Source organism: Pezoporus wallicus, unplaced genomic scaffold (genome assembly GCF_028554395.1).
Source record: "Pezoporus wallicus isolate ANWC-B61680 ecotype Strahan unplaced genomic scaffold, APGP_CSIRO_Pwel_v1 contig_13659, whole genome shotgun sequence".
NCBI lineage: Eukaryota > Metazoa > Chordata > Aves > Psittaciformes > Psittacidae > Pezoporus > Pezoporus wallicus.
Genome location: NW_026636258.1, coordinates 746592 through 889846, shown reverse-complemented (window position 1 = coordinate 889846; position 143255 = coordinate 746592). Strand labels below are relative to the sequence as shown.

General features: G+C 41.2%; 2 protein-coding genes across 8 annotated transcripts; one reads left to right on the top strand and one right to left on the bottom strand.

The window, feature by feature from the left end:
• Nucleotides 1-14837: 14837 nt before the first annotated feature.
• TMEM164 (transmembrane protein 164) lies at nt 14838-47840 on the top strand. 3 transcript variants are annotated; one of them, XM_057399460.1, is made up of 7 exons: nt 14838-14853; nt 15433-16018; nt 27346-27395; nt 29060-29126; nt 36898-36976; nt 46347-46447; nt 46820-47840. In XM_057399460.1, exons 2-7 carry the CDS (start codon nt 15650-15652, stop codon nt 47024-47026), a joined length of 873 nt encoding a protein of 290 aa, XP_057255443.1. In that variant the 5' UTR covers nt 14838-14853; nt 15433-15649; the 3' UTR covers nt 47027-47840. The 3 variants fall into 3 exon arrangements, with proteins under 3 accessions (XP_057255443.1, XP_057255442.1, XP_057255446.1); XM_057399459.1 differs by lacking the exon at nt 14838-14853 and adding an exon at nt 14930-15200; XM_057399463.1 differs by lacking the exons at nt 14838-14853; nt 15433-16018 and adding an exon at nt 22466-22564.
• A 12053-nt stretch (nt 47841-59893) lies between these two features.
• AMMECR1 (AMMECR nuclear protein 1) lies at nt 59894-134776 on the bottom strand. Of its 5 annotated transcripts, XR_008970927.1 has the most exons (8): nt 133965-134776; nt 100072-100182; nt 76845-76959; nt 70083-70173; nt 68360-68456; nt 64264-64337; nt 62891-63006; nt 59894-62212 (listed from the first exon to the last, which is right to left on the bottom strand). XR_008970927.1 is itself a non-coding variant. In XM_057399458.1 (7 exons), the coding sequence occupies exons 1-7, from the start codon at nt 134423-134425 to the stop codon at nt 62987-62989; spliced, it is 969 nt and encodes a 322-aa protein (XP_057255441.1). In that variant the 5' UTR covers nt 134426-134776; the 3' UTR covers nt 59894-62986. The 5 variants fall into 5 exon arrangements, 2 of the variants coding, with proteins under 2 accessions (XP_057255441.1, XP_057255440.1); XR_008970926.1 differs by having other exon boundaries at nt 62891-64337; nt 133965-134586; XM_057399458.1 differs by having other exon boundaries at nt 59894-63006.
• Between the last annotated feature and the right edge of the window lie 8479 nt (nt 134777-143255).

Genomic DNA, 143255 nt, shown 5'->3' with positions numbered 1-143255 from the left:
GTTCCACGGTTTAACATTATGCCACGTGAAAATCCCTTCTGAGCCTCCTGTCTGGTAGTTCCATTTGTTGTCCCTTCACTTTTGTGTTAATTAACTGTGAATTACCATTTTCTCCTAGCTGTCTCCACACCACTCCCTGGTTTACAGATTGCTATCACAGATTCCTTGCAGTACTACCTCATTCATCCCTCTTCCAGGCTGACAAGTCTAATGTTTTCCAGGTGCAGTTTCAGAGCACCTCCAACAAATTTAAGTTGGAGCTTCCATCTCTGTACCTCAGACTACACATTCTTGCTCCCACATGGATTTCAAGTGCTCAAGGTTCTGCACTCCTGCCGAGTGCGACTCTTCCCTCACCTCGTCCTTAATGTCCTCCCTACTGTAGACCTCACCAGCCATGGGATGTCCTCATCAGCCTCTTGTGGCCTTGTGGGCCATGGCAAGAGCTCACTGCAGAATCCCGGTGCCTACAGGGTTCATCCGCTCATGTCCCCAACCTGAGCACCACTGAATGACATCCAGGTTCAGAGGCATTGTCAGAAGTACTCCACAAAACGCTTGCTTTGTTTCAGAAGGCTGAACATCTAAGTCAAATTAATGATTTTAGCAAAGTTGGAGACAAATACTGGTTATTTGCAATCTAAGGAAAAACAGAACCTGTTGGGTTATAGTTAGGATAATGGATACTGTAGTGACACTGTAGTGACAGGACAAGGGGTAACGGGTTAAAACTTAAACAGGGGAAGTTTAGATTGGATATAAGGAAGAAATTCATTACTGTGAGGGTGGTGAGGCACTGGAATGGGTTGCCCAGGGAGGTTGTGAATGCTCCATCCCTGGCAGTGTTCAAGACCAGGTTGGACGAAGCCTTGGGTGAGATGGTTTAGTGTGAGGTGTCCCTGCCCATGGCAGGGGGGTTGGAACTGCATGATATTAAGGTCCTTTCCAACCCTAACTATTCTATGATTCTATGGTTCTATGATTCTATGATTCTATGATTCTATGATTCTATGATTCTATACTAAAATTAACCTTATGCCAGACAGGATATCCAAGAGAAGAGTCAAATCTACCTTGTTCTGTGGAGGTTTTAGACCCAGCTCCATGGGAAACCTTTCCTATAGCCACAGGTATGCTAATGCCTGACTGAGTTAAGCAGGACAACTGATGCAGCAGTTTTTACCTGTCATAGTTGCATTTAAACTTGCTCTTTGACTGCTTTCAAACATTCTTTTTTGAAAACAAAGCAGAAACAGATTTACTTGGTCTCTGTAAATGAAGCCGTGGTCAACTAGCAATACCCTGAGGGGAAGTGGAATACTTCAAGGGCTTCAAAACAGGTAGCTAAGAAAAGCACGCCTGCTGTCAGGAAGCTTACATTCACTGCAAGATGTCTGAAACGCCTTTGCAAACATTTTAGGAGTTCACAAACAGAAATTCACACTGCCTTTATATCACAGTGTGTCACACGGGCTTTAAACCCACAGCTGACTAAAAGGATTCGTGTTGCAACTGCTGTGTATCTTTCCAGTAAGAAGAACCCAGCAATAACCTCTTATGGAATGTGACCTGTATAAAGATCTCCCCAGGCAGTGCAACTGTTTAGTGCTGATGCTGATTTCATCCTTATCCCAGAGGTCAAAGAGAAGGAAGAGAAGGGTATGCTGAGGAGAGATTAAAGCCAAGCTGGAAGGTCTCCGATTCTCACCCACGATTCAGGGCAAACTTGGAAATAGTCAACAGCTTCTCACCTCAATCCTGGTATCAGCAAAGGGATTGCATAATCTTAACCCTTCTAATCTAAGTAGTAAATCAATATTTGAAGCCTTGTGGGTTGTTTGTTTATATTAGGAGCAGTGACTGCTGAATTCAGCCATTTCTTTGATGCAATCCTGTTTCTTCAGGAGAGTGGACAGTTAGAATTAAAACAACAGAAAACAAGTTTTGGGCATAAACTTGGCCATTCTGTAGCAAGCACTCTCCAAAACCAGTTTTGCTCAGGCTGGGAAAGTTTTCATGTGTTCCTATTTTGGTTTTTAATCATATTTCTGCTACTTCTCAATTGAACTTAGAGCACATCATAACAAAAAAGCTGACGCATCTTACACCTCCTCATTCCTTAACTCTGCTCATCAGGAGTAATGCACTTTTGTTCACTCTAGATCCTTTTAAACTGACTCTCGTGTTTTAAAAGGAAATGCAATAAACCCAACCTAACAGACATACACATTTGGTGACACAAAGGATTATTGAACTCTCTAAAGAAGTGCATTTCAAGGAGGAATTATAAGTGGGGGGAGGCGGGGGGGTGGGGGAATTGAGGGGAGGGCAGTTGAATAAAGGGCAAGGTTTTAAGGGAAGGGACCTACTTCCAGATATACAAATTTGTAGGTTCTTTGATGTTCAAGCTCTTTCACTTCCTTCTTACTCTTCTACATGAAACCACATTGGAAAATTGTCTGCAAACCTGTTTATAACCTGTATTTTACATACAGGATAAAACAGTCTTTTCTCACATCCAGCATCTACAGCAACGCACTGGGCCTTTGGGGGGAAGATGCAGGGAGAAAGCACAGGCTACTTTTGATAGGCCTTCTGAACAAACACCTTTAATGAAGGTTGTTGCCCTGGTCTACACAAACATGACTTCTCATTCTGAGTTGTCATGTAGAAAAATGCACAGCAGCTTGCGAGCGCTGAACAGAGGCTTGCATCATGTAATTGAATCTTTGTTTTAAGCCGTGTTCCACACATGGAAGAGAAACATGGACCTGCTTGCAGGCATAACACTTGTGTTCTGTAAAAACATCACACTCATCGCCTGCTCAGATCTGTGCAGAGTCCAGAGCTCTGAAACAATTTGGGGAAATCATTAGAGTGAAGACTAAAGTGCAGTGAGGACCTTGACCTCAATGGTCTTTCTATTTACATATGCCATGGCTGAGGTTTGTCCTGACAGAAACAGCAAGGCCAGCTTCCTGGCTGATCATTTTTTCCACAATTAATTCTCTTTTATTTAGAACGCAGATAGCAAAACCTACAATAAATAACTTGTTTGTGTTACCTTTGTTCCAGTTTGTTATCTCAGGTCAATCTTTATGAAGCTATGATTAGAAAAATAACACATGTATGTCTGTGGGCTGGCTGTCACTTGGAGTCCATCCCTGAGGAATGTGGAACAGGCAAGTACATACAACATCCTCTGCTGTGCTCCCGTACACATTGTGCTCCCAGGCAGCAGCTGCATGTGCATGTACTCCTGTCTTTGTAATGTGAGAAGTAATGTTGGTAAGATTAGAATGCCTCAACTTACTGCTTCTCTGTTTGTAGTCATTCCTGTAAGCTTTGGAGGCAGATACGCATCAGGAGATTTGCATGAAGGACAGACACAATGTTGGTCCAAAACATGTTCTGGAGCATGAAGTAATACTTACTCATGTTAGAGTAACTGGCTTCCTATGGAAAAATTTACCTATTGCACAAAGATTAAATGATGTGTTTCCTTGTTTCATTCCTTAGAGCAAAAACCATAAATCAACTATTAGTTCTTAGCACCGACAGACTGTGAGCTCTTTTCTGTACTTATTCGTGTTAAATCACATCTAAGAAATTTCTGATAATTATTTGCTGATAAATTGGCAATCTATTTATGCAAGTCTTAGAAAGTCTTATTATTTTGAACTGCCTCATGGGATTTCTTTAAATGAACTGTAAATGACCCTTAGAACATCTGTTTCTATGATTATAGATCTCTGTGAGAATCGGTACAAACTGATCCTAGTTTTATCAAATACACTCTCTTTTTGTTTCAGAGACCGTTGGGTCCAGAAGGCAAAATTATGGAGCCTCAACACAGAACTCCAGCCCAAGGACAGAAGTATTTTATATGCTTTAACGTGAGCAGGTAGTCTTCCAGTCTTAAAGTATTCCACATTACAGCAAGCTGCCAGTCTGCCCTGACATGCTCCAGCAGCTCTGCTTCAGCTTGCTCCTGAACTTGTAAGGGAGTCCTTACAAGACAGTCTTGCAGCTTCCATCCTTCCTGACATGATTTATGAGATGGAGCACCAATGAGAATCTCATTTACCCAGCTTGTCAGAATGTCAGGGTTTGCTGGAATTCACAGTATGTTACTTTAATTCTGTCTTTGCAGCAGAAGTTTCAGTCGTATCTTGTCTTTTCTAGCACAACCTCTTTCTCCAGAGGCTGACTGATCACTGGATTCTTTCCCATCAGTCTAACAGAATCGCTTCCATAGCACTGTGGCCTATTGAAAAAAGAGCACAAATTCCAGGAGAAGAGCCTTTTAAAATGTTATTTATGGACAGTTTGCAGCGGTGGTATAGACCCCCTCAGCAGTTTCACCTGTTACACAGAACAGTGTAATAAATGTGTGTTTTTTATTCCTTGGTCACCTCTTTCAGACCCTTTAGAAATCACCCACGAAACGTTCCCCATGTACACTTTTATCTTTCCCATCTACATATGTCTATACAGGCTCTTGCTGACATGGACAAAGATGCCAGAGTAAGAATTTCCTACGATCTCAGTAGCATTTTTCAGCTAACACATCAACATTTCCTTTGCATAGTAACTTCATTGTCAACATCTTTGGGTCTAAATTCATCTGTTTCCATTCATAACCATTTGTGGTACAGAAAATGTCTCTCCATGACAAAAAGGGAATTGGAACACAAAGATGAGAAGTGTCTTTCAGAAAGCTGTTTGGATTCTTACCTCAAAAAGTACTTCCCATGAGATCAAGGATTTGACTCAGCACTCAGATGTGTAAGGTGAAAGCACTTTTAGTGAAGAGACCAGGTCAGTTTCAATCTTTACAACTGTGGCAGTTAACAAAACTGTGACAGTTTTAAATGCTCACACGTGTAACATTGACTTCCCTTTCGCTGCTGAAACAGAAGAGAATTCCACTTACACAATCAGTTTGTCCTATCAGTAGCTGCTACCTACTTGTATATGCTGTTCCTTGGGGGTTCTATCAACGTCATGTATGCAAGAACTATTAATAGCACATGCTTCATTTACACAATATTTCTATGACTCTGCTTTCATTTCTGTCGGTAGTTCTGTTATAAGTCGATTCCTGTCGTTGATTCTGTAATTTATTCACATGACACTGGGTATGCAAATTGTTGGCAAAAATAAATGTTACTGTTGTAGTAGTTACAGGAGAAGTAAATGCTTGTGAATGAAACTTAGTTCTGACTATTTGCAGACACTGGTGTTGGGGCGGGCAATGGCTGCACTCTGAGGTGTCCTCTGCTCCTGCTGGTCTAGTCCTCAGGATTCAAACCTGCCCGAAAGCAGACACCACCACATTATCTGTGATGGTACCTGGCTCCAAGGCCAGTTCAGGTATCAGTGTTACACACAGCTGACAAACACCAGTCACAGTTTCCTCTCATTCAGATGAATAGTATCACTTACAGACCTATTTTCTTACTGGACAATGATAGTTAAGAAACATGATACTGGGGAGTTTCAGCTTTAGCCTGTGCTGCCTAGATAATCTAACTTCTTCATTAATATACAATAGAAGCATCTTCAGATAACAGCCTTGTAGCAGCTTGAGAAAATTAGAAGGTAGTGCAAAAATAGGCAGGGTAACAAAAGGTGCATTATATTCACCAGACAAACAGCCTGAGCAATTCCATCTCTTACCAAGCTTTAGAACATTATTTTCATTACTTCCTCCAACTACAGCACCGGGCCTAACAAGAGACATTTCTCTTCACAGACTTTGTCTTGCTTATCTCCTGATTATCAAGGCTACAAACAGCACTGTGGCTTTTTGTCCTTAAGTATTATTGATCAAGCATTTCGGATTGCCAAAATCCACCTACAGTATCTTCTAATATTCTGACCCTACTGGCTTCTCTGGTACTACACGGGGCACAAGCCTGGCCCGCATGCTCCAAAAAGTGTTGGCACAAACATAAGGGAGTTCAGGAGAAATGGTAGAGGATTTGTGATGAACAGGAGACTTAAAGAGTTTTAGACTACGACACAGGGTTTAACTTTGGACTAATTATTTTTCTATGGTGTAACTTGATGGCAATTCCTCTTAATACTGGATTTAAAAGTTTAAAATAAGCAAGCCCTATTCTGGCACCACAGGAGCTCTACAGCAATAATACCAATTAAGCCCAATAATCTCCCCCGTCTGTAGCTCTAAGACATTCCCCTGGGTGTTAGTTGATACTTTAGCCAAATAACGAAATGTGCAATTCAGGCAAATGAACAAATCAATGGTTTCAACAGAGTGAGATTAAAATACCTGCCACTAACTCAAAGTAATCATAAATAAATGCTGTCAAGTTTTCATCTCATGATCAGCATATTCCCAGAAGGATTCCTGCTTTCTTTCCCCATGGGCTAGGTGAGGAAACTGAACGGGGATGTGCAATATGCAATGACAACATCGAGGTTTTTAGGCCTGTCTGGAGGCAGAATGGGTGCGATGCTGCAGCTGGTGAGTTACTTGCTGAGAAATCTCGTTCAAGGTATTTGAAAGCAAAGTACCCCATTTACAAAGAACCTGTGAACCCTCACCCTTCCCCTAACACCCACCCCTTTAAGGATCAGGGAGGAGAGGAAAGAAGCGCCTGGGAATTACGTTTTAGAATCTGATTTAGAATTCAAAAATCCCCTGTTCTAGAGGCATTAGACCACTGCACTCTACTCCTCGTGGTGTAGCCAAAGTAGTTCAGATTGCTCAGGCCATTCAACATCCAAAACCCCATCATGGAAGCCTTTGCTTCCCCTAATAGGCAGGCACAGCTAGGTGTCTGTGTAGCAGAACTCAACAGGATTATCAAGAATGAGATTTACTGTTTACTTTGACATTCTACTGACACTTGTATCTATGCAGCAAGCTCTAGCCCCAGTTAACTGCTAGTGAGCTGTGCTGCTTCCATCCTTTACTGTTTTTTCTCCAAATGATCTTCCCCCAAACCACTCTGTGTTTGTCGTATGGCAGTGACCAATGGCACTGATACTTTCCATTGCGTTGCTAAACACCTCCTGCTTCAGAGGAAGGAAAGGGGATCTGTTTAAAAGCAGGAACCCGGACAGGACCGGATGCCTAGCTTTTCCCTAGAGGTGGAAGCCAGGCTAAGCCCAAGCAGGCCGTGTGCTGCCACCTGCTGAGCCACCTTTCCTCTTCACTGGGGAAAGTTTTCCATTTTATGTTTCCAGAGATGTGGCCTCTCACTTGGGCTGTGCGTCCACCCTACGGTTTCTGCTTACCCCTTCTCTCTGTTTGTAGTAAAGAAGGCTTTAAGTAAATTATTTGGGTACCTCTTTTCAACATAAGTCACAGTTTCTCAATGGAAAAAATCTGTTCCCGAGTCCCACGTGGTCTGCTGGTAAATGACCTGTGCTGAGGCCCACAGCCATGACCCCCTGTCCAGGCAGGAAAAGACTGTGTGAAGGCTGAGACTGTGGAAAAACTCTTCCCAGCAAGCAGCCAGGGGGTAAACAAAAAGCAGCTCCCTCTGAAGCATGATGCGAACCACCAGCCAAGCTGTTAAAATGCTCACATGTACATAAGCCTGGTAAATTTAGAGAGCTCTGTGGTAAATATGTCTAAGACTTATGAAAGAGATTAAAAGTGGCTGAGCTATCTGGAAATCACAGACCTGAAAAAATCCTTTGCCTCCGCTGTTCTGTGACTGAAAGCTCTCAGTCAGCATCCAAATGCTGCAACAGCAATAAAGGAGCTGTCGACTACAGGATTCATCTGAATCCTGAGGTAAGAACATGAGCAGAGATTAAATCTGCATTAGATGCATATTTATTTCCTTCAAACACTGTGCATTACATTGGCTTAAGCAACAAAACCAAACCAAACCAACCCTCATACATCAACTCATTACAAAAAATGCATTTCAGGAAAACTGAAGTTATTTATCACTACAATTCAGTCTGGTGACTGCTGCAGCTCAGAGCTGGTTCCTTCCCACCCCAGCTCATTAGAGGACTGTAAAGCCTATTTCCCTCTTTCAACTCTAACAGGAGAGAACACAATTCCTGCCTTCTTTTGGCACCTTTTCCATACATTCTATGTTCTATTGATGTATGAGGTATTCAACCTAGGTACCTGCCAAACCTTCAGTGAGCAGAAGCCCTGTCATCATACCTCATGCAGACACAGGCATGCAGTCTTGGTCTTTAAAGTAAAACTCCCATATAGAAGAGTCTCATGTATCATGCAGGTGTGTCATATATCATTACAACAGAACTAGACCAATTCTTACTATTTCATTTCCTATGTGTAGAAAAGTAGTGTTAACAACATCCCCAAGAGGTAAAACAGCACAAATTGTGCTGCTACTGGGAAAGAAAGGTATTCGTTAATGGAGCATTAGAGTGAGAATTTGGGAGGTGAACAACCACTAGAGGGCTCGTTATTCCATGCAGTGGCTTTAACAACGCGGTTAACTAAACCTTCCAGTAACAACTTAAACGTGACCTCTGTCTTGCGTGAGGCTCCCACACTTCATGAAATGCACGAACTCGCACAGAAAACATGTGAGTATACCCATTTTTCCTCAGTAACTTCTTAAAATGAACTCCAGAGATATGTCTCTGCATGGGCTGCACGTAATCTCTGCGCCCATACCTGGAGCATCTCCTCCCCTCCTGCAGTTCATGCCTTGTGTGTCTTGGTGTCTGTAGAGTTCTGTAGCGTTGTTCTTACATACTCGCACTCCTCTCTTCTGAATGCTGCTGTTACACAGGCGTTTTTTTCCCCCTTCTCCTAACAACAAGGGTGTAAGAGCTGCCTTTTGGTATTTTACAGCACCTATTTTTATGTATTATATTCAGCAGAATTGTTAAAATGTGTGACTGATACCTATGTAAGCTAATAAATGACAGGAAGGTCTAACAGAACCCATGGATGGCTCAGAAAGCTTTGCTAAATATGTACAGTGCCTAATCAGGCATCCTTGTAAAAGCTGAGGTATTGCATGCCTCCTTCCCTGAGCATCACAAGACATAAAAATACACAGTGACAACACAATATGATGTAATAGACCTGGTCACATACTATTCCATGATAGAATGGAATTGTACAAATTTCATACAACTTATTTAACCAGAGATTACATCATGTTAGAGTTCTCCTTCCTGCCTTTTGTTTTGTTTCTGAGACCAGAATTACATTTGGTTTACATTATGCTAAAAATAGCAATCCCCTGATTTTGAACACCCAGCATCACTGTGGTAGTAATAATAAAGGCAAATTCCACACAGAAGTTTGGGGAAGACACCAGTGTTCAGAACCTCTCAGGCTGAGATTTATAAGTAAAGACCATGTATTATAATCAGAAGTTAGATTTCAGTTTTTAAAACCAAACGGAGTCTTAACAGGGTTTTTGGTAAGTCTTCATGGATGTCAATGTGCCCAATAAACTACAGCAAAATAGAACAAAAACAGGAAGCACAGATTCTTCTCCTTGCATATCTGTGTAGATTTATAGAATCACACACCTCCTACGTATAGCAGTCATAGCTAAAATTGCCTCTAACAAACATGAACCACGCTAACAATTCTTGTAAAACTAATAATGGCAAATTCATCAGTGATTTCATTCATTGACTTCACTGATTTTTCTGAGACATCAGCATGAGAAGTATTTTACAGTCTAGCCATAGGTATTTCAGGGATCACTTCCCACTTGGATGTGGTTCAATGAAAGACTAGCCAAGTGTTGTTAGGAGATTTATTGCATTGTGCATGTAAGCATCTACAAATGTGCATTTTATTAATATAGTATTTTGGCTTGGAAGGCAACAGTGGGAAAAGTGCTGTTCAGGCTGAGCTTCCAAGAAAAAAAGCTCTGGGTGGTTCTTTGTGAAATGCTTTTCATTAGACTTTGCAATATTATGGTCCTAGTGCTGGACATGAAACAAAGCAAATGCCTTGAAAACTGAAAGAGGGCTAAACAATAAAGGATGCAAACACAAAAGGGAATGAACATCACTGAGCACTTCAAACTAACGTTTAGTTACCAATGTATGAAAAGAGCAGTTATCTTTCTGTTAATTCTCAAGATACTTCAAGCTTAAGAGCAACACATAAATAACATCTGGATGGGCACTTTCATTTTCTGAAGAACATATTTTAAGTGTTTTATAGCAGATCCTTTTTTCTTACACTAATCTCAACAAAAATATTTTTCCCCAAGCTCCAAATAACCTCAGAGAATGCCTTTACTCATCTAACATATGAACCTAAAAAGAAACACATCACCATTTCTTAGATGCGTCCTCAACCTGTGTTACAGTTACTGACAGTCCTGCTTGGCCTGTTAACTTCAACATGGGTTGAAGCTAATTAATTGATATGCAGATGAGCTGTTGACAATGATTTCTTTCTCTCAAAGCAAAACTCACACATTCATGATATTTATTTCTCCCTGGTTTTACACCCAACTGTTTTGTGTCTATTAATACTGCAGCTTCTTATGTAAGGGAAAAATAAGTCAAATACTGCAAACATGACAGAAATGTGATTCAACAACAAGCTGGTTCACACAGTTGTCACCTAACAAGTTTCTGTTGGTTCTTTATATAATTATTTTTCAGTCCATCGGATTAAACCCATGAAAGGGTGAGATGCTTTTAAAGCTTCTAGTTTGAATGCTTCACACTGATGTTTACCTTTTTTTCCAGTATTGTCTAGTGTATGTTCTAGCAAAATTATCTGACAAGGAGAGATATGACAAATGCAACAGCTTTTCATCTTGCTCTCAAGAAAATTCCTTGAGAGGAAATCAGCAATTACACTACCACAGGCTTTCTTTAAATTAATAAAAATACACGTGAACATCTGACTAAACAGAAGGGAGTCAGAACAACCGATGGAAGAATCTCTGTGAACACAGATTTGTAGCAAGGAAAAAACAAATAAGCAAATGTAGTTTTCAAAATGTGAACTGGTGGTAATTCAACATGAAAAAGTATAACGGAATCATAGAATCATAGAATAGATAGGGTTGGAAAGGACCTTAAGATCATCTAGTTCCAACCTAATAATAATATAATATCTAATAATAATAATAATAATAATATCTATCTTCTTTTTGGGGGAGAGACACATTTGCTCTAGGGATCAATGACAATATAACCACTAGCTCTTGATTATTTCACTTGCTGATATCAGTAGGCAAGAAGAGAGATACCACCTTGCTGATTTGCTGGGAGGCATCTTCTTGTGCCCTAGGAGGGAGAGCACTGGTATTTCTTCTCATTCCTGCTCCTTTTGAGCATGTTACATTTATCAAAACTACCAGTGAAGGAAATATTGAGGATGTTTTTCCTAACCTAAAGAGTTTTGAAGACTACTTTTAATGTTCTCCTGCACTGTCACTGAAGTACAAGAAGATTGTTTAAAAATGGAACTCAAACCTCATGATTTCCCATGTTCATGCTCAATAAAACAAAACAAGTGATCAGCACTTAACCAAAGCCAGTCATGTTGAGAAGCTGGAATCACATATGTCCATGTGGCTAGTGTTAGACATTCCCTAGGTCAGGGTGTTGACTGTAGGTTAGATTCACCTTAAGGCTGGGCAAGTTTGAGTCATTATGTATTAGCCACAAGGGTGTGCTCACACCTACAGCACGTGTAGTTGCAGCTTTTGTGATAATCTGAATTACTTCACACAGTCTCTGCTAATAATAGCCACCAGTTGGAACCTGGAGTTACCTGTTGCAGTGGAATTCCTCCAGTCATGTTCAAGAGCAGCAAAAGGGCAAAGTTTCATGTTCTCTTTTCAAGTCTTCTTTAGTTATGCTCAATAGCATTTCTTAGCCACCCTGTTGGAAGACTGTTTCCTAAATATATAAAAAGGTGAAATTCAATGTTAACCCATGAAGAAATGGCAGGGCCCTGAGTGCTCCAGTCTGGCTTTATGGCTCCAGTTGTGTCAAGGCTTGGGTGAGAACTGGTCCAGAGCCATGGAGCTCCCAGGCAGATGGGCTGTGAGTAGGAGCCCCACACAAGGCTGCTCGGGTGGTTAAGGCCTACTGGCACACTCAAGGCCCTGGCATTTCGTCACAGATTAACATTAGTTTCACTTTTTATATATATTTTGTATTTCCAGAAGCCACAGACAGAAAAATAAATCTCATGTTAGATACAAGAACAAGCCTGAGGCTTTTGTGCAAGCATTTTAGTTACGGGAATTTATTGCTTTTAGGGAACTATTTCTATTGACATAGGAGATATATTTGTTTACAATGGGTCTTACAGCCTAAATTACTTAGTGAAAGGATAAGAGGAAACAGAAAAGAGCAATGGCTTTGTGTTCAGTCAATAACACTAAATTCTCATTCACAGATTACAGAGTACTTTTCAAAGAAGAGGAAGAAACTGGAACAGAGAAAATGGAGGAACTGTGCCTAAGACACCCAGCAGATGAAGATCAGAGAACCAGATCTCTTGGATTTATAGTGACTCTCAACCTGAATATGAATTAACAACATTGTGCTGTTCCAAAGAAATATCAGTCGCACCAGGATGTCCAGTTTATATCAGCTGTGCTCCTTCATTCTAATGAGTGGAAAATCACAGCAAAACAAGAAATCAGCAGGTCACCTCATCCCTCACCATGACCCAAAACAGGATCGAATTGATCAGCAAACTGCTCCAGGTTGCAGCTACCTCTGGAATTACAACTGTATGTTAATCAGCTTCCTCATACAGTCAAACAGAGAGCCCCAGAAGAGTTTATGCTGGCAGAAGGCAGTGGGAGAGGAAAGGAGTAGCAAGGGGAAGAGGAAAGGCAGTGATGATTTACACCAGGTGGCTTATCACAGTATAATGTGTTCAACTATGTTCCATCTTGCTGAACATATTCTTAAGTTTTTTAAGAGACTATTTTAAAATTTAAATACATCCCACTCAGCTTTGTATCACCTGCAAAATTAATAAGTATGTCCTCTGTTCCATTATTTATATTGTTAGTAACAAAAAGACCCAGACTAAAGACAGGCTGCAGGAACCCAGCAATATATTCTTTCCTTTTGACAGTGAACTACTACTTGCTATGCAGTCAGTTCTGTATAGACCTCACAATGCATTTATCCAGACCATATTTCTAACTTTTAAATGAAAATGTCATGAAAGTGTCAAAACCATATTAAACTGGCAACAGGCTCTGTGTTATCCACAACGCCTGTTCCTTAATGGAGGGGAAAATCAAGTTATCTGGTGTCATTTATTTTTGACAGATCCATGTTGACTGCTGTCATTCCCTGGTTATCATTTGGTTGCTAATAATAGTTTGTGAGATTATTTGTCCCAGGAGCTTTTCAGGGATGCAAGTTAATTACACTGATCAAGCTGTATTTCTTTGGCTCCACCGCTATCAAGCTAACCTTACTGCTATTTCTATTTTACTCATAATTGGGATAAATGAGCCCTTTGAATTATTTTCCTAAAGCACTGTTCCTTTTCTTAACTCCTTTCTTTAGACTTCCTTGCTATGAGATCTTAACAATTAATTGCTAAATCTTTAGCTTTCATGACATCTGTTTTTATTTAGCTGTTCTTTTTCCTTCCTCTTCCATGGACAGCAAGCTGTCATTTTGCAAATGTTCTTTTTTTTTGTGGGCAAAATACTGCCCACTTTCACACTCTCAGCCAGTTATTCTTCACCGGCATCCTCTATTGGAAGTAGCGGAAGAAAAGAACTGCCAAAATATTGGTGTTAGTGCTGAGCTGCTTAGTTTGATTGTTCAGGCTGTGAAGCAGGTTAATGCAGCAAGTCTGTGCTGCAGGCATGTGCAGGACCAGTTAACAGGGGAGGCATTTGCACCTATTCAGGTTGTGCATCCAGCTTCTTCGTATTCCCTTTTTTTTGCAGCAGGTTTGTGCATAATCAAAATGAATGAGAGGTGTTCTAATGAATCAACAATGGCTGAGAAAACAGCGTTTTCTAGAGGAATTCTTATCAATTTTAATTATGGAAAGGAGCCCTTGCAAATCTTGGAAAAGCCTGCTGGGTCCCCTTTCTTTCCCCTAAAAGGAGTCATTTCTTTCACAGCAGGATGGCACACACATAATGCTTCCAGCTTTACAGACCAGGTGTTGCTGCCTCTCTGTCTGTATGGAAATCACCTCCACTCAGCCAGTGGGCGTATCTGCCTGGTCTTTTAAAACTTATGGGGAGACTGAGCTTTTCTTTTCAATTAAACAGGCTCAATGGTTTGGCCAGCAACAATGCTGTCATAGTGCTGCTGGGTGAAGGGCAGCCCCGGCACGGCCAAGGAGGGGGGAGCAAGGAGCAGGTTATATGAAGTAAAATCTGCAGCCAGCTCTCAGGTGTGTCCATTCCTAGCTCTAAGTAACTCAACAACACCCCTTTAACGCACTTTCTGGCTCTTTGCCTTTCAGATGGGAACAGAGTTTTGTGTTTGCACTACAGCTGCTTCACGAAGCCACAAACCGGGAGCCAGGCCTCCACTGCGGAAGGCTCGCAGACCATCACAGAGTACATCACAGAGTACACCACCTCGGCGCAACGGCCGGGGCTGCGCTCCCCTCTCAAGCTTGGCCTTTCATGGCCGCAGTTTCTTGGCCGACTAACCCCCGCTGCAGTGGCACTTGAGGAACTCGTTCAGCGAGTTAACGCCTCTTGCTGGCTCGCGTCTGGCCGGGGAGCAGCGGGAAGCTGTGCCGGGCCCTCGGCTTCCCCTCCGGAGGAGGCACAGAGCGGAGCCGGGCGGGTGGCTGCATGTGAGGAGCGCCAGCGGGTGAAGGCAGAGGTAAGAGGAAAAGGAAGCCGGGGAGCGCGGGAGAGACGAGCACTGCCCGCTGAGGTACAGCCAGCCGCGGAGGGAGGCGGGAGCAGCCGGGGCGGAGCGGGCGGCCGGGCGCAGCCAATTCGGGGGGGGGCTCGTCCATTTTTCGGTGTGAGTCAGGCACGTCGGTGGGGTGATGCTAAGACGTTGGGAAGGGGCCGGGAAAGCCGCGGGAGGCGGCGGGGAGCGACCCGCCCGCCCAGGGCTGTGCTCTCTGCCGTGCCGCCGCTGAGGGGAGCGCTGCTGCTTCCTCCTCCTCCTCCTCTTCCTCCTCCTTCCCTTCCCGCGCCGGGGCCGGCGCCATGGCTGGGGGCGCTGGGCCGCGCCGCGCACCCTAACGGAGCGGTGCCCGCCCCCGCCGCGAGGTACGGGGCCCAGCGCGGCGCGAGCCGCGGCCGTTGGGGCGCGCGGGAGAGCCGTTGGGCGGGCTGAGGGGGGACGGCTCATAGCGGTGTCCGGAGGGAAGGGGAGAGCCGGGAGCGCGAAGGAGGCGGACAGACAGGGCCGGCCAGGCGGGAAGAGGAAGGAGTGCTGAGGCCAGGGGCTTTCGCTGCTGCTCGTAGGCTCCATTCATCTGTGGCTCCTCCCCTCTCGCAGGCTTGAGGGTCGTGTCCTGATACCGAAAGGAAGAGCCAAAAATGAGCCTCGCCCCGAGCTGAGCCGTTTCTCCTGAAGCTGAGGGAGGACGGGGACTACACAGAGGCCGTCCTTGCATTTCACGGTCCATCAGCCCGGCAGCATTTTGGCTTGGATTCCATCTTGCTGCTACCTGTTCCTGGACAGTGTCAGGGAGGAGAAGAGGCACCATCCCACCATGTCTCGTTACAGCCTCCATAATCTCCTGGACTGGATGTATGGGGGTGTGGACCCCAGCTTTGCTGGTAACGGGGGGCCAGAGTGCGCGGCCTTTCTCTCTGGGCAGCAGCGTCTTGTGGAGAGTGTGGTCTTCCTCAGTGTGGGAATCGTGGAGATCCTTCTGTCCCTCTGGAAACTCAGGCAGCTGCACTTGAGGGACCTGGAGGATCATCTGCTGCAGCGGCCCCAGACTAAGCAGGAGAGCTTGGGCAAGAATGTGCTGCTGGTGGTGCTGTGTCTCATCTTTGGGCTGGAGATGGGGTTCAAGTTTGCTACTAGGACTGTCATTTACCTCCTAAATCCTTGTCACGTTGTTACCATGATGCAGGTAAGGCTTGTGTACAGTCACCAGGAAGTTTGCTTTGGTTTTATACTTGGAGTGTTTTCCCCACAGTCTGTTTGTGGGCAAAAAGTGCATAGCAAAAAGTACAAATGCCAGGAACTTATATAAGCGTTTTAAACCGGACTTAGAGTTGAATCAACTGATTTGAAATCTGTCAAAAACCCAAGAAACATGAAGAGGTGAAATTATAGCTATGACTAATGTCCAAATCTCTGGTTGAAAATGGAAAAACTTAAGGCAGCCTCACCACTCTCTTTCACCTGATCCTTGTTTCAGGGGTAGAAAATGCTGTTTCTACTGACAGCAGCGGTGAAATTTGCATCAGGTTTAATGAAACCAAGATTATTGTTAAAGCAGCTATGTGGTTTACATGCAACTTCTTCAGGCGAGTGGCTTTTAGGAGTGTGACTGTATTTTGTGAAGGTGTTGAAGAAAACCCTCTCAATTTTGTGCAGACAGTGTTGGTTTAATGGTAAGGAAGCAAGTGTTACCTGTGTTTTGATACAAGGGGTGGACAAGCTGATCTGGTTTAATATCCATGGCTAAGCTCTGTGCTTTAATGACTTGTGGTTTGGTTGTTGATGCATGGTAATGTGCAATTTGTGTAGCTTCCAAAATAATAGCAACAATTGTAAACATTATTAAAAGCTTACAAGCTGTATTGTAGTCCTGTGCAAGTACTTAACTATCAGTTTCACTGAGCCTGGTAGGGAGTGTGGGAGAGATTAAAAAGTTGTTTGTTTAACTTCGCTAATATTGTGCATTCAACACTGGACAATTTACAAAATTTAAGCTCAAGAATTAGTAGAAGAATGGCAAAAAGGCTTTCATAAAAGCTGCCGTGATAACAACATCTGCAAGATCAGTAACATGAAAATCAGACCATTGCCACTCTTGGAATCCTTTTGCAGCATGCTGAGTGAACTGGGCTGTATCAGATCAAGCCGGTTGATAGCTTCACTCCTTGAGAGCATTTCCTAACAGGAATGGAAACACTGTTTCTGGTTGTACCAGAGGTTTCAGGGAGATGGGTATTATCCCAAGAGGGAGAAAACAAGCTTTTATAGCAGTATTCGAGACCTTTACAGAAATCGGCTTACAGTTCCAGACCTGAATTAGCAGGTTGTATAAACTCCTAAGCAATGATGCAATGTTAGCTCAGGATTTTACACCATTCAACACTTGCTTCCCAGGAAGTGGGAACAATTACTGTGCAACCAGTTAGTACTGCTGATGAAGAGGAAAGTAGAAGGTATGCAAGAGCTGTAGAAATAATTATAATATAGTCACATTCTATTTCCTGGCAATACTTAGTGTTTAGTAGAAAATTTTCCTATTTTCTGTGAAAAAGGTGAGCATATGATACCATTATGATTTGAAAGTTTAGTTGTCTTGATCTGGTATTTTAATATGATGTTATGATAAGTATTCAGCAAAAGCTAATGCCTCGTGTATGTGTGTGGGAGCTGGTATGGCTTACCTCATGCATTAATGCTCTCCTGAGGAAGATGTAACCTCTGTAATTAACATGGGCACTTGATCTCTTTTTGACCTATTGTGAAGCTTTTTTAATAATCACGTGCTAATTACTCATTAGAAATGTGGAATTGAGAAGGTGGATATGTCTGTAAAATGCAGATGTCATGCCTCTTCATCCTCAAAGGGATGTGTTAGAAATAGGCTTGGGCTTAATGTAGAGAAGGAAAATGGCTGCAAACCCAATGGCTTTCGTCAAAGAAAACAAGTTAGATACAAAGACAGTCGATGACCTCCATCAGCAGAAAAGTAATACGTAGTAGCTGGAATCTTACAAGCATTATTTTTCTGGCCTGAATTTCATAAGGGCAACAGGTTGGCAAGATGAAATACATGAAAATATAATTTATCTTTCGCTTCTGTTCTTAAAGTAATTTGTACATAATCCTGCTGTTGGACCTAAGCAGGAGGATGTACAAAGTAGGATGTGAGAGGTGAAACATGCTACAGCAGTCAAGATCACTTCAAAGGGAAGCCAACAGTAGCTGATTTTAAAGGTCTCTTCTTTCACTCAGTTTCTGTTAGCTTCAGCTGAGAGTGTTTCACCTTAGAGCAACAAAGGCTCTGGTCTCTGAGCCAAAAATATTTGGAACTGGAAATTATCCTTCAGACTTTCTCTACAGAAAATCCCTGCTCTTAAAAGGCCTAAGACTGAAATGAAGTCACAAAGTGGGAATTACACCTGTGATGTAGACAAAAACTGCTTAATACAATGGATACAGAGTTCTACAGCTGAGTCTGTTTTGATCAGGCGTTTGATTTCTGCCTATCACACCAACCTGTGTTCAAATCAAATTTTTTCATAAGTGGGAAGAACTAGTTTAGATGTACCATTGCGAGGATGAAGTGTTGATCAAGTGAACATATTTACCTGCCTAAACAGTTGTCATGGTTAATCAGATTCAGAGAATTCGTTGCTGTCTTGCCACCTAAATTATACAATAGTACTACTCATTTCTGGCAACAATCTTGGTTTTGGCTTCTTGCATAGATTTTGAAGGAAGAGTAGCAGTATTTCTTCACCAGTGACGTAGGTGTAGGATCATTGAGAGAGAAATACTTAGATTTTTAAAAGACTTAAAAATTTACTTTAAAACCAAAGGTGAATGGAAACTTCTGCAGTTTCCTGGACAGTTATCTGGTGGGGTATTTTGTGTAGGACATCATGAGTGTGGGGTGCAGTGAGGAGGAAGTCTGTGAATGAATTAGTACTGAGCTCTTTCTTTACATAGACAGTGGTCTCACTGAAAGTTTTTTGAATACCTTTATGAAATAAAGCCCCAACTCACTCTCTTTTTAGGACTGAAGCTATGATTAGGCTGATGATACTGCTGTAAACCTGGTGTGAAAGGGTATCCAACACCACCAGGGTGTTGCAAACGTTTTCTCCTTTGCATAGCAGGAAAGAATTCAGCATATATTAAGCAGCCAAGTGTTATATTTTCAAGACATTAATCCTTTGGAGTGTTATAGAACCATAGTTAGGGTATTGAAATTGAAGATGTTAAGGAAGACTTTTCAAGTTTCTGATTTGACAGTGTAAAAGGGAAGAATCACCCTATACCAAATTACTGCACTTAAGGACTGACATTTGTCTGGAATAAAGAAAATGTTTTTGGAGGAAACACCTGTGTTGCTGGATGAGCAGTGATCCTTTTAGACAAAGATCAGTAAACTAAAGGGGAAGTGATAGGTGGAAAAAAAGGCAAGGGGAAGGAGCATAGGGAAGTCCATTTTCATCCAGTGATCTCAATCTGATGTTTGCATAACTAAAATCAGTGCTAAGTGCATCTGCAGTTCAGTAAATACTAAATCCTGTGTTCATTATTTCCAGTTTTAGCTTCTTTAGAGTTCTAGATCCTTTTGTGTCCTCCGTAGGAAGGCTACTGTGTTTTGGGAAACAATGGGTTGTATGTGGTACTTATGAAGTAAACATAGCTTGCCTGAATTGTGCATCGTTTGGGAGTATGTCCCAAAATATGTATCAAATTAATTATCTCCCTTTCCCCTCCTCCTTTTTGTTTTTTTTTTCCTGTTTTTTAACCTTTGAAAAAAATCTGTTTATTCAAATTTAATTTTTCAAGTGTGAATCTGATTTTAATTTGCATCTATGGCTCCTAAATGCTTTGTAATATTTGGAGGAATCCAGTTAAATTGTGTATGGTTTTCCATATTCTGTCTCTTCAAAACCTTGAACTAAAGGGAACATTTATATCCTGTTATTTGGGAGTGAGTATGAAGAGCCTTTGCTTATAGAAATTCAGTAAATTTTTAAATAAAAGTGAATTGTGTTATTGGGTTACATGAGTAACAGTCAGCAAGTAAAAGTTTCTGTTATTCCATTTTAAAAGGAATAACTCCATTCTGAGTTATTCCGTATTTAAAGGGTAGCAGTATTCTAAATTGAAGGTGATTTTCAGTAGTTTTGTTCACTGCTTAATGTACTAAGATTTTTGGGCAAGATGTAGGGCACTGCAGCAAAATTTCTAATGAACATATATACATTTTCCAAAATGTAAGTCTCTAACTGTAAGCTTCTGAATCTCCCTTTTTGCATGTGTGCGTAATTCCCTTATCTATGTCATTTTTTTTGTGTATACCTCGTATGTTCCAAAACCCGATACTGGTCCTTGCAGAACTTGTAATTTTTAAAGCAGCTCAGAAGACAAGGCTCGGTTTCAAGAGGTATGATAAAACTGAAATTTAGTAGAATTTGGTATGGTAAGGATTGTAAAAAAAATATTTGAGAAAAACAAGGCTATGTATTGGAGTATAGTATGATTTAGCCCCATTTAGGAGATGCGTGAGACTGTTGTAGGAAGGTCAGCAATCCTTTGGGTGCTCTGAAATGCTCTCTGGGAGACAAACTTCAGCACTTTGGTGGAAGATGTGTGTAATGGCATCTCGCAAACCTCTTGCATTATGAAGTTTGCAGTATGGTTTTTACATCTGTGTAATGCACAAGTCTGTCTTTTTACAGCTGTACATTAACTTGTGATACTTCCTCTGAATTCTGATTGCTCAAGAGGAAAATCACCAGAGTATGTGGTGAAAAAGGGTGTATGAAGAATAATTAAAGCACTGGAAGCACCAGTAGTTCTTGGTGTGAAGCCTTATCTCTTAGAAGTGTGCATTTTATTGCTACAAAGATAATAGCAGCTCAGGGGCCATAGATATGACCTGACAGGTCATGAGACAAATTGTCAGTTCCTTTATACTTGGGATGCTCCAGAACTATTAATTTGGCTTTCAGAAAACCCATGGCTTGCTTGTATTGTCCAGTCTGCTTTGATTCCAAGAAGGGTCAATTTTTTCTTGATTGTTATAATTTATTTTTAAGCTGTGATTTTGTTGTGTTTAAAAACAGTCAATTGAAGTGTAGAGACATGAACTGATGCCATAATTAATGTAGTAATTATTTACTGAGCTGAGGAAAAGCTTTTCTTTCTGATAATTTTAATGCAGTAGCTTGCTTCACCATTGTGCTCATCTTTAGTAAATCCCAGCATATAGTAGAGACACTGAGAAATATAAATATGAGGCAAGGGAAGGATTTGTATTCAGAAATAAGTAATTTTAAATTTAGTATGGAAGAATAGAAAAATGTGTCTTAAGGCTGTCAATCACAGTTTGCTTGCTTTGAAGAGTTTGCAGCTCAGCCAATTCAACTTGAACAAGGTTTGGCCAATTCATGCTCTATCTTGAGCTGAAAATGTGCGTGCTTCAGTCAGGGTGATGGGGATTGTGGTAATATGTTGTGCTACTGATTGATGTTCTATTTGAGGAACTTGGAGATTCAAGCTCTAGGTTAAGCCTTTGTTTTAAAGTTGCTAGAATTTGGAAAGGAATATAGAAAGTGGGGAATTGACAAGAATAAATCTTGCTCTCTAAAAAGGATTAGGGATTGCATGATCGTAAATTCTAAGTGAAAAAGCTTAACTTTATTACCCCAACTGTTTACACTGAGAGTTATTATCTAAAGGCTATTAGGTGAATCCTTAGGTAATCAGGTATTGGTTTGTTTTGATGAGATCATCAGAGATTTAAAGCAAATAGCAATCAAAGTGTAATGTTTAGTTTGAGCAACATGTTATGGAGACACAGGCTTTTTTTTTTCCATTTCTTTTTCACTCTTCTGTGTGCGTTTTGTTTGAGAATGGAGCTGTTAAGAATTGTTTCGGTGTTCTCTCCAGTGTTGTATCACTGTTGGCTGTAACATATTTTTAGGATGGATTTTTTAACCTGTTTAGCAGTTTCACACATCATTTACTGTAGGCTGTTCGCTAGCAGTTTAAACTGATGCTTCAGGAATATCTGCCTGAGGCCTCCAGGAGCCTCAGTGTAGCAGTGGACTGAATAAAATAAAATAGCAGCAGTAACAATATTGGACACCTTGTAAGTTCCAAAGATCAGGATGACTTTGATCTAATGATTTACATTCTAAAATCCCCTTTCTTTGTTGTCTCCCTTTCACTGCTGTAAATGTTTGTTGTAAATGATAGTTTGTTGTAAATGATTGTATAAAACCAGCTGCTGAAGCAAAGCTGTCTGATGGAGTTGTTAAACCATTACTTTCTGCTAAATGATAGGGTAATTATTTTAAACTTTAATTTTAGAGTTAATTAACAAAATGTTCTACATCTTTTAAATTATCCAGCTGCTTGAATGGTCCTTACCTTATGTTTTACTGTTGTGGGGGAAAGTGGGTGGTCTTGACACCTACAGTAAAATACACTTCATTTTACTGCTGTATCTTGAGGTACCTCTTAATCCCTTCTCCTCCGAAGGGTACTTTGATACACCTAAGAGAGAGTGGAAATTTTTATTTCAGAAGAAATGAAAATCTAACTTCTTGAAGTTTTCATTTTGGAATAGTGTATTAAACCAATTTATGACCTGCAATGTTTGAAAAGAAAGATACGTTTCCAGTCTGCTGCAACACGATAACTAAATCAAGCAGGCAGCTCAGGGACAGACAAGCTGTTCTTTTGGAAGGTAAATGAAATCTGTGCTGCTGTGTGAGATGCACTGGTTTTACTTGCAGTTTAGCTGTCTTCTGCCAGAAACAAGTGTACTTGTAAGGCATCGGTAAGCATTCCCATTGATATTGTAAGTGGTACTTCGTGTGATGTTAAATATGGAATGGTTAAGAGTTGTGTGACTTGTTCTTTTCTTCCCCTGCTACCCTTTGAATTGTCTCATTTTGTCTCTTTAGTTTGTTTCTGATCAAACAAGATGATCTTTGTGTTATGCTTGTTTCTGTCTCAGCAGGACTAAAACTGGTAGAAGAAAAGCCTTTCATGACAAGTTTTGACTGTGCTCTGCCTCACTGTAAAAATAGCGTCATTAAAATACTTCTGAAGGGAGCTGTTAAGTATATTATTTTGGAGGAATTTGAGAGGTTTTGGAATCAATAGACCCTGGGGATTCAGCCAACTCACAGGACAAAAAATGCCCAAACCAACCTAAAAATGAGTGGTCTCTCCCAGTTCAGAGTGGTCATGGAGTGAGGCAGTAACATTTAATGAATAGAATGGTACCAGGCTTAGATATTTGAAGAGGTATTTTACTTCAGGTCAGAGACACTATTGCTGTCCCAGACATAGAGAGATCATTTGGAGCATTCTCTTTTTGTTAGTGCATGGTTAGAAGAAGAGAACTTGTAAGAGACTGTTGGGCAGCCCAGTCATGGGCGAGTTCAGAGCAACCCTAAATTCAGTCTCTAAGATTTTTGTCTCGGTGAAGGAATGGTTAAGTAGTGCAATCCTGTACATTGCAGTCTTCAAGCTGTAACATCCCTGCTGACCCATCATGTGTTGTGGTGTGACCTTTGTATTTGGGTTTATGCAGGATAGTGCTGACTGTACAGTTCTTTATGCCAGCAGTATTTCCCATGGGAATGGACATTGTTATTTATGGTCTTGTAATTATGAAGTATATTGTCAGAATTTCTGACTTACGTTTTCATCTGGATCCTCAATGTTAAGTGAACTTTAGTTTGCAGGTTGACTAGTGTTAGGAGTTTCTTTCAGATTTGTTGCCTGAGAACAATTGTAAAATCTTCTGGTCCTGTGCTGGTGGAAGAGACTCACACAGCCTGATTCACAGTGTCATCCCTGCCTAGGACTTGGTACTGATACGTTTCCTTGAGGCCATGTGTGAGTTTGTACACTCACTTGCATTAGCCTATAGTCTTTTACAGGCTGAAGAGTCTTAATGTGTTAAATCCATATATGGAAGATGTTCTGTACTTATTGATCATTCTTGTTGACCTCTGTAACCCTTTCCTAAATTGCCCTTTTTTTTTTTTTTTTTTTTTGAGATTGAGAGGTTAAAGTGGGAGGGAATGATCACAACTGGCGGTGTTCAAGGCCAGGCTGGACAGAGCCTTGGGTGTCATGGTTTAGTGTGAGGTGTCCCTGCCCATGGCAGGGGGGTTGGAGCTAGATGATCTTAAGGTCCTTTCCAGCCCTAACTATTCTATGATTCTGTAACTGTGCCCAGAATTCAGCCTGTCAGACAGTGAATATCTTACAGCTTATTTTTCCCTCTGGAAATACTGTCTGTACATTTTGGATTTCTGGTTAATTCTTCTGTCCTTTTCATTTTTAATGTGAAAATGTAACAGGTAACAGATCTGACAGAGTAAGGAGGGACACCAAAATTGTTTCTTAGTGTTTCTTCTAAATTGCAAGTTCCATTACTCTGCCTTGAGCAAGGAGAAGCTACTTAAGTGTGTTTTAAAATACATGTTGTCCTGTTTACACTAGAACTCTGCAACGTGCTGGCGAAGGGGGCTCACGTCTGTGCTAGCCTGAGTGCGTAAAACCTTGAGAGTTCTGGCAGGAAAACAGAGGCTGGGAACTGTTCACAGCCATGCTGCTAATTTAATATGACATTGTTTGGTTTACAAAACATAACTGTTTCCTCCTGCAGGGCAAAGGATTTTATTTCCAGTATGAGTGAAATGTAATAGGATTATGTGACCGTTTGTGTTGGAGCTTGTGAGCTTGTCTGCTGTGAACTAGATATTTTAGGAGTTTTTCATTACTCTGAGCTGAATGATGACCCTTTTTATAATGGTTGAGTCAGTGATACAGTCCTTTGAAAATCAGATACAGGGGTGTCTTGTAAAATAACCCCTTTAAGAGGCTGAGGTTTATTTATCACAGAAAGTATATGCATATTTAGAGAGAAAGTGCTTGATATTAAACTGCTAAAGCTGAAACGTATGAAAATCTCTTCCATTATCCTGGAGTTTTAACATAAACATTCTGGTTACGATTTCTCTGCCGTCATAAGAAGTGGAAGTCAGGCTTATATTCTGAAAGGTCCCTCATAAAAGAGGGACTTAATTGCATAAAACATTAAATATTTGTTTTTCCCTCATCAGTCCTGAAACTGTGTTTCTTGCAGTAGAATTGACATAGAAATACACAGCTGTGAATCTGGTTCTCTTCTTTGCCTGTCTCCATGGTAGTGAAGAATTGGCATGTCAGTTGTTGTAACAATACCATCCTTTTTTAATACTAGCTATTTTTTAACCTTAGTGCTGAGATTCAGACAGTATACAGACTTGTGTTGTAGTTTTTGCTCTACCATGTGGTACTTGAAGCACTTTTCACTGTGTCAGAAAAACCAATAACTGGTGTGATTAAGTCACATTTCTGGTTTGATTATTTTATGCATATAGAGAAAAAGGTTGATCTGCTTTAAGATGTCGGAAATGAAAAAAAATCATACTGGGAGAGCAGAAGGTATGAATTGTGCTTCAGAAGAAACAGGTTTCTGAATTTAAGGAACTCATAAAATAATTTTAATTTAAAGCTCTGCATGAACTAGTGAGACTCTAAATATTGCATCTTCTTTTGCTAACATACAACATGTGTTAAAAAGTTACACTAATGCATATAAGTAGCATGGGAAAAAATAGTTATTGTAAAAGACCTGTAGAAGATATTTATGGTGCCCAAAGAAGGAGAAATATAGTCCACAATTCAAGGAACTTCAGTTAGTAAACAAAGTTTACTGCAGAATATGCAGTGATGGAATAGTGAAGCATAGTGAGTGTTAGACGCTTTTCCTAGAAGCCATACATATATATGTCTTATGTGCAAGGTGACGTGTAGACCACTCGGAAGAATGTTCTGGCATATACTTCTTAGTACAAAAAAGCATCCATTAGTAGCTTGTCATCAGGTGTTTGTTATGCTTTCTTTCTCTTTAACCTGCTCTGATGAGTTAAAATTGCTTGCCTTTTAAATTCCAGACTTATGAGAAACTCTGGATTTTAACAATATTCACTAAGGAAATGTCTTGAGGGGTACATTCAGTCAGTTTTAATTGCTGCCTCTTTCCTGCTGTGCTTTTATTAGAATTCTGTATGACTTAGGAAAAACAATTTGTATGTGTGTGTATTCTAAACTGTTATTGAGGCTGACTTGAATTAAACATACAAGTAAGTGAATCAGAGAAATAAATGGTTGTATATTAACAGCTTGCATTGGAAATAAGACATTTTGAATGTGTGTGTGTGTTCGTATGGTAGAAGCAGCAACCCCTTTTATACACAAGGGCTCAGTGATATGATCCAGACTTCAACATTTCTACTGTTGCTGCAGCAAGTACATGATCTGGGAGTAATTAAATTGAATATACATCAGAAGCCTCTTCCCAGCCTTGCAGCGCTTCAAACAAACATGTTGGGTGAATTGTTTAATCTGGCTTGTCCGTAAAGCAGACATTCTCCAAATGCTCTCACTTGAACTGATTTAAAGATCACTACAAATCTGTTTTGTAGGTTGGCAGTGAAATGTATTGTGAATTTGTTTTAGCAACAGCAGTAAAAAGTGTGATTCATTTATTTCTTATAAAATAAATGCTTATCAGACAGTAGGCCAAAGTCTCTTCTTTGCAGTAGTGGGCAGTATAAAAGGTATGAGTTTTATCACTGAGCACTTAGGTAGTAATCTCTTCATATCTAGAGTAAAGCTTGCTGATAGGAAGTATTTCAAGTTGCTGTGAGAGGTTTTGTACAGCAGTATCAAAAGAGTATGGTTATCTAAATTTAGGTGGGGCATTTTTGCAGATCAACCATACTTTATCACATGAAAATTGAAATCAAGTCCTATTTGTGGTAGTAGTATGGCTTGTAAAATAAACATGCTGATCCAGTTGTACTCTGTTATTTTTGGTCTTGTGAAACAGCTAATAACTGGTGAAAATGTTATGGTACTTTAACATACTGTATTGAGTATGGAAGTGAACATATTTAAAGATGACTGCTAAGCTTATAGAGCAGATAATGAGGTAGCCTTATTTCGGGAAGCATGAAAAGGCTTCTCTACGCAGCCATCTAGCATGAAGTCTTCAAGAGCTGGGTCCTACACTGCTGAGGGGGAAGTACTGTCATTGTAAATGACTGGTCTTCAGCACAGCAGGGGCATTATCATGATACAGGGCTAAGGGAGCTGCTGTAGTAAGATGATTGGTAATACAGTAAAGTGCTTTGTAAGAGACCTTTTGTAATGACAACATCAAACAGGCTAGAATTTCACTTGTTTCTTAGGCACCGACTAGGTGCTACTCATACTGCTTGAATCCTTTTATATGTAGATAATGTGAGACCTTTTGATTTGTTGAAGAATTTTAGTCTCTTCTAGCTCTTCTTTTACATAGTTCTGCTTAGAAATGATTTGTGACCTACAGAACTAGGAAGGAAAGATATAAAAAATTGAGTCTATATCATTAATTTAAATTTGTTTCTACCATTTCAGATTTTTCTTCTTGCCTGTCCCCCATGCCGGGTTGCAATGATTCTCTTCAGGTAATGCCTCTTCCTTACTAAATTTCTATCTACTTATGACTTATGACTTTCTATCTACTTATGACTTAGCTTAAGTCATAAAATATTAAGATATATATCTGTTTGGAAAGGCATATTGGTTGGAATGAAAAATGACACCTTGAAAATCGTCAGGGCTTAAATCATGGGTGTTGAGCCACATACCCTGGGTTCTTTTGTACCGTGGTTTTGGCCTTGCTTAGCCACTTGGATTATCTCAGTGACAGATAAGAATGCAGGAGCCTTCTGCAGATTAACCTATGGGTTTGCGTAATTTATGTCATGGGCCTTGTACCTCTTTATTTTCCTCACTAAAAATTAATAACTGGACAGGGCCATGCATACAGGAAGGATCTAGTTTTAATGCTGTGGATTTAAGTTAAATAGTGGAAGCAGATTCCTGCTGACTTGTCTGTTTCCTAAATCTATGCAATCTTTCCTAAAATATTGCATATTGTTACTAACTTCAGGAAACACAAGAATTCCTAATGTGCAGGAAGCTCTAATGGGCTGCCACAGTAGAGTTCAGTAAGCAGCTGAGAAGTATAACTGGTCATATTGTGGGGAGACACACAGGAATGGCTGTAGTTGCCACCGTGACAGCTCTTTCTTGTGTTAGTCTAGGCAGTGACTGGAAAAATGATGATGGGGTTATGCCTCATGAATTATTTTGGAATTGCTGCTATCTCTCTGCAACTTTGTCCTGCTGTTCCCCATTTGGGCACGGAGTAGGCTGAATCCAGAGATCCTGTGTTAGTGTCTCCATCTTGGAGAGGGTGAAAAGTACATCTGGTATCCAGGGAATCCTGGATTTACTATGTGCATTTGCAAAAGACCAGTTGCAGAGCGAAGGCCTAAATATTTGTTATTTTTCAGAATGAGCTTTTCTGTTTTCTAACACCCTGACAGCATGTAAATTAGATTTGGAAAAACTATTTTGAAATTGTAATACCTTTTCCCCCCCTCAAGTTACTTTTAAATTCCTAAGAGTTTATGACAGGCAGTGGTTGTAAACAGTTTATTCTTTACTTTGTGTCTTATGTAAAGTAGATTGAACTAGAACTGACACTGTTTTTGTGTTCTTGTGATGCAACCATGGTGCCGAAGGAGATGGCTGGAAGCTATACAAAATACAGTATTATAATACTACTTTCCTGCCTTATTCTTTGCTTAGAACTTGCTGTTAAGTTTTGACAAATACAATTCTTCTTTTGTCTAAGGGACTTTTTCCAAATTCCTGAAGAATTCAAGCTTACTTTGAAGCTGAACATTTAAAGAGTTAGACAGGAGTAAAAACCTTTATCAAACATGCTATCTTAAGCTCTGAAAGACAAATGAACAGCAAAATAACTATTTAGCAGCTTCCGTCATGAACAGGATTAACACAAATGAGCAGTCCAGGCTTTCTAGGGATCCAAAGCTCATTACAGAAAGCAGTCCTACTTCAGGAAGTTATTTGTGTATTTGAAGAGAGGTTTTTGTCCTGGTTGTTGTATTTCATAGTGCCTTAATTCAAATTCAAGCAAAAAGGTTTTTTTTTATGAATTTTCTTAAATCTCTTGCTACCTTTTATTAAAGAGACACTACATAAAATATGTGAAGATGTGTTTCTGTCTGTGAGAATAACACTACATCTCTCTTCTAAGGTTGCAGATGCATATGCTGAATGGGGCCCTCTTGGCATTGCTGTTTCCAGTTGTTAATACACGCCTGGTGAGTCTGCTGTACTTCTCCTCCTCCTTATTTATTTATTTATTTATTTAATATTTATTCCTAAAATATTTTCTTTGGACAGTTAGGTCTATGTTTTATTTGCTCTTTTAAAATTCATGTTACCAGGCTGTAGATTCCTACATAGGTCACTACATTGGAGCCAGATACTGATCCAGTATCTTGGATTTGATTCAATATCAAAAGCCAGTATCTTGGACTTTTTCATGTTGATAAATCAATGTGGAAAGGTAACACTGCTGTATTCTAAGGATCAATTCCATCCTAGCCTTTAAATGGAGGGAAAACGTCATGGCTTTGAAAGATGCCTTTATCGGTTAGCATTGTAACCTGTGGTCAAAATTCAGTTTCAGGCTTTTCAGACTATATGTAAATGTAAGATTCCTCAGGCATGGAAAATGTCGAATATTGTTGGTGGCTGTCACCCAGCTCCCCCAAGATTAGGCCCAGCAGGTTTTTTTCCCGTGCAAGCTTTCAAATCTGCTGTAAAACTCCCACCTCTTGGACAAAAACTCAACCTGTTGGTGTCTCTAGAAAGATTCTTACTATACTGAGAGTTAATGTCAGAAAAGTTATCCTTAGTCTGAGCCATATGAAATATTTCTAAGGACTGTCTTTAACAGCTGTTATGTGTATATTAGAGCTGTGTGTATGTATATATGATTATATGCCTACGTGCTGTTCATTTTTGTGTCAGTTGACTTATTTGCAAGAATCTGTTGTAGTTATTTAAATGCCTGTTTTAATATAGATTTCACTTCTATTTATCTGCTTATGTTTGTATGGTGTCTGGATAAAGTACTCATATCTATATCCATATAGCATGTGGATTAATGATATTATGAACAAAATTGGTGTGGACTTTAGACTCCATTACAAATCTCATTAGTGGCTGCTTGCAAATCTTGACTGCCCTAATAAGATTAAGTGTAAAATCTGCATCTGTGGTGAACTTCATAGATGATGCACTGTGTTCATTGCTCACACCGGTAGCTAAGGAGACCGGAAACCTGATGGTTCTATTGTTGCCTTTTAGGTAGTTTTTTTTTTTCTTCCCCTTTTTAAGACTATGAAATTTTGCACTGAGACACAGTTCAGTTGCTAGAGAGAGGATAATATGTCTGGAGGCTTTTACATGTGACAAATAATCTTCCATAAAGCATGACACACGCTGCATAGGAGGATGGATCATTTTCAGATTTCAGTGGATTTAGTTGTATAATAACCCTAGAGTTCATTCAAGATTGACGTTGTCCTTCATAGTTTGGTAACTATATGTATTTTTCAATTCTATAACATCTTATGTGCAGTTTGCAGTTATATTTTAATAAAACTTGATACTGCTGAAGTGGCATCAGATGAATAAAGCAAGTGGGTCCTTTTCTGATAAGGATTACTTTTGTATTTCAACCTTTCTAGTTTTTAAGTAAATCTAAATTTAGCATAACAGTGATTTTTCTGGGTAACCTTTTCAGGGTAAGATGTTGAAATATTTAATAAATCATTAGCCTGTATTTGCTCTGCCATTATTATGTATCTCATTTGTATTAGGGCAGTGGTAATTAAACAGGAAAAAACGAGGCTACTTATAAATTTCTCCTTAATTAGGTTTAGAGGAGCCAAAGGATAATGTCCAAGAGCAAATATTTTTTGAATAATACAACTCTAGGATATTTTTGGCCTGACAGATGCTTTCTAGGCTGTTCTCTTTTCAGTGTTTCTCCTGGCACAAGATAATGTGGGTGATGTTTTATAGCATTGCTGCTTTGACCCAGATTCTCTATTGGTAGACACACATTCTGCTCTGCAACTGTTACTGTAGTTTTTTTCACACTGACATGGTCCTGAAAGCAGTGAATGTTTCTTAAAGCTTAGCAGGAAGTCCAAAAAAGCAGTCATTTTGTCCGTGCTGTCTGCTTTGGTTTGTAGTATCCAAGTCCTGATTCTCTCAAGAACTGTTGTCTCAAACTTTTAAATCCAGTTTTAAGTTATATATTTTAGTGTGTACATGTTTTATATAAAAATTTTGTCTACTTAGTAATGTCTGCAAATTGGTGTAATATATAGTGTATGGCACAAAAAGCATGAAGAATCAGGCACCTAAACTATTAAGTAAGTGAGGAGTGATATGTTGTCTGGGGGCAGAGAGAGTCACAAGGTCAGTGGGAACTGGAAAGCAGGAGACTGTTGCCTCAAATGGATATATTGCATAAGCACCAAAATGCCTCACTGTTATCTTCCATAGTGTACAATGTATTTTATCTTTAGAAGTTATTTGATGTCTTGGTGGTGATAGTTTTCATTGTCTTCATCTGACCTTCTCCTAAAGCTGTCTTCCATGTGGATTGCCTGAGTTATCTCACAGGCAGCAGATGAGCACTGTTGAGCTGCAGTTTCTCTTTGGAGAAGCCTGCTAATTTGACAAGTTCAGCAGTAGCATTTACATGCTAGCTAGCAAACTGTGTGCCATGATGGAGGTGAAAGCAGTGAGATGCACAAGGAAATAAGCTGTTTTATTTGTGCATATCAATAATCTGGAAGGGACAAGAGACAGAAGATACAGAATGAAAAATAATCATTAATTCACCAGCAAATGGGTGTTTGTTAAGGAACTAGTGGCTGTCAGGATCTTGGTTCTAAGTGTTAAACGAGTCAGAGTAATTTCCAGAACACCTCTTACAACATCTTGTGGCACAATCTGTTAGGGTCATGTATTTTTGCTACCAATCACTTTACTTAATGCATTGTAAGTATTACTTTATATATATAATTCAATGTTAGATTATCCTGAAAAAGAAATTTCTGGTAGCTGATAGCATAACTCTTCATTTTCTTGTATCTGTTGAAATTTTTTAGAACCCGAGTCGTTTCAAAACTATTCCTAAATATTAGTCAGTTGCCAGTGGAGAGTTGAGATACTCATTGAGACTACAGCAGAAAGTTTCTGCCTTCTGTTGTTTTAACCTTTCAGTGATGCTATAATCCTTAAAAACCTTGTTGGGCTGTAATGGGCACATGGGATAGTATTCAAAGAAAAATGTAGCCTGAAAGATGAGGTCAGTCTATCCTCTTCTTTCCAAGGAAGTATTTTCCTGCTTTGGCATGATGCTGAAGTACCAGCAATTCACAGCCTTGAGCAACAGACGCACCCACTTGTGTTTAATTGGCAAGTAAATATTCCAGTTATTTGCTGCATTACTTACCATGTGCTGATGATGTTAAACTTTGTACATCAGAATAGTCACTGGGTAAAGAAAAAACAGTTTGTTTCTTAGGTGATGTTTGTCTTTCAGCAAAAAAAAGGGTATTTTAATTTTCACTCACAATTTCATTCCTTTCTCGTGATGTAAATCATTCTTGTCAGCACTAGCAGTTCACATGGAAAATAGAATAATCTTTTATGACCCTTAAGTAAATAGAGAAGGTGATGTTAAGGGAACTGGATTGCTAGGTTCCCAAGTGGGAGCCAAGAAAGGTGTAAGAGGATATACAGGGGTGGAAAGATCTCTTTCTACTCTGTATTTATATTATATAGAATATGGTATAGGTCCCGATAAATTTGCTATGCAAATAAATTTATTTAACTGCCAGAGACTCCAAATGTTGGAGAATAATTGGTTTTGTTAACTTTCATACTGTGTTAAATTTTAAGGGGAACTCTTTCTGCTGGTTTAAAAGCAGGGTTTTTTTGCAAGGTGATGCCCTGAAAATGTTGATATAGATGAAGTAAAAAAACAGGGCATGTCCCAGAGGTGTTGGGCTTTGCTCACACAGCTTCAATGGTGCAGTTTTAATGTTTCCAGAAGCTGCTATATTCTATTATTAGAACTATTTGGCTTGAGAGGTATGCATCCTAAATCTGGTTTAGGAACAAATCATACTCTGAGCAGTACTTCCAGTGCACTCTGTGTAGTGCCCGTGATCATTGCCTACTGTATTGCTGTTGCCTGTTAAGATAGGTAGTTAAGGTATAAGTAATTCACTGTACTGAATAGGTTGCCTGAAATGCTTGTGCCTACACAGCAACATGGAATAGGTTGTGGTAGCACAGTATGTGACATCAATACTGATTTCATCTAACTGGTACAAGGAAATAACAAACAGTTGCACATTGGCAGATGTTGAGAGATTGTGCTTTGGTTGCTGGTAGGTGCTCAAGTCAGGGAGGGTTTCTGCAGCTTTAGGCAGTATCTGTGCTATATGCATTAAAATGGTATGGGTGTGGAAGTGGAGACTAGACTCACACTTATATTTGATAACTGTAAATCTACTTTCTGCTGGTGGTCATAAGTAGTCCTAATATTGTCTCTAGAGGAACTGGGAAAATACTATTTCAGAAATTGTTATTATCTACCTCTTTTGGACTTGACCTTACAAATGCTTGATTGTGTCCATTGTGTCATTAATGTAAGCTAGTTTGCATAATGAAACTGAGTGACTAGGAGACAGTATTTTATGAGACAATAAACATCAAATATAGTGCTAGTCAAACACTCAGAACACTGATAAAAGTCAGAACAAATGCATTTAGTGGAGAGTGCACTGAACAAAGCCTTTTCCTGATTTTTCTCAGTGAGCATCATCCTCTGTAGCGACAGGCCTCATGTCCTGGTTTAACCCCAGCTGCAGCTCAGCATCACACAGCTGCTCGCTTCTCACAGTGGGGTGAGGGAGAGAAGTGGAAGGGTAAACGTGACAAAACTCATGGGCTGATAAGATAAAGACAGTTTAATAGGTAAAGCAAAAGCTGTGCATTCACAGGCACAGTAAAAACAAGGGATTAATTCACTGTTTCCCATCCCCAAGAAACAGGGCTCCATCACACCTAATGGCGACTTGGGAAGACAACTGCCATCACTCTGAACATACCCCTCTTCTTCTTCCCCCAGCTTTATGTGCTGAGCATGATGCCACTGGAATATCCCTTGGGTGAGCTGGGGCTAGCTGTTCTGGCTCTGTCCCTTCCCGTCTCCTTGTGCAACCTCAACCTCCTTGCTGGGGTAAGGAGCAGAAAAGGCCTTGACTGTGTGTAAGTGCTGCTCAGCAGTAACTGAAACATCCCTGTGTTATCAGCACTGTTTTCAGCACAAATCCAAACCATTGCCCCGTACCAGCTACTGTGAAGGAAATTAACCCTATCCCAGCCAAAACTAGCACATAAAGAAGAAAAACTCTTAAAACTTGTAATGATTTGGGTTGGAATCCTGGGGCCTTTAATATGCTCAATAGACAGTTTAGATTACAAGTCTTGCTAACAGATATTTAGTCATTCTGAAGCTCTCTGGGTCAGGTTGAAGAACTGAATCACAAACATCACCGGTTGGTTACAAGGGGGATACTGCTCTTTGGAGAGGCTGCTGGGTTTCTACAGGGGCACCTGAGCCTCTTGGGGCCTGTGAAGAGGGTCTACGTTGGAGATTGTTGGAGTCTGGATTTAAATACATGTGGCCTTCATGGGTGCCTATGGTCAATATTGGTAGAGGGACTGACTTGTTCTGTAAGTGTTGCTTTGAGTTTTTAATTTCTCAGACTTCACCACTTGCTGAAGTGCTTGTTTTCACAAAGAGGTTCATTAAATCCTAGACTGCTGTGGGTGACCCCTTCTACCTTGTCACTATTTGCAGTTTCTCTTTGCGTATCTGCTATCTGTAAGTTCCTTATTGCTAAAACAATTTATAGCTAAGACCTTTAGAGCGGAGTGAGTCGGTTGCACAGGACAACTTTATAGTTCATCTTTTGTATTTGTTCTTTTTGTGTTTGTTGTAGCCTGGCTGTACAACTTAGATGCTTGGTTGTACAGAAATTCTGCCTTTGTAGCTCTATACCAGCAGATGAACTTGCTGGTTGGTCAGGCTTCAGAACAAGCAATCTTTTATAGTGAAAAAAGATTTTTTGTTTTATAGGAAAAAAAAAAATATTGTCAACACTACTGCAGCAAAACAACTGCTACTCTGTTCTCAGAAGTGTCCTGAGCATAGTATTTGTGTAACTGATGCTCACAACTCAGCAAGTGTAGAAGCCCTTATGAAACCACAGATAAATAGAGAATGCTCCTTGGCAGGAGTGGGTGCCTCACGTTGTGCTGTTTATATTGGGAGCTATTGTTTCTGAAGTGTGTCACTTCCAAGTGGAAGAAGTACAGCTCTTTCTCCAGTTAGGAAAACTGCCTGCTTTAGCCTCTTCCCAGATAATTTGAATTCCCTCACTTTGCTCTCTGTGTCTTTCAACAAGGGACAGAAGAAAAGATTCATATTCAGGAAACCTCACAGCTTCTGTTGAGTTCTTGCTTTTGCATGCTATTATCTTGCTTGGTTTTATGTTTTGATACAGAGTTCTTGGAATAAAATAACCCAACAGTTTGTATGAAAGTTGTGAGGGCTTTTGTGTTTGGTCTTTTTCTTTTTTTTTTTTTTTGCTTAGTCTCCCAAGAGCTGGCTGAACATCTTGGAGGTTGTAATCAGGACACTGATACTGTGCAGCTGGGGACGCCAGGACTAGCAGAATCCAGCTGTTGGGTTTAGCATCCTTGGCATTCAAAATAAGATATAAGAATTATTGTTGAATTTCAAAGATCACTGTATTAATTACCAGCAGTTTATTGACTACTGTTATTGGTAGGATTTGTGTCTGGAATCTCTGTGGAATGATAGAATAAGGCTGTGTTTGAACCAAAACTCAGGGCTTTGTGTTATTCCTGCGAGATTCCATACGTGTGTTGTGGTATTGTCCAGTTTTCACTTCTGAAAAATAATGGCAAAGTCTTTTCAGATCTGTAAGTGAGCTGCAGCGAGAAGCTGAATTCTGGATTTTGAGTTGGAATCTTTTCTACTACTCTTCAATTTCAAATGTGTTGCTTTAGTTTAACAAATAGATACAGGCAAAGGCACTTACAGACAAGAATAACTTTCAAATATGGCACATCACCTTTTCTAACTGATAAAAAGCTAGAATTAGTTGGGTCTGGATTAAAGGGTTCAAATTGAACACGGAGTTGTGGGTCAGGTTATTTTTAGCACAGTCTATCTGGCTTCTCTGAGAGATAACATGAATTCAGCTAAGCACATGGTCACTAACTGTGACTTCCCAAAAGTTGTCAGCATGTGAGAAATACCCGATTTAATACGAACTGGTAACTTGTTTATATGTATCTTTCTGCATCATCTCTTTAAAACCAGTGAAGTACTGATTATTTTATATTTTGTGGAGCTTGTAAGTTTCACACATACATGCAGATTGCTATAAATCAGGTCTTTTGATTTTTGCACAGGTCTCCTCAGCAATTATTTACATATGTATTTATTTATATACTTTTATATATAAAAGAACTCATTTATAGAATGCTATAAATAGAATTTTACCACTCAGAAGGCAGCAATTATCTTTTCTTTCTAAATAGACTACTACCATATGGAGTGTATACAGTTCCTGGTTTGATTATTGAGGGTTTTGCATTGTTAATGGTAATTTATAGTTAAGAAAGGGAAAAGAGCAATTTTATTTTATTCCTTTTTTGCTGTGCTTTTAGCCAATTTTGAGAATTGTCTGCTTGAAGTGCTGCATTTGTGGCAAGGGGAATGGAATGGGTACACTTACCTGCACTTTCAAAGCACTGGCGATGAATGTCATCTCTTTGTTAATATGCATAGGTGATGAAATAACTGAAGGGTTTTTCATGGGTCATGAGGAGAATGGTTCCTTGAAACTCAGGTGTCAGTGATGAAAAACATTTACAAATATTTTCCTTATTCCACAGCTTCCATTTGAAATGGAAATTTATTACATCCAGCATGTGATGCTTTATGTTGTGCCCATCTATCTGCTGCGGAAAGGAGGTAGGTTGGCAATTTACTCTATACATATTGAATTGGTCCGGTACAGTGAAAAAGCTGTGCTGAATGGTTACCACAGGCTTTACTCTTACTCATATTTTACCAGTTTTCTCTGTGTTGTTAAGTAATAGTTTCCCATTTTAAGCTGGAGTTGCAACTGAGGTAGCAAAGAATTTTTTGTCAGGCTGTGAAAGGAGAATTAAAAAAGGTCTTTTGCCCAAAGGGATATTAAGAATGTGTTGGCATAACATGCACTCTCTTCCTTAGTAGCATCTCTGCTGTCTTGCAACATTCTTAAGTTGTTGTTGGAGTCTATTTTTAAGACTTTTTCCTTCTTAAATGCATCTTGAAGTACTGCAACTTCAAATGAGCTGAAAAAAGGTGTTATTATATCCCAATGTAAATATTAGTTGGCTAGTGAGAGAAACTCTTGGCATTCTGAAGCTCTAATGAAATGTAATGACACATATTAATGAAATGAACTAGCTTGCTTCTTATCTCTTCTGATAAGATTACTGTCTTGCATTCACTTATACCATAATAGTTCACAAAGTCTGGGAATCCCAAATTGTTCCGCTGGCCAGTGATTTTTCTAATCGTGGCTCTTTAGAAGGGAATGCAGGATGCCTTGATCTAGTGTGATGCTCTGCCCCCCTCTAGCGTTAACATGCCTCCAGCTGCATTTTCCAGCAGAGCTAAGTTGTTTTGTTCTGGAAATAAAAGATGGTAATTTGTGGTCCATATGTTCAGTGGCCTTTAATGAAAACCCCGAGGCTGTGACTTCAAAGAATAGGAGACAGGTTAGCAAATGCTCAGGACAAGCAGAGTGAGCCTCTTCCATTCTGGTGAATCTGCTATATTTTATAGCAGCAGTTACTTACAGTGCTTCGTACTTACTGCACTATTAGGTTTGTAACCTTTTTGTTTTTCACTGCTGAGGGAAACCAAATTAAAATGATCCAGAGGAAAACGTGAAGTGTAATACTTCAAAAGATTCTGCTTCTTCCTCTTACCAGAGTAATATGCCATGCAAATTTAATTTTAATGTGTCTTTGAGATCTTAAAATTCTGGCGAATAACGCAGAAGTGCAGTATAGCTGTTGAAATTGCGCAAACTTGGTAGAGAGAGGTGGGAGGTGTAAAGAGCCATGTAATACACTGTAGGTAATGGCAAACCATGCTCGTGATGTTGCTAAATCACTTCTTTTGATGGCCTCGAACTTCCTATGTAACATCATTTTAAGGCATGTTTGGTTTTGAGGGTTTTTTTTATTGCTTTAAGGTTTGGCCTTGGATGTTGCTTGAAGTATTCCTCTGACCTTTGTTGAGTTGGTTTAGTTTCTTGTTAGTTTTGAGGTGAAGGTTCTCTGGGTTCTTGGGTGCCTGTTTCCTGGGGCTGATAGGGCTGTATCTGCATTTGGAGGGCTTTGTGTTGCACAGTTGTCCCCTAGCTCAGTTTCCTACATTTTTTGCCCTTTATTAATTTACAGGTATTTGCTGCCATCTAATGTTGACCTGATAGCAGTGACATTTCTAGAAGAACTTTAGCATCGGTTGAGACTGTCTTAGGGTGTGTGACTAATAACAGTTCCATTGCTTATGCAGTTGGCTCTCATCACCTGACTGACTGTAATACTTCCTTAGCAAAGCACCCATGGACTTTTGTAGGAGTTATGGCTAGTGAAACAGGAAGACGTAGTGTATGAAAAAAATTACTCAGCTTAAAAACATTTGTTACTATGTTGTCATTTCACTAGCACCTTTGTTTAAAGTACTTTCCGAGTAGCTCATACCCTATATTCTAATTATATGTTGTGAAAATTGCTTTTTCATCACTGACATTGATTGGCATGCAGCTTTATTTCTGGATTTAAGATAGAAATTTCTATCAGTGAGTCTATGGATTATGACTGGGAGAAGTAATTGAAGGGTAGTAAAATTGAAAACATTAGAATGAATGAATTGCATATGGAAGTATATACCAAACCAGTTTTATTGGGAATCTGTCAATTTTACTGACGGCCTTAGTAGAAGCTCAAACTTTTCTCAAAGGCAGGTTGAGCAGAACACCTGAAGCAGAGCTGGTTCGTGGCTTACTCTACACAGAACTGCATGTCCAAGTTTGTTGACATGCTACTCAAGCATCATACCAGTCATGCATGCACATCCAGTTACCTGTTGAGGGGGTTCCTTTTGAAAGGAAACTGGGTGAGAGTAAGCAAGGGCTGTAATCACTCATTTGCTTTCTCTTCCTGCTGTTCATTACAGTGGTGAAGACTGCTCATGCTACACTGGCAGCATCATCTTCATGTCGTGTGTGTCCCCCCCCCCCATGTAGGTGCAGGGGCTTTACCATGCTCAGGATCAAATTGATGAGAGATGTTCAGAACTCAGGCTGCAGTGTTGCAGTGAACTCACTGAAGCTCAAGGATGTATTCCCTCTTAGGGATTAAGACCTTTTTCTCTCTTCCTCTTTCCTCGCCTTCCCCTCTGTACTGAGTGAATACAGATTCCTGTATTTTCCTTTCTAACGTATTTTCTTTCCAAGTGTACGAATGCATATGCATGCCAGGCTAGACAAATAAATGCTTATGCACTATGGCTCAGATCTTTCTTGGCTGCAGTGAAGCTGTTATGCAAAATAGATGTAATGTAGACATAATAGGCCAGCATAGAAGATTCATAACTCAAGGCAGTTCTTACATCTGCATTTGGCAACTTCTTTGCTGAAGGAATCTCACCTTGTATCACCTGTGAACCCTACCAGAAATTACAGTATGTGCCTGGGCAGGACACAGCATTCCTGAAATAGCTGAATAGGCTATTTCTGTTTTCTTTTGTCCTTTGGAGGTGAGGCCCTAGCTTCCCTGTCAAAACAGTATGAATGCCTTTGTTGCTTCTGGATTGGTTTACTGTTGCATCAGATGACTGCTAGGATTGGCAGGAGGGAGGTGCAATGAGTGAGTTGTCAAGGTGCAAGGAAGAAGACAGGAACCGCAGCAGGGAAAATTTAGATCATGGAACCCACCCCTTCATTGAAAAACTACTCAAACCACATTCAACTACAGCTAAACTGGTCTTCTGAGGCATATGAGTATGCTCCGATAGTTATACTTTATGGTCCTGGGATAAAGGCTTAAGGAGATGACAGCTGAGCATGTGTAATGTCTCTTGTAACTGCCACAAATATTGCAACAGTGCACTAATCTGACCTTTTAAGATCAAGGCATTAGAAACCTTCATTGGTGTTCAGGATAACTTAGTTTTTCTAACTGTATATTCTTAACATAATGAAAAAATCATTAAAATCTAGCCTGCACTGCGTCAGCCTTAAAGACTAGCAGCTCTTGACTGTCTTGGTCCTTAAACTAGTTCGGTCGGATTTTCAGATGGATTTGACAGGATTAGATATGCACCTCATTTCAGAGCTTCAAATTGTATTGAATTTTGATCAAAGTGCAATTTTTATTTCCTGAGTGCTGTAAGCAAATGATATCATGCCACAACAGTTTGAAATAAGAGTTAATTTATAGCAGCTCCCTAGCACTGCGAGATCAAGAGAGAATCTCGTGTTTTTTGATTCTCAGCATTATTTAATGGAATTAGTAACTTAATAAAGCAGAAAAGGATGTTAGTGTTGAGGTGTTTTAGAATTTTGTTGCTTCAGGGAGCAATCTGATGTATGAACCTCTACCTGAAGCTCCAGGGTATCGGGTATGTTTAATTAAAGGCCCTCGTGTTGGTGTCGGAGTGGTTGTGTGGCTCTTGCACTTTAGCCTGCAGGGGGAGATAGTCTCCAGCACCCACTGTCGAGGTGGCTATGCAAATTCTCAGCAGTCACAATTCAAAGGCAGGCTGTCCACACTGTGGAGAGAGTAAAATTGATTTGGTTGCATTTTTTTTTTTTTGGGGGGGGGGGGGAGGTGGTGGGTGGTTAAAATCTTTTGGTGCCAAAACTGACAGCAGTGGCATTGCAAATTCTGAACAGTCCTATGGTCTGACCCCATGTATTTTAAAAACTGAATGACTGTTGTGTAGCTGTGCACCCTGAATAGTCAAGTAGGTGAGTTCTTTGCTGGGGGTACAGTTGGAATTTTCAGCTTATAAGGCAGATGCTATATTTTGATAAGCAATGAAGAAACTGTCTCTCTGATTCCAGACATAAAGCCCTTTCCTTTTTTGATCCAAGTATCTTCAAAAATGGCATCAGAAGAGATGAAGTTCTATGGCACTGTCAGAAAGTCAATAGAAGTCGATTATTTCTTCCCCCCCCCCCCCGGAGAATGCTTCTCTCACACTTCAGCAGATGGACAGAAGGGGCTTTCCAGCTTTCCTAAGGGCACTGCAGTGTTTCTCACCTATTGAGAAGCTGGGCTGAGTTGTAAGATGTAGAGCACAGATACAAAGTACAGACTAAAGGATCATGTTTCCTGTGGCTGTAAACTAGGAAAGTGCAAATTGAAGCATTTGGGGATCTAAACTTGTGCTTTCCATTGGCTTCCAGAGCTCGCTGGCAAGGGGTGGGGGCTTACCACATTTAAAGATATTTCAAGCTGTTGTATTCTTTCTCAGCCACTTCCTCGCTTTTTGACAGTTGACTGTATTTAGCTATATCTTTTCTTAGCTTTTAAATGGAATTATAAAGTGGACTTTATTATATACCTTAGTAGTAATGCAGGAAAAAAATCACTATGTGCTTGAATATAGCTAGGACTTTAGTTTATCCCCATCCTCAGTGAAATACTTGATAATGTAAAGCTCTTTCACTGAAACTCCTGGAGACCTGTCAACTCTTATGTATTATTTTCCTACTCTCTTGCTGGCAGCTTCCATGTTATTATTTCCAGCTTTACCTCCTGAATCTCATGTTATTAGATGTAAATGCCTGGTTCACTGCCCGGCTGTGCTTGGACTGTGGCACGTTGAGCAGCAGGGGAGCTGTTGTGTTCAGCAGCCAGAGGTGTGTGCTGTTGCTCTTACTGCAGGCTAATGCTGCAGTCTCTCTTCTAGCTTGATCATTTCAGGATAATCTTGTTTGATTTAAGAGAGCTGGAGAAGAGGAAGAGGGGATATGTCTCTGTCTTATGACCCTTCCTTTGAAATGGTGGGGGCCTGTTAAAACTAAATAAGGAATTTAATGTGGAATTCTCCGAGTGGGCCCAGGGTCAGTTCTCAGAGATAGAGAAGTTTAGAAGAGTATGTACTGGTATATGGAAGAATTACCACTATATGAAGGAAGAGGGAGAACTGCTGCTGCCTTATGGAATATAAAGAATGGTTCCTGAGAGGAGCAGGGAATGTAAGACCTCTGAGCTGATTCTGATGAGAGTAGCTAGCATTGAGGGAAATGGAAATCTCCTGGCCTAAGGTAGTGTTTTGAAATCTACACAGATTCAGAGCAGCTGTAGTGGAAACAGTGGGTTTCAGGCTCATCCTCTTGAGAACATTTTTCCTGTTTTCCCCTGGAAAGGAAGTTTTGTCTCGGCTAGTTCCATAGGCCTCACTATTAGAATTAAATTAACCCCTTGATCAAGGGAACTAAAATGGAAATAAATTTGCCTTCACATTTTTATAAACTTGCAGATGAAGGAATGGTGATAGTTGCTTTGAGGGTGTGTTGGGCTGGAAAACTGGAAAAGCTCTATCACGTGTAGTGGGAATGAAAGCAAGGCATTAAGTAGGAGAGAAATTTTTCTAGTACCCTACTAAATTAAAAAAATTGTACTACATTTAGGTTCTAATGCTCTAACTCAAACAGGGGAGTAACTTTTTCCTGCAGCATGTTTTCACAAAAATACAAAAGCAGTATTATTTTCTATTAAAGTATGTTCAGATTTTTACAAGCCTGTATTTTGCGAACTTCAAACAAAAATAATAGTTCATAAGAACACCAGAACTAGCACAAGGCATTGTGGGAAGCAATGTAAATGAAATTGAGTCTCTTTGTCGATGCTGAGAATTTTAAAGCCATGCTTCCACTTCCAAGTTAACTTGCCACGTTCAAGGTCAACAGATTCTTGTTACAGGAGCAGATGATGAACCCCAAACCTTTCAAACTATATGAAATCCTTCCTATCAATGCTATTGCAAGAATGAAGTTTAAATTGAAATGGCTACTGCCATGCTATTTCAACACGAGCAAATATACAGCCTACTTGGATGACCCTGGTTTGGGAACGGTCTCAGTTGTCTGGGGCATGAGGATTTTTTAGATAAGTGCCAGACTGGTAGTTGGATTAAGTTTTGAAGAGTGCTTATTAACACAGAAGAATTGCATGGGATCCTTAGTGAAGAGATCAGTGAAACTCACTTCTACCTATGGAAACTTGTTTCCTATGTAAAGAGCAAATAGCTTTTGCCAAAGCCAGCACAGGCCATTCAAGGAGCCGCTCAGCTGGGTCTCAGTTTTGCTGTTTGTATGTTTCTGTTAACACACTGTGTACTACAGTGCACTACAGTGTACCACCACACTGCTCTCTTAAACAGGCATCTGCTGAATAGCAGGACCGTAAAGTAATAAAACCTATTATTTTTCTGCTGATAAATGTACAGAAAATATCCCAGGTATGAATTTAAAATGAGTTTCCCAAAGCACACTTGGAAATCCAGAGCAGTCTGAAGTGTTTCCGTGTAGAGGTCATTGTTTCCTCTTTGTCCCTTGATGTCCAAATAATGATACTGCTGAAAACCACACTGTTATTTTCATTGTGAAATCTAGCAAGGAGGGCTTTTTCTATTACAAAGTGAAATCAAAAATCTGTAGAGGGCGAGAGCTGCTAATGGATTTTTGTGAATTTTGAAACAGAGAGAGGATGTAGCAGAGTGAAATTCTGTGCTGCAGGAACCTGAACAGCTTTCCTAAGAGACTTCTGAAGTACGATTCCCTGATGAGATTGAAGCTGGACATGAGAAGCTTCAGTTCAAAGCCAAATTATGTCACTGATCTGTTTTGTCACCTCGTGCAATTTCCTCACTCTTCAAGGGGCTGCTTTGTCCCTCCAGTCTTGTCTCATAGCTGGGTTCACTGGTCTATTTTAGTGTTTATATACTACCTGCTTTGTAACCAGACAAATTCACGTGAAACCTGGTTTGGTGTAGCACTACTCTGCCAGCTCCTGGCAGCTGTTTCAGATATCTTATTTGAATTTTATCTTTTGTTTTACATCTGTGTTAAACATGCACCTAAAACTGCAAAGACAATAGAAAAAAGCTTTGCAAGTCAAACTGTTTTCTTTACAGCTGAGCACAAAGCATTTCTGTATAGTTTGACCAGGTCACATAAAGTTGGTTCAGCCAAAAACAGAGCTGTGATCGCCTGAACTCTGACACTAAGGCTGGTTGCCTTCTCTCTTGCTCTCTGTAATGAAAAACCATATTCAAGGTGGTGTCACGTATCTGATGTTTTCAGGCAGTGGAGTTTAATGAATATCATTGCTATTGAAGAACAGTCTCCAAATAGGATATCGGCGCTTAGCTCATGCCTCCTGAGTGTGTTTGAAGAATTACACTGTTGTGAATTTTTCCTTTAGCTGTAGAGCACTCCACTTTGAATTAGTCATGTAGAGTTCTCTTACCTTTGGGTTTTGCTTATACTTGAGACACTTCTGACCTTCACCTTCCCACTGGATAAGGAATCTTATGAGCTGCCTTATGTTTTCAGAGTAGCTTCTCTGCTCATATTTGTCACGGTTGCACCAAATCACAGCTGGCTTACTAAAGCCTGGTGTGCAGTTGTTTCTTAGGTAATTACACTAATACTGTTGCTCATTAAAGTCAATGAGTGATACATGGGGTGCATATGTGCTGTCGTCATTCAAATGTACAGTCAACTCCATACTAGCAATAGGGAAGCTGTGTTACTGAGAGTGGACAATGAATAGATGTACAGTTTTCGGATAATCAAGTAATATTGAAATTAAATTATTTCAGGTAGCTACTGCAAAATCAATCTGCAGTGGCATGATGGAAAAGAATTGTAAAAGGGCAACAGGGATTGAAAAAGCATCTCTAGAGATTTTAAACCTGAGACAGGATGCAACATTCTATGGTGGTGTGGCAAAGCAAATAACAGCACTTACCTGCCTTTATCTACATATGATACCATACGTAGGAATACTCACACCAGCTTTACTCTGGTGAGTTCTGTCATAGGTATCTACACGTGTAGTTATTTCAGCTCTCAGTAGCATTGTACAGTATATCCTGAAGTCTGTAATTACTTCCTGGTAATTACAGCATGTGCCAGCTAGCAAAGGCTGGTATGAATATTGCGCTCTATGCCGTAAGCTGTCCTTTGAGTACTGGATGCACGTTCCTACATTTGGTAGTATCTAATGGATCATAGAGCAAAGACAGATAAAAATTGCCAGTGTATTTTTGTAATTGTCTGAAACTCTGCAACTTGTTACAGCAGCTGAGCAGCATGACACTGGGCATCTTTTGTATCCCTAGGTTATTAAAGTTGTAAGGAAAATAACGTTTTTTCCTCATATCTTCCTCTGAAATTTTTATGCCTACTAGTGTGAGTCTTGAGGACTCTGTAAACTGGTTTTGTGTTCACTTTATGATGTTTGAGTGTCTAATTCCAAAAATAGTCTTGTAGCTAAGGGTACTTCTATTGCATCTGATTTCCTTGGTACGTTCTACATCACGTCACATTGCTTGTTGTCAGGAAGTTGACAAAACCTAGTTTCAGGAGGAGAGAGACAGGTGAACCCAGGAATAATGTGATTATTTGCTACTTTGTTTGAAGGGATAGAGTATTTTACAGCATCTGTGATATCTACTGATGATAAAATGTCTCCAAAGCAGTTTTCAGTTAAAAGTGCAGTCTATCATTATGGATTGACTACTCTGTGGAGTTTTTCTGTTCCTAGGCATGGTTGGTGCAAGTTACTTTCTAGTAATTGTTACAACCAATCATAAAATTAGGAAATGGCAATTAGGCTGTGCTCTAATACAGTGCTGTGTTCTGTATGCCGAACTCATAGCCCCCATGAGATACAGGTGTTTAAGTATGGATGGCCTGATTTTTCAAGATTCACTGTATACCATTGTGTAAAAGTAATTTAGTACTTCAGTGGCAGAAGGAAACATAAGGTAAAAATCACTGGTGTTGGTGAAAAATAGGCGAGCTGAACGAGGTAATATATTGTATATTTTATTCCTGGACCACAGGGAGGGAAGATACTGTTGAGAATGCTCCAGGTAAGAAATGAGGCTCTCAAATATTATTGCTAAGATAGGATTGAGTAGGTTATCAGCTATAGCCAGATGCCCTAATATCTACAGAGCAGAAGAGAGAGGATTATTCATGAGTGTTTAATGGACACAGCAATTCAGCTGAACACTAATGTATTCCTTTCTTTTCAAGGTATCTACACTCCAGAACCACTCTGCAATTTCTGGTGGGCTCTTTTATCCACGGGGTTTATGTTTGTGTATCATTTTAGCATCTTGCAGATTCTGGGCTTGGTAAGTAAATAAAGGTTAATAAATGGATAGTTTGCAAGTACATTCAAAGCTTATGGCTAGTTTATATATGGATAAGTCTGCTTGCATGCAAGTGTTTAATTGCATGTTCTAATAAGCATTTGTATCCTATATCACAAGTATCAGTACAATATTTCATAAATTGGTTATGTACCTGCATAAATCCATCTATTAAATGAACAACTGAATTTGGATCTGCTTTCCTTCTGAAAGCTGGCCTGTTTGTGTTGAACAAAGGAGCGTCACCTAAACAGTTTTGATTATGATGGTAATTTCAAAATTACCATTTTAGGTGTCTGAATTGGTGCAACACAAAAATAGTGTTAATTTCTAAATTTGTTGTCACTTTCCCAGGTTACAGAAGTGAATTTGAACAACATGTTGTGCCCAGCCGTCTCAGATCCTTTTTATGGGCGCTGGTATCGAATTTGGGCATCTGGACACCAGACTGTCATGACCATGACTCATGGGAAGCTTGTAATCCTACTGTTTTACAGTGCTGTCCCCATCTTTAAGTGTAGCATGGACTTGCTTAGACTCCCAGCTAAGAAAATAGACTGAAATGTCTCCTCACATAGTAGTACATACAGGAAGCAGATATACTTATACTGGAAAACAAAGAGGAGGGATGAGAGGACAATGGGTTTATACTTCTCCCCACAGTTTATTGCCTCAGAAACACCTCTATAACCAAGTGAGGTTTTTTTAACTGCTGTTTCTCACTGCCTATTGCCAATGGCAAAATTAGTGGCCTTATTCCGGAAAAGGTTCATGTTTTATACCTTTTGTGTAGATTACAGTAGAATCTTACTAAGCCACCGTTGAAAATGAGGCCAGGATCTGTCCACATTCCAGCAAAGACAGTGGCAGTGCTACCTCGTTTTGACTTACTTTCCATTAAATATAAGTACACTTATAGCATAGGAAATTAAGCAACACTCTAGTGACGTGAACAGAACACATATTGATATGCATTATCTTGGCTTAACTCTTAGCACTTGGAAGTTGCAAAATGATCACAGTGGAACGGTGTACACTTGATCTCCCAGTCATAAGTGCAAAACAGGGAGGTTCCACTATATTTCTTTAAGCTGGTTGAAAATATTGGGGAACAATAACTCATTCAAAAAAAAGCTTTTTGATTGACTATTGAATTTCTAAGCTGCTGTGGATGAATATCTGTCTGGCTGAGTCCCATCAGGTCTTGATGCTTTGGAGATGCTTTTATTTGAGTGAGTGGAAAAACACCATGTTGAAACAGTTTCAAAAGACCATGTTACGTATAAGTTACGTGAGATATTTCATCCACTGTTCTGACCTGACTTTGAACAAAATCTTGGGTTTTTCACTTCGCTTGGACAGGAGGAGTGGAGATACAAAGTCCAATGTTAACTTCAGAGTTGTTTTTTTTTTTTTTTTGACTTACTAGCTTTTGAAACATTCCTCCTCTGTGTTCTGCACTGATCCTCACTCAGTAGAGTGGTTAGGGAAGAAAAAATGAAACAGTGTTCTCTCTCCACACCTCTAATACATTCTTTATACTGATTTCAAAATACAGACATAAAGAGGAACTTCAAATCAGTGCAGGCCTCTACTGAGAAGAAAGCGTTCCAGTTTACTAGTATGACTGAATCTTCCTGTCAACATGTCTTTTGGAGAACAGGATGTAGATAGAATGATAAATAGTAAGCTGTGTGTACTTGTTCAAATTTTCCAAGGCTAGAGGAGAAACTGATGGGCAGAAAGATGGGAAACCTTAAGTGTGTTTCTCCTGCTGGTTAATTGTGAGCCTCTTATGAAGACTGTTGTATTTCAGGCCTGCAGGAATTTTGTTGTACAGAAGTTTGTCGCAATTTATAGATTCATTGTGTTGTCAAAGCTGTGACTTGTAAGATAAAACCATCATACCTCCTTCAGCTGGGTCACCTGAAGAGATATTTGATACATTGTGAAGTTAAGGTACAGTCATTTATACCTCAAGAAGGAAAAGCAAGAATGAGAAGTGGTTGGCTTTTTTTTTGTTGTGTTTTTTCCTTTCTCCTTAAATGTTTCATGGTGAGGGAACAAATGGCAACTTCAGACATTTTTACTCCATGTGATTAAAGAGGACAAATCAAAGATCTACTGTCCCACATTCTAATTTACAAACTTGTTTCTGGCTTTCTTCCATGCCTTGCAGTGTATATGTATACATCACAAATATACTGTACTCTCCCAACATGAGACCGTGTGACGCATGCCCAGACTACCCATGAAACACGTATAGCTTGGCTTAGTTATGCAGACTGTATGGCTCCTTGTGTTTTTAATCAGAATTCAGAAAGCAAAGCACCCGAAAACAACTACCAGCATTCAGAGTTACCTGTCAGTTGTTGAGCTTTCAAATGTCTAAGTACACAATGAATTAAATTATGTAGTAGTCCCACTGCTGCCTCAGTAAAGCGGGGCTTGTGTTGTTTGTGGATTGGGGCCTAAAGAAGGAATCTGGTGGTACTGAAGGCCTGAATCTGTGGAGTCAGCTCTGTCACTGACTGAGCTGCTAAAGTGATAGAAGTTCTTGCTGTTTATTTCAGCAGATTCAGTATTTCCTGATGAAATACAGGGTGTTGCTGGGAGATGCTGAGATGCACAGTGCATGTCCCCAGTATACTTCATGAAATAGCTGAATGAAACATACAGTGATTCTTCCCTCCCCACAGTTACTGTCAAGTGTATGATGGCTTATTTATTTACTTAAGAATTTGGCAAAATGCCTTGTGTTGGATTCAGTCCTGTTGAGAAGGAATGTTTTGGTATCACAGTAGAATGATTTTAGCCACATTCTGCAAATGGTTTTTAGCATTATTGTTTGCTTAACATTTGTTTTTAAGAATTTACCTTGTTTTAAATATTTTCTTCAGAATATTGTAGCTTCTGGAAAAAATTCCTGTGGAAAGTAGCAGCTTTTTTTTTTTTTAACTCAACATTTCCTCTCTATATTCATATGCTTCAGGACATTCTAAACAATTATGAAACAGCTGCTGTTTACCACCACTGACTGCCTCTGGTCAATGAAGACTGCAGAAGCATTTAAATAAGCTCAGGTGGCTTGCTCAGTGCAGGCTGTTTGCTTGGAATGCAAAGTATGAGCTCTTCTGACTGACTGAAATTCAGTAGCAGGAATGGTAATGGAATACAGCTGACAGGAGGGAAATCACTGGGGCATTTTGGATGAAAGGATTCTTGGTGTAGTTGTACCACTTGTGCCATTTGACTTTGACAGCAGAGCCACTGTAAGTGGTTGTTCCTGCCTTCCTCCCACTCTGTGCCACAGATGTCTCTTTCAGTCTCTGTGCTGTGCCACTTGCTTTTCTTCCTTATGCTGGTCCAGTTGTTTTGAGTCGCACTCGAAACTTCAGGCATAATTTCACAGCATGGAGTGTGCTGACAAAACTGCTCATCAGAGCCAATTGGTCACTTGCATTTCCACTCCAGACCATACCAGTGTAGGTTCTGGAGCTTGTAAAATTCTTCTGTACCAATTTAAGTTGTTTAAATGCTTAACTGAACACAATAATTCAGCAGAAAGCTAGAGAGATAAGCCGATTTCTACACTTAGCAAGAATTTTAGAAGTATTTGAGCTGCTATAAAAGAGTTGAATGGTGCAAGTGGAGTCAGGCAGGAGGGAAGGCAGTAGAACCTTCACCTCTTTGACAGTCAGCTGTTGCTTTTTTGCTTGTACAACATCAGTGAAGCTGGCTGAGTTAGAGCAGAATCATTTAGGTTGGAAAGGACCTTTATGAACATTGAGTTCAACCATAAACTTTACACGGCCAAGTCCATCACTAAGCCATGCCTCTACATGCCACATCTACGTATCTGTTAAATTCTTCTAAGGATGGTGACCCAGCCGTTTCCATGGGCAGCCTGTTCCAATGCTTGACAACCATTTTGCTGAAGAAATTTTCCCTGTTATTCAATCTAAGCCTCCCCTGGCACAACTTGAGGCCATTTCCTTTTGACCTATGGCTTGTTACTTGGGAGAAGAGACATCTACCTCATTACACCTGCTTTTTAAGTAGTTGTAGAGAGTGAGCTTCCTTTGCTCCAGGCTAAACAACCCCAGCTCCCTCAGCAGCTCCTCAGAAGACTTGTGCTCCAGATCCTTCTCCAGCTTTATTGTTCTTCTTCACTCTAGCACCTCAATGTCTTTCCTGTAGTAAGAGGCCCAAAAGTGAAGTTATTCCCTCCCTTTCCTTGCCCCTTTTTGAATGCTTTTCAAACTTAGTATTTCATTTTAATTTATGATATGGTGCCAGAAAAGATTGTATCAGCATAGCTGAAAGACAAGCTTCACAGAGAGTGAAGAATGGGTCAGAATGGGAGCAGAAAGAGAATGAACTTCTGAAGCACGCCCATGTCCTGGAGCTTCACATCCTATATTCCTCAGCTGTCTCTGGTGTCTGTTTGCAATATGCATCAGACAGAATTTTTCAACATGCAGGATATTGGTTTGAATGGGAAGTAGAATACTTTATCTCCAGAGGGGTTATTTATCCTCTTCCCTGGCAGAGGCTGATTTTCTTTTCCCAGAATGGTTTATTTTATATGGATGATCTCTTCGGTTGCTTTTATGCTTATGTATGCTGGAAATTAAAGAGCAAAACTCTACTGCTGTTGTTGAAAGCTAATTGGCATTCTCTCCTGGGGTATTCTGTACACTATGTATGTCAAGATAATTTAAAGCTGTTGCCCAACACCTGATGATGAGCTTTTTCCATAGCAGCAGTGCAGTGTACAATTGGAAGGGTCCTCCCTGGTCAAATATTCCAAAATCTTTTGTCAGAGTGCTAACAATTATGAAAACATGAGCAATAGCTATGGGGCAGAGCAGAAGGTGGACCACAGAGCCAGACGGACTTTTCCTTTCAGCAGAAGCTTAAGCTTACTATAAAACCTCACCACTAGCAACTCGGGCACTGCACCAGAACCAGTTCTTGTGTGGTGCCAATGCCTTGACTTCACAGAGAAGTTGGTATGTATTGAGGTGTCTAAACACAGCCCTCTACTCTCTTAATTTTTGGTATTGTAGGCACTTCATATTTAAGAACTAAGGAGTGATGAAATGACTCTTTCTGCCAGTGAACGACTGTTTCAATTTGCCTCCAAAAGTACACATAAATGAAGCATTATCAACTACAATAAATTTGTTCACTGATGGGTTGATTTATGCAGCCTTACAGTCAGTAGCCCAGAAAAGTCAAATTTCTGCACCCACCATAACATCTGGCCATTCACCTGTGAATGCTGAGGTTGTTGTGCCAAGGCTTTAGCTGTCCAGGATACATGCGGTGCTGTTCTTCAAGGATTCAGACACTGTTCACAGTGTTTGAGCTCCATCTGTTTATTTAACATTCTCCTATTTAAGCACCAAAGAAGAATTTGCATCTTGTTCCTTTCAAAGGGTTAAAATTAACAGCTCTTGAGCATGCTTGTATAAATCAATGAAAAGCCACAGTCTATAAACACAACTTGGTTTTGGTTCAGTTTCTTGGGGCTTGATACATGCTGCTTATAAGCAAAGGCTCCTTGTGCTTAAGCAGATGCTGCCTTGCTGAAGTTGGAAGACAAGAAAAGTCACTCCATTTGCATACCTTGAGATTCTAGAGTACCTCATTGTAGATTTATCCATCTGTTTCTGGCCACGATCAGGGTTTTGATATTTCTGTATATTCGATATCATTTTGTAAAGCCCAATGGTATTTTTCTTTCCGAAACGGCTATCAGTAACTGTTAAATTACTGTACTTTTAAGTCTTGCATATAAACCCCAGGCATCTGTTTTCTATGCGTCTATAGCTGATGGAAAATATAAATGCGCTGGTTTTCTCAGTGTTGCCATTGTCCACTAGAGGTGGATTCTTAGGAATTATGTTAGTCCTATTAGTTAACAAAGCTCTGAAAAGGCCAAAACCCAGGAAGAGGATGTATGTCAGCCCTGTTAGGAGGCAAAATGTTTCTGTGGGCAGACAAGTCAACTCTGATGTTTTCATTTTTACAGCGACAAGACTCATAACAAACCTGTTGATTTTTGTGATCTTGTACTTAAAGTGATATTGCTGTAAATCTGTCTCGCAGCTTTTAGTGTAACTTAGTCAAAGCCAAGCTGGTTTTTAAATGATTTTATTTTTCTTCAGGGCCAATTTTGTACTTTTTTTAACTTATTTCTGCATTTACTGAGTCATTCTCTCAGTGCTGCAGAGGACGCAGCAGGCAGAACAGTGAGTATACCCACACCACTCTCACCAACCAGGCTGTGCTGGGGAGCGGGGCTCGGGCACTGCCCTGAAGCACAAAGCAGTCTTGGGAAGCTTGCAGTTCTAGTTCTGGAACTCTTTAGTTTAAACATGGCATTATCCAGGCACAGAATGGTATGGCAAGGGTGAGGATGGATGTGGAGAGGCTCAACTGCCACATATGCTGTTAGTTCTGAATAATTTGTAAGAGTGTTATAAATTTTGTAAACTTTTTAATGTGCTAAAACTTGGTTATGAGGTAACATTTACAAATAAGGGGTAATTTGTGTACTTGGTTTTATATTTTGGTCGACGGTATTTTTTGTTGTTGTGCCCCGAGCCCAGATTACTGGGCAAATAGTTGTTAAATCTTTGAATTAAAACAAATAAATGCATTTTAATGGATATTGTATGGTTTTGTTATTCTAATCGTGACAGGCATTGAGCCTGTCTTGCTTAAGACTTCTTGAAACTAGATAAGAAAACCAAATTGACTTCGCACTTCAGGTTGTAATATTAACAGAGTCATGAAGGGATTTTATTATTAGATAGCTAATCATCAAATAAGGTAAGAATATGGATTCTCCTGTCTTAAGCAGTCTGTACTACTAAATGTAGTCTGCCTTGTGCATAGCAGTTCCTGTGAGAACAGCGATTACCAGGATTCCTGGAAGTTTTAAGCATTTAAGTATGACCCATGCCTTTTACCTGTCAATCCACACAAGCCAAGCTTGAGTTTATTGGCAGACCTCACTGTAGGGCATTAATCCTTTAATCAGTGTTTAAATATCCCCTGTCCATGATTTCCAAGTAAAGAGCTCAGGAAACAGTATTACAGTATGATGATACTTTCTTTATGCTTTCTCTGCTGTTCTTCCCACAACCTTGGCAGTTTCTTTTAGTTCCTGTTCCATGTCACTTTAGTAGAAGATTGTAGAACATGTACAGAACTCTTCAGCTCAAAGCTTTGTTCTGAGAGCTCTTATAATTCAGGTACTCAGCCTCATACCATTGATGAGGGCAAACTAATTTTATGCACTTCTGAAATTTTTCTGGCTGTAGTTTAAAAATACACTTAAATAGACTGCAATGATGTGACCTAGTAAATCTCAGTCAAGCAAGTTATTTTCTTGTGTAAGATTCCTGGCAAATACTGTTCCTGTAAAAAGAACATACTGGACGTGCCGCTTCTATTATATGTGCATTGTAAAAGTTTGACGTTCTTATGCAGCTGGGGATCTGAACCAATTCTCCAGCTTCATTTCTCTTGAGCAGTATAAAGACTGATACAACAGCTTAAGTAGAAATCTAGTGTGAAGTGCTTTATGGAAACCTGGGATGAGCTAAGCAAGCAATTTCCTTTTTCAGGCACTGCTAATTGTTCTCTGCATCGCTCTATAGCTAATCATAAGTCAGCCTTTCATTGTTTAATACCAACATATGTGTAAGAATAAGCAAGTTTCCACCCCTGAAACATCATTAATACTCAGTACTATTTTACTAGTTTGCTTTTTATAGCATGATAACTACAGAGCTGGCTGAAGTAGCAATGAAGAGTAGGAAAATTTGGTAGGAAATTTTAACTAGCTGTACTTCTCAGTGGAATGGGATTTTTTGGTATGGTTTACCCAATTTGGACTAATGATACTGTCACAGATGAGTGTTTTAGGTACTTGAAGAATCACTGTCAAAGGTATTAGCAAAAGCTGAGAGTTTGTCTGTGCAACCATGCTACTCCTCCTGTGTAAGATGTATTCTTACATTGGTGAGCAGGTAGGTTTAATTGCAGAAATACTAGCCTGCATTGGTAGTTCCACTTGTTTGAGAGAACGTGATGGACTGAACAACACTTGTTGTTGGCCTGTATATTTGATGGCAAAAAGTCCAATTTTAGGAATTTGAGGGGATAGAGGTTTTCTTTTACAGTCACTGCGGATGGCAAGTGAGCAGCAGTGGATGTTGTACTAGGCTCGGGAATGTCTATTTTCAATTTAAATGATAGTCCTATGTCCTTAAGAGTCCAGAAGCAGGTTACAAAACCACACTGAGGTAAGGTAAAATTGTACCAATAGGCCAGTCTTTCAGAGGTGCAGAGTTTTGTATCTTCAGTGTCTGATGTGATGTTGTGCACAGAATTCTCAGTTGCCATCTCATTGGTAGAGCCATTGATCACCCAACATCCTATTTTAGTATCTTTCCCTGCTATTCTCCAAAGACAGGGAACTTCATCTTTGTCCCAGCTCCATTCATTTTCCAAGTGTACTTTGTTCTGTGCATGACCATGGTGGAAAGATTCAAATGTCCTCTATTTGAGTATGTTCTCGTCCTTCTGATCTACTTAACATGAGTTTGAGACCATGGCTCCTCCAGGGGTTTTTCAGTGAGACTTGAGTATTTGAAGTGGGAATTGCTGCTGTTGTGATAGGCTTAGTGATTCTGAGAGATTGTTTCTAGTGTTGCATTGTGTCCCTTTACACCATTCCATCTGCATGATGTTCTGTATTGAGCAGTGACTTACATTATAGCATTTTCTATATGGCATGTAAGAGTTACTGTGAATAGTCATGACATTTTATCTGTCCTTTATCAATGGGTGGTCGGGTTTCACAAGTATGTTTGTCTCGTTTCCTGATTGATAACTGAATGGAGAAAGGTGGGCATCTGTGGGAAAGCAAGTGGTGCCTAAACCTTCAATAGCAGTAGGATGATGTGTTTTGCTTTCACCTGGGAAGAGGCTGCAAGACAAAAAGGTAAACCCAACTGGATTTGGTGGGGTTTTCTTGACACATTACCACATTAGAAAGAAGAAAAAATCCACTGTACACTAATTCTGTGGTTTGCACCATTGTTACCAATAGCTTCCCAAGCAAGTGGGCCACCAAGCTTAGTTATCAAAGGCATAGTTCCAATTTGTGGTGAATTTACCATAACAGCTTTTCCTGGTTGTAATGCTATTGGATATTTCCTTCGTTAACAGGTAGAGCATCGGGTTCAGCTTTTGCAAAAACAGTTTGGCTCAAGGGCTCCCAGTGGGCCCATCCTGATTATTCACTTGGTGAAGTACTTTGGAAAGTCAGGTATCCCATTTGGCCTTGCATGGCTTAAAGCTCTTTTTGAATAAGCTATTATCTCTTTTACCATCCCATTTGACTGGAGGTAATAAGGGACATGGAATACCCACTGAATTTCTTCTTGCGCATTCTTGTACCTCCTTGCATGACAGATGTGAGCCATTATCACTTTGGATGGTTTCAGGACTAGGGAGAAGGTTTTATTCTGTACCTTCCCAAGTAAAAGCAAATTTCTTTTTATCCTCCTCGCAGGGGCAGTAAAGAACATACCCTTTACATCTAGCATTGCTATCCATGGGTATGCAGCTGCTTGTAGTGTGGTTGTTGGCATTGTGGTACTAGGTACTACAGCTGTTATTGGGGCTGGGTTGGCATTTGAGTGTCAGTAATCAATTGTTAGTCAACATCTCCCATCTGGTTTTCATACTGTGGATTATACGGGGAGTGGGTTCTGGACATCATCTGTCCTTTCTCCAAATCAGCTCTGATTTTGGAAATTCCATTCTGTGCTGCAGCAGAACCCGGCTATTGGAATCAGGGAGTGCGGGTCCTGCGTGGAGTACCGGGCACTGTAGCTGACTGATCTGTGTCAGGATTAGGGTTGACATTTGAACTCAAGGGGCATATGCTGCCCTCCAACAGGTGCCAGGCTCAAAACATCAAACCCCCAAATATTTTCATTGTAATCTTTAACTGCAAAGCCAGTAGACAACATGTGCTTCTCATGCGCTTCTCATGCCCATGAGCCACAAATTAACCAACTTTTGTGGTTTGGCAAGTAACACTTGCTCCATTCATTCCAGTGATTTTCACCTTTTGCCATCTGGGTCATACACCCGGCTTCCAGGCCTCCTGTTGCGTTAGTACTGATATCTGTGCCCCCACATCAATTAGAAATGCCAGCAATTGTTGCTAAAAAGCAAGTGGAATCAATGGGCCCATACACCTAATCCCTCCTCATGTTCTGTATGTCTTGATTTCATCCCATTTTGCAATTAAGTAGGGTTTAAGAATTGCCAGGGCTCCTCTAAGTAGGGGCGTTAGTTAGCACTGCATCATCAATTGCAGTTGATATTGGGATATTACTGGATTCCCATTTATTCATAGCTGGTATGAAGGCAGCTTTTGTGATGGCTGTAGAGAGCTCTTGACTATGATCTCTCTGCATAGTCAAGAGAGTCAATCTGGGGATTGTGCAGGGTTCACCTTGCTCCATGGCATCTTTTCCCCCAATAAGCCCAATAAGCTATCCTGATAGTGACAGGGTGGGATCCATTTGCAGGGTCAGGTCCTAAATTTAAGACAACTCCTGGACCCCAAAAGCCATTTGCGCCAGCAGCACTCAGGCAGACTTACCACAAAACCTGTTCCAGTTTCAGCTGTTTCCAGTCTCCTGCCATGTTTTAACTGCAGTTTGCCAGTTGTAACAGATCCCAGGGAGTGACTGGTACAGTTTATTGCGGAGCACCACCCCGAGGTCCTTCAGATTGTTGTTTTACTGATGGGTCTGGCTTCATACTAGGGGGATTTGAGGGAATCAAAGAATCATCTTCCCCCAGTTCACCCCTGTTGCAGTTACCCCATGTGTTTCCATCCAGTTCTTCAGGGGATACAATGAATTTTCTGATGTGTACAATGGCTGTGGATTTGGAAGCCCACGTAAGCATAATCTTGACCTTTTCTGCCATCTTTTTTCTCCTTTTCTTTCTGTAACTGTTTCTGCAGCTGCTCTGTTTTCAGAGACACCAATAATGCAGCTGCCTTTCTGCCTTCTCTTTCCTCTCGCAGATCTTGTTTCTCTCTACCATGCTTTTTCCTGTCCTGATGGGTGGCATATTGGCAGGTACCTAACATTTTGCAAGGGGCTGCTTTTCCATCCTTTATATGGCCCCTGTTCTTACACAGCTTTCCAATCATGCCACTTACCACAAGCCCATTCTTCTGAGAACCTGGGAGTCGAACTCACTCCCTGCTTTCACAAGTAATCAGTGATACCATTTGCCATCCTGCTTACTACACCCATCTATGGCAAATGAGTGGTTTAAGTGACTTTAAAAATCACCGTCAAAGGGATTAGCAAAAGTGGTTTTAATAATGAATTCATAAAAGTGCTTAAAGTTTGATAGCAAGGTTCACTCTATTACTTACATGGATGAAACACACAAAGGAAAATCAAGTTAGAATCGAGATGAATGATTTACCCAGAGACCAAAGATGAAAAAAGGTAAGGGAGACTCTCCCATTGAGTCACAAGGTTCAGAGCGAATCCCCTTGCTTTCTAAACTCCTGATGGAGCTTGGGTTTGGCTAGGTCTAATCTTAGTCTCAAACAACAGTTTATATCCAAGGGAATAAACTATATAGATTTCACTAGTATTGATTCAGCATGCTGTCAGCAACTTACCAAGGCTCTGTGCAAGTACGGGGTCTTCTCTCTGCTGTGGGTAAGGAAGGATCTCTCACTCTCAGGTAAAGATTCTCAGGCCTTAAGAGGCATCCCAGCGCCAAGGGAGATGGCTGCCATGCAGCCAGGCTGCCTGGCAGGGGGAGCTCAGAGGAGGCTACTTACACTGTCATGTTCATGGGATAGAGTGGATGGCTCATAGTCAAACTGCATATGATGGGAAAGGTAAGTGTGAGACTCCGTGTAACTTACTTTGTTCCTAGGTGAATGACTCTTGGAAAACCACCCACTACCCATGTGCTGATCGCATGATTGGTGTTCCAAGCTCACATGCACAAATGCTCACTGTGTCACTCTGCTCCTTGGTGGGTTTTCTAGAGGAATTCTTGGCCTGGCTGCTGCTCAGGCCTTTATCTCCTTCAGAGCCTGTACCAAACTACTGCTGGTTTGGTTAAGGGGTCAAGCACATCTGTCACAGATATCAGATCTGTGTGATAGTAAACAACAATGGAAGCTATTCATTTAGGCAGGTTTTCCCTTCAGAGGTTTGTTTTTTGATCTTCTAGTAATGGCTGCATCAAGCTTCAATGAAGGTTACATTTATTTTTTTGGTTTGTTTTCAAAGACTTTGCATATATAGACAGGAGATCTGTTAATTCTGAATTAGTCAAAAGCATACAAAACCACTTTTAAATGAGATTTGATTTCCAGGGAGATGTTAAAGCATTTCTTGCTTTGTCTCAGGAATTACCCTACAGAGGAAACATGCTCCCTTTAACTCAGACTCAAGTGTCTGTCAGCGCACTTAAGAGCGTGGCTCAGGGAACAAAATTCTCCACGTCAGTTTTACCTGTCTGGGTGCTTCACTTCGTCATCAGCTGGACTGTGGTTTTGTTGCTTCACAGGAACACTTCTTCCCCTCTCAAATACACCATCTCCTTGGTATCAGCACAGCACTTGTGTGGATGGGGAAAAGACTCCCTGGCCCTCCACACTTTGCAGGAACCCCTTACGTCAGTGCAAACTCTATGCTATAATGTTTGTCCATAAAATCTGGTCAACATTCCAGTCTGCACATCAGTTAGATATGACATGCAAGGTAAAGAAATCCCTCCTGGCAAAGCAAGCCAGGGTACTTTTAAAATCACACCTACTACTGTAGGAGCAATATCAGGAAAGTGTATTGAAATTATTTTAGGCGATACTTAAGATGTTCTTTGAATTCTGTTGAATAATGTTGCTGCAAGTAGTGTAGGACACGTACTGGTTACACCAGTCTAACTAGTTCTGCAACCAAGTTTTGCTTCAAAAGGTTGAACCCACTTCCCCCTCTCAGAGGGTAAGGAGCCCAAGACTGGACAAAATCCTACACTTAAAGTCAGACATAAAAAGTATGAAACTGAACTGATATAAATACTGATCAATATCCTGGTATAAACAGTGATATAAGTGACAAAAAACCTGATTTAACTTGGAGTGTTTAGTTACTCACTACTGAATTAGACTGAAAGCTTGCAGGCACCAGTCTACAGTCTAGAGCAGGTAAAATGGAAGGACACTGGAAAAATCTCCCAACAAACACATCACTGGCCTTGAACACTCACACTCGGTGCAAATGCTTCAGTAAAAACCTGACCAAGCCACACAGTAAAGCAGAGAAACAGAACAAGAAATGATGATTCTTTTTCCTTATTTATTGGGTAAATGATTTAAAAGGTAATAACAATAGTGTTAAAACTACTACAATATCTTTCCACAGCCATATCTCACAGACCCACAGATACCTTCTAGATTTTTTTTTTCTTTTTCCTCATTTTCCTCTTTTTAAGCCGTACTTAATATTAAAATGCCCATTTCAACAGTTTCTTCACACTAATAGCAATTAAATGTGGAAGGAAGAAGGATCTAGTTATAAAGGAAGGGGGTTCAGGTAATCTGTGATATTATTGTAATCAATCAAGTTACTAAGGAAGGAAGGAAAAGATGAGGCCTTACAAGCTACTCCAGGTAGCTCTAAGCCCATTATGTCACCATTGCATTAAAGATAACTCAAGATGCTGGTGAACAATTTAAAGTAATCTTTTTTTTTTTCTTTGTAACATATAAAACACTAAAATAACTTAGAAACTAGATCCAAATATCCTGAAAAGAATCAACTTTGATATACAAAAACAGTCATAAGTTGTTACAAAAGTTCCAAACAAAAGTTTGTTTTCTCAGTGCGTTTATGTACCAGCACAATTACTGGGTCCAGAGCAAAGAAAGAGGTTTTTCTTCTTTATTTTCTTCAACAGTAATAAAAAACGAGGAAAACATCTCTTTGTATAGAAAGAATCATTGCTGGTCTTCAGAATAAATGTAACCAGAAACCCTTAAATCTGAGAGGCACACTTTGGGTTTCTCTTTTTTATTTTTTATCTTTTTTTTTTTTTTAAACTTTTTTTGTTCTTTTTTTAACATAAAAGGAAAGTCACCAGTTTATTTCAGTGGAGGAGCTATTCAGGCTCCCCAAAGAAACTGAATTCCATTAACATCACTAGCAAAAATCAGTTAGAAACTGTACAAAAATAAAAAAGTTAACACATTTAATCCTGCAGGACTTTAGTAAGGACTGGAAGGCAGGCTTTAGGAGCAGCATTTGGGCATGGCTGGAGGCTTCTTTGGTTCGATCTAACACACATAAGAGATGTAACCTACTCCAGACAATGACTTTAAAAACCTGCACAGTTGAAGACAAGTAAAGAGGTCTGTATACAAACACCAGGTGTGCAAATGGATTCGTCTGCCTTGATTTCATAGCGTATCTGAGGTCAGAGCTTTAGTGTGCCCTCCCCTGCTGTGATCAGCATTGGGGTTGAGATGGTGAGAAGTCAGTGCTACAGCAGGCCAGGCAGAAGGAAGGCCACTTGGAGCATGACTAAATAATAGCTGCATTTCAAGTCTATGGTTTTGTTGTCTAACTCAGTTTACAGAAGAGGGGTTCAGGACATTATGCAAAAGAATTTAAAAAAACCCCAACAATCTCTGTAATGGAATAAGGCAAACTGAGTAGTGTAAAAAAAATTAACATTCCAACTTAAAATTAATTCAGCTACTTGGTTGTACCTTAACTTCTGATCAAGTACCCAAATTAAAGACAACGAAAACGATTGTAAAATCTGTATCTAGAATCAGCAATACATAAATGGGTACTAAACGTAACTACGAGGGACTGACATTGGTGGAAGCAATTGTTGATCAGCTTTAAGCAAACAGACCTATTCTGTCCCAGTGCATGTCACAGTGAACTGCACATTTTGTACAAACAAACCCACAATTACACATAAACAATCCGTAGCGTTTTCAGCACTTGCATGCTGAGGAGGTAGGTGCCCTAGAAACACTGTAGATATAGACTGATTATTCCAATCCTTCCCAAAAAATAGCATACAATCTGATTGACCACAGGCTCTGTAACAGTTTTTAATCAGTGATACAAAACTCTGGTCCAGAAGGGTCTGGCATGAACTCATTTCAAAAGCACACCTTTACAGTTTGTATAACACCCTTTTAACTAGATTTGTAAGCAACAGCTACTAAGAGATAGACAAAAATGCATTGTGCATTATGCTGTATACAAAAAGGAGACAAAACTATCCTTTTTTCCCCCAAGCCATGGTGGGAAGTATTGCTGACCTTGTCCTTAAAACCCTGCAGGATTGTTTATTCATCAGTATATCATTATTACACTGGTAAGAAATTCTGTATAACATCTGCATATATCGAAGAGCTTTTAAAAAATCTGATATGATTTTAGATCCGCATGACCAGTCACGTGACCTTCTTGAGGTTGATTAGCACCTTTCATACATATATATTTCTATATATAATAGAGCTTCTTTAAAAACTTCTAACAAGGAGCTCAGGCTGAAGCATGAGCTGTAACGAGATGACAGGTAAAGATGGGCTTGGATGACTTGTTTTTTGCAGCAGAATGATTCAGTTTGTGCTCAGTTTCCCTATAAGGGTAAGAAAAAAAAAAACCAAACCAACACAACTCTTGTCAGGTAGCCACTTGTTGACAATTTCCACTTGAAGACTAAGCCATTGACAAGTGTTCCCCAAGTAGAAACAAGATAACAGTATCATCCAAAATAGCCTCTGTATAAACATCTATGAATTTTTGCATCTTTTGGCTGGCATCTCTTGGCTCCTGAAATTTCAGGCCCTCTGCTTATAAATTAAGGCATCACAACTGAAAATGTTAATATTTGGACATCAGATGCTGTGGATGAAGGAATACCAAAGACCTTCTACAAGAACCTCCATAGAAATTAAGTGGCAAAGCTAACCTCACCTAAGGGATGAGCGGAATTTAGCCATATCTGGTTTTGAAACCCCATTGAAACCTTTTTTTACTATTAGTCTGATTTTTCTTTTTAAACAACTGAATTTTAATTGATTTTATCTACTGAATTTTATATATCTGTGTATTTACAAACATTCATTATTCAAAATAACTGGAATTTCTGCTTACTGTGGATTATTCACGCATATTAGGAAGGTCTTTTCTGTAATAGATGGCATGTGTTGTCCCCTAGAACATGCACTGAGCTACAGCAGGTATCGGGGTTCTGCAGGCACATGAGAGGAGCTAGCCCCTATCACATACTGGCCTCGCAATACACCACACATACCTTTTACTAAATCCTATTTTTACAGCAGGAAAAAGTTCCAATCCGTTCTCTTTCTTCTACTGTGTGGAGGGGAATCTGAATTATTACACAGTACTTTCAGCTCTCAAGTACTATTCCTGTAATAGATGAAAACATGTAAAATTATGACATACTTGTCCTGTGCTCTTTTTTTTTCTTTTTCAAACAATAGTTAACTTTATCTAACTATTCATGACTTGAAAAAACTCAACAAGTTCAAAAGCAGAACAAAACAGGGATTTTTATTTTCCAAAATAGGTTTGCTATAGAAATAAAAAAACCTCACTTAAAAAAAAATCCCCAAAAACCTGACACCAGAGCAGACTGAACACAGTTTGCTACAATATCTGGTGTGTTTGCTATATTTTTTCTAAGAATTTTATATATAAGTATATAGTTATGTCATAGACAAAGGCACTAAAATCTAAATCCATTTTCTTACTAATATGACATCTGCTACTCACCAACCTGTTTTTAAACACAAATGTCACTCCTAATTTGAGATCATCAGAAAGGCATCATCTCATTACAAATGCATCATCATGACTAGTCTTGACAGGGCTGGATTGCCTGCCGTTCCCAGCACAGGGTGGGACACAAAGGAACCTGGTGGCCAACTGGATTATGTTGTGCCCTATCAATTCAACCCCTTGATTAGGAAAATGCTGCTATGTTTAACGTCACCTCTTAATGTACACCTAATTGCTTCTCTTCATCCAAAAAAGCATTCTGGATGTCAGCCTTAACATTCTGGCTGCATGTGCTGGATCTGGAGATCATGTATATAGCTACATGTATACTCTTTACTGTGGGGGTGAACTATTGTACATAAAACATTATTAAGAACGTTATGAAAATGCAATTCATTGTCTAGTAGAATACCTGAATCTGATATGTTTCATTCCCTGTCATACCTACTAATGCAAAAGCCATGAATGCCTTTTTGCTAAGCAAAGCATCCCTAACAGTAATCCTTAAGCTCTTCCTTCCATCCACAGTCACAGAAAGCCTTGATTGATATAATTCAATGTTAATGAAGTAGAAATTTAAAATTTCATAAAAAACCCAAGGGCTATATAGGCTGCAAAAAAATCTGCAGTGACTCAGTAATAAAAAAAGTATGGGATCTTTGTAGTAATGCAGTTTTCCCTCCCGTTGCCATGATGGGCTTAACCAACTGAGAAGCCTCAACATGGCAACGGAAACTATCATCATAAAATGGTACAGTAATAGAGATAGCTAGACCAAGAAGGGGCAGGGTCTCCTGGGAAGAGGTCTGCAGAGAGGTCCAGTGACTGGTCATGCGGCTCAGTGTCAGGAATAATGGTTGTATGGTGGAAGGGGGTGCCCAATACCATTTTGGAAGTGATGATGCTGACGATGGGCAAGGTACTCTGTATAGCTCATCGTCATCTTCTCACTACGGTACCTAGAAAAGAGCAAAGAAGCAAATTCAAGAACTGTTACCAGGAAGCTGTAAGTAACACTAAAAATACTGTCCCAATGGTATGTGCAATGCTAACAACTCTGTACTTCTGATGGTAGAAATAAGACTAACTGCAGTTGCACAAGGGCAGGAGGGAACCACCATGGTTGTCAGGGTCATTCTTGAATCACACCACAAAGTGCTTATGGAAGACATTTTGAGTGAACAGAACTGTTAAAAATTGTTGCCTACTATGTTGCTCGAAGTAGAGGGAATAGAAACTCATGATGTTTTATTGAGTATGTCCCGCATCTTCAGCCAGCTCTTTACATAAACCCCGGGAGAAAATCTGTAAACAACTGCTACAGATTTTGGGGCTGTTTTTAAACTATCAGTGTGTAGTGTCTGCCAAATCCTGCTTTTAAAATAATCCCAGCTACATTAAATAGTTACATTCTTTTTAAACTAGAATCATACAGTCTGTCTCAAGTTAGAAGAGACCCATCAGGATCACTGAGTCAAACTCTGTGCTCCTCACAGGATTACCTAACACTAAACCATATGACCAAGAGCATTGTCCAGACACTTCTTGACATCTCGAGAGGCTTGGTGCCCTGACCCCTTCCTTGGGAACCTGTTCCAGTGACCAATCACCCTCTCAGTGAAGAACCTTTTCCTAACGTCCACTCTGAACTTCCCCTGATGCAGCCTCATTCCATTTCCTCACGTCCTATCACTGGTCACCAGAGACATCAGCACCTCCCCTCCTCTGCCCACCCTGAGGAAGTCGTAGACCACAATGAGGTCACCCCTCAGCCTTCTCCAGGCTGAACAAACCAAATGACCTCAGCTGCTGCTCACAAGTCTTGCCCCTCGATGCCTTTCATCATTGCGGTGTCCTCCTCTAGATACAATCTAACAGTCTGATATCCTTCTTACACTGAAGTACCCAAAACTGCCCACAGTACTCAAGGTGCAGTGTACAGTGCAGTGTAGAGTGGGACAATGACCTACTTTAACTGGCTAGCAATGCTGTGCTTCTTGTACCCCAGGACACGGTCGGCCCTTTGGGCTGCCAGGGCAAACTGTTGACTCCTGTTCAACTTGCCAGCAACCCAAACCCACAGATCTCTTTCTGCGGGGCTGCTCTCCAGCCTCTCATCCCCAGTTTGTATGTATAACCAGGATTACCCCATCCCAGGGGGAGAACCCTGCACGTGCTCTTGTTAAAGTTCATACAGTTGGTGATCCCCCAGCTCTCCAGATCTCTCTGTGAGGCCTTTCCATCCTCAAGGAGTCCACAGCTCCTCCCAGTTAAGTAAGACTGGCCACCAGCTTGATGTTACCCCATTTACTACACCTCTTTGAGCCTGACCCATTAGTCAGTTGTTCACCCAGCATAGGATGGATTTGTGTAGCTGTGTGCTGCACATTTTGTCCAGAAGACTGTGAGACAGTATCAAAAGCTTTGCTAAAATAAAACCCCCACATCTCGCCTTGGTCAACTAGATGGGTGACCTTGGCATAAAAGGAGATTACGTTGGTTAAGCAGGACTCCTCCCTCCTGAACCCGTGCTGCCTGTGATCAATGCCTACATTGTCTCTGAAGTGCTTTTCAATAGCTCCCAAAATAACCTTCTCCATAATTTTAGCAGGCACTGAAGCGAGACTGACAGGCCTGTAATTACCAGGGTCTTCTTACTCTTCCTGAAAATGGGACATTCGCCAGCTTTCAGCTGACCTCTCCAAGACTCCCAAGACCATTGAAAAATAATGGAGTGAGGTCCTGCAATACCATCAGCCAGCTCTATGCAACTAAAACCAGAATTCGGGCCCTGACAACAAGTATTTTGGACAGACTTGCATCAGTATTGACAAGGAACATATCGCCACGTTTACACTTATCTGCAGAAGCGTAAAATCTACATAAAACCAACACTATTCCACATTTCCACGAATTTCACTTAGAAAGACCTTTCATAAGAGATCTGGCAGATGAGGTTTGGTGAATTCAGCTGCAGTGATTTAAAATCCTTTCTGTCATGTTTTTCTTCTGCAGTTGCTCTGGTTGTTCTCTTTGTTCTCTTTTTTTTTTTCGGAAAAAAACACAACAGATGGCCCAACCACTTGCACTCGCAACCCAACACAAAGTTACAACTACTGTGGAGATACCACCTGCAGCGATGAAGGTGGCAAACGCATTTGCTTCTGTCACGTCTCTGCCAGAAGAGCAGAGCAGAACACCAGAACACCTTAGACAGGCAGTTTTGTGCTTCTGAGCACCAAAGTTTACTCCGTGTTTACTCCAGTGTTTGGTACTGATGTACTAATGTAACAAAACCGGTCCTTGCTTAGAGATCAGCTGTGGCTTTTCTGGAGTTGACAAGTAACCTGGTGAATGAAACCCCCACCAGTGAAACTCAACTGTAAGCTCAGCAGTTACTGAAGTTAGTTGTAAGTGGGTCAAAGTAGGCCAAAGGCAGCCTGGCTGGAATCACATCTTATGTGAGCAGATGGAAGAGAAAATGCAGTTCCTGTCCTTATGCATTTCAGACCCCCAGAATTGGTACATTTCATTCAGCTCCACTTTTTTTTAGTTATCTTCAAAACATGTCCAGAACTACTGGGTATGAGCCTGAAGTGAAGATAGTTAGAATTAGACTAGTTTTGATCAGCTTTATTCACACACAGGAGATCTGCTTTAATTCATGGTTGAAAAGGAAGTTAAAGGCACTTACTCCACTCTTCCATGCTTTACTATGCAACTAGAAGTTGTTAACATGAGGCTCTGAAAAAGGCTGTCTGAATGCTGGGAAATGGTTACTATTTTAATACTGCTGTTCAGAATATGTCAGCAGAAGCAGAGTTTTTAAATAAATAAAATAGCCAAAGAAAAACATTCTTAACATTTAAAATTATGCTCTATTCCACTTCATCAGGCCAGTGATTTTGCTGGAAGTTTGGATGTTGTGAACTCAAATATCTCAACATGGGGGTTTTGATGCTCTGGGATTTTTTTGAGGTGGCGGTGGTGGGTCTGGGGGGGGGGGGGTTTGCTTGTTCTGTGCTCACATCCCATTGCTCCAAACAAAATCATACAGCTGGAAGAATGCGTTGTGTAATGCAGAACATTTGTTTCTAGTAAAACATATTCCTTATTTACTGAGGTATAGAGAGATTGTAACTTAAGAACTACAGCACGGTTACCCTTGCCCTCAGCTATCTCTGTATATCCATTTTGAACAGAAGATATGTAGGCATACAGCTGAATAGTAAAAGGGGATTGGGTTCTGCATTTGGAGATTTAGCTGGACTCTCTAATAGCTAGCTAGAGTTTAGCAGTCATTTTATACCACAAACTTACACTAATCTACAGTTTCAGAGGTGTTCTTACAGACGTTTACTCCTCTACCCTTCACCATGTAACTACAATACTATGAGGCAGAATATCTGCTGCTAATTCTAAATATTCTGGCTCCCAGCCATTACAAAACCCTCAAGAACATATTTATTAAATTAGCAAGATCAAACACACTCATGTGCAAGAGTGACAGAGTAGGAATGTCTTCATTCCTGAGAATACTGACACAGTTTAAGCAGTAACTGGCTCTCGGATCAGGTACCTAGCTGGCACACCATCTGCTCAAACACAAATGGACAATGCCAAGTAATCCTTGTTCCCAACAACAGCCCCTGAACATCCATTACAGCCAATGACCAAACTGGACAAAGCGAGAGCTAATGTGCTAGTAAGATTTTTCAGTTATGAAACAAAATATGCAAGTACCCTGATGCGTGTGTAGACTGATACTTAACAACAGCCTTTTCCTTCTTCCTTAATGCCACTAATTCCTATGCAAGGAACAGATACTCTCAGAAGTCCACACTGCTATTGTGAAAAGAAACAAATCATTAATAATATATACAGGAAAGCTTACTATTAACATCTGAAATGAGCACTTGCCAATGAACACATCACAGTACTACAAAAACAGGACTTATCTGTGGTATCCCCCGATGCATACCTGGTTAGCTTTATTGTTTTCCTGAATTCATTAGTAATCGGAGCCTTGTAGCCTCCTTTCCTCAATAAGGAATCTATGGTTTGAATGTGGTCCCATCCTGTTGGATTTGACAGTAGTAAAACTTAGTAAGAAATACAGCAATAAGAATAGATGTTGCAAAAATACAGACAGTACATAGAGTTACTGATAATTAAAGTGCTCTGCTGACATTCTGTATCAAACATAGAACATTCTTCCCTCCTTAGAACAGCTAAAGGAGTTGGTTACACAGAGTTTACTCTACAAACAGGAGACATCTCTGTCTTGTAGTTGTAATATATTAACGGTGGGCCCACTATATCCAGGTGTCTTAGACTAGGGCAGGATACAAAATTAAACCTTTCTGCAATGTTCAGGTACAATAATGTATCACAATTACTTTATAAATACCTAGGAGAGCATCAAAAACTAAATTTCTGTATAAAATTTAAAAGAATTATTAGCTGAGCTTGTGCAGAGAATTTGAGGTGAGACTTATTCATAAATATAACAACTTTACAGTGATACATCTGATTTCAGAACTACTGTATTATATTGTAGGTGTCTGGGTAATTAAAAAAGTGATGGTTTAAAACCTCAGTCATCACTGTTCTCAATAACATTTTCATGCTATTCATAACACCTATTTATTGATTTTAAAAGCCTAATATTTTCAGTAGCTGTCTGACATGTTATTTCCAAAAGATGCAATTAGATTAGTCACATTGTTACATTAAAATAAAGGTAGTTTGGGGTACATAAAAAAATACAAATGAGTAGTTGTGGGTGCTGTAAGTCAGATTGCAGTGCACAGTCTGCTAAAGCTATCTAGAAATTTAAACACACCCCACCCCCCCCAAATCCCTGAATTTAAAAAAAGCAGCTTGGAAAGCCTCTAAATTTTTAAGTGACTATTTGGAAACAGAATTATCAATTAAAGATGATCCTCACTAAAGGTATGATCCTATTCCTTAGTAGACCAATTCAAATATAAAAAGGCTAAGAAAACCCCACCCCAAAACCCAACAACAATGCAAAATATACAAGATAGAGAGATGCTGTCAAGCCTGGAAGAAAATCTCCGTAGTGGTCATAGTCAGCTGCTTAGTCCAAATGATTACTGTTCCACAAAATCTACTACAGGTTTTAATTCACAAAATTAATTCTGTGCCTCTATAAAAAGGGCCTTTAACAACATTAATGAAAGCAATTCCCTTCCATCCATCAGAAAACCTGGGAAGCCAGTGCTCATAAAAGGTAAGAAGAACTAGCAGAAAGTACCTGTAACTGAATAAAAAGACCCAACACTTTTCATTGCAAATTTTGGAAGAGCTCAGCTGTAAGTTAAATATACATCCCATGACTTAACAGAGATTTTGCATGTCACCAATATCACAGCTAACAACTACGAAAACTGGCAGCTTTTAACAACTGGGAAGTTGGTTGACAGCATGTACCACCCCTCCATATTTTATTTCCTACAGCTATGCTGCATTTATGACTGGTTTTAAAACAGCTACAGGTTACTGAATCCCTGCAAGGGGGACTGACACAGGCATGTAATCAGCATTTTATATAAGAGTCTTCTTACAATTAAATATTGCTCCATCATCTGACATCAGTGCAAGGTCAAATATTGCATTTTAGATTTATAGGTATGTTTAAATTCTTCACCAGATCATATGAAATAAAGTGCAACAATGACCTTGCTCCTTTGCAACCTCCGGTAAGTAGGTGGCGGTGCGTTTTGATCCTTTTTCATTGATGAATTCTATTCTAATGCCATGTACACCCACCTGCAAGAAATCGGCAGCTTTATTAGTACACTGAAAGAAAAAAAGATACAAGAGATTTCTATCATGACAAAACCAAAACGTGAACCTTCCAGTGGCTAACACCGTTCTGTGAGGAGCTTCAGGACGTGGCACTGAAGCAAATGTCATCTTTTTGAAAGGTATTCACCTTCCAGCCTCGTGAGTTCTGCAGTGGCACAAATAAGCTCCTCGGCTCCCCACCACAGAGCTTCATTTCTGGTCTGAAGGAAAGCAGCTGAGATGCAGAAGTCATTCTGTCTCCCTCTGACTCGGTCAGCAATGCTGTTGCTGAGAAAATCCCCTGGTCACCAGATAAAATCTGCAGGCAACCACAGCACTGGCAAATCTGAAGATGCTTCAGTTTTCAAAGTAATCAATTTTGTTCAAAGTAACAACTGAACAATGAAAGATCTGTCACACTGCGAACTCCAGCCTGGAGTCTTCCAAATTTCTGCCAATGTATGACGCATTTTAAAGTATTCAGCTTCAGATTCCTATTTCCTTGTATGAGAAAATACCAGGATGGAAATCAAAATTACTAGTATCAAGGAGTTAGATGTAGATAAAGTTGAAGTTCCAAGAACAATAAAAGAGGCTTGGCACCTTTGCAGGGCACTGTTTAAGCACCCAGTTTTCCAGGTGCAATAGTTCTCTTGAGAGCACTTGGACCAGGCAGCCACAAAAGACATACATTCCAGTGCCAGTGAGGTTTCAGTTGCTTTGAGTTCTGTGCATAAACACACAGCATTAGCAGACAGACATTTTCATGCCCACATAATTGTTAATTCCATTTAAATCCAAAGTTCCCAATCTTGTATGTGAAAATGAACAGTTTATGTCTCAAAGGGTATTGGGTTACTTGGTATGGCACTTATTTGATATGCTGTAAGTTTTTCCAATGACAACCTATTTTACTGTAACTGCCTGACAGAAAACAAAATCAGGAGTATTGAGAGAGCTCTACCACTTGCTCAGTTAACATATTTGCTTATATTAAGAGTTTATTTTTTAATCTTTATCTAAGACACAAGGGTGGGGGAACAGGAAGAAGAGTCTCTCTTGTGGCTGGCCATGGCCTCAACAATTTCTCCCCATGAACTTCACATTGCTTAAATAGGAAAAGTTACTTGGAGACTAACAAATTTAATTCACTGCAAATTTCAACACAGCGTTTCATTACCAAATACTCCTAAACCTAACTTTCATAATGGGGGTATATAATCACTACAGATCTTATCTGTATACTTGGATGATGTAATTAGAAACCCAAAGGGCCTGAAAGTAAAATGAAGCAGTTTTAGAAGCTGAAATGAGCCTACTGAGTTTATTCCAAGAACAGAGTAAGCTTTTGCAGCTGGTGATTTTCTGTCTATATTCAGTTGCCTAAGCACTAACATCAAGTATTTTCAGGTTTTTCACACCTTAAAAACCTGCAAAATATTAGATCCTAATTCTACACAACTGTTCTGCATAGTAGTGATAGTGTAGTACTCATGAGAAACTAAGCAGAAACACTAGTGATGTATTAAGTACGACCCAACATTCAAGCAGTAGGAATTGCACTGGACTGGATGTTTCCCATTAACCATTTTAATGGACTTTAGGCTCATGTCTGTAGAAGAGAAAGAGTAGAACAGAATTAATAAGGCAACGCAACTGCACCCCCAATTTCTTTGGTTGAGAAGATCTTGCAGCATTCTGTGAAGCAGGAATTCCAACTGTGTAGCTAAGCAGTACTCTTAGTCCAGTACAAATGGCTTTTCATTGTTTATCTCCAGTTAATCAAAACCAGGCCTGAGCTAAACAAATGGAAAGCCACACACAAACAAAATAAGGATGATCCACGCTAAGACCAGCACGGGCACAGTCAGGAATTTGACTTCCTCAGGGAACCAATGTTCCTGTATTGATGAGAACCCTTGTGAAATTTCCTAAAGTACTCCTCTCAAAGGTGGAAGGTAAGGGCTAAGTACCTGTTTGGAAGGCATCAGCTGCAGGACAGCCCTTACTGCCAGCACACCAGTTAAACAGCGACAAACCCTGTGCCTGCCTCCCAGTTCTACCAGTAAAAGCATTTACCTAACCACAGGATGAACCAGGTCAGGCTGTTCTGGGTTATGGCTGATCCTCCTACGTACTTACGGTTTGTCATCTCAGTCTTTGAACAGCAGCAAGCTATAAACATTTCCAAATAAAAGGCTGGCTTGACAGGACAAGGGGTGATGGCTTTAAACTGACAAGAGGGGAGAGTGAGATGAGCTCTTAGGCAGAAGCTCTTCCCTGTGAGGGTGCTGAGGCGCTGGCACAGGGTGCCCAGAGAAGCTGTGGCTGCCCCATCCCTGGCAGTGTTCAAGGCCAGCCTGGACACAGGGGCTTGGAGCAAGCTGCTCTAGTGGAAGGGGTCCCTGCCCGTGGCAGGGGTTGGAGCTGGATGAGCTTTAAGGTCCCTTCCAACACAAACCAGGCTGGGAATCTGTAACTTGCAAGGTATTCCTTTTGATTCTACATAACACAGTAACTTTCCCCTTTATTTACCTAACTAGTACTGTGGAAATAGCTGCATACAAACTTGCCTGGAGATGGAGCAGTTCAAAGCGATTATTGCTACTTATTAGAAGCTGACCCCACTTTTTATTAGCTGAATTCTACAGCTTTTTAGCCTCACGTTTGTAGCAAATATTCTGGCTTCTTTCTGATCATCCTTAGTAGGGCTTAAATATGACATGCTGATTTAACAAAGGAGGCTAAAGACTACTCAGGAGATACGCTCTCCACTTGATGGCAGGCATTCTTTTTTAAATGCATCATTTATTTACGTACATGAAATCACTGAGTATCATCCAAAGAGAATAAAATATTGAGATCAAGACTCTTTCTTCTAAAGAATACAAGCTGCAGGAGTTGCTGGTGCCACTGCACTTTTAAGAAGGAAAGAATTTCCACAACCCTTAAACGTACTAACTTCATAACAATGAAAAGCCACCTTTCGGTCAACACCTCAGTTTGCTACAACTGTTTAGGCTAATATTTAAACCAGAGCACACAGGCTAAAGGCCTTTTGTATCAACACAGCAAGCAATTCTGCAGATTTGACTTTACTGAAGAACAGCAACTTCAGGGCAAAGATCTCTTTCAAGGTATTTTAAGGAACAGCCTGTGGTCAATTCTAGTTATTTATTACCCTGGTGGAATTACAATGATGTTTTCCAAAAAGTTTCTAATTATAATTACGTACAATTACAATGTTCATGATGTTTTAATTAAAAATGGGCAGAGGACCTGAGTTTGCAGGACAGGCTTTACCTTCTAGCAAAACCCCCCCAGATTCTTCATTAAATTAATGAGAAAATCAATTAGAACAGTTGCTGTAACATGAAATAGAGAGGGAACGAGTAGAGGCACTTTGCTCTTCTCTTCTGTATTTCTAGAACACTCTCTCAAGGAGGCAGAGCCGGAAGCACCGAAACTGGAATTGCAAGACCTACAACTTGATCATACCTTATATACACCGTCTGTGGGATCTGAATGCACTTACAGGGCATTCTGAGTGTAGGCTCATTTACCCTAATGGCAGGCCTACAAGCTCCACAAACCAAACAGATGATCTTTCTAAAGGACCCAAAGCCATGGTACTTCACAGCAATCTATTCAAGCTCTTCTACATTCCTTCTTTTGGGGTGCTGCTAAGTAAACACAGAGTTCCAAGTACAACATGAGATGCAAGTGCATCTGCATTAGGAATGAACAGCAAAACTGGAGACACTAGTTCATAACTCCCAGAGTTCATTTCAAAGCCTTACATCTGTTCAATTACTACAGTGCACTGCAATTCACATGAAGTCCCACGTAAGTAAGAATGCCATGTTACAGTTTAGGAAGCACGCTCATGAACCATGGCATGGAATTAGTCCTATAAAGGTGTGCGCTTCCTCCTAGTTACCTTAATAAAAGGTGGAAATAGCAGCAAGTTGAAAAATCACATGGGAGCTAAGAGCAGTCTATTACTGTCTCACTTGGCTGAAGCTTCTGTTGCAAAAGGATCTCACATTGGTTTTGACAACTGACATATTGTTTCCATTCAGGAAGACGATTCATTAATTAGAGAACAGAGTATCTACACTCTGCTTCACGATACAGGAGACACTCCTGAGCTGGGTCTTCACATGATCTCGTATCAAAGCCACCAGACCACTGGGAGTCATCTGAATTGGCGATTTTGAAATACAGTGACATCTTGTCAGCAACCTGCTGATTTGCCCCCTCAGGACCATCAGTACCATCAGCCCTACAGAAATAAGGTCTCCTAACCAGGGTGACGTCCTTCAGGGTGATCTTAGCGTTATACAGGATGAAAGACACAGAATCTCTCTGTACATCATACTCTATAGGCATCCTGAAATGTCCTTTTGCCATTGATATTGCATAACTGCAGCTCCTTTAAAGGAAACACAGATGACGTAAGCTATCTACTGACAGGAGCACAAACAGTGATGAATCGTCCCTTTAAAGACTAACAATTACAAATTTTATCTTCCCCGTATTTATATACACAACCCCCACAGCCCTTTTACATGGAAAGCTTGTGGATCATCCACAGCTGTACATGGTACAATCATTAAAAAACCTTAAATGGAATAGGAGAGAGCAACTAAGCAAATGGATAACACAAAGACTATTCTATTTTTGACCCTTCCACTCTTCCCTCATAAGCCAGGGCTTTCCAGTAAGAAGATCGTAAGAATCCATAAAATCAGTCAGAACCGAGCAAGACTACAGTTCTGCACTGAGCTTCTTTACAGTTGTTAAAGTCTCAAGGACTTTGCAACAAGATACAGAAAGGACATAGAAAGTAAACCCCTCCCTTGTTTCATACAAGAATTAGTTATGAATCAGAAGTCTTCCAAGGAACAAAATCAAAAATAGTCTTCCTGAGGTAGAGCGTAGGTTTAAACTCAGGCTTTGGCTTCAGCTTCTCTTGTAAGGAAGAACAGTTGGGTCATGTCAGAAGTTTATTATTGAGAGAATAAACCAGCATCTAGTAATTTTGACAGACCACATGGAAAGAGCTAAACGCTATTTCATTAAGCACCTCACATAATGAGACATTTCTGAGTGTATTCACAGTCTGACTTTTAATGAACTATAATAAATGCGATGAAACTGAAAACATCACAGTGGTTACTACCAGAAGTCAACCTAATAAAGCAGAAAAACTCTACCACTTTTAATTTTGACTTTAGTTTGGTTTAGTATTAAAAGTCACTCCAGTTTTGATTACTTGAAAACACTGCTTGAAGCGCTCTTAACATCTCGGTGACAAGGCAAGTTCCTTCTCTGAACAAAGCTCCAGGTTGGGAATGCACAGGCAGTTCCGGAAAAGGTTTATTTCTGTCTGACATTACATAAAAAATGAATAATTCTGGTTCTGGTGAAAACGCTGATAAACCCCAAAGGAAACTTGCATTCATCTTCTTCAAAATCACATACCAGAAGGTAAGGAGTCCTTGCCACTCTGAGGTGAACAGGAAATCTTTTCTGTCAGATTTTCAGCCACTGTAAAATTCATAATGCTGGGGTTACTGCAGGATACACCACTGTGATACAGTGGGGCCTCTTTCCATTTTAACAACAAATGCAATCGTGTTCAATATGCATTTGTTACATGGGAACACAACAGCAACTTCTTTTTCTCATCCTAAGTATTTAGCAGGGCTAAATCATCATTAAAGGGAAATGCTGTAACTGTGTCTGCCATTACAGCATGTCCACTATCATACATGACAATTTCAATTTCTGTTTCATGTTCATTCGAGTACAGACTCAAGAACAATACAACAGTGGCACTGAGATGAAAAATTCATCTTAAGTTCAGTAACTTGTTTTTTGCAAGTGTCTAATACCAAATAATTCGGCAAAAGCAGAAGAGTACAGAATAACACCTCCTTCAGTACAGCTTCCCAGAAATCATTCTAAAAGCAGCCTTTGCTTCTTAATCTCTTATTCTGCTGGTCCAAAACAACGCCTGCAAGGTTTCCTAGAGCCTAACAATTAAAATGGATCCTGCTCCATGCTAGGAAAAACAAGAGCAATGATTTACTTGGCCTCACTGTACAGGGGCTTTGTGGGGTCTGTGCAGACCACCTGCTTTGAATGCAAAGAGTGTTTTGGGAAAGATAAATGGCTCAGTCCTACAAGCTAAAAAAGGCAGCTTGTTTTGGGACTGCAGGTTTTTGCAGTGCTTGTTTCAGAAGCATGCACCAGACTCTGAACTTTCATACTGAAACATCCTCTTTCTAGAATCAGTGGCCTGATCTACCATGTTCCTGTAGTTAACTTTGCTGCAAGAGAGGTCTTGGACAATGTCTTGCTTGATGGAGCATGAGACATAAATACAGCTGTGCAGACCATTCTTATTCTGAGTAACTAAGTGAGCAAGAACAGAACTTGGTTCCACTTTCACAGCACAAATTTTTAAGGTGACAGTTCTATCAAAAAGGATCTTTTCAATCTGTGCACGAAACAATGTGCAGAAAGTGCAAAATATACAGTGACAACTACACTAAATATACGCAGCCGATTTCCATGGTGTGAGTTCTGCTATAGATGTACATGGTACGAAAGTCATTTTCTTAGGAGATACCTGACATCCTTACCTCCCAGTCCATGTAGTCACATACATCTTCAAAGTTAGTGAGTAGAGACACTGAGCAGAAAAGCCGTGGCAGCTCATCCCTCGTCATGGGGGGAAAACGACTATCTTTAAGGGCACTGTTGAAGACAAAACACAATTTCAAAGGATTTTTTTTTTTTTAATTAATGTTCAGGGATCAAATGAATCAACTGAAAAGTGCAAAAGACAAAAAAATCCCGATGAAGTGATGACCAGTTTGATATTCCAGCTGCCAGGGTCACACACACCGACCACCATCCCCAGCTTTCTCCTTAGCCATTTGGTTCAGTTCTTGGCTGGTGTTCTGGGGCTATTCCTTCCTGAGCTCATTTTGCTACTGTGACAATCTCACTAATGAAGCAGCAGAAAGGTTTTGGAATAAGTTACAAAAGCAACAGCTTTTTACTGGTAATTTAGGAAATATCTTTCAAAAAGGATTAAAGTATACACCACAAAGTAGAGGGGGAAATTCTATAGCCTGTGGTAATCAAACACACAACACAGGAATCGAACTGTAGAACTTAATTACCCAGTGAAAAATAATCCAAACAAGCAGAACATTCTCCCAAAAGAGCAATAACATTCATGCTCACTGGCAAAGGTGAATATATAAAGGTAAAAACATCCAAGGGCTCTACAGAGCTGTAAAGCTACAGGACTCGAGGATGTTCTGCAAAGCAGATGTAACGATTAGTAACAGGGAAGCTTGCACACAGCTAAGCTAATCCTCAGGCTAACACACCACTCTACAGACAAACACACACCTAACAGGGTAAAATCAGCACAGAGAGGAACTACCTGTGCACATGCCAGAACACTTTGGCAAACAAAGCTGTTAACAGACAGCGAGCTGTACCACGAGTAAGAACATCTGTTAACAACCTACTTGCGTAAGTTTGGTTAAGAACCAGTTACATTGGAAAAGGGGAGGTTAAAGTGAGGATGGCATCTCCTAATTTTGTATTCTGGTAAGGTTTGAAATATGACATGTATGAATACAAACGTGCTCATCTCCAACAAAAACACTGCTCTGCAACTGAGCTTTTGGAGGAGTAAAATACCATTTAAGAGACTTACTAAAGTACTAGAAATACTTCACGTGTCTCATCATTTCAGCTAACAATCAGATCATTCTTACTCGTTTTACTTGTCATACAGCCGGTGATTGCCATTAGCTGAGATCACCGCAGCCATGGCCACGGTATTTAGAATACGGCTGAAGTCTCTGCATCACATACCACTGTATTTTATAAAGAGTAGTATAACTTTATCAAAGCAGACGAAATAGGAACATGTAAGCAAAAAAATGTAAGGTTTAGCTAAAGGAAATCATCATGTGTATAACCAGAAATAGCTTCCCATCATGAATTAATACCATACACTGAAGAGTTAAAACAGAATCTGTATTTTCTTGGGGTGAGGGGAAGGCAGGCTTTTACCCTAGCTATGCTATAAGTACAAAATAGAACATAGTCCTGGAACTTTGACTAGAAGCCCTTCCTCAAGCTTTGGTATTTTGACATTACAAAATAGGTCAGAAATTTACACTTTCATTATGAAGACAAATTCACTATGTAACTAATTAACAGCAGGCCTACACTAGCCATTATTTAGGGGTAATTCTAGGCAACCCCCATTAGAGTTGCCATAGACATGAGAGAAATAGTAACGGGAGTATGCTCTGACCAAAGGGCCAGCTCAAACCAGAAGTCCATAGAACCCAGTATTCAGTAATAATCAACAGCAGTTCACAAAATGAATGAACACAGTAAATATCTTCCCTGGAATACTCTCCAGGAATCCAGCTCTTTACAGCTTAGGTGTTCTGAGCCAGAAATGGCATCTCTGCACTTAGAAGCAGTTTAGTAAGTGCACACATACACACTTTCAGATTTTCATCCCACCTTTTACTAAAAATTACCTTCAGAAATCCCAATACTCTTCAAATCCGTCACCATGAGTTTGCTTATATGCAAATTCCTCCTTTCCTCAACATGTGCTCTACCTGCATCCTATAACCAATCTATTTGAACACTACTAAAAAGCACCCAGAGACACAAGCATTATTAACTAACAACTGCGCTCATGGATATTGCCCAAACTTGTTTAAAAACTTGTGGTTTTTTCATAATTTATGCAACAATCTTACTATGCAAAACATTTCCCGTATAGTAAAACTATACAGCTTTCAGAAAGTTACAGGGTTTTTTGCACCACTTGCTAGCAGTATGCATACAACTTATTCCTGCTCACTGGAAATCTGCACTGGCATTACCAGGTGAGAGAACACCCCTAATTTAACATACTTTTAAGTCATACAGAAACAAAAATTATACAGTGCATGCATAAGCCACATCTCAGCTCACCTGCCCACATGCTGAGATAATCATCTGGAAGAAGACAGGTGAATTGTGACAAATGTGAAGAGTGATAAAAAGCCAAGATACGAAACCTTCATGTCAACACAGCGGAAGCAGAAAGGCACACACGGAGGCACACAAGCCTCAGGTGAATGAACGTTAGTGAACGCAGGGCACTGCAGTAATCATTGCAAGCTTAGCTGGCTAATTCCATTATTGAATAAAATGACACTGGCACAAATACCTTGCTTTCACCTACCTACCTCATGTAAGCTACAATATTGTTATGAAGTGGTAGTGCCATTTCAGCTATACCTAGTTCCTTCAGAACTGCTAGGTGCTATTTTAGCTGTAAAGCCTGCTGAAGCACAGCTCCTGAACACCTTCGTGACTACACGCATCTGTGCACATAACCTGCATTAGCACTCACACTGCTGAAGATCAGTGAGGTGGCTGGCAGAACTAGATCAGGGATTTGAGTAAGTCTCTGACACCACTGTGACTGATCAGTACTGAATACTGTCGGCCTTTCCCTGACTCCAGACCCCATATTACAATTTGCTGTCATCTTTCCAAACTGTCTTATCCCTGTAACAGAAGTAAAACCAAAATTTACCAGAGACATTTGTGTTGACAAACAATCAGCAATAGGAACAGAACATACCCACGGCAGATGCCAACAAGAAACCCTTTCTGGTGCTGCTACACTTGAAATACTCTGCCTACTAATGCAAAATATATGAACCCAAAATAGTCCAGCAATTCTATCAGGTGCCAGTTTTAGAAGTACCTTAACACTTAATCATCCTGCCCTCATAAGTTTGATCCAAGCGTTATCACACACTGCTTTAAAACTGGGAGATGTTGATCTTGTTAAGTGCTGTACATTACAGTTGGAGTATCAGTCATTCTATTATTTCTACCATGATTAAAACTCCAAAGTAAGTTCCAGACACGTTTTGAAAACTTAAGAGCAGAGCAGGTATGTATACTTGTCATAGATTAACTGCTTTCATTGCGGCTTTTTTTAATGCTCGGTTAGCAGACCTGTGTCATTAGAGACGCTTCCCTTCAGAACTCGGCAATGATCCTTTAATCCTAAACTTTATCTCTGTGGGTAGTGAATGAATTGCCATCTACTGACTGCTCTGATGATGTCAGTACAACAAGTGGAAGGTATCCACGGAATTACTTATGGGCAGCTGTCCACACTAGCTAACACAGTGGCATCGCCCTCAGAGACATCAGCAAATTTTCAACACTTCCCAAGGATGGAAAAGCTTCCGTGAGCTTTTACTTGTATTGCTCCTGTTCCAGGAACAGTTTCTAGGGGCACTTGGCATACTCTTTGTAAACTCTCAAAGACATAGGTACCCACTGTCATGGGTACCTACTTGTCATGGTAGCATAGCCCTCTCAGTGAGCAGCTCAAAGCAAGCATGAAATACAGAGAAGCTGATGTATGCTTGCTTTCCTCAAAAGCTTGTCACTGGTCTGAGCTGTTCAGAGTGAAGAGTCACTGCATAATTGTGTGTTGGCATTCTTGATTAGTAGAGGAGACTTTGTTCTGCTTATTTGAGGGAAGCATTGCATTTGTAATATTAGAATGTGATTTTACAATCTTACTCAATGCCGTGTTCTTCTGTTAACTCCCTATTAGAAAGATAAAAGGATACTTACGGAACACAATCTGGCATATTACATACCAGGTTAATAAAAATATTAACTCCACAATTTCTCTTGTTAAACTTAGAATTAAGGAAGAGTGAGTGGAAATAATTAGTAAAATAAGTTGGAAAAATCAGGCAGAGCTCAAAATTACATTTAAAGAAAAAAATACTCATTGTAAAAGCATTTTCTAAACCATCTGCTCTTTATTTCTCACTGCCCAGAACTCATTTACATACATTGCTGCTGAGTGTATGAAAGTACATGGTAAGGAAAAGTTGAAAAGGAGCAGTGCCAAGCCAGGGGAATTCCAGCTGGCCAATAAAAGGACATTAGTTTTTTCCACAGAGAATTCTGCTCCTTGTTGAAAGCGAAGCAAGCAAAGTCAAAACTGAATCCTGTTCAAAGAAAACTATTTTTAGACACAAAATGCATACACACACACGCAGGGCCTTTCTAGTTAAATATTTATGTGGTCTTGGGTATCCTACTAAGATCAAGGAATTGCCAGGCAAGGAAAAACACAACAAAAACCCCCAAAGCAAACCGTTACTCAACTATCAGTTTTTCTTCAGCTGAGCAGCGCTACGCAAGTCTCAGCTTCTCCTCAACTGAAGTTTCCTTCACCATCGGCTCTCCACAAATGTTTTTCAGTAATTTCATTTTCCATGTACCACTCCTTGGATTCGGGAGAGCAAAAAACCCTGCAAACACTTTAAAGACACTGAGAAAATTTAAACCAAAAGGAAACTGTTCAAAGTTCCCATGACAAAGAGCATAAAATTCCGCAGAAAATAGAATTAAGGTTTGTATTCCTTAGGACTACATCTTGATTTTGTAAAACACCACCAGAGGCACTCTCTGAATCATTGGCAATCACAGTAGGAGCAGGTGAGCAAACTGCAGCACATCCCTGTGTTGTCTGTCTGTCATTTCGGTAGCCTCTAAAACTGGTTTGGAAAAAAAAGGCAGCTCCAGTCTTTAAGGACCTATGGCTCTGAAATGTGATGTGGCAGATGGATAACAACAGTAACACACAAACTGGGGAAATAAGAAATAGCAAAGCTACGTTACTCGGTTCAGAAGCATCTGAAAATGTTTGGGGTTGAACTGAAAGGACCCTTTAAGGTTTGATAACATATAAGAATCAAAACCAGGAAAGAAGGATTTAAGTGCAGATGAATGAAGGTATTAAATGAATGAAATTCTTTATTAACAACATTTCTCACTAAACCTCTTTGTTGGGGACAGTCACATCTACAGACCCAAACTAGAGAGAGACTTGCAGCAAAACAGGATACAGTTTTGTACATTACTGGAAATTACTTTGGGGATTTAAACATGACACAAGGGAATGAAGATGCAAGGGAAGCTGTCAAACACTGGGCATGATATAAGTAATACTCACTTTTATAGGAAGTGTAAATGAGGCAGAGACATGAAGTGACTCATGCAATTTAGGAGGCTTGCACAGTGAGTCAGTGACAGGATCGAGAATAGCATCCAAGATCCCCAACTTCTAAAAATCTACTTTTTGTGACAGCTTCTTTCACAATCTGCTCTGCCTACCATGTAGGAACATAGCTCCAGGATGATTAATCAAAATAGGACTGATAAATATAGTCAAATTAATCCAATTTAGAACAATACATTCCCCATTGCCTTCGCAGTTCACTCTGCTATAGCCAATTTTCTCCTAACCATTTTCTGGTACTGAACACAGCTAACCCACGCCACTATTTTTTAGCATTTAACAATTCTTCAAGTATCAGCAGAGTTATGAGAAATAGGCCAAAGATCTCATTTTACAAACGATTACTCTCTTGTGAGCACACTGGCACTACTTTTAGATGGCAGGCAAAGGACTTGAATTCTATCTGCTTGGAACCCCCCTCTTCATTTAGGTCAGCAACCATAACCCTGAGATCTCCATTCTTTTACAGAGAAAGATGTGCTTAGCAGAATTACCTTAGAAAATGCCTTTCACAAAGAGATGAACCTATGTTGATAAACTGAGCCCAAAGGGCCTAGACACTGCTCTTCAGTGAACTCAAAACATCCTGAAATTAATGAGTGGCAAACTCACTGCATTTCAGATAACAGCTATGAGATGACAGCAACCAGAGACATTTGGTGCCAGGGTTTCAGCAGGGGGGAAAGTCAATATCATTGGCAAAAAACGTCAATGTTCCTTCATTCCCGGGTTACTGACCAGTGAAGTTTGTGATGATTTTTACTTTTTCATTCAGAAAGTTAAATAGGAAGGAATTAAGGAACACTTAAGCAGATCACCAGTATTTTCCTAATGAAAATCAGCTATCATAACTCAGTTTGGCAGAGACCAGAAAAAGCTGGCAGCTTCCAAGTCACGATGTGCAATCAATTTTGAAGCCAGAAAAGCAGGGCAGAATGTGCTCTTCTTCAGAAAGTGAAATTATTATGGGTAAAATTCTCCCAGCTTTCAGCACAAGAGATCAGAGCCTCACGCAACCCACACGACAGCGTGCCAACCACTCGCATTTATGACCAGCAGAGGTTTGTCAAATGAAATGAAGATTTCAAGGAGTGATATACATGATCAAATCACTTGAATGCAAAGAAAAAGGAACTTATTTATACAGACTCTTTTTTTATGGTCATACTGGAAAAATGTCCAGGAAACAAAACAACTGTGATTGACGTGTTTTTCCTGAACCCTCCCTTACATTTGGGAGACAGAAAGGGAAAGAACAACATTTATGCTTCCTGCACATCATGTCGCTAAGTGGCAGCCACCGGGTAAAAAAAGAAATACACACTTGTTGTGTGGGACAGAAGTACTTCTCTGAAATTCCTGGCCTGTTTTATTAGCAAGGGGCAGCAGGTAATGCAACAGTGTTGTAGGTGGCAGGAATCAAATACTGAGCTGGTATTTTGGCTCTTCAATCAATTGGGTTTTTAATGCCACAAAACTGAAGTCTGTCCGAAACTCTCACCCAGTCTGTGTCTGGATTCAGATGTGTAGCTTAATAGGAAGAAACACTGACACTCTGTACAGACAGTTATTTTAGCTGTGAAAATAGTATCATTCCTCTAGAAGACAACCCAGGGCACGTACATAAATTAACATGAGAGGGGAGAGCGAGATGAGCTCTTAGGCAGAAGCTCTTCCCTGTGAGGGTGCTGAGGCGCTGGCACAGGGTGCCCAGAGAAGCTGTGGCTGCCCCATCCCTGGCAGTGTTCAAGGCCAGGTTGGACACAGGGGCTTGGAGCAAGCTGCTCTAGTGGAAGGTGTCCCTGGCCATGGCAGGGGTTGGAGCTGGATGAGCTATAAGGTCCTTTCCAACTCAAGACCATCCTAGGATTCTATGACTGAAGGCTCATCCTCCATTCACTGACTACATAAGACAGTTAAAAGTCTGTTTTAGGTAGCCAGAGGTGCCTGCAGTAAGCTGTCTACATGTCCTCCAAAATGCTTCATTACTCTAGTGAGTGTAGAAACTGTTAACTGGTTAATATCAGCCAGGCTGCAGCTTCAGGACACCGTACTCTAAGCTAGCAAACACATCTGATGGGTTTGAATTTACCAAGAGTCATTCAGCTTCCTTTATTTCTAAACAACTGTGCAGGAGTGGGTATCATCAGGCTTCTTGAAGATGGCTTACAATGCTAGAGAGGACATGAATATAATACAGCATAAAAATACACAGTATCTATTAAGAGTAGACCCAGGAACAACGGAACGATAACAAGTTTACAGTGTTCCATTTCAAACATTTTCTTAAGAGAACACTTTGATTTGTTCGCGGTATTCTGAAGGACAAGGCAACACACTGAGTTTTCATTACCGGTTTCAAACTGCTGAGTGACAAGGAAGAACAGAACCTCTGGGTAAAAGAAGAATCATCTATCAAAGAGAGAGAAACCATTATTTGCTCACTTCACCAGTTTCCTGAGCTCCTCTCCAAGTCAGCTAACAGTGGCACAGGGACAAGAACAAGTACAGCTCAAAGCTTTCAAATGCAGATGTCAAAAGATGTCAAAACTGCTTCTTTAGGGACTTTCCTAAAGTCAAGACACTGAAACTTCTTGGTTGGCAAAATTACTCACCTAAGTCTAAAAAATCCTTACAATAAAATAAAATAAAATGACAAGGTTCTAAATCAATGCTGCAGCTTCATGCAGCACAAGGTGGGGGTAATCCCCACCTTCCCACAGGGAATGCCATCAGCGCTGGATTCTGTGAGATACACCCAGCTGTGGGGTCTGTTAACACTAGTGCTGTGCAAACCATATTGAAAGGGTTCATGGTTTGGAACAAACCACACGTAGCTGTTGCTGGTGATAACAGAATCCAGCAAAACCTTTTACAATCAATCCCCCTCAGTGAGATGACAATCCAAAAGAACGCTGAAAAAAACAATTGCAGCACAGGCAAAGTTAACAAACACAGTGTTAAAAATGGTGTCTGTGGCTGCAAAATAGAGATTTGTGTCACCACTGAACTGGGAATTCTGCAAAGATACAGTTACACAAATTTTAACTGAAATACGAGTCAGACACATGAAGGGGATAAACAAAATTCAAGTATGTTGGAGTACTCCTGAAGCCCAAACAGAGACTATCAGGATATGGTGCCTTCAACTCTCCCCATCATTTCTATTTCAGGTGTCCGTGAAAGGTATTTTCATCCTATTTCTCATATGAACTCAGTGATACTGCATCCATGCAAATCAACTGAGTTCCATTCCATAGCAGGCAATCCACAGGCACTAAGGCATCACAGCAGGTAGGCAAACAGCTATGGAAATGCTTAAAAAATGTCTTTAATACAGTGTGAGTGTGGTACTGACTGCAGCCACAAGTGGAAAATTATTGAATGGTTTCAATTAGATTCTTAGTATTTGTGTGCGTGCATGCATGCACTGTGCCACCCATACACACAATTAAAAGCAAACCATACTGGTCTTACTGCTAAGGCTCTGGGACCTTGTTGTTATTCCCCAAACAAGTTCACCAGTTGTTTAAGTCAACAGAAGAGTTATTTACAGAGCATTTCATGGGGTACTTAAAAGTTTCCAGAAAAAATCCTTCTTTTAACCTTCATTTCTTACTCTGTCTTGCACAGATTAACTCCACAGCACAAATGAAGTGACTAACATCATCCGGGATGCTTCTTAGCAGATCTGCAAATGTGAGTACCTGTTAAGACATGGAGCTAAGTGCATAGTGGCCACTGTCTGAAACTCCTGGAGGTTGAACTACTGCTGGGTCTTCAGCTGGGTCTGTCAGTCTTACACACACACAGGTGAAAATGACCAAACTCCTCACGCGCCATCAGGAAAAATCTAAGTAAAGAAAGCTCGTAACCATGAAGCTGTAAAAGTTAAGGTTTCCATCAGTTTAAACAGAGCTTTTTAGCAGAAAAAAAAACCAACAAGAAAGATGTTTTTCCTACTGCTCTGACAGTTACCCGGAGAAATATTCCATCACACTCTGGATTCTTCCAAATAAACCCAGCTCATCATTATGCCACAATAATGTTACACTGCGTGGACATAATGCCTGAAATTCATTTCTCTTTCTTACTGCTATAACGTAGCAAGGAAACAATGAAGGCTTGCATGGAGAAGTCCTTAAAGTTCAGGAAAAGTTTTGTATGTGCTGTTATGGCCTCCCAGTGGAAAAGTATGATCCAAAAATTACAGCTCCTGCATTCTGCTCCCTTCAGAAAACGTAACTCAGCTACAACTAAAAACCCACAAAGTAATATCGTAGGTTCCTGATTACATTAGTGAGAGTTGGGTATCTATGGTTTCAACTTCCTTGCTGTTTCCTGAAGCCACAAATCTTGCACTATATTGTTTTGTGGTTCTAAAGGACTTAATTTTCTCCTCGAATGTGAAGAACAATCAAGTTAAAGACTCCGCATTTTTCTCATACTGTTTTAATCCTGCAGGGTGTGGGGGGATTGTTGTGCATTACTGTATGGTATGCCCTACTGCACTGAAGAAAAAAGAAATCTTCAATTAACCTAACTTTAAGATGTAGCAGAGCTTCAGCAATAGTTTAGAGGCACGCCCTTCACAGAGGAATGCTAAATCCAAAGTCTTCACATGACAGGTCAGGAAGTGAGAGGTACAGCTTATAGCAAATTCCAACGCAAAGCATGCAATTAGTGCTGTGGTCCAGGTGCAGCAGAACCCTGGGACCTGCTATATTCATGTTCCACACACTCTGTCCTTCTAGGATGGAACAAAATCCATTCGGAATAGCCATGCTCACAGTTGTCTGTACTGCAAAGTGCTCAGCATGGACCTCAAATGATATTTTCTGACTCTAGGGGAACATGAGGTGAAGCAGCTGTATGCAGTCGTTTCTTTGTCGATGGCAGCTTCTTTTCTGCCTTTTCCCATATTGTCCCTTGCCCCTCCCTGCATCTATCATCATGCTGGGATGAAGGAGGACAATGGAACTCAACAGGCGTAACAATTTTTGTGTCGTACTCATGCAGACAATCAGGAAGCTGAAAGGTGTCAATTGACATGGAAATGCCCTGGTTTGATACAGAAAAAGCAGACCCACAGCACCTAAAACAATCTCGCAGCGTAACACAGTACAGTAGTCACAGTCATTCCAGATGCTTACTGAAAAACTGGATGACAAAATTGACCAGGGTTTGGTGTGTAGGTTTTTGATTGGTGAACACATGATAACAGAGCAGTCAGAAAACTCTAACTGAGCTCCAACTGGACTAAATTATAATGTCAGGAAAAGGCTCTCCAGCAGATGGCAAAGTTTAGATCATTAACAAAAATGAATTGCTCAGTTACATTTGGAAGTGTACAGCTTGAGCAACACTAACCACTCAGATCCCTAGGAGCCTGAAAAGAAGGCACTAGAACACTACATTCCAGCATGTCTGCCAGTACTGACCTCAGATCACCACTGCACCCCGAAACAGATACGGCAGTCAAGACAAAAATCTTTAATATCACTTTATTGCTGAATTCAACCCTCATTTGATCAATCCACAAACTATTACTCCCCTCCAGACATGCATGCAAGTCACAATTCCCCAAAAAAAAGAACTTACCATGAAACAGTTTTCATTCTTTATGAACTTTAAAAAAATAAAGCCTCATCTGAAGCCCCTATGGAAAAATACATTCCTAAACATCTCAGCAATGCAATGACACATAAATACACGAATAGAACTTGAACATTTACATGCTCAATCTCCTGCAGCTTGTAAAGAGGGCTTATTTTTATTGGACTCTGAAAAGTCTGGAACAAGAGGGCTTTTTCTCAGTATTTCTTTTGTTACCAGAAAATCTATAAACTATGTTTTTATATCAAAATACAATGTACTTGTACTTTTGATAGCTGTCAATATGATTCACTTTAAAAACAACCAAGATGGTAAATGCTGGATATGGAATTATGCAGCTAAGCTCAGTATTGATACAGTTTGTCACAAACAGAGACTATGTTTTGTGATCAGGACTCTGAAACCACAGTGATAGACTAATTAAATATATACAATCAGGTTAAGAATAAGGAAAGCAAAAGGTGTGGTAGAATGTGCAGTAACTGACTCGAGGAGGAAAAAAGATCAGGATGTGTTGCATTAAATGTTTCACAGAAAAAGATTAAGACAATAAAATACTCTGAAATACGAAGGTATTGACGAATAATCTGATAAATTAAATGAAAGGTGACAGAACCCAGTCTTGAAATTCTTGAACAAGGACATGGGTTGTGAATAACCCAAAGTCAACACTGTCTTACAGACTGGACTATGACCACTCAGAACACAGGGCACTGAATAATATCCTGACTCGTGTCCCAAGATATGTGTTTCATCAGTAGCACAACTCAGCTTGGATTTGAAGCAGCCGGTTTGTATTTAAGTGCGATCTCTTACACATACTGCGAGTACATCTGCAGAGAGATGCAAATCTGAGTGCTGTCAGCGTAAAGAGCCTGTGGCATCTTACTAATTCCCAGTGGCTTTATAAATACAGTAAAAAAAGGCACAGGATGAATCCCTTGCGGCACATCATACGTAACCAGACCTCAGGGAAAGAAAGAGCCACTCCTTGTTTCATGAGAACTTTGATTTCTGGACACTTACTCCTGCTATCATGAAGCCATCCCAGAATGCAGACTTGAGAACTGCTGCATCAGGACAAAACTTAATTCCTTACACCTAAAGCAACAAACAAGGCTTCCCAACACTTTTTTCTGTTCATTTGGTGTAGGTTTTTACTTCATACATGAATCTCATTAACAGATTAAGCCATGACTGTTCCATAGCTCTATAAATCACCAGTTAAAAAAAAAACAGAGCATGCTTTAGATACATAAACTCATTCTATACAGCTGGAAACTCTGCTCCCTGCATTTCCTTCCCTTGATCTTGTTACACGCATACACACACAAGTTTTCTGTAAGCTACCTTCTTATTCTCCTTTCAGCAGCTCTGCCACTTCTCTCTTCTCCCCATTTCATCTCTTTATTACTTCTAGTTCTCTGTCACAATTCTGTCTACTTAGATGACACATTCAGTGCCACCTGCAGCTTCCTCAGCATACAGAAAGGACTGGATGGGGCATTCACAAATCACTGCATCTAAGGTCAAGATGCCCAACAAACAGAACCGTTGCAAGCTCAGCTAATCAGTAATTCAGTTCTCTCACTCTGTGTGTGCTTTCCATTCCAGACCACGTTTTGAGTGGCAAATCAAACCAGCTGAAGTGGAATAAAAAGGAAGTTCTGAAAGGAAGAAGAGACAAAAAGTTCATGTTTGTCCTATAGCCTCAAAACCTACAGCTTCAGCATTCACAGACTGCATTTAACTCCACAGCATCACATACATTTGAAAATGCTGCTCAGCTACAGGAAAAAGGTTGTTATAAACTATGGAAGTATAAACATGAATGTTTGACTGTGAGATTAACACGAATGTGAGATTTGTGCTGACCAGTATTTTACATCTTCTCCTCTTAGAGAAACTACAGGCTTTGAAGCAAACGGCAAAACTCCTTTCCCTTTGAAGGCAAGTAGTTTTGCCATGACTGCAGTAAAGCCTAATCCAGCAAATGCCTATCAGTTCTGCTCCTGTATTAACTTCACTTTCACCTACCATCAAGATCTTACATTGCTATGTAATGCAGTATGTTGAATGGAGGAAATTACACCAAGAGCAACTGAAGCCTCATTATTCAATGTTAAATGAAGGTACAGTGCGGACACACACCAAAAAATGGTCTATCCATAATTATATCCATTAAGGCTACAATTCAACCCATCTAAAGTGTTTCATATTTAAATGGAAATAGGTTACATCACCTTTCTAAAAGCAACTCAGAAATGTTTCACCTCCCGAATGCCAGGAAGACTTCAGTCAAACAGAGTTTTGTGAAGCAGTACGTAACCGCTCTTGGAAACCTACATTTTTTGAGGAAGAAAAAACCCAGCAATCCTGCACTGTAGACTTCCACAAACCTGACGAGGGCTTTCTGGGCAAGGAGACAGAAAGTCACCCTTTCAGCAACTGAAAAAGCAAAACACACAAAGAGGGGGTTGCCCTGCCGAATGAGGCTGCATGCAGCGCGGAGATCTTCACAGACAAAGCACAGCTGCTGCTCTTTGCAATGAGGGATTAGCAGTCTAGGTCAAAGGAAAAAAAGCCTCTCTGTAGCTAAGTGAGCAAACTGCAGAATGCATCCTCAGCACAGAGAGAAAGGGCCATCGAACCAGCTTGCTAACTGTGCAGAAGCTTTTGGGAACAGAAACAACTCCAGCATCCGCTTCTTGACAGAACACGTACAGATACTGCTGGTGAACAGCAGCGATGCTCTGCTGGAGGACTGAGATTGCAACGACCTTTCAGTTATTCTTAAACTGCATTTCTTTCCCCTTTCCCTTCTCTGTGTTCATGCATTAACAAGCGCTTTTTCTTTGTGGCAAAACCAACACGTTACCTGTGGGGCTTTAACAATCGCACCTGTAAGAAAGGGCCTAGAGATAACAGAAGCAGCTCTTTTAATTGTCTCTCGTAGAGACCAATGCTGTTAAAAATACACATTTGCACACACAACTTTCTCTTTTTAATACATTCAAATCTCTTTCAACCTTCTTACAGTTGAGTCAGATTATATATTGAATTAAACACTGAAAACGTTACTGGCAATTAGGCTGGTATCTAAAATGGTGATTTAATTGCATGTTACAGGGAGCTTTGGACTTATTTCAGTTTGTGGAATTACTTGAACTACAAGTATCAGAAAGTTGTACTGTTAAAAAAAAAAAACAAGAGCTTTTCTTCTCTTCCCCAGTCAAATTAAAGCTAAGTAAGATTTACTCAGCTGGAAAATATCCATACAAACAAAAAGGTGTAACATCATGCACTCCAGCAAAGTCACATTTCCTTGCTGGCCGAAATCTGCCCTACCTGATTTCACACCCTGACCTCCACAGCTGTTAGTAATTGCCATCATCACAAAGGCCCTTTTCAATAAAGCTGGGGTTGCAGCTTCTGACAGATGGGGAAGTTCTCAGGAGTTGCGCTCAGGCACGTCTTAACATCTGTACAAGTTCCCTAAATCCTTGTGGGAGTTACTTACATGCTGTACTCCTCCAGCTGAGAGACTGCTCCTGACTATTGACTCTCTATTACAAGTCATCTGCACAAAGCAAAATACCATTGCACTGGTACAGCAAATCTAAATTTAAGCATGTGAGCTGAAAGACTTTGTAGCCTGCATATTTAAAACACAGGCACATGTCACCATTCCCACCCCCCCAGTATCATCACTTTAGGAACTGTTATTAGTCCTACTGAAGCTGCTGTCATGGCCATAAAAACTTATTCCCCATTACGGTCAAAAAGCTATTCTCTATGTGTCAATTAGGGAAGTTTTAATTAAAGTTTTGAAAATTCACATACAAGTAGGAATCTGTGAGGTCAGAAATGGTTTTTGGATCTACATCAAATATTTCTAAGGGAACTCTTCATTTACATACTTTCACAGCATTAGAAGCTTTGTAAACTGTATCCGTACCGCCATTTACATCGCTAAGAAACCAAAGGATGTTCAATTTCAGTTTCTCAAATAAAGGCTATCACCAATACACACTTGTATGGAGTGTGTGTGGCACTCCATCCACATTTATGGAGCACAGCTGAATTTGAAAAGTGCACCAACAGACCAGAGGGACAGACAAAGGTGGAGTACTTTTAGTCTTCATATCACACTGTAAAATCATGTTAGAACATATTTTCAGGTAAATATCTATTCCTTCCTACAATGCATCAAATGAATAGTAAAACTTCAGTCACCTGTAAATGATGAAGTTCAGGACAGGTCAACTTCAACTTCTCCCCCCGCCCCAAGATCACAGGCTCACAAGTACATACATGACATGAGCTGAAACCATGCAGAGAGCTGGGGCCTGTACGACTTTTGGACTAGCTCAGCCCCCTAAGTGTGTTAAGGCTTATTGATCTCCAGACATTCTTCAGCACTTCTAATGGCTGCACTGTAGTGGGACATACATTCTATGGCTGCGTATGTCCTTATGTTGTAGGTGGATAAGCTATTTCTTCTTCCAAGAGCTCCTCTACCATTTCAGCTGTACATCTCTGTAAAGGACACAACTTCTCTCCTCCTTGTCTCAAAAGGAATGATTTCTAGAAGCAAGTATCTATTTAAAAACAGCAGCAAATTCTGCCACAGTTTACCAGAGCATTTGAATCCTCATTACTCTGGTGTGTGAAAAGTGGTAAATTCCATTTCAGAAGTTTCGACATCTCATCTTAGTGAACAGAGATAAGGAGGGGTTTTGCAGCCTGGTCCCTCACACCCAGCTCGTGCTATTTCTTCTTTATACTTCTTAAAAGGAAGCATCAGGAAACACCTAAATGGAGGAGGTGCTGACAGACTGAAAACTTTAATTGAGACTCCTTTCCCACAGCGCCTCCCACACAAAGCTGCAGAGTTTAAAGATTTTAACAGCTTATAAGCATAAGAGACAATTCTTTTTCCTTTGACCTCACTTAATCCCTGCTAAATTGTACTAAACCAGCAGATTTCACCAAAAAACAGCTCTCAGAGCTAAACAAGGCCTTTAAATTTACTTCTGCTGGGCGAGGTACGTGATGTACCACTGCTGCGCCTCCATTCCCAGTGTCTTAGGAAGTGAGGGACAAACCATGTTAACATCCTTCTCATACTCAGCACACACAAGCACTGGCCAGTACATGCAGTGGGAGGTTTTCTCCACCACTCCCCCTGCTCCCCCCCCATGTCAGCAGTAAAGTTGTGGGGAAAAATCCTTTATACTAAACACCTACTGCTGAGCTGAGAACAACCAGAGAGAAGCTTGCCCAGAAGCAGGTAACTTCTATGCCAACTTCTTGCACTCTGTCCTAGCTGAGAGTTTCCAAACACGCAAAACCTTCCTCTAAAAGGCAAGCTGCTGACACACGCTTCATGTACACTGCTCTGCTGCGGGAGAACACAGTCCTGTCCTGTGCTCTTCAGCCCTGGCCTGTAACCCAGAGGTGTCGTTGTAGTGCTTAAGGAATCCACAAGTCACCAACAGTCTCAAATGAAAGCAAACTCCATTCTACAAGGGTCTGGGGCAATGTTTTGTAGATGTTCCCTGTAACAGTACCATACAAAACAATGAAAAAGTTGACCAAAACCACAGAGTACCAACACCTATACATACACATGATGGAAAAGTCAGGGCAACAAAGGGCTAGGAAAACCAGGACAACCAGTTCCCCCAACTCCACCCTCCTCCCAAACACTTATGGCAAGTAATATTCAAAGACAAGTACAAATGTGATTTTCAACCCAACTAGTGTTTCAACTCCACTAAAGCTCTGCCTTTGAACTTACAGGGCGTGCACCTTCTCAGCGGAACAGAAGGAGGCTGTGGGAAGAGCATGAAATGCAAGAGCATCGTGGGAAAGACCAGAGTCACAAATGCCATGGCTCCTCCCCAAAACCCATCCGGAAGACCTGAGTAAGTGCTGGATGTGCCCCGTTACTCGTTTGCAGTTAATCGTCTTTCAGGAATATGTGATTTATTCAAAATGCCGCAAATTACATCAACTCCTGCAACCTCCACTGCTCAATCATGGCTTTTTCCAAGCATGCATTTTGTGAGCAGCATATATGTGAAGTTCCCAAATCTTAATGCATGTTTTTAAAAACATGAGGATGAAATCAGTATTTTTATCAATGCCTTTTATTTACACCAAACTCTACTGAGACCTGAGACTTAACGACAGTCTCAGCAAACCCCTCCAACCCTCACTGAGCCACTTCATTTAGATACAGGAATTTTGTAATCACTTTTCCTCCATTTATGGTTCCCTTTCATAAACAGGCAATTCACAGAGTAAGTTTATGCATCTCCTTGTGTCACAGAATTCATATTCTCTAATTCAGTTTTCCCCGCAAAACCATAAAATGGTTACCAATATTTGATAGCCCTGGATCCACTTTAAAAGCTTCAGTAGGGCACCATCATGTGTCCCTCCTTTCATAAAGATAATCATCTAAAGCCTCTGCTTCCATCTGTAGTGTTTTCCTTTGCTTTCTTTCAAGAAGTGTTGCTAAGGAAACAGGCATCACCTACCGTTAGGTCCAAGAGTCTAGCAAGGCTTTTCTCAGGAAAAATAGAACAGCTACAAAACAGGTAATTAATTGTTTTTAATAAAGGAAAAAAACCCAAAGGCAGAGTTACTGCATCCCCAACACACACCATCTACATACAAGAACCATATATTTATTAGGGCATGCTCCTGCTCCCTCCTATACAAACTTGTTTCACTTTGATTTCATAATGAACTAAGGAGAAGCATTTAACCCATTCTTAAAGCAGAAGTTTGGATTTTCCTCCACTTCTAGAGCCAGTCTGCTGCTCAGCTCTGCCTTTTGAGAAAAGGCAGTATCCAGTTCTGCTGAGCAGCAGTTCCCTGCGTGCACAAAATCATTACAGACCTACTTACTGAACTGACTCATGCAGAGTAACTGAGCCTGGCTCAATAAATTCACATTTGTATACTTCATTTAGAGTTTCTGGTACTGTGAGTTTACATCACAACCCCTTTTACTACTAAACAATTCTATTCTACTGGAACAGATTTGAGGATTTAGCCAAATTAAAGGGATGCTATTTGTTAAATTGATGTCTACAACAGTTCAGCAACAAGCTTTTTTCAGCCTACATGAACTTCAGAACAGTTCCAAGTTTCAGTGAAGTCTCATCTGTGCATGGATGACATGGCAAGCAAAACACATGGGCCTCTACAAAATACCCCTATGTCAAAATAATTTTGCCCCAATGCCATTAAAGGTAACCAGTCATCAGTTGAAAATTAAAGTGCTAATACCTGAATTTTATATTTTACCAGAAGCATTTTGAAAAACAAAAGGGGGTCTAAGATTATTAACACCATCCCTGGTGGTCACACCATAATAAATACATATAAATCTATATGTAGACATTGTATATATACGTATAGATATGGTGATTTCAGACTGTCAAGAGGTGACACTGCTCCCTGCAGAGCTTAATCGTGAGAGTGACAGTGTAAGCTCCGTCTCACAATTACCAGGCATTTTGCATTGGTGGCCCCCAGAGAGAGCAGCAATAGAATAAAAAAAGCTGACTTTCAGCAGTGGTCTGCTATAAATCAGAGCCACAAAGACAACCCACAAATTATTATCAGCAGAAATTAATTCTGACCATGCCTTCTGTGAACAGTGAAGGTCACAGCAAATGTCAAACCCATGTATAATTCCCTCAACTCTGCAGTTCAAGAACTGCAGTCACACACATGGGTGTGCTTTGCCCTGGCTCAGCAGCCATGACTCTCAAAACCACAGCAACCCACAGGAAAGGCTTTAGGAAGCTTACACTGAGTTGGAGGGTCTGATTACAAGGAAGGTTGAACGAGCCTGTGATTAGTAAAAAGAAACAGGAATTAAACAGAGTAGTAACCTCAGCTAAAGAGAAGAGGGAAGCTGCCCTGTCTGCACAAGTACTTGCCTCTAGTCTTAAGGCAGTCAGTCCAACATCGATATCAATGTGTCAGACATCCAGTATTTTTTATTGTCACCCCTTTGCCATCCTGTAGTCGGGTGGTTAACTTCACTGTGAGGAGCAGGAGGAAAAGGTCAGTGTTTTTCACAGAGAGCAAGCAGCTGATATGGCAGCAACATGGACTGAGCATCTTGAAAATTCAGACAAATCTAGAGCGGTAGTTGATGCCACTGGTAGCCAAATGCTCGTATGGAAACTACACCCAAATTCAGTTATGAGAAAGCTGAGTTGCAAGTTTCACTTCCTTCAGTCTTGTGCTTCTTATCCCAAGCTCCCGTCTGTTTTCTTGATTACCCACATGTAGGCTGAATGTGTGACAGCAGCCATGCTTCTTGGGTGGAGTGGTTCAGAAGAACACACAGCAAGAGACTGATTGCATCATACAGTCTGTAGGGACAGGCCTATGCTGGTTAAGGAGAGTGGGTTACATATTAGTTCAGAACTGAAATCCAGGTTTCAGCCATTATGCTAATCCACTTAAGGCCTGGAGTCCTCTCATTTTTCTTCACTGCTTTCTTCAACGATAGAAGGCTCTATCATATAATGTCTCCCTTTATCCACCTCTTCCCTACTGTTTCCCTCCCCAGATAAATATTCTAGCCTTGAAAGGATAAACCAGAGATAAAACTTAATTTATACACCTATATTTGTTACATCCACGAGACGTAACATATGACTTCAAGTTATATGAAACGGGTAGAAAAATTAAACTAAGAATCAATAAATGAAAGCATTTCATCCATTATCTCAAGCGCACGAGAGCAGGAGTTTAAAACTTCAGTGCCAGAACCTAAGTCGTAGTGCTGAACAGAATACATGAAAAAGTAATTTATCAACCTGTTACGAAACTCTGTGGTAACCTGCTTCCAAGTTCATCCTATTTTCTTGAAGGAGCTGTAAAACACAAGGTAGTTTTCATGATCTGGATTGGTTTATTTTCACATGTTCAGGTGGGATATTCAATTAACACAATCTAAAGGACTACTTTGCCCATGATAAACTTCTCGGGTCCTAATAAACAATATACCGTAAAACATTTTAGCAAGGTTAGGGGATTTATCCAACTAATCTCCTAGCAAAATTATCTAAAATTCACTAAATCTGAATCTATCCTTTCATAAAGTTCTGCAGAAGATTTTAATAACACACTTCCTCTCCCCTGCATTTCACTGAGAAAACTGCAGAGAACATCAAATTCTAACACATAGATTTTATTAGGATACAGTACTAGCATTTTTAACTCTGGGTATTCTCATCCCTCCTCTCACAACTTAGGCAGATGCATCCAATTAATGATGAATCATTCTCCATAAATTTCCTGTTTAGAACATACTGGCAATACCAGCAGAACAGCCTACAGAGCTCAAAATGGAGAAGAGAAAGTCACTTGGTCACACATCACCACCGTATAGCTTCCAGACCCCAAAAAGATGTTTCAAGTGGGGGGTGCAGGTGTCCCAAGAAAGAAATGGTTCACTTCAGAGTCCTAGATGAACCATCATTATGCTATGAGAAAGAAACTACACTATCGCACGCAGATAGAGCTGTGCACACCACGCACTGTACACAATACACAACTAGAGATCACTACCAGAATTAAGGAAAACTTTATTTCTCATGCTCCTAAGCACTGCTCAGCGTAGTTGTAATGAAATGGCATGTGAAGGAAATGGGGGATATTTGATCACTAAGCAGCAGAGTGTGTAAGAGCAGCTGTTCTCCTGTACCGTTTTACTCACTGAGCGCTGGGCCACAATTCCACAGGTGCTGAAAGAGATAAGAATGAACTAGACAAACAACCTGCTCCTGTTTATCCACACTCTGTCCTCAGATCAACCCAAGAAAAGGTCCTCCAGTGTCAAATAAAGTCAGAAGAATATCTGCCTGTATCCTCAACTGAAAAGTTTGGTCAAATTCCACTTTCTGAAGTGGACAGCCCACTCTCATTCTATGTATTCCATTGAGAAACGTTTGCCTTCCCTGAAGAAGCCTTTCATTTTCTCTCTCTTTCAGGAATTGTCCTGTCTTCTGCAGGAGCCTATTGCCCACACCCTGCTGGATCAAGCTATAATGTCCTACTTTCTGATCCCTGCTAGGGAGGGCCTGTGGAGCCTGAAACTCTGCAAGCTCATAAGTGTTTGAAAGGTTATTCCTCAAATACTCTCCTCTGGAAGCTCTGTAGTTGAAGAGACTAACATCAGGAAGGGAACTGATTGCAGGTAACCCTCCCTTTCTCTTTTCAAATTATGACTGATAGAAGGGAACAACTTTTTCTTAGGTTCAGATACAAACTTCACATTTCAGTAGTCACATCCAAAGTTTATTTGGCTTTTTGGTTTGCTTTAAAAACAAGAAACATTTCTGGTGCCACAAACATGAAAAAAGGTTCCTCACAAAAGGCAACAAACCCCAACGTGCTGCTAAATAACGTGTTATTGTAAAACAACTTCTGATCTCCCACAGGTTTTTGAAAAACAGGCTGGTATATAGTTCCATTTCTCTCATCTTGAAAATTACTGAACTAACCTCTGACTAGCCTAGAATAAACTTCCACAGCATGTGGTCATCATTTAAATACTCCACTCAAGGTATTTCAGTTCTCTTTAATTTGCATCACTTTTCATGTATTTTGACTTCAGCTTTCAGAGTTAGAACGCAGTGACAGGGATCTTGCAAGCAATTTGAAAGGTATGCCAGAGTGCAGCCCTATTTGATTTGGAAGAATGGACAAATCTGTAAGGAACAATCAGCTTCTTCCTAGTCCTAGGGGGTAATTTTCTGTACAAGCTCACCGTTCTCAATCAGGCACTGTGAAGTACACACTTAACTGGAACAGCCTCCAGTGCAGGGGACTGGCTGTTTTTCCTCCAGTCTCGCTCACTAACGGTTAAGATTTTAAAGCTCTTAACCTTCAACAGAGAAATTGCTTTGAATTTCATTATAAGCATCTTCTCATTGACCAGTCTGATTGCAGAGTCTTTAAAGGACACAATCAAAAACATCCCTGACCACATAATAAATAAAGCCGACACAATAATAGGTCTTTCAGAATTCTATAGGAGATGAGCAGTTGATTCCTTCAAGCTGAGCAGAGAAGCATGAAATGAACTTCAGCTTGCAACAAACTAGGGAGACATGTAAGAAAGAACATGTCCCATTTTCATATTACTTAATACTGAGATTGACAAGGCATTGTAGCAACACAGAGGAAGATCCTGCAATGGAGGAAAGCCCTAAATCTAAAGAGATCCGGAGGCACCAAGTATTTTAAGTGATAACAATTTTAGAGGTCTACACATGCCAGAACGTAGTTTCTATTCTAAAGCACTATAAACAGTCTACTGTAACTCAGTGGAACAAAATTCCATTGATTTTTTAGAAAATATACTTAAGAAAACTCTTAGAAAAAAATAAGTAGAAAGCTTGCTACTAGCTCTAGTGATAAACTTATTAGTTTTCACTCTATGCAAAGGAAATGGAACAATATTAAGGTGAATGAATTTAGGTGTAGATCAAAAAATGAAGGATTATGCTGCCAGGGAGTGAAGGATTATCATCACTTACCTCCCTCATCCAGAAGCTTCCCACTCAGGGGCTGGGATGTATCTGAAGAGTAACATGTAATGGAAATTTGTAGCATTAAATTAACTGCAGCTGATTGGAAGCACCTGATGGAGAAGAGGTGAGAATACCTGCTGTTTTAGAAGTGTGAATAGGATAATCCCCAAACCTGACTTTCTGGTCTTCTGCCCTGACATTAACTATTAAGGTTACAATCTGTCTGAACACTGGAAAAAATACTGTAATAGTCAGTTACAGTAAGCTACTGGAGAAGTTTCCAGACCAATCACAAGAAAAAAGGCCCAAGTTATGGTTTTTAACCAAAACCATAGCCTCATGACACCACTAGTCAAATAACCAGGCAATACACTTAGCATCCAAAGGAGATACAGGTTTTCCTTGACCAGTACAGGCACACAGCCACAAAACCCAAAACAAACCAAAGCACACCTAGCATCTCCTCAGTAGACTATTTAAATAGCTAAGTCAAGGCTACAGAAAACAATGTCTTACCTAGTAAGTGTGTACTCCCTGAGTCCTGAATGCAGGTTCATGGCAGAAAAAGTACCTATGCATCCACGCAATCGTTTATCTCGACCAATCTTCCACGTTACAAACAGTGGGCTGTTTAGGGAAGAGAAAGAGAGACATGATCACAGAAGCAATACTGACAGTTGGGGTGAAATTTTAGCAACAGTGCTCTTCCCTTTCGGGCAATGGGGGGCAGATCACTCAAATAACTGTATCTGAGCAGGGCCATAGTATGTAGAAACGTCCTTTGCAATTCTTTTGACTGTTGTAGAAATGTTGGTTATGTGATACAATAGAAAGTAAGATGACTGGAATAGTGAACGGACAGAATCAAAGTGCTTGGTAACAGACACAACATGCTCCGTGTCCTTCACTGTTACCCATCAGGCTTCTCCTGCGAATGGGAAGCCTCACCTTATGCATCTCTACATAAGGAACCCCTTACAGAAGGGAAAAATGCCCGTCACACAACCCATCCCTCCACCTGAGCACAAACACTTTGGTCCTCAACACTGCTAGCAACAACTACCAGAAATCCTTGGAAGGTAAGAAAGTTTAGGAACACTCTCCAGACTTAAAGAACTGCCTGAGGAAAGGGTATTTCCTCCATGAATCCAAAGTCGGTACTTAAGAATCTCAAAAATTGCCAGAAGTGGAGCAAAATCTGTAGAAGTCGAACATGTCTCAATCATATGAGTGTGACAGTTACAAAGAAACACTTCTACCAAACCGCTTTGTACCCATCTACACCGAGTTAACAAGGAGACAAACCACACAACTTCTTGGGACCAGAGTTTTTCTTGCGGTTCTAAAGCATCGCATCAATACCCGAGCAACAGCAACACACACAAACTTGAATCTCCCAGGGGAGTGCACATTCCCAGTCCTCTCAACTCTAACAGAGATTTCTAACCCTGAGAGGAACAGGGATGCGCAGAGAAGAAAAGCACAGCAAATGTACTCTTTTTCCATGCAGGAGACAGTCAAAGTGCATTACACAAACAAGATGCACTTCCCTACGGTCAGGCTTTAAAAAAAACAAACGATGGTAACTTTTTAAAAGGCAATTCTGTCAAACAAACCCAACCTGACAGAGTATTCTTGATCACAAACAGGTTCACCACAAGCAACCCCATCCTGCCCTCCACAACTGCAGAGCACCTCCCCCTTAAATCCTCAAGTTAACCCCGGTGTCAGTTGCTGTGGAAAGTCCTAGGCCATTCAGGCACAAACATGTATCATTCCTAATATGGAGACTACAGCCACCCTGCACTGAAGGAACAAGATGCATCTCTGACATTAGAGCACCTGCGACCACCACAGGCACGCTTAGTGATGCACAACTGATTTCTCTCCAAAAGCTTTGTGCTGAGGCAGGCACTGCTCTTCAGCATTATACACACGTACAGACCATCATATGGGATTCATCTTGTTTTCCTTTATAGCTGTTTCCTACACAGTGTCCTTATTGTGCAGTCCACAGCCATTGCTGTGAAGATCAAGAAGTCTACCGTGAGAGGTAAGGCTAGCATCTGAGAAGCAGAGGATTACAAAGCAAACATAATTACATGTGCCTTTAAAGAGGGAGCAGATCCAGAAGCACAGGTACAGCCAAAAACTCACAGGCAAGTTGGCTGCATCAAAAAATAAAGTCACAATCTTCTGTTACTATCATGTGCTGCAAGTACCAAGCAGATTTACAACAATGCAGCGCAAGATCAACAACGCTACACTGCATGACAGCCTTTTGGTAACTGTTTTGTCTCACTCCTCATCTGAAGGATCAGTAAAAACAGAACCTGCAAGGTGAATCTGCAGTTTTTTGTGAAGCAGAAACTCCCTTTCTAGCTATGTTGGGAGTCCTAAAATACACTAAAGGCTAGGAGCTTTACTGTAGGAGCAGATCAGTCACTGCATCACTGCATGGATCGCTGCACAGCATAAGAGTTGGATGTAACTGTACTGTAGGTATATGTATGGGTATGTGTGTGGGTTTGGACTCTCAAAGAATAGTCCATGTTCCTTTTCTGCTTCCATCCTGTGCTCTTTGTCTGCCACGGCACAAGATACTCATCATGCGATGGCAGAGAAGGATATGCCCCTGGGGCTGTACAGCACCAAAGCAGCAGCATCGAGCCCTCTCCTAACTTCCAAACCCTGCTGTTATCGCCTGCTGGTAGAGCAACTTCCTCCTTACTTAAGCTGCACAAGTTCCCTTCTTTCAATGGCGATGAATAGAAGAGGAAGCTGAAGTCATATCTTTCTTTTGGATGTGGATTTCCTTTTATTTCTTTCCCCCCTTCCCTCCCCCCTTTATGTCCTTTGACAAAAGCTGAAGAGCATAAAGCCGGAAGGGACATTACCTAACAGTTAGTAGAATGCAGGTTATTACACCACTCTCCATTCAATCAACAAGTGGCATTTCATAAGTGTTTTCAAGAAAGGTTCCCCTAAATGGCATCAACAAAATTGTTAGATTGCAACAGCACTGACAACACTCTCTCCCCTTGCACAGAGACAAGCCTGAATAAGATTCAAATTGGACTTTAGGATTATTCTCCTGACCTTTATCTTTGGATTATGAGATTTATTAGCTGTAATACACTTAGTGGAGGGCTGTAATTCAGGGAAAAATATACTCATTTACTTTCTTATCAGAACAGAATTCCTTCTAGGATGCATTGTTACTGCTACTTTAAAAGGACAATACAAGAAAACACCCAGAGACCATCACCGAATGTCAAACAGATTACTGAAATGTTTGCATATGCTCTGAAGGTCCTTGTCAGTGAGTACGAACAGAAAAAGTAAAGGTTATATACATACTTTTTGTACTAGTGGTAGTAGTATAAATGTACTGTTGGGAGTAAATTTAAACCTTTATTCACTGGGTAGATGAACACCGCTGGTAGCCATACATGCTAAAAATACATCCCAAAGTCTGACTAAAGATGGTTTTCCAGCCTTTCAGCTTCTCTGTTCCCACACACTTGCCTCCCTATTCCCCAGGAGCCACTAAAGGTATCAGCATGTCTACAAAGAAGATATATGCCTATTGAACAGAATTGCTTCTCTTAATTACCATCGCAGATGTCCTCCAAGTGTAACACAGACCAAGGGTTCAGAGCAGTCAGTGACCCAAGAGGATTCTAACTCTCAAGATTCAAGAAATAAGAATGAAAGGGACCTCCAGAGCTCCAGCTGTCATAAGGAATAATTACACCATATAATGTTCATGAATGTTCCACATTCTCCATCTTAAAACTTACTAGAACTGAAGGAGACAAAACCCTCAAAATGAGAAATGAGAAGGTGGCCTCAAAACCTCACTGAGGTTCAGAACCTCTGGAAAGACTGTGATTTCCTGCAGAAATGTTTTCCCAGTCAGCTTGTACCTACGCTGTTCTTGTGCCAACATTGTCCTTTAGTTTAAATAGTTCTTGTCCCTTCCTGGTTATTATTCACCACAGTATTTATAGAAGGAATTCATATGCCTCTTCAGACCTCACTTTGCTGAGCTAAATGGGTTGTGTCCATTTAGTTTCCTCTTAATGGGGATCTTTCCACTCTTACCATCACAGCTCTTCTCTACACCTCTTCCCAGTTTAATTTTGCCTTCTTGACCATCAGTGTCCAGAACTGTACACAGAATTAGAAGAGGGTCTCATACCTCAGTTAGTGCTTCCATCTCTGAACCAGAAACACTGCCTGCTACACTTTAGGGTTAATTCTCGCAGCCTAATATAAAGTGCAAGTCTGCCTTTCAAACCTTTACAGAGCATTTCCAGCCTTACACTAAACAAGACAATAGAAAACCTGCTCCCAGAACCTAGACAAGGTATGCAGAGAAAAGAATTTGTTTCTTCCCAGTGACATTCTTTTGCTTTTTATTGATACCCTTGGTTTCAGCTGCTTGCCTATTTGCTCCAAGCCTGCAATGCTTTTCTTGTGCTTTAAAGCCAATAACCCACAAATAAACTTGCCATCTAACGTAACTGCAAATCTGAGATCTGAGGCTAAGTGTCAAACCCCACAGATATTGATGTCAAGAGCAGCTAAGTAAATATGTACATTCTCAACTTGACAAAAATCCTTATTTTCATCTGCTGTTTTTCTTAGCACAAAAAAGGAGGGGCTCTGAGCAACACGGTTAGATCTAAAATGAAAATTTGCACCTCCAGGCACTTGAAAGAAAACCAAAGAGAACAACAGAAGAGAAAACCTTCAGTAAAAAACAGATGTGATGAGAGGAGTCCCTTTTATCCAATGACAGACAGCAAGGATGTGCACTGCACAGTGGAGATCCAAATCCTTCTGCCTAAAGAAGCCTGAACCCACACACACCACAAAGTGGAAGAGCAGACTGGGCTGGAGTGTGCCCACCTTTCTGACTCTGGCTCCCTCTGGATCCAGTATGAAAGCTGGGGTGGTTTTGTTGCTGTTTGGTTTAGAAACAACAATCACCAAACCAGATGCCGCACTTCCCTGGGAGGGCTCCAACACCCAGCCTTGAGTAGCTCTTAGTCAATGTTAGGGTGAAGCATCTTAAAAGTAAAACAGCTCCAAGCTTAGGAGTGAGCCCTCCTGAACCAAGAGACTCAGAAACTTACTTGTCTGATGGGTTATTCAGCTTCTCATCACAGTGCCAAACACCTCTGCCATACCCTGCTGACTGTTAACTGCAGGAGAGCTGCACAGCACCACGAATACTCATTACCTGAAAGTTGGTGGAATACATTTCAAATTGTACAGCAGCAAAAGGGACTAAACCAGACCCTTATAAGCACCTGTAAACATCTCATTCTTCTTACATAATGGTCTGTGTTTTGTGATTTCTTTGTCTGCCAGTCAAACACTGAAAAAAGATTTCCATCTATCACTATTTACAGGTGACCTGAGGACTATAAACCTTCCATTCAGCCATTGTCTCATTTACTATTTATTGGAAGGCTTGACCAGCTCTAATCTAAATAGCAGGCAATTGTTTCAGTTATTTGTAACAGAGGTTGTCAGGCACCACTCCATGAAAACCAGCTGATCCTATATGTCGTTTTTCCCTACTTTCAGTTGCAAAACCGAGTTAAAGAGACAGCTGCACCACAGCAGGAGTTCAAACTACTATGGCTTCCTTATATACAACTGCTACCATCAACAGGGGCACACACACATAGCCTATCTCCCTGACAGACTACTGAAACGCATACATGTACCCAACAGCCTAAATGCTGACCTTAAAGGGTAGCCAGAAAATGTGTGGCTGAAGCAGAGGAGCACGGGTCACCCGATCAGAGTGCTGCCCCATGTGTCAGTTCAGCTACTATTACACTATTTTCATTAATGAAGAAACTAGGACAGCCCTGTGCTTCACTTGAGCATTAATCTGTTACACCTTCTGCAGAGCCGAAGCCCTTCCCACAAAGGTCACAAGGAATAAACCTATATAAACACGGAAAGAACATATCAAGCTATTCCCTTGTACACCACAGTTACCAGTGCCCTAAGTGTATTTCTTATTAATGCTTTACCAAATGCTGACCTGCTTGCTATATGCTACTGCAAATATTTAGACTGAAAGTAAAAGTGTGCAAGCTATTTTAGTAATGGCTCAGCTATCACAGTGAGAGTCAGCATGCCACTAACTTATTACACTGACATCATGTAGAAAGCACTGTTAAAAATACCCTCTTTTAATATAAAGCAGCACTGGATACAAGCTGCCTTGTACTTACCAGTATAATAAAAATAGGAAAGGGTTCTTGAAGTTGTGGGGGAGAAGGCAAAAAGTGTGAATACATTGGTCTTTCTCTGGTGCCATCAGCAGCAGTATGCAAAGCTTCTTTTCTTTGTTGTAGGTAGGGAGGAAAAGAAAGGGGAGGAAGGTGGGTATAGGGAAAAGGAAGTGTGACAGATCAAGAATACTGCTGTACTTTTATGAAAGATAAGTGAGGACTTCTTCAGTTTCACTTGGAAAACTTCCAAGTAATAAAAAACCTTGTAGGACTTTGAAGTTAAATCTGATGAACAGAGAGGTAAAATAATATTTAAACAGGCATTTTAATTGTAGTTATTTAACCTACCATCTTTTATAACCAAAGAAGGGAAGGAAGTCTCTACGGTCCTAACGTTACCTGATACCCAGGGCTGTCGGATCAGACACTTTGAAAAGTCAGCACACTCATCCCTTTGTAAGACCAGAGGCTTCCAGCCCAGCTCTGAGGATTTCCAACCGCAGCACGCACTGAAAGCACTCGAAACAAGCAAAACTGCAATGGCAGTGTTTGCCTTTCTGCTCCACACGAGGGAACAAGCCTTTGTTCCCACATTCGAGAAATTTTAACAGTTACATTTCTTAACATAAAGCGTACTCTGTTTTACTGGGCTGGGATCATGCTAACCCCTCGTGTAATACTGGGTCAAACTAGAAGCATCTGAAGAAAGAGAAACGAGGGTTTCTCATTAGAACCATGCACTGCGATCCCTCGCACCAGCTATGCCAGCCTTAGAATCACAGCAAGCAGCCTCCCTGCTAACTGAGGCACTCTGAACTTTGTTGCAGGCCAGGCTGTGGCATTCCCAGATGTGACAGTTCAGTGACCTAATTCACATTACTCAGTATCACAGAATACAGCTTAGTAATGAAGGAGGCGGGAATGCTTATGCCCATAGCTTTATCAAAGGGCATCTGTACATAGGCTCCGAGGCACAGCAGAGGGGCAAATATGTTGAAAGTATCCAGTTGGTGATGAAAAGGGAACCTTGACGGGTGATATTATGGAGCTGGTCAACAACAACACCACCAACACCTGGTGAGTGCCTCCCTGCAACAGCCATACAAGCACACAGCATGGTGTGAGGACATTCTACCTTAGCAGGTATAGTCCAGAAAAAAACTGGTAAGACGTAGGAAAGTCAAGACAAGAGTTCCTGAACCTCCAAGGAAGAATGAGGAGGAATGGCAATGCTTCTCCCCCTCACCCCCATTTATAAAGGCAGAATTGGACAATTAATAAAATAAGATTTTCTGGAAGACAAGAGAAGCAAGAAAAGGAAGAACAGGAAAGGAAACTTCCTCAAAGGAAACAGGCACAAGTGCAAAACAGACCAACAATCACCGTAACAGATCCACCTGGAGAAACTGGAAATAAACCAGGTTATTGAAAAGACAGAAAGACAGCAAAACACAAGAGGCACAAGGAATACAATAGATTTCTAATATGACATATAAATATTAATGACCATAAAGGAAAACCAACTATCATTTCTGAGGAGAAAGAGAAATAACAAGGAAATTGTTGGCCAGCTTCTTAACTCAGAGACTATGGGGAACAAATGGGAACAGACTGTGCTAAGAAACCCAAATTGTCAAATGTTTGATTTAAGAAATCCTAACCGTATGAAACAGGAATGCTGGGACTGACGGACTGCCCGGGAGCACATACAGCTGCCATCATCAGCATCCTCCAAGGCCTCTGAACGAAGGCCACTGTCAGGCATACCATAAATACATTTGATTCCACCCTTTAACAAGAGAAAAGACCAAAAGGCCTCCTGATGTTTACTGCAGACCCCTTTTCTGATTTTGTCTGATGCAATGTAGGAGAACAAAGGGATAATTCACACATGTAACTATCTGTTAAACTGTGCGAGAGACAATTGTCCTTACAAACCACCGGGACTGAGAAAAAACATCTGAGAAAACACACATCCATCTGGCGCTTCAGTAGGTTTCCTTCTATGTAGCCGTATACCAGCAGTGAGTAGAGAAAGTGACATGTAACATTAACCATATTCTAAAGATCAGAAGAACATTGATTCATGTACTGCTTCATCAGTGAGGTTCAAGGTGCTAGTCAACATTTCTGTGAGTGCATAAGCATTTTCTGAGTCCCGAACAGCAGCCAGTTTATTCAGCAGCTTATCCAAAGTTCAAAGTGGGCTCTGAAGGGAAAATTAAGAGGAGCCCATAGATGATAGGTTTTCCCTATTCTGAAAGCCAATATAAAGAGCCTTAGGGGCTAGGTGCAAACAAAAAGCTGGGTTTTCCACTACAGTGCCACTTAACACATATTTTGACATGCATTACAAAAGCACGACTTGCCTGGCTACATTTGCACAATGCAGAAAAGAATTAGCTACCGAGTAAAGTGTTTGAAATCCATTATCCTGCCTGTGTCCAATTACACACATACACAAAACCTCCCCAACTTACCAGGATAATGACTTCATCTAGCAAAACTCATAAAGACTGAGCACATCAAAACAACCCACAGGAAATTTATTCTGTGATAACATCCTTCTTCCTTGTGGGAAATAAGCTGAGAGCCTTATAACCAGCCTTTATTGCATTACTCCTTCGACACATTTAGTCAATGAGGAACGTTCATTATTGCCAATACATGGCAATGCAAAAAAATCCCCACAATCTCCCTTCAGAAGCTGCAGCTCTGTAATTTTTTCATTTGAAATGCTATATAATTACTGAAAAAGTTGTTGCATGCTTGTGAGGGCACAACATTGCCTTTTAGTCATCCTCGGGACTGAAGGATCAAATGAGGAACTCTTCTACCTACTCCATTTCAGAAACACTTCAGAGATTTCCTTCTTTACCCATGTAACACACTTCCTGTCTTTGGTGGGTTTCCAGGAATCATTACATGCCCTAGAGATGAGCCTCACAATCAGAACCTGAGCTGCTAGGTGTGAATTCATTAGCAAGTTGTGCTTATCTAAGCAGCTAATCTTAGGGAAGGTCAGAAAGCAGCTACTATTTTAGGAAAATCTAGTTTAAACAAAGGCATAATCGGGGTTAAAAATAAGAGGGCTGCTTACTGGCAGGTCATCTTCTGAGGTGAACCTGAGACACCTTCATTAACATTGCATTCAAGCCATTAAAACTCATTGGGAAAATGGACATAAAGTCACAAAACCAGCCAGACGATGTGCCTGCTCACTCAGCTGCAGGACCAGTGCTGCTGCTCTTGTACACTGTGTTAGGTGAGCCAAGGCAATACCGGCAGGATTCCAGAAAAGAGAAGGTAAAAGAAACAACTCATAAGCGGGGAAACGGACACAATGACTTTTAAGGATGCCCAAACTGGGCACTCAGACACTACTCTGTATTTACAAAGTCCTTCTTTTGCACCTTCTCCCTCCAGCTGTCACAAGCTCCATCAGGTTCATGAAACAAACGGAGTTTCTATGACATATGTTTGTGAGTTTGCTGTTCACTTTGCTGAAATAAATATTTACATGTAACAAACTCCAGAGCCACTCAAGCAATCGCACACGTTACTTATGGAGGCTTATTCAGCTGCGCTAAAAAAAGAGCTGAGTGTTCACAGTGCCTCAGAGAAACAAAGCTGACAGTAAAAGTCAAGCAGAGCATCACAGCTCAGGACAAAGCAGGTGTTACCCACCTCTATACTCCAGACAGCTTTTAACGTCGCCAGCCCACAAGCGCATTTGGAAGGGAACATAAGGACTTTGCAGCGTGACATAACTGCACGTTTAGGAAAGCTCCTTCAAAATCAGAGCATCCTCCACAGAGATACAGGTGGCAACGTCAGAGCACTTGGTCTGCAGCACCACAGGGCACCTGCAAATTCCTTCAATTGGCACCTTCCTCACAGGCCATCTAATTACTCCCTTCATTGCTCAGGGTTAAGGATGCATCTGTATATCCATATATCTTGGTTTAGGGTGAGACAACTGAATTTCCCTCTGAAATGGAATGTTTTGTTCCCCAAATTCCCATGACAACAGCTTCAACTAGGTATAAATTGAGTTTGTACGCGGGACTGACTTGTCATGGTCAGACACACAGCTGAGTATGCACACACTAACCCAGAGGACACACCGGTTCGTCAGCTCATACCGCTTCCAATTACAGTGCTTCAACAACGCTCCAACTGCAGTCACTGTCCACCACAAATTCCAAGTTCACCAAGCTGGTTTATATTTCAGTGAGCAGATATCAAGTTTATACATCTGGAAAGCTGCTAAATCATTAACTTAAATTAAGTCACCTGGAATTGAGTTATCTTCAGAACATCAATCCCTCAGGCTGTACTTCAGCCACTAAAGCCATTTGTATTTCCAAGACATTAAATGAGGATCCAACACAGATCCTGTGCAGTTAGGCCAGAAAAGGTATAGATGTGGCTTTATTTTTTATTGAGTTTGAGGGGTTTTAATTGAAAAATAAATAAAAATCAAACCTTAAAAGTATTTCCAGCCCATACAGCTGCAGAGAGAGCTTTCCAAGTATGACCCAAGCATTAGCCAATGCAGTATCACAAGGTTGTTCCAGCACCTTGGCTGTGGATCTTAGCAACAGCAGTGTTAACACAGCCTTAATGTTTACTATTGCTTGTCAGAATCGTGCCTGCAACAGGGAAACTATTAGTCATTTCAAATTTAAACTACTCTTTGCAGTGATGAAGAACAGTGGCACGAAGCCGTCACCCCCACAAAAGCAGGAGAGGAGAGCACGATTTAAGAGTAGACATGAGGAAGACAAAAGCAAGAAGTACAATCAGAAAATTCATAGCTCCTCCAGAAGACTGCAGAAGGGAAGGAGCATTGGGGAAAGGAGAGATTTCTCACATCTTCCTCTGAATGCTGAGTAGAGCAAGTCTGTTAGTCTTAAATAGTAAAAGCTATTTTAAAAGGACGTAAATCCTAAAAAAAGGATGTAAAAAGGAACTACCAGAATGGGACAAGGATTTACATCCTCTTCAAAGCACAGCAGTTGTGATGCCAAGGCTCCCTGCCAGGTATCATCGCAGTACTTCCTGTGATCATGCACACCATGCCCCCCCTGCTCTTACATATTTACCTCTGACTAGTCATTTTAGCCTTCCATCTTGTAAACTTCTGCTAATCCTAAGCCTTGACCATGATGGAGAACATACCAACATGCTCCTCAAAACCAAGTATCTCTATTTCAACACCAACTAAAGACAATAAATAACCAGCTTTGCTTCTTTTCAAAAGGCTTATTTTTTCACACTTATTTCTTCCATTAATGGTGTCTCCCAGCCTCTCAGCACAGGTCTGGTGGGAGCAATGCAGCCTGAAGACAGCCATCCCTCAGGCTCCTTCCAGGCGAGCACACTTATCTGAGCAGCACAGGACCATACCTGTGAGAGCAGATAGGATGGCTCTGCACTCAGCCTAGCTCATTCTGGCTTTTATTAAGCACTAGATCATGAATTGTTGAACTGTACACTGTTGTGTAACAAAGCCACAAGCAAGTAACACCCCTCTGATCAGCATGACCAGCCTCACGCCGCTTGAGATGTGACAAGGTATTACAGAATAGGAGTAAGTGACCAAAAAATAAAGATCGTGATTTATTCAACAAACAGTACAGAGATACATCAGTAACAGGCACTGCTGGGAATGCTCAAGGTAAAGGTGATGAAAAGCAGGTGTGAGTTTGGACTCACCAGCTCCCATCTCTCACCATGCCAGAGAGCCCTCCATCCAACCCACAGGCATCCAGCATCAGAATGGCAGGGATGGAAAAGCCACAGAAACCCATCTCTATGCAGCTCCTTACAGGAATAGTAGGGCACTTGTGTTTCCTCAATGCTAAATACCTTTGGTATAAACAAATGTAAAAGACAATTGGTATTACAAAGAAGTTGCACTCCTGCCTCCACCACGCTCTGAACTCACTATGCAAGTTTATCCTCCTGCCCATGTGCTCATTTCTGCATTTCATGTATTTTTATCCTTTGTTTCCCTTCCTCCTCCCCTTCAACCTCCTTTTCCATTTCTGTCCTCTCTCCATCTTTTCCATACTCACTCTATCTCCTATTGTGACCAGCTTTCATAAAAAGGGAAGAAGAAATAAAGTAATACTCAAGTTACTGCATTCCACGTGCCCATTAGAAGTCAGTGAGGGTTGAGGCCTTTCTCCCTAAATAGGTCACTATTTGCTTTCATAAAATCGGGAACCCTCATTTTGATTAAAACCTTTGGAGGATTCAGCACATTCCCAAAAGCTTGGTGAAAAGTTATGAGAAAGTAGGGTTTGAATTCTGGAATGCAAACATGGAGACTTGACTCCTTTTATCATAATAATGCTTAATCCTTCGAGACAGTACACATGCTTCTTCAGAAGCCAGAGCAAGCACTGGACCTTCAGATAAACTTTTGCTCTCATGTCAAGAGCAACCAAGTTTCAACGTATTCTAGGTTATCAAAACAACATAGCTTGTGACATTTAACACAATCATATAACTATATATATATACATTCACACAACATAAGACTGTTCATATTTATGCTCTGACCTACTTAAGCAAATTGTTTTTCCCCAATTGCACAATTAGGAACCGGAGCAGAAAAATCAGACTTTATGAAGTTAATAAATCAATTCAGTGTCATTACAAATTATCAATGTTATTACTTCAGAGCCTGCAGTCACCTGACTATGACTTTCTATGGGGCATACGTAAAGGTTTCTCATAATTTTGTTTCCCAATACTTATTATCAGTTCTACTGCTTTTAATCAGCTCAAACTAACATCACATTATACACCGAAACTACTGGTTTGTTAACAAAAAACTAGTCGCAACAGCTATTAAAGCAAAGCTGGTTATTTTCTCCTTGGCTCTTCCTAACTTTCTCATACCCCTGAACACATTAAGTGATTTTATGTTCCCTTTTAGAGCAGCAGACAAAAAAAAAACAACCCAGGAATATACTTCATTTGATCCAATACATAGTTTGCATCAAGTAACTCTGGCTGCATTTTAAGTGTTTTCAACTGGAGAGGTCCCAGCCAAAGCCATCTCCCCACCCAATTTTCAAAGAAAGCGAGCAACTTAAATACCACATGCTGCTCCCATACCTAGAAATGAGCTCAGACCCCATGTTCGCCATGTTCAAGTGTAGCCAGGTTACAAACATGCTAAATTACCAAGTGTTCAAATTAACCATCATTCAAAAGGACTGATGCTACTTATCCTCCCACAGCAACACTATGCAGCCTCCTCTCAAGGAGAAGCAAGTAGGGCTGAATTAGAGATACTAATGCCAACAAAAAACATCTTAAAGGATGCAAAACCCTAAAAACCATATAACTGGAACCTTTGCAAGTCAAAGTTGAAACAAATTCAGTACCACCAAAGATCTGGTGTACAGTTTATCATCATTCTACTTCCAAACTGGAACTGAGACAAAATATTTCCAGTGAAAGCATTTCCCTTTTTTTGCAATTAATGCTTTGAAAGGATTCAGCAGAACCCTTTCCTAAAATTCCATGAAGTAAAATATGGCCAAAACTAAATGTTTTAAGAACACCACATCCAAAATGTTTTAGAAGGCTGCATAAGGTCCACAGAACTTCTACCCCATAAATGGATAGCGAAGACAATGTTAAAGAGATGGGTAAGAATAGCCCCAGCTCCTAGATTCTTTCTTTCTTTCTTTCCTTAGAAATCACTACCAAAATGCAGCAAACTTAGTTTTGAGGTGCTAGTGTAATGTTTCTCTTCCTATCACAGGCTGATTCAGGCATAAAGTTGATAAAGGAAAAGCATTTGCTAGGCATTAGAAGTCAACTTGAGCACCACAGCACCATGTCCATTCTAAGAGCAGGCAATTCCATGCTCCCAAGTAGTTGTTGTGTATTAACTACAAACCAAGAGCCAGGGAATATTGTTTTGCATAGATTTCAGACAGCAACTTAACACACAACTCCTACCTTTAGAGTCTACACATGCTACCTTAAAAGAAGGTCTGTTCTCATTGCCAGCCAAGATACTGCATTTTTCCTTCTGATTACTTGACAGTTTTATCCAAGCTGCCAGTGATCATTAGCAATGGGGATGCTGAGCTCTCATAAACCGGGTTTTTTGTTCTCCTGAAATACTACCTGAAGCAGATAGTGAGGATATCATGAAAACCAGGAGCTGTAGTTATTCAAAGGTCACACAAAATTTTCTTAGAGCTGTAACTGGGATTCTCCTGCTCCAGACGACTCATAGCTTCTGTTGTAATGAATTCAGACGTGGGACACGTTGATCTTTCAAAGTATTACATGAATGAGTAGAAGCAGGCAGAAATACACGCAGTTTGCTCTGGAAAATAACTTGGTTAATTAAATTCACACACTTTATGACTCTATGTCTATGTGCAGTGTCTTGTGTGTATAAAGGCATCCTCTTGGACCTTCAAAATGCTTTGTGTTGGTTGCCAAATGCAGGATGCCCGCTGAGCCATAAGCACCTAGGGGCACAACATAAACAGCTGAACAAAACGTTTATGCCAGTAACTGAGGATTTGCCAAGCCTGTGAGAAACGAACACAGGAGGCTTCTGCTGAAGTGGAACTTACTTCAAAGGAATGAGGAGTATTTAAAGAAACCTAAGAAAATACTGGAACTACACAGGAAATTTTTTTATAGCAGGAATATGTTACAAAACTTACATGCCAAGGTGTCAGCTGACAGGAGAGACTGCAATGCAGCCAAACCTTCACAACTATTCCCCTAAGAACCATTGATTCCTTTTCACATTAAACTACATACCTGAAAGATCTGCTGCATAACAGTAGCTTGCAAGAGACTTGAAACAGTGGGAACTACAAGGAGATACAGCAGAGTGTACCTGAATAGTTTGTAAATGCCTAACTTTGGAAATACAGTAAGTGTTTGATTATTTTGGTCCTGGTTTCAAGCAGCTCATGATAATGTTGCAAGACAAGCTACAAAAACAAGCCTCAGCAGAATGTGAATTTGCCCTCTAATTCAGGCTTCACTAACTCTACAGCTGGAATAAATTAATCTTTTGGATCACACGAATTACTATTAAATCAATGCACTGCAGATTGCACTATTTGTATAGAACTTAGCCATGTAATTTAACCAGTGAGACAAAGGTTCAAAGGCAGACTAAATACGGTGCTGGAATTAGAGCCAAATGGAATTGGTATTTTTGTCCCAGAAAAGACATACTAAAGACAGCCCTTTTAGGACTGACAAAAATGATTCCAAAGCTCAGAGTTCTCACTGGTAATGTCATGTCTGCTAGGTCTGACCGGCTGTTTTCAAGACAGACCTCTGTCAGTAGCATAGGCATAAAACACAGATACCATGACTTCAGATGAAGTAGATCATCTCTTAGTGTCTTTCCACTGCTTAAATCACAAGTGACTGCAGAGATGGTTGAGTAACAGTGAAGTTGAGAGCTGTTGCTTAAATAAAACAGCCTCACCCAACCTTCCCATCCCCACATAGGCAGCCTCCTTCTTGTTCTGGAACAAACGTGTGATTGGGGAGCTGATCTGGTAAAAAAACATCTCTCCTTTTTGCCAGTTTAACTTAGACCCAGCTTGTTTCTTTGCTCTGTTTCACCGTGCAGGAACATCAGCTCGGTAAGAGAGGAAGAGGCAAAAGGGGCAGTGAAAAAGGGCAAGGATGACGACTGCTTACATCTGCACCCCTCAAGAAGAACTGCAGCACAGCTTGAGCAACAAGGAACATCAGTGAGATTCAAGAAAAACAATTACTTTTATTAGACCAGTCTATATGCTATAAAAAGCAGAGGAGCTTTCAGAGGCAGCTCTGCTTTAGCAGATGAGGCAAAGCACAAACCAGAACAAAACTGTCATCATATAAACATAACTGTGCTAACCTTGAACAAGGAAAGCACTCAGCATTTAGGGAGCAGTGTGTGCATGACAAGCCAGATGACCAGTCACTGGTCCCTTTGAAAGGGGGATAAACTGCAGATAGTGACAGAATGATGCAGTAATACAGAGCCAGTGTATCTATGTGAGGCCCCAATTTTTAGCATGCAGCAGACGTGCCTTAGTTACTCTCAGACAGCAAAACAACAGACAAAGCATTTTCTGAGCAAGTATATTGGTTACCACATGCTGTTACTAACCATACAATTAGGCAACCATTAAACACAAAGATACTAGCTCTAGTATAGAAAATCAGTGGTGGATACAGCATCATCTTTACAAACTTCCCCTGGGCTTATATGCTTCCAGTGGTATCTACCATTGGCCAGCCCTGGGAGACAGCTCACAGGGCTAGGTGGATCCCCATTTGGGACATCAGTTCTTGCTCTGCCTCTTACCAAACACAGGTTCACACAGATACAGAGATGCTGTTTACAACAAAGTAATTTTGCTTCCAAAAAATGCACTTTTTATATTTGACTGACAAGCTTAGGGTTATGCTTTCATTACAAGGGAACCAACCTAACTCAAACAAACCACACCACACTGCCACGTTTGAAACTCACTACAGTTTCATAAACTATAACTAGCAATGTCACTGAAAAGGGTGCTTTCATGTTGCCTACTTGTTTTCTGTTTCATGCTTCATCATGTCTTTTGCCATCTCAAGCACTCATATAGTCATAAATTGGGTCAGAGTTAATCTCTTAGAAACAACACACCCTCCAGTCGATATTACTGCATCCTGTTGAACTAGGGATCCTCCTGGTAGCAGACAGCCTCAAAGACTAGGAAGAAGCAGTTAGGGGTATCAGAGGACTGCTAGGCACACATCCAGCTGTATTTGTGGCATCTGACAACCAGCTGGCACATGGCCCATCAGATGCAAAGGTAGCAATCTCACATGGCATCTACACTGACTACTTGACGATTCAGCAAAGAAAAGAGTAGTCCATGGGATCCATGGTAGTAACAGTAGTGTATGGAAACAGAGGATGGATGCTCTGGAGTGTAAACACGGGTCACTGGGGAGAAGACTGACATTCAGGATTCTCTTGGTGTTATTTTCTCCAATGTTGCCAGTTCCACATGCAAGAGGGAGGCTGAGATCGGAAGTCACTGATGCAGAGGGAAAGGATTTAGGCATGATGGGGACAGGAAGAACTTGTTAGGCATGCACATTAATCATGCCAGAGTCAAGCAGACGGCATGCTAATTAAGTTTTGGAACCTGCAAACACTTTACACAACTGGTAAAAATTTCGTAACACATGGGAAGCCCAAATGCTTGGCCTCACCTGACTCCTCAAAGGAACAGGCATCTCCAAGGCTTGGTGGAAGGATGACAAATTAATACACTACAAAACTACCAGCTTACTCAGCAATTCCAACAGGAATGGCAAACAACAGTCAGGTGGGGAACGGCCCTGTATGTGAAGGACATATAAATGGCATAAAGTATTACAGAAGAGAAACCCAACGAACTTCTTATAGTAGTTCACCCTGCATGACTGAACAGGGAAGCTGAGGAGGGCATCAGAGAGAGGTCAGCTTTTAAAGGCAGAACGCTTGCCTAATGAGAAGAGCTTGTAAAACACATGGCTGATCAAAAGTAAACAGTAAATCAATAACTACAAATGCTTTGGTAGCACCTTGCAAAGTCACTGAACTACATCAAAAGCAGGAAACCAACCAGAAAAAACAGGGGGATCTCTTGCAGACCAAGGTGAAGAAGGGATACAGGGATGACAGCACCAATGCAGAGGAGTTCACTGAACGTCCTGTTCCCAGTCCTTACTGGTTAAGCAACTGGGGAGACTTTCAGACCTACCTTCACAATATATAGGTCAGACGGACTGGGTCAACTTGAAGTACAGAGGCTTTAGGCTGAACAGGGAAGCTAGATATAGTTCACCCAGTGCAGGCATTTCCAGGACAGTTCCAAACCTTAAACAGAACTGCTGGGCTGCAGGTCACCAGTCTAAGTCCAGTGCACACAAAGACCCTAACAGGGCTGGCCCAACCAAAAAGCAGATATGATTTCCACCCCTTCATAGTAACTCTTGATCAGATCACTGCATACAGACAGCACAGTCTGCTGGAAAGAGTACCCACAGCTTCTGCAAAAGGAAATCCTACCAAGGGCACAACTCTTCTCCCAGGTGGTGCCAGCTTACATACCCCTCTGAACTGGGGGACTAAACTGCTGGATCCACTGAACACCTGGGTCAAACACCGGATGATCTTATGGAAGGGATCAATCGGGATTATTTTGGAAAGAACTTGTAAATGGAAAGTTCAGGCACCCAAAAGGGCTCAAGACTGCGTGACAACCTGCACATTCTCTGCTACATCCTGCAGGCGTCTGCTAAACTTCACCATCTGAATACCACGATGCGAAGGTCTGCTGCACACCGCAATGTTTACAACTGTGTGCTTAAAAGCACCATGACACATCCAGATGAACTCAACAGGAGGAAAAAAGTTCCCATGTCCTTGTTTAGCCTTATATTCCAGCCTGTAAGCTTTGCTCTGATGACTGGGGAGTTGGATGTAGGGCAAAGAGGCAATAGTGCCAACAGCAGGGAAGCAAAAGGAAGTTTGTCATATGTGATTGCTTTTTCTCCCATAGCTTCTGCAGTACTCACCAGCACCAACCTACCTGCTGATGGTGCCAGAAGCTGGAAAAGTCACACAGGTGAGTCCACACACACACAGATCAAACAACTGGGTCGCAACTCAAGTACTTCTCACTGTTATCTTTAGCACCGCTGGAGACAACAGCAGGCTAATGGTCTCAGCCAGGAGAGCAGGCACTTTCTCAGAACACAAAACAAATCCAGGTTAAAGCAATTTAAGCTGCAGTTCTTGGCAGCCTAAAATTAATAATGCCTGCCCAACCTGCATGGAAGAGCCGGGCCCTTAAGCCAGCTCTGGCATTAACGTGCTAAAAGACTCAGCAAAAAAAAAGTCTTACAACTCAGCAAAAAAAATAACCTGACAAAAAGCAGCGGAGTATCTGCTGCTGACTTATCAAGCAGAAACAGCACAGCAAGCATCCACTGATCAATGCCAGCAGTGCAAGCGAGGGTGTGGGGCATGGAAATCAGGACCGGTTTTTTGCCATGGACATGTAGTTTCATCCAAAAGTTGCATTTAACTCACTTCAGTTCCCCAAACCAGCAGGCTGCAGTCACACCATTAATTATGCCTGCAATAGGTTTGGTATGTGAGTGATTGTGAAACCACAGCCTAGTTCTGTGTCATTCAAGTGGTTCGCAAGATACAAATACACTGCATAAAGTAGGCAGCTATTAGACACTGACAGTACTAAAGGCAAACAAATCCTGGAAGACCTAGAAGTAACCTCAAGCAAAGAGACTGCAGTGTTTCCACAACAAAGCTTAAACATTTCTTTCTATAATTAAATATCCTCTCAAACACTACATGAGATACATACAGTCTCTCATAACTACGTACAGAACACCTTCAGTAAGATCCCTTCAGATGGCAACACTGAATTTCAAAACCCATCTCATCAGCCTGGAAACACTGGAAAATGACCACTGTGCCTTTTCATTTTAATGCATTAAAACCTGTGTGTTCACGTTTTGGTTTGGTTTTCTTCACCAGACACCATCTGATGAAAGCAAAGAGCTAATGGCATCTTCAAACTCACTTTGAAACCTACACAGCATTTCTGAAGCTGACAGGAAATTACAACTACATTGTGCACCAGCAGGATAAAAAAAAATATATATATACATATATATGCTTCAAAAAACAGTACCAGCAGTTCTCTAAGAATACTGTATGCTACAACTCTGTCACAAAAATATATAGTATAAAATTGCTGGTTTTGTTAAAGATAGTTATTTGGTTAACTACCAAAAAGCCCCCAATTACTCAGTATCCATGAGCGGATCCAGCACAACCATAATTCAACCTTTATTCTGGGAATTATCTGCAATAAACCAGCTGTGGAGCACATCCCTGACCTCGAGGGCAATATTATTTTGTTGTTACTAAATCTGTACATTGGTTAGTCAATGAAGTTTCTAAAGGCCATGCCACTGAAGAGGTATCTTTGTTCCAGAAGACTAAAGATTCAACCATCCCACTGCCTAGTTATTTTTAATATTAACACATTTATAATGGCAGATGGCTTTTAAAGGACTATGAAAAAGACTATAAATTCCTTGCAAACAACAGAAAGGTCTAAGTTGTTCCTTTCTGGATTTCTCAATGCAATGCTCTGAGAGGTGCCAGGCCTCTCATTTTCACCTCTTCAAGGCAAAGGAATTCAATAATCGTCCTACTCATTGACCAGACTCCAGGTTACCAACTCCTGTACACCAGACCTGACAGCTTGAGGTTGGCTGGAGGTTGTTTTTCTTTCAGTAACCTACTGAAAGCTGAAGCATGGATTTACATACCTGACTGTGCTCAGGTACAGGAAGCAGTACAGCACCCACCCCATCAACAGCACACAGCTCTGTGCCAGACCATACATATGAAGAGGAGATGGCATGTTCCACCTTAGCAGTTTACCTCGTGGTAAGAGGCCAAACTCTTCTTTGACCATCGTTTCCAGCTGTACCTCCTGAGAGGCTGCCACTCCCTCAACTGCATTCAAGCCCAAAACACAGGTAACAGCGGTCATCCTTGAGCTGATGGGGGAAACCTCAGCTGAGGTGAGGGCAAACAGGACAACCACTATTTCAAAACACTGATAACCAATAACCATTATGAGCTGTGGGAGCAATAGTCACCTACTAGTTCACTTTACTGTGAACCCTATCAAACCCCAGCTTTGCTTAAGAAGTTGTTCGCATCCCACAGGTTCAAACCCTATCAATCTGAAGTCTTCTCACATCTCAAAGTAAACGTGGAAGCCCCAGCTTCCCCTGATACCTCAGGGTGAGCCTGGCATTTTCAGCCCCCCCGTTACTCCCTTTTACAGAAGCTGTGCTTCTAAACTGCCCCATTTCTTTGCTGGCATGAATGGCTGGGCAAACCAAATCCATCTTGTTAGCTGGCTGAAGGCACGTAGCAAAGTCTCTGGTAGCACTAGTTCAAAAACAATTACTGCCTAACAAATACTTTGTTTGCCAACTGAACTGCAGGTTCCTTTGATTCTGGCACCCCTTTTTATTAACAGCAAAGATCCTGTGTTCAGAAAAGCGATACCCCCATTTCCTGTTCAATATGAACCATTACTGAGACGTGGTTCAGCTCCAGTTCACTGAAAACTTATGCATGTAACAGTCTGCAAATTCATCACCTCCACAGAGCTCTGGTACTGACCGCTGTTTGCCTTTGCTCATCTCTACCTTGACCAAGACATAAATCTTACTCCGGGCAACAGCAGGGTGGAAAGAACAGTTTCTCTGCAAAGCAAACCAGTTTATTAGAAAACAAACCCCACTTACTAAGTAATTCTGCTGGAGTGAGACAGGTCAGAGAGCCAACAGTCACCTCTGAACTCACACCAGAACAAATCATCTGCTTCCAAAGAAGTTATTCCACTTTCTATCAGAAGCTGCCTCCACACAGTTCACCTATCAGTCTTTAGAGATATTAACCCTCATCTATCACCACTCTTCTCCAGTAATAATCTTTCCTTTAAAGACAACAAAAAAGCCCCAGTGTCACAGTGACCTATCCCCATATTTAGGCACAGAAGCCATTAGTGACAGCACTAAACTTCTGTGTCAGAAGTATCTGTGGAGCCTTACTACCTACCAAGAGGACAACAACAATTTACCAATGGCTGCAAGTGTCAAAGATGAATTTTTAAGCTAGAAATAAACTGTTGATAATAGGACACAGAGAAGATCTGCTTTTTGACAACAGCCTGGTAACTGGGGATTTTCAATGGAAAAACTCATGTTTTCATTCTTGAAAACTTCATCATCAGTTTCCTCAATTTAGAATATATTACCAGAGCAGAAGTCACTAAGGGACCACGATTATTGCCATCCATCAGTCCCATCCACAGGGGGACCATGAGAAGGAAAAAACCCACACTGATGCCTAAATCCCAAATCAACTCAAACTCAGAGAGAATGAGGGACCTTTTAAACTATCAAATCTAAGCTCACTACTAATGGCAATGCACTATCTACTTCTTATCATAGAGTGATGAATATCTGTCTAAACTGTTTGGATTCTTGCCCCCACTAATCCTATTAAAGGTTACTATAAAGCCATACTGCTCCAGCAAGTAGAAACCTTATACTCTAAACCTAAAACCTATTCACTGACATTTTATATCCTTTTGTTCTTCTGGCAGTACTGGGATCTGATTTAAACTGTTAATTTCTGTACCTTTTCTATTTTTACTGATAACTCCTCTTTGAAATAGCCACCTGCCCTTTACATATCTATAGCATAATAAAGGATAAGAAACAGATGGCAGTCAATACTGGTAAAACCACTAAGGAGAGAAACAAACTCCTGACTTAGAGAATCAGGTTTTATTTACTCCTTAAGTACATGAAGCTGCCCTATAAAATATTAGTTTTCATCCCATTTCTAACAGTTTAGCCCCTAACATATTGCACTCATGCCTGTCCAGCATTCTGACCCTCCTCCCAACATTGTCTCATTCAAATGTCATTAAAACCTACCCACTGCTGGTGGGGTGGGGTGGGTGGGGTGTCAGGCAGAATTACTGATAAAAGACATCACTTCTGGCTCAAGCCATCCCAAACTGCAAGTTGCTGAGGACTAGAAAAATATACAGGGAAGTACCACTATACGATCACTGCTTGTACCTTCCCTGCCACCCACCTTCTCTTTCTGCTCATCTCAATTCCCCAACACTCAGTAAAACAAGGAATCTGGCTCTAAGAGGGCAGTAAATGGGTGACCATACACCCTCCTCCCAGTTCTGAAGTGTTCATACAAGAATGGTGTTCATGTAACCAGGACAAACAGGATGGTTAGAGCAGAAACAATTATACAATGTGATTTTGGAAGGTCTTGTCTTTGACTTGTGCTAGCAGACTTAAAGCTGTCTAAACTATTCCCAGAGAAAGGATTCAGTGAACGGTAGCCTAGAAATACAGAGGATACCGTGACTAAGAGCACCCAAACAGAGAAAACGATTCCCCCCCTAAAATAAATTCATTGAAAACTGTGACTTATTTGAGAAGCAACAACAGCCTTTGAAGGAGTCGAGCTGACATGAACAAACCATGATTCATTTCAGATATAATGGATAACAGTTAAAAAAATAAGTGCATGCTTCCAAGTTGCCAATTTAGGCAAAACCACCCTGAGCCGAGTCTGGAGAGCTTCCAGTCAAGGGAAAGAACAATCACAACAATAGCCAAGTTCTCTGCTACTAACTAAAAGTGGGTTGAGGCACCTTGTTTTTGATTAAGAACAGAAGGTAGAGAGATTAAGGGTCTCATTCAGGTTTGTCCACAATCACCACACGGTCAGGAACAAAAGGCAAGTCTTCCAAACCTCACTGCAGTCATTTATCCATCAAGTCACACTTGCCTCCTCTAAATAACTTGCATACAGCAAAGTTGGACAGAACCTGCAAAGCCATAGAAACACCCTGAGGTCCAATGGCCAATCAATGTTTGTATGGAAGATTATCTTTTTCTTTGTAGACTACCCAATCACTTAAAACCAAAGAGAGGCCTTATCTGTGGAACCATGTGAAGACTGCTCATCTCTCTGCAATGGCCTCTTCCATGAAATTTCTGGCATCTCCAAACACCCAACCTTTAGTATCAAAAGGTCAGACACCACTCTGGACTGCTCTGGTTTTCTCCTCCACAGCTACTTCCATTAAACATTCAGCATAAAATGACAGCCAAGATAGTATGCTTATGTTGCCAGCTTTAGGACGAATGCCTGTGAGCCACACATTTACATGACTGCTGCTCAGCGGAAGAGTAAATATCTCACATCTCCAATTTGTAGCATATGGACTTTGAAGATGAAACCATATTTAAGCACATCTCAATGGTTTAGCACTTTTCCTTGGGGAAAAAAAAAGAAACCCAACAACCAAGAACATTTTTTTAACCAAGACAAAATCTCAGTGACTACTTCAGGAACACTCAGACCTATAGCCCCAAACTCCCATTTATGAGCTCCAATAGGCTGCAAAAACTTACAGAAAGCGTACAAGGAGCCATTCAGGAACAGCCCACTCATACAGCAGGGACAAAAGTTTCTTATTTCCAACCACTTAACATAAAACGCACTGTAGCAGCAGAGTGCTCATCCCTTCTTCTGTCTTCATCTGTCCTGTCTGGTGTAACTATTTCAGCTTATGACAAGTAAGACTCATCTGCTGCTGAGCATCTCTGACACATTTAAAGAGGAAGAAGACACACTTAAGTTAGAAGAATGGTACAGAGTAGTGGGCAGTTTGAGGAGGTTATTCCAAGCCACTCACATTGGATATGTAAAAGAACTTGACACCTTGAAACCCTCCAAAATGAAAAAGGAAATAAAAAAGCTGGCACCAAATAACCTGAACTCCACATTCTTCTAACACAGGCTTTGTGTGCTTCCAAAAAGAGGCACTACTGGGAGCTGCTTTTCACAGTGGCTTACATTTCTGTGTCAGAAAGCCCAAGCTGTCTGCAAACTGCAATAATTCACCCAGTATTCTATTTATCCTTCTTTCTAACCCTTTGTTTTTAAGGCTTGGTTTTATCCAGCATTCCTTCCAAATTAACAGCACCGGTCTTTACCTTCTTTCAACTTTTATTCCCAGCACTTCACAGATACTATGGCGGCAAGTATCCCACATGGGATTTTGCCACCTGCCTCTTCACTATCTGTTTACTTTCCAGTTCCAGTTGAACTGAACCAGAGCCAGAATTATGCTCCTTTTTCTTAAGAAAGAGTGTATCTCATCACTAGAATTTCACATTCTGTCACCATATTAATATGGATTAGTTTTAATATTCCATTTCCACTTGGTTCTTCAAAGCTTGGATAACCACTTGCGCAACACTGTGCCAAAAGAACCTGCCTTCTACCACTTGGCTTGCAGGTTTTCATCTGGGCCAGCAGCTTGCTGAAGTTCTTCTCAAGTGTAAAGGATACATCATTTGCAATTACTCACCTCCCTTCAGGCACTGCAGCAGCCTTTGAAGAGGGCTTCTTTCCCCAGTGCTCCTTTTTCAACAGTCTCCTCAGCCTCCAATACTCTCTCTGCAGAAAGATTACTCAGAGGAAGGCCGGTGCAACACTCTCCTGACTGGCATTCACTGCCTCCTCCATGTGGCAGTCCAAGTACTGAGGACCAGAAATTAGGTTTTTTAGTCCTTATAAAGCTTACAAGGAACCTCTACCTACACATCACCTTCCCCAGAAGTCAGTCTTTTAGCACCTTTACTTACACGGAAAAGAACTGCCTTGCAACTCGTTACTCACTGGCAGGTGAACTTACCCTTGTGCTCACTCACTGGGTAAGAAAAATGGTGTGCACCCAGTCCTTACATCCTTACAGTCACCTAGAAAAGGGGATGGAAACCACCACATTTACTTAACTGACCCCCATGGCTGCCCATCAGTGGATAACTGCATGCTTTTTTCCCACCTTTCCCAATACACCTAAGACTCATGAACTCTGGAGCTTCACAGTTGTGGTGTAAGCCCAGCCAGTAACTCAGAACCACAGGACATTGATCCACACAATCCGTATCTCTGTGCAAAATGCCACATGGAAAACAAGGAAAGTGATTTAACTCTCCGGAAAGGATGAAGCAAAAATAATTCTGATGCTGATTAGAAGAGGATTATGGCAACGATCCTTCCCTCCTTTCTCTTCTGTTTCAAAGATAGACTCAAGTGCCACCCAGTAAAGCAGGCAGTGTTGCAGGTGCTGGAACCCATCATGTGCCAGCCAAGCCTGGAAAGGACACATCTTTGCTGGCAAAGGGCAAAGGATAAATTACAGGATACGTACGTATATGGCTCATATATTACAAACGCCACAGCCACAGCCAGGACCTTGCCAAAAATGCCAGAGAGTTCAAGCTAATGGGAAGAAGAGCATAAAATAAGATTTTCTATGGCATTAAGGATTATGAGCATTCACTCCCTGTAACAGGCACGAGTGCTCTGGGAAGACATATAGATCTCTATATGGCTGCTGTCCCAGTGACCTTGCCACTGAGCAGAGCGGAGCTGCTCTGCATCCCGTAAGATGTCAATCTCATGAAATGAGCACTTTAAAACACTGGCTGCAAGTACTCTGCGTGGCAAAGCGATACCCACATACTCACAAGAAGCCCTACCTTCCAGGAAGCCATCAAAGCCCAGCCAGATCACCCAGAGTTAAAGCATATCCTGTAAGGCACAGACACTTGTGTGTTATAACGCCACAGCAAAATAAATGCAGTTAGGGGAACAGCAGGAGTGAAGAGAGGTGGCAAATCCAACAACTACCTAGTCAAACGAACGCTTATGGCCAGTGGAGCTGGGGGGTATCGCACTTAGCAAATGAAGCCCTTTACACTGATCCCTTTTGCCAAGACCTCAGCTATTAAAATGAAGGGCTTTTTAAAAGGTCATACAAGTAGCCTAGGAAAGATGCCTACTGTTGTTTACACAGCTGGACTGGAAACAGCACAGCTTTTGGTCAGTCAGCATATACCACAGCACTAACAGTAAGGAAATCGAGATACTGTATCAATCCAAGCTCAAATTATTACCTACATGCTATCTGAATGCAGCACTAGGACCCACTCAACAGCCACCTTCCATTTTACAGCTATTGCACTCCCTACCGTGCTTTGTTAGCACTGACATGGTTTTGAGCATGTGTGAATTAACTGCAGCAGAGCTGCCCCGTCTGGTTATTTAAATGCAAAGTTTGCAATGCTAAACCCAGTACCAATATAATACCCCGCCTGGTAGGAGCATAAACATCATAAAAAGGTCAAGCATTTTCATAATGCTTTGCTAATGAGGGTCAGGGCCTGACTGGACTTGTTTTGGCCTCCAGCCTAGCAACAGTTTCTGTATTGGCCAAACTCTGAGGAGTCTGCTATTATTTCTAGATCATTTGCATCTCTCCTGCCTTCCATAGAGACTTATCACAGAAACCACCAGTCAAACAGCTGCTGTGTTAGCACACTAGCATGTCTGCTTCTGAAGACAATCATTTGATGCTATGGAAAACCTGCACTTAACTATAAACAAGTACTTAAGGAGTAGATAGACAGCTTGGCATGCTGAGCTTGCTCCATTCACTCTGGCATGAGTCTTGAGAGAAATAAACCGTGGACTAAATACATTTCATTCATTGACTGGTCACAGCCTGGATCTGTAAACTGAGCAAGCCAGTCTCCCAAACTTTTATTTCCTGGTTATCTCTTAGTTGTCAACAACAGCAACTACTCCCTCTCTATCTGGATGGAGCTGAGCAGTTAACAGATGTTTAGGGCTTTATAACAGAACTGTCTGTACTTACAGACAAAATCTACTTGTTTCTTAACAAATATGACAAAAATGCCAACATTAGATTTCTCTTGGTTTAGTACTCAATATTAGGTAACATTACAATTATAATAGTGTCATAAGAAACAACACATTTAACTTGCAGCTTGAAGCAAGCCAAATCCAGACCCAAGATCTTCCTTGCAGGCAGACAGGTTACACAAGGCCATGTAACATTAACAGCAATGTCAATTTCAATTTGCAAAATCCATGGAAATCTTTATCAGGAAGTTTATCCTCAGTACAAGACAGAGTAAAAGAAAACATGATGAAAGACAGGAATGTAACTAAACCAACAAGAGGCAATAAAAATGAATGACCAGACTGATGGATGGCACAGGTGGCTCCTCACCTCTCCTCACCCCATCGTGAGAACAATTAACTGCTGGAACAGGAGTATTGCAGTGAATCAGAGCATTTATTGTGACTTTATGGTGAGTGCTTTTAGCTGAAGAAGGAAAGCCAGGGTCCATCCGTAACACTGTCAGTGATGCCATCTCCTGTACTAATAGAAACAACCTCATTTGGACACAAGAACAGCTCACTGCAATGAGCTTATGAAGGAAAAAAGCCCTCAAATTATAGCAACCCTAATCTGGAGATTATCATAGCAGTATTTTCTCCATTCACCAACCATACCAGGAGTTGAACCTACTGTCAAAGGAAAGTTCTTTCAGAAGCCATGCAGCTCTATCCCTTTTCCTCCTCCACTGTGCCAAGATGCATTCACCAGTCCTGCTGTCAGAGAGGCTGGGAATTCCCTGCTGAGCGCTGCCAGCACCAGCTGAAATACACATCTTCCACTGCACTGGATTTTACAGGAAGTCTACTGCAGAATGCCACTCAGAGAACCACCACTTCATATTCCAACATTTAATACCCAAGAGTAAAGACTGTGCTAAGTCAGAATACCGAAGCTTATGCAAAACCACACAACACAGGTATAGAAACCAGAATGAAGTCAGGCAGACACACAGACATGAGAGAACATTTCCCTGTGTGCCTATTTGTTGCTGTGTTTTTCATTCTGTAACTGGTGCTGATCTTTAGCCATGACCAAGCAATCATTAGAGCTGTTGTGTAATGGTAGAGTGTGACAACAAATACAAATTACTGCAGTCTGCCACACAACAGTGTAAGTCTCCACCGCCACACAAGCAAGCCCTTCTGACAGCAAGAACAGCCATGTCAACAGGTACAGCTGAACACTGCGTGGGGACTGCGGAGGAAGAACGCTGGGGGTTTAAGACAATATGAAATTCACTCCTTGGTAAGCTTCCAGGCAGCATTCCACAAAAACGCTTGCACAGAACCGCACACCAAGGCAAGCGAGGAGTCAAGCACAGGGCTCCAACTTTAAACACTGCAGTAAGCTGTAGAGACTAAAACAGGAAGTCAGGCTGCAGCCAAGAAACAAGAAATTAAGAAAAGCATGTAATCCTATCAACTGGCAAGCCATAACATTTGTATTTCCATGGATGTGTAAGCATACGTGCACATCTACAGGCAAGCCTAATTCTTCAATGCCTTAAAACAAAGCATCAGACAGTAATGTAACATTCTGGGGGGAAAAAAGGTCAGCTTTGGGACCTTTGGGACAGGAAGATTCCATCTAAATTACTGCCAAATCATATCTACTAGTGCCAACATAGTTTCAAGGCATGGTAACTAAGGCACACAATTGGATGGCCAATAACAAACCATTTCTCCACTACAGGGTGAAGTTACACTCATGCTGAGCAGGATGACAACTTTCTGTGAGAGTGTGAAATGAATGGGCACAAGGTTAGCTAACTCCACATTTCTAAACTGTATGGAATTTAAATATCTCCAACCTTCACTAGTGAGTAATTAAGGTAGTGTAGTAATGCCACCCCAGACCCTTCTAGAACAGGCAAACTGACAGACTTTAGACCTGAAAACACAATGAAATACAAAGGTCAGGCATATCAACACCAGAGCATATCAACACCAGAGCATATCTGTATCTCTGTCCTGCAGCCAAATGGAAAAACTGCTGCAAAATCCTATGAGTCATCAATGAAGAAAGGAACTGATGGATTTATAAGCTAAGACTTTAGGTCAAGGCTGGATATAACCTAGCAAGTGTTTTAATCCAGAGGCCTGCAATCACATAAGATAGACACGCTTCCTGTGGCAAAGTACATGGCTGCCAGCAACACCTCTAGGGCTGGAGCCTCCAGGGCTGGCAGCCTGCACAGGCACAACAGGTCTGATGCTTCCCTAAAGCACCAGGTCCACCACAGGCACACAGATGAGCCAGACCATTCAATGCCTCTGGCACAGACCACCTGCCCTGCCAGATGAGGAGGATATGAGCAAGCCATCATCTAGGCATTTGATGCAAGGTACTTGTGGTAAACATCTTTCCCAAGAGCTCCTCAGCCAGATGTGAAGCAAGGCACAAGCCACAACAGCCATTCCAGCTGCAAAATCTTCTTCTTGGTTACCATGTACCAGATCAGAGGAGCAGAAGAGGCAATTCCCACTACAAATTGTGTCAAGTATGGGTGATGACCAATAAAACAATACTGTTTGCTAGCAGGCAACCTTCAGGAAGGGACTGTAAGAAGCAAACAGGCAAATGAGTTAACCTGCTGGACTGCCCTACAAACATGTCAACATTAAGCTGGCAGGCCTGAGGCAGACACTGTGCAGGATTAACAACTCAGAAGGGTGATTTCTGTGTGTCAAGGGAAGTCTTTACAGTGAACAGAGAAGTGAAAGATGTGAGAAAAAAGTCCTCCTCACCCACAAAGCACAGCTTCAGCTGCACTCTTCATTCCTTACCCTTCCCATCCTCTCACAACCTTCTTGCACATGCTTGCACTTCCAGTCAAAACACTTTCCTACTAGAAGAAAAACAGTAGTGAGAAACATGAACCTTGAGTCTTTTCACACTGGTGGGCTGTACTTTCCCACTTCCATGATGGAAGGCAGGACATGGTACTGTGATCACGGAGGCACAAGGGTGTGCTGCAGAAGACCATAACAGAAAAGAACTAAAGGGATGCGTGTTATTTGTCAGAAAGGTGAGAAACACAGGAAGAAAAGCTGCTCAGTTTTCCTTCTCCCTAGATGAGTGGGGTAAAATGTTGTCACAACTCTACCTGCATCCCCTTACAATTTATTCCTATTGCCATCTCTAAAAAAAAAGCTGCTTTTCACCAACTGCAGTGTTCCATAACTTTACTCATCAAGCTGTGTTTCAAGAGCAGTGTCCAAATGACACTTTCTATAAAGACAATTTTTGTCTGGGGCAGCAATTTTCAAACTCTGAATCAGCATCCACACCTCCAGGGTCATTTTTACATTCCTTCCACACCTATAGTTTGAGAGCCACCACAATGGTAGAAGCAAGGGGAAAGCGCCAGCTCTGCAGAACACACCCTGTGAAGAATGGAAGGGGTGGCTTAGAGAGCAAAGCAAAGTCAAGTGAAGTTATATGCAGAAAAAAGGCCTTCAGTGAAGACAGTGCTAGAACAAAATGTTGGCAGATCAGTGGAAGCCTGTGGCTGGAAGGATTTGCTGAGCCTATTCCCACCAAGACACTGCTGGGCAGATTCAGTATCTTCCAGCTAATTTCTTGTGACTCCTTGAGCCACTCTCACCAACCCAACAGCTCCCCAGCAATACCCTCACCCAACATCCCATATGCTGTGCTTTAGGAGCTACAGTCAGGGATATGAAAAGCCAGCTATTTCATCCATGTATGGGGCTGTGCTAGAGTCCAAAACCCACACCCTTTCAAAACAGGCATTTCCTCCCATTCCTAGTAACTGCTCCAAATTTCCATCCCTCTGAGCCCTGCCATGGTCCTCATATCAGCATCAAAAAGTTACCAAAATCCAGAGGTGTTACAAGTGGGTTTTGTTCAAAGGCAACACATCAGAACCCCTGTCCAAGTGATTCAGCCACCTGCCTGTCTTTGATCATGCTCAGCTTCATTGTTCAAGGACCTGCAAGGAACATGAGTCACGCCTGTGTAAGGCTACCTGCTTCCAGGCCTTTCATCCTCCCTGTAATTAATGTAATTTAAAAAACATACCTAGAATTCACATACAAACTCTTATTTTAGACTACTACTCTTCGAGCAGGGATTTCGACCTATGGACAAAACCTCCAAAAGCATTTCAGGCAGAAAACTGCAACATACATTCACTGGAAAATGTCAGTTCTCATTCAGGTTTCCTTGCTGTACAGGAGGAAGCTCAGCTTCAAAGACAACATCACATCTTTGTGAGCCAGTTATCGATAAGACTGCCTGTGAATCTTTGGAAGGCTGGAAGTCCTGCTGCCTCTGAGCAGTGCGATTCACTCACCAACCAACCTTGAATTTTACATGCAATACTGAGCAACTTCTTCAAAGTTGCTTCCCCAACTGCACAAACGTAATCAGCTCACAAGGCTGCTGAAAGCAGCAGTTCTGCCATCTGTCTGCTTATTCCCTCCGCACACTTGTGCGGGCACAAGTATTTGTGAAGCCATGTAACGATCCAGAGGGAATGAGAAAACTAACCAGGGGAAAAAATAAAACCATGATTAGCTCATTTCCCAATCTGTACAACTGTGCATGTTGCATGAGCATGGCAATAAGCAGAAATATCACTGATTTTATTAATGGCGGTGCCATTTTCAGCAGGCCATTGACACAGCAACTAAATCCGAGAAACACTTCAGCACACGTGTGAATTTTAGAAAAGTAGAAATAATTGTACTTGATTCGCTATTGTGTTCTTGTCAAAGTAAGAAGTGGAAGGAGAAAGGTGAAGCAATCTACTGGTTACTGAGAGGAATCAAAGTTCTTACTGGAAAACATTTCAGTGGCGAGATCTTCACCCCGTCTCAGTTTCCTCCACTCACAAAACACAGAGGGTAGCACTACAGTGTTCAACAAAACATTCTGCAGTACAATAAAAAGACATCGTAACAACAAGGTGATACTGCAACAGAGAATTCAACTCTCTTACAGCAATGAAAGAGTGAAATGGTACAGAGCTGATGCTGTCACCTATAGCTCTGGGATTGCGAACACACACAGGACAACGCAAAGCAAAATGGCTACTCAGAGTAGCAGCTCCTGAGCAACTGGTATCTACAAAAGAACAGAGAGGGATCTGGAAAAGACCTGGGGAAGGAAACTCACAGTGGAGCCTCCCTGCCCTCCTTTCATTATTGGTACTCAGATGGAATCACACGGGAGGTATGAAGAACATACAGGGAAGACTTGATGGAGTGGCAGGTTAAAGTAGGAATCCACAGAGCCGGGTTGTCATGACAGCAGCTGAAAGTATGCAAGAGATGTATAGATCCTGGGTGTTAGAACAGCACGGACTCCAAATAAGATCTTTAATACATTACATTATTTTAAACACTAAGAAGCATACACCACATGTCACTAACGAAACACAGGCTGCATGATAACCACTTGCATTGGTGCACGAGGGAGGAGGACATATGCAAACTAACTTGTGTTCAGGAAGCACGGGTTCTCCCAGATTTAACAGTGATGCTGTACGTAAGAGCAAACAAGTGAGATGCACTCTGGTGGACCAACACGCTCGAGTCTCAACTGAAGCTTGGAAACTCACCACATGAGCTCCATCCCATTTAAAAGCAAAGTAAAAGAGCAGAAACTCAATTTCAACAACCTTTTACGTTAACTGTACATTCAAACAGCCTTGGAGCATGCAGCAACTTGATTAACTCATCCCAAGTGAGAGGAAGTAACTTCCTGTCAGGGAGAAGTTACTCCCTGTAGTGTCTGAGATCTCATGTGCAGCAGCACCCCCGGATCCCCGGGGCAGGCAGGCTGCAGGTGCTGACATGCTGGACAACACTGTCCTGGCGGGTCACTTCCAAAGGCGGAAGGACAGGGGTTCAAGATGAACACCAGACCAGAGCGGCCAGGGACAGGAATGCAGCAAGCCCTTGGCGGACACTCTTGCAGGGAGGTGAAGGAGGATGGGAGTAACAGGTGTTTATGTGATCTGCTCCAAACTCTGGGAATTTGTCGTGGTGGATTGCTCAGGGATGCCTAACACTGCGTGATCTACAGGGCTGTCACAAGGCAAGGACCCCGCACAGTCTGAGACCAAAGTAGCGTTACGAGTGCCTGGCACGGGGAACGTACTGGTACACACCAGCGCTCGCAAACACGGCAGGTCTCCCGCACTGGGTACTCCCCATCCGGCACTGGGGAAGCAGAGGCCCGCACTCACGCGAGCATACGGGCAGAGAAAAGGTCCCATTAAGGACCGCTACTGAAACGGGAGAGGGCACTGACGGCGGGGCGCTGCGGGGAGCTCCCGCGGCCGGAGGTCGCCTCGAAGGCAGGGGAGCACAGATCCGGCACCGCACAAAGGCGGGCGGCTCGGAGCGGAGCGCTGAGGGGCTGGCACTGCCCGGCACGGCCGGAGGCGCCGGGGAACAGCGGGTCCCCGCGGGCGGCCCGGCAGGGGTTAACGGTGCGAGCGGCCATCGGGGGCGCGCCGCCGGGCGCGGGAGGGCAGCGAGGCCCCCGCGGAGAACGGCCCGCGCCCGCTCGGCCACGGGGCGGGGGCGCCCGCGGGCCAGGCGAGGACAGGGGCCGGGCGGGCGCGCACGAGGCGCCCACGAGGGAGGGCGGTCGGTCGGTCGGCGGCGGGCCGGGGCACGGCGATACTCACTAGGGGTCGTTGGTGAAGCGGGGGCTCCGCGGGGGCTGGTAGCCGTACAGGTGACAGTAGAGCACATCGAAGCAGAAGCAGCACATCTCGGCCGACACCACCATCTTCCTGCAGCCGGGCCCGCCGGAGCCGGCGCCGGGGGAGGCGAGCAGCGAGGAGGCCGGCGGGGACAGGCCGGCGGGGCCCCCGCCGCAGCTGGGCGGCAGCGGCGGGGAAAGGGCGCAGCCGGCGGCGCCCCCCGCCAGCCCCCCGAGGCCGTTGAGACGGGGACCCCCTGGCGGGGGCAACGCCCCCGGCTCGCCCCCCGCCGCCGCCGCCCCTCCGCAGTGGGAGCCGCTGCCGCCGCCTCCCGGGCCGGCCGAGCCCGAGGGAGGGGAACTGGAGAGTTTCTGCTTCTTCACCCCGCAGCAACCCGCCGCCATCTTGGAGCCGTCTCCCCCCACGCAGCGCTTCCGACCCATGGCGGGGGGGCCGGCCGACCGGCCGGGGGACGTGCGGCGGCCCGCTCCGCCTCCTGCCGGGCCCGCTCCGCCTGCAACGGGGAGGGGGCGGGAAAGGGGGGAAGAATGAATGAGGAGCGGAAGGGAAAGGAAGATGGGAGGGGGGAAGAGACAGAGAGAGCTGCGTTAGAGCGACCCGGTGAGTGGCCCCGGGGCGGAGGGGAGCGCGGCCCGCAGGTGTGGCGGCCGGGCGGCCTTTCCCCTCCCCTCCACACACCGAGCCACCCCTTCTCGCCTTCCCCTCCTTCCCCACCGGTGCCTGTTCTCCTCCTTCTGCCGGGGAAGTGCAGCAACTGCACCCCGCGTGCTGGAAAACAAGTAAATAACCTGAAAATAACCCCCAAACCCGGCTTGCTGAGGCAGAGCCCCGGGGGTGGTTAAAAACACCCCGCTCAGTAATGCGGGTGACCTGAGATGCCTCCCTCTTGGGAAGAGAAGGGAGGGGGAGGCAAAGAGAAGCGAAGCGAGGGGCTGCGGTGGTGCCGGCAGGCTGGGAGAGTGCTTGGATGCACCTATTAAACGTGTTATTAAACGTGCAGTCGTGATGGCTAAACGCCACCGGCTTTAGGTATATATGTATGTATATAGACACATACATATATATATATGTTTTTTAATTATAGCATTAGCAATCCACATCCACTAAGTAGTGGATCAAGAGCGCAGGCCCTCGGCCTCAAGGCAGGCAGCCGTGACCCTGTGAGACCACAGCCCCAGGTGCCTGCAGCTTCCTCTTACTGAGACTTCGAGGGAAGGGATGCCCAGAGGGAAAAGGATGCGAGTTCTGCAGTGCTTCAGACAGTTAAAATGAAGCTTAGCAAACGACAGGGTTAGGAGGGGAAATGTGTTTTATATTGGCCTCACGTGTAGATGTGTCTGAATTCACAGCCTTGCAAACGGCCATAAAGTGCTTCAAAAGCTACGTGTATGCCGATTTAGAAGACAGCACTTCAACCCTTAGTGTTCTGCAGCCACCTCTGGCATGGGGTGTGACAGCTGTTTAACGTGGAGCAGCAACACTGCACTATCAAGGAACACAAGGCAGTGAGGGTTGCCACACAGGGTTAAAATCATATTGCAGACAGTCGTTGTCCAAGCTAAAATGCCGTCTACAGAAAGTTTTCACAGTTGTAAGCTATTTCGAGACTCTGTTTGACATTTCTTGTTGGAAATGTTTTCTCCAGCATCTTCATGGTCTTAATTTTGTCTGAACATTGAATTACTGTGGATTTGAAGAGAAAATGGCCGGTGCCTAGAGCTCCAATATTAATGGGTTAAAAAACCCTCTGAGAGTTTCTGTCCAAATACTGGCCTAAAGTTCTCTTGATTTGACTGTGAATCAGAGCCTGAGCTGAAACAGCTGCAGGGAATAATAGCACACAGAAAGGAGAAGAATTAGGTGGTGTAAAGCAGTCTTTTCCATTTTAAAATGTAATGTTTATGTTTGGAGCTGGAGAATACTTGAGAAGGGAACGCAGTTCCCCTCTCTGAAACAACTTTCAAGTTTCTTTCAAAACAAAGGCAGTGTTTTCCACATAGGGATTCATTTGTTTAAAATCAGTTAGCAGTGACACCTTCTGTTGCTTTTGGGAAAACAGTTTCTCCAGGTATTGAATTCTGCCTTTTTATCAGGTTTTTACAGTCCTACGTTCCTTAACACTAACACCTGTCAAAATATCAAGTAATTGCAAAAGCCTGTGATGCATTCACAAATACAGATTGTTCACCCTACTGGGATAGGTACTTGTGGGGCTCAGTGCAAGCCTCAGAGCTAGGACTGATACCCTTATGCAGTATCAAGACTATTGGTAGTGCACAGCGGTCACTTTTTCATTAAGGATTGTATTGCAGTGGTCCCTGAATGAAAGGGTAAATTGAATACATCACTTATTCATGAAAAACATGTTACTTTTTCTCCCTCTGCACATGGTCTTTGCTATATCTGCTTATAGTTGTGCTCCTACTTTATGTATTGTACATTACATTATTGCAGTGTAACATATACCAAGTCTCTCTTTTGTAGAGAGAGCAACAAATACAAGAACACAACTGTGAAAATCATTGTTACAAGGAACCAGGAAGACACAGTTGTATTATCAAATCTTTTTGTCAATAGTGGGGAGAGCTGCAGACTTGCAAAACATTTTTTATAGCTGAATGGAAAACTTCCATTGATATTATTCTTTGGACAGGATGGCTTCTGTTAACTGCAACATCTGTTCCACTGGCCCTTTGCTTCAGTTAAGTCTAAGGACCTTTACATTTCTTATTACAAGGAACCCTGAATGTGTTCCGTTCCTTCATGTATATAGTACTATATTTTGTGAACATAAGCAGATTTTCTCCTGTTGGTTGATGACTGTGTTGTGCCTCATATGCAGTCAAATGTACTGAGTGAACTCAGTATAAAACCAGACTCTCAGCAGTACCAACAGAGTCAGTATGGTAGTCCAATTAGATCAGTTTAATTTAGGTATGATGTAGCTCTGCTTTATGATTCCAGCTGTTTAGCATTATTGCTCACCTCATGTTCTAAAGCCCCAGTGATTTTAGGATCATCACTTGTTACAAGTGAGAGATCGAAATTAATTTCTTAATTAAAAATCACAACCCATGATTCCTGAAAAGAGCTGTTAGCAAAATGGTGATAAGAAAAATGGAATTATTTGCAGAAAGATATTCTTCAGTGATCCAAAGCTGCTCTGAAGGGTTGCCCTTCTCCAGCAAAACAGCAGAATGGCTACTGCCTGAGGGAAACTCTAACCTAACAGACATGATCCAGTTCCTTTTGAATCCGAGGTAACACTTGTGCTGCCTGTAGTAGAAGTCAGTTTGTTCTCGAGTAGGCCAAAATATGATTTATGTTCTCAGTATCTTACAATCTAATTACAAGACAAGAACCAGGAAACAATGAGCCAAAATTGGGCTGCATGGGTAAGCAGGAGTGATATAATCCTTGCCTTATTAGCATCAACTCTTTTAATAGGCACTGTGACAGGTGAGGGATTTAAGAGGCTACTTAAAATAGCACGTTTAGGCTGTGGTTCCATGTGCATTTCTGCAGTAGTAGTAATGTTGGTTTAAGCAGCTCGCCCTCAGCTAATTGTTCTCTTTCCTGTCCCACCCTTTCTGTTGCATTCACGCAGCTGTTTGTGCAGATGTGAGGCAGAAAATCAAGCTGAAAACCAATTATTATTTTCCCTTAATTATTTTTCAGCCAAATTTGTTCTCCAGTCTGGTTTATCAGGAAAAAATCCATGTTGGTCTGTTGAAGTGGCTGTACAAAATGGAGAATTTATAGCCCTGGGCAGCTTGGACAGTACTGGTGAAAAATGAGAAGAAGTAGCCTAAAGTGGCATTGCATGTATTTGTGGGGAAACTGTCAGAAATCACAGAAGTGTTTGAATTTTAAACAATAGGTGAGGAAAGCCAGTTGAGGAAGTAGATGAAAGATAAAGGCTGCATAAGGGGCCTTGAAGTAGTTAATGCTTGAGACTGTGGAAAAGTCAGAGCTGGGGAGTGAAAGGGGAAACAAAGCTCTCTTTTCAAAATCTATCATTTTCCACTTTCTTGGAACCAAAGGAAACATTATACCACAGTTAATTCTGTAAAAACCAAACTCCAAAAATTGAGCAGTGTAACCAGCTAGCATCTCTATGGAGTTGTTGGTTATTACTCTAGTTAGTTATTAGTCTGGAGAAGAGTCTGTACTTAGATCTCCCCAAATTCAACGGTTAAATTCTGTCTTTGTGTCTTCCCATCATAATGATCTCTTTTGGACAAGCCTGCCATTAAACTGGAAGATTTACATGCTGAGAATTCCTTTGGTCTGAGGAGTTTCCACCCATTGTGGAGACAGTCTAGACAACTCTTCCCTTGCTCTGCAGCCTACAAGGCTTTATGGATGTAGCTGGAAAGAAAGTGGGTCTGCCTGCATTACTTTCTCACATTATTCCCAAACTGCTCTGTCACATCCTTGAGGCTCGTGTGAGTTTTCCTCAGTATATTCTGCTTAGACAGAATAGTTGCTGTTCTTCAGTGTGCTCCCTTTCTCGGCTGTCCCCAGGAGAAATTAGATGCAGCTCTGAATCTAGGCCAGAAAGTGTGCACAAAATCCAATAAAGTTAATGAAAGTTAACTTGCACATGTCTGAGAACAGTAATTGTTCCTACCAGTTAGAGGCCATATCCTGCTATTGTTCCATATATCAAACCCCTATTGAAGTCTCTTCTAAAAAATCTTGTACAAAAAGCCATCTCAGGATGTGATACCAGCCAGCAGACAAAAGGTCCTCACATGTTGTGTAGCTGGAATCCTGGCCCCGTTTCATATTTTGAGCTATGTTACAATTTCACCATACTGTGAATCCAGGCTGTATTATTTTAAAATTGTTTTTGAATTTTAAAATTATTTTAACATTGTTTTGCAGACATTTTTCACTCTTAGGCAAATTTAGGGGTTGGTCCTGTTAAACCGTCTGTGCACGGAGCCTGCTCTGCAAAACTGGGCATCAGTTGGTTAAAAATCCACCACAACAAAACACCCCAAACACACAAACAACTCTTCCTCCCAGAAAAAAACAAGCAAAAGAAAACCAACAAACCACCATGTGCTCTAAAATGTTATTTGTTGAACTAAATATCTAGGACTGGACAGGTTTCTCACTAGAGACAGAAACATTAAATCTGTCAATGGAGTCAGTAGTTATTTAATTGAAAACCTGAGGATCAAAGTACTTTCAATAAATGAAGGTGAGACAAGGAGCAGCTTTTTAATGGAATTCTTTTCACTTAATTCTTTGAGCTGGAATGTTCCTCAAATGTTATGTTAATGCAATATCCTTCCCTTTGGAATGTATTTTTCCATTGTCCAGTGATAATAAAAGATGTAGCTTAGACAGCTATATTCTCAGTGTAAATTCACCATGGTTTCATTTGAGGTCAGTGGAGCTACAGTGATTTATGCTAGCTGATACATTAATAATAAGCCTTAGGACATATTTTTTGACATGGCTGTTTGTAGTTCTCCTTCACAAAATGTTTTCCACTCCTGTAGAGCAACCATATATATTAATAGCATGTCTCATTCCTGAGGAGGCTCAGGTGCTAGCTTTAAGACTTTTGAAATTAATAAATGTAGGACAGTATGTAGGTGTCTTTATCCAGTGCAGTCACACTGCCACCCCTAATGACACCTAGCAACAATGTGGTAGGACACGACAATTGAGGTGTATTAGGAAAAATGTAATCATTAATATTCAATGAATGAGTAAACGAGGAGGCTGGAGTTGCAATTGCTGGGAATTAAAATCTAATCAGGACACCATGACTCCGTGCCTGTTTGTGTCAAAGAATTGCACGAGATCTTTAACCATCCCAAGTGGTCAGCCCTTGATTCTATAGCTCATCTAAACCCACCAAAATGAAAGTTTCATATCAGTTTAGTTAATGCAAGGAGTAGAAATTCCAGAAGAGGGGAATATTAGCAACATGTACTGATTGTTAGCAATGGCAATGGGTTAGGATGAAAGAAATGCTCCCACGTAAGGAAGGTGATGGGCATATATGTTGATCTTATTTTTGATGTAAGAGGTTTTGGATTAATTTTCTTCCAAAATTATTTAGTGTATTCTGGCTGCTGCTTTTGCTCTGGTTTTGCACATATTATCTAGTTTTTGGTCTGAAGGAACTCTACCTCCATTCCTCTAATGATCAGTTCTTAGCTTGGGCTCATGCTCACTTGCACTGCTCAGCATCGAAGCTCGAGCTGAAGAGAAACGAGCGATACTGTTCTTTTCTCCAAAGACGAAAGTACTTTTTTTTCTTCTTTAATCTTTGTGAGCAGCGAAAAACGAGTGAATCCTTCTGCTTGCCCTTTCCCATTCTCGCTTCTATAAAAGAAGCTGTTAAGCTTAATATAGCCAAGAACCGCTTCTGCTGTTCCAGGTAGGAACATCTAATCACTTACATTGGATGGTTTTCGTCACACCTCTTGAAATCTTTTGGCTATTGTTTTGAAAGAATGTTCATTGGCTGCAGAAGACTATTGCAGCTGATAAAAATGTGCACGTCAGTCTTAAGTGTTTCTCCTTCTTCAGAACTGCAGTATGCTAGTATTTATTGAATGCATTGTTGTCCTTTTTCCCTAAAAGTATTAGTATTTTTTATACTCAATGCCTGAATTGCTTAACCTTGCCTCTCCCAGTGCTTCTGCTCTGTCCACGTCACCCTGACTGTCATGTTGATCCTTCCTGTGACTAGTTTTATAAAGTCACCATTTATGTCACTTTGGTGCACTTGTCTTCTTCAGAAGGAAAAACCTGACAAATGCCAGTGTTTTGCCATAAAGGTGCTGGTGCTCCAATGCTATCAACCTGTAACTGCTAAAAGCATGAAATACATTGTCTTGAAGAGCCTGGAGATATAAATAGAATGTTAGTTAATAGCAGATGTTACCCTTTGTGGCAAAAAGCCAGCAGGGCTCCAGCAAAAGCTTTCTCATGGCAGTTGTTACTTTCATCATCGGCAGTGTGTGAGTGCAGCCCCAGTAAGGCTGATCCTGACTGCACTCTGGGGTCACCCCTCATCCTCACCTCTCTCTGTTTTTTACGTGTTCAGTCCTGCAGGTAGCAAAAGCCAAACAGCTCAAGTGCAGCTCATCCATAATTCTTCCTTGGATCCTTGAGGCTTTAGAGGAGACTGGCAAGCCTGAGCCCCCAAGTCCTGCAAGCCTCTGAATAAAATGGAATTTGTGGGAACTGGCAGCATTCTGTAGAATCATAGAATCAGCCAGGTTGGAAAAGATGTTTTATGATCATCAAATCCAACCATTACCCCAGCACTGTGGAGGCCACCACTAAACAGTGCCACTAAGGGCCTCATCTACACTGGTTTTGAACACCTCCGGGGACAGTGATTCCACCACTGCCCTGGGCAGCCTGTTCCAATGCCTGAGCACCCTCTATGTGGTCTAAAGAAATCTTTCTATCTTTTCTAAAGAAATCTTTCCTAATATCCAATCTAAACCTCCTCTTGAGGCCATTACCTCTTCTCCTGTCGATTGTTACTTGTTGCATAGTTAAGTCACTTATTCGTTAGCTTTATTGCTTCCTTTCTGTAGATTTCATGCTCTCCAGCATATTATTTTCTGACATCCTTTCTATTGCACAAGTCTCCTTTCAGATGTATAAATCAACTTAGTCCAATGAAGTCAATAGAATTTCACCGTTACAGAATGATGAGTTCAAATTCCAGCCTTTTAAACCTGTAGGTTCCCTTATAAATTGATGAATGATTTGTCTGTTCCTAGGTCTCCCGAGCTGTCTTCTGCTTTTAAAGAAAGTGGCATTTATACCACATTTATACTATATATATATGTCCATGCACACACAAATTCCATTAAATAACACTGTGTCTTATCTACCCCATTTGTTTCTCTCTCTAGAGAATGGCCTTTAGGCTGCCTGCTGGTAGTGATAATCTTTTGTCATAGTTGTTTAATGTATAAAATAAACACGTTATGTTCATTTGGAATAAAAAGCAGCTGGTAAGCACGCAGGCTTCAACCAAGTTTCATGCAGGTTTTGGCACAGCAGTGTTAGTCCTCTTGTGCACTCTTCATTTCATTCATCCTTTCTGCTATTCCTAACACATCTGAGCATTGGTTTGCATGCTTGTTTGTCTCAATAGTTTCGTTACAGTTAATATTCTAGTAACCCACTGACTGCCAGAGATTCCACAGAGATGCCATGTTTTGATTTCAACACTGTACACTTGGTTTGAGGAAATGACCATTTCCATGCAGAATAAAGTAACTGAGATAATCCTTAACACTAAAACCATATTCTTCTGTTACTTAAACTGAAAAAAATAAAGAACTCCCTTGCTTATGTATTTTAAAGTGAAATTATAAATACATTAATCTTTTGGTTCCAATTACAAATAGGATCCTGTATTTGTTGCCATATCCCTTGCAAATGTATCTTCATAATAATTCATTCATTTTTACAGGGGCATCTAATGACAGGAAAGGGGGAATGGATTTAAACTGACAGAGGGGAGAGTGAGATGAGGCATTAAGAAAAAATTCTTCCCTGTGAGGGTGCTGAGGCACTGGCACAGGGTGCCCAGAGAAGCTGTGGCTGCCCCATCCCTGGCAGTGTTCAAGGCCAGGCTGGACACAGGGGCTTGGAGCAAGCTGCTCTAGTGGAAGGTGTCCCTGCCCGTGGCAGGGGTTGGAACTGGATGAGCTTTAAGGTCCCTTCCAACCCAAAACCATTCTAGGATTTCAAGACCGAAAGAGTCACTGCAACATACTTGAGGAGAAGCCTAGCAGGGCATGTCAGAGCTAAGGAGCTGTCACTGAAATACTTCAGGGCTATCATTTCATGGACTAAGTCCTTACAGCCAACATGCAGTTTAGGGATTTAGAAGAAAATTGAAAATAATTCCATAAAACACCCATTTATTTGACTCTGAAAAAGTGAAATCTGAATTCTGTTTTTCCTCTTGCTTAGTTTGTGTTTGTTTTCACAGGTCAAAGTCCTGCTGTCCAGTGTCATCACATTCAAATCCTGCAGTGATGTGTAAGTATCTCACCTCTAAGTTTTCTATTGCGATAGAACAGCTGTGTGAAAACTGTTGTGAACACCTCATGAATACTAAAAATGTGTCTTTCACAGAACTAGCATTAGGCATTATATATTGAGGTGCAGTTTGTCTTATGTTAAACGTGTGTGGTTCAAGCATGTATGCTTATAGTATAATACATTTACATTTTTAAATAGCTCATG

Coding starts and splice junctions, on each gene's coding strand:
- TMEM164 (XM_057399460.1), top strand. CDS start 15,650: ATGTCTCGTTACAGCCTCCATAATCTCCTGGACTGGATGTATGGGGGT. Junction 16,019..27,345: donor ACGTTGTTACCATGATGCAG/GTAAGGCTTGTG, acceptor CTACCATTTCAG/ATTTTTCTTCTTGCCTGTCC. Junction 29,127..36,897: donor CAGTTGTTAATACACGCCTG/GTGAGTCTGCTG, acceptor CTTATTCCACAG/CTTCCATTTGAAATGGAAAT.
- AMMECR1 (XM_057399457.1), bottom strand. CDS start 134,425: ATGGGTCGGAAGCGCTGCGTGGGGGGAGACGGCTCCAAGATGGCGGCG. Junction 100,183..133,964: donor CGCTTCACCAACGACCCCTA/GTGAGTATCGCC, acceptor TTCCCTAAACAG/CCCACTGTTTGTAACGTGGA. Junction 68,457..70,082: donor GGAGGTTGCAAAGGAGCAAG/GTCATTGTTGCA, acceptor CAAATCCAACAG/GATGGGACCACATTCAAACC.